The 143,440-nt window shown below is 43.6% G+C and overlaps 12 protein-coding genes and 3 pseudogenes across 12 annotated transcripts in view; 5 read left to right on the top strand and 10 right to left on the bottom strand.

Annotated features, from left to right (window-relative positions):
- The window catches only part of LOC132677665 (olfactory receptor-like protein OLF4), a 984-nt gene extending 8 nt beyond the window's left edge, over positions 1–976 (top strand). The window contains exon 1 of the mRNA XM_060629447.3: positions 1–976. This exon is cut by the window's left edge and continues 8 nt beyond it. Within this exon, the coding sequence (XP_060485430.3) occupies positions 8–976 (969 nt within the window). The 5' untranslated portion in view covers positions 1–7.
- Positions 977–9,396: 8,420 nt separating this feature from the next.
- LOC132675425 (putative olfactory receptor 7A2) lies at positions 9,397–10,401 on the bottom strand. The gene has a single exon (XM_060627786.3). The coding sequence runs from the start codon at positions 10,363–10,365 to the stop codon at positions 9,397–9,399; it is 969 nt and encodes a 322-aa protein (XP_060483769.3). The 5' UTR covers positions 10,366–10,401.
- An 8,620-nt stretch (positions 10,402–19,021) lies between these two features.
- On the bottom strand, positions 19,022–19,954 carry LOC132675424 (olfactory receptor 7A17-like). The gene has a single exon (XM_060627785.3). The coding sequence runs from the start codon at positions 19,952–19,954 to the stop codon at positions 19,022–19,024; it is 933 nt and encodes a 310-aa protein (XP_060483768.3).
- An 8,556-nt stretch (positions 19,955–28,510) lies between these two features.
- LOC132677078 (olfactory receptor 7A17-like) lies at positions 28,511–29,339 on the bottom strand (annotated as a pseudogene).
- Positions 29,340–41,756: 12,417 nt separating this feature from the next.
- LOC132676229 (olfactory receptor 7A17-like) lies at positions 41,757–42,746 on the top strand. The gene has a single exon (XM_060628364.3). It carries the CDS (start codon positions 41,778–41,780, stop codon positions 42,744–42,746), a length of 969 nt encoding a protein of 322 aa, XP_060484347.3. The 5' UTR covers positions 41,757–41,777.
- An 8,851-nt stretch (positions 42,747–51,597) lies between these two features.
- On the top strand, positions 51,598–52,629 carry LOC144614155 (olfactory receptor-like protein OLF4). Its single transcript, XM_078436680.2, has one exon. The coding sequence runs from the start codon at positions 51,598–51,600 to the stop codon at positions 52,627–52,629; it is 1,032 nt and encodes a 343-aa protein (XP_078292806.2).
- Positions 52,630–61,445: 8,816 nt separating this feature from the next.
- On the bottom strand, positions 61,446–62,467 carry LOC145712993 (olfactory receptor 7A5-like). Its single transcript, XM_081790820.1, has one exon. The coding sequence runs from the start codon at positions 62,376–62,378 to the stop codon at positions 61,446–61,448; it is 933 nt and encodes a 310-aa protein (XP_081646946.1). The 5' UTR covers positions 62,379–62,467.
- Positions 62,468–74,808: 12,341 nt separating this feature from the next.
- LOC132677600 (olfactory receptor 7A17-like) lies at positions 74,809–75,770 on the bottom strand (annotated as a pseudogene).
- An 8,172-nt stretch (positions 75,771–83,942) lies between these two features.
- LOC144614150 (olfactory receptor 7A17-like) lies at positions 83,943–84,878 on the bottom strand. The gene has a single exon (XM_078436664.2). The coding sequence runs from the start codon at positions 84,867–84,869 to the stop codon at positions 83,943–83,945; it is 927 nt and encodes a 308-aa protein (XP_078292790.2). The 5' UTR covers positions 84,870–84,878.
- Positions 84,879–93,327: 8,449 nt separating this feature from the next.
- Positions 93,328–94,290, bottom strand: LOC144613891 (olfactory receptor 7A17-like). The gene has a single exon (XM_078435626.2). It carries the CDS (start codon positions 94,279–94,281, stop codon positions 93,328–93,330), a length of 954 nt encoding a protein of 317 aa, XP_078291752.2. The 5' UTR covers positions 94,282–94,290.
- A 12,503-nt stretch (positions 94,291–106,793) lies between these two features.
- On the top strand, positions 106,794–107,783 carry LOC144614157 (olfactory receptor 7A17-like). Its single transcript, XM_081790814.1, has one exon. It carries the CDS (start codon positions 106,815–106,817, stop codon positions 107,781–107,783), a length of 969 nt encoding a protein of 322 aa, XP_081646940.1. The 5' UTR covers positions 106,794–106,814.
- Positions 107,784–116,245: 8,462 nt separating this feature from the next.
- LOC132675679 (olfactory receptor-like protein OLF4) lies at positions 116,246–117,277 on the top strand. The gene has a single exon (XM_060627956.3). It carries the CDS (start codon positions 116,246–116,248, stop codon positions 117,275–117,277), a length of 1,032 nt encoding a protein of 343 aa, XP_060483939.3.
- Positions 117,278–118,579: 1,302 nt separating this feature from the next.
- LOC145712962 (uncharacterized) lies at positions 118,580–127,448 on the bottom strand. Its single transcript, XM_081790592.1, has 4 exons — positions 125,611–127,448; positions 125,051–125,240; positions 118,792–118,902; positions 118,580–118,708 (listed from the first exon to the last, which is right to left on the bottom strand). Exons 1-4 carry the CDS (start codon positions 127,446–127,448, stop codon positions 118,580–118,582), a joined length of 2,268 nt encoding a protein of 755 aa, XP_081646718.1.
- A 5,467-nt stretch (positions 127,449–132,915) lies between these two features.
- On the bottom strand, positions 132,916–133,922 carry LOC144614162 (olfactory receptor-like protein OLF4). Its single transcript, XM_078436714.2, is given in 2 exon segments — positions 132,916–133,355; positions 133,358–133,922. Coding segments are annotated over 2 exon segments (1,005 nt in total).
- A 7,431-nt stretch (positions 133,923–141,353) lies between these two features.
- LOC132675370 (olfactory receptor 7A17-like) lies at positions 141,354–142,360 on the bottom strand (annotated as a pseudogene).
- Positions 142,361–143,440: the final 1,080 nt, after the last annotated feature.

Below are 143,440 nucleotides of genomic sequence, written 5' to 3'. Positions count from 1 at the left end.
CCAGCATATGGAAACAGGAAATGATACACAAATTTCAGAGTTTAATCTTCTGGGATTTTCAAAGGGACCAGAGCTGCAGCCCCTCACATTTGGGCTTTTCCTCTCCATGTACCTGATCACTGTGTTTGGCAACCTGCTCATCCTCCTGGCCGTCAGCTCTGACTCCCGCCTCCACACGCCCATGTACTTCTTCCTGGCCAACCTGTCCTTTGTAGACATTTGCTTCACCTCCACCACCGTCCCGAAGATGCTCTGGAACATCCAGACCCAGAGCAAAGTCATAACCTATGCAGGCTGCATCACTCAGATGAACTTTTTCCTTCTCTTTGCTGGATTGGACAACTTTCTACTGTCTGTGATGGCTTATGACCGGTTTGTGGCCATCTGTTACCCCCTGAACTATATGGTCATCATGAACCCCCGGCTCTGTGGGCTGCTGGTCCTGGTGTCCTGGATCACGAGTGTCCTGCATTCTTTGTTACAAACTTCAATGGTGCTGCAGCTGTCCTTCTGTACAGAGGTAGAAATACCCCACTTTTTCTGTGAACTCAATCAGATGATCCAACTTGCCTGTTCTGACACCTTTATTAATAACTTGGTGATGGATCTTGCAGCTGTACTGCTGGGTGGTGCTCCCCTGGCTGGGGTCCTTTACTCTTATTCTAAGATAGTTTCCTCCATACGTAGGATCTCATCAGTTCTGGGCAAGTATAAAGCATTTTCCACCTGTGCGTCTCACCTCTCGGTTGTCTCCTTATTTTATTGTACGAGCCTAGGAGTGTACCTCAGCTCTGCTGCTACCCAGAGCTCCCTCTCAAGTGCCACAGCCTCAGTGATGTACACGGTGGTCACACCCATGTTGAACCCCTTCATCTACAGCCTGAGGAACAAAGACATAAAGAGGGCTCTGAAAAGAATCGTTGGCGTTCCAGCAATGCATGGGACAATCGTCCTGAGGCCAAAGACATGCCCATGATTGCAGGGCTCAGAGCCTCAGAGCCAGGAACCTCTAATCTTTGATCAGTCTGGGGAAGTAGAACCTCCTCCTTCTATTTATTTCCTGGCATTTCCGTTTGTGTGAATTCAACTTCTCTATACATTGAGGTAACTCACTTTATCAAGCTTCTGCTCGGTCTGGTATACCATTTCATCTTTCTCCACTTTCATACGTTCCCAGTGTTTTCCCAATTGTTGGATCACAAATGCCTGGAAATTTCTTTACCTTACGATGGAAAAGTTGGTCTCCTTAAAAATAATTTCATTTCAAATGATTTCTACCATGCCACATAAATTTTCCCTAATTTTCCCCAAAGAATAATCCCAAGGTGGGTTATTCATGTGGAAAAACACTACATTTGGCCCCTAGGCCCTCTACATAATTTCCTTGTAGATGAAAATACAAAACCACTGCTTTCACCTGGAGTCTGTCAATCCCTTTTAAATCCCTTCCTTAAGAACTCTTTGATGATGTGGACTCTAGCAAGGGTCCATTTAAGTCTCAGGCTATTGACACCAAGGCTTAGGTAGGAAACCCCAGGCATTTGCTTATGCCCTTGTGCTTGTGGACATTCCCACAAGTGTTTCCCTGACCAGAGCCTATGCTGTGACTGCCCTGGCCTTTGGGTTCTTATTTTGGTCACAAGACACACCTCAGCAACACCCATCTGGGAACTCTAAAAACACAAGGTTCATTGCTCACAAATGTTGAGGGCACATGGGATTCCCAAAGGCCATTGAAGGAGGTCTCAGAGAGGGAGAGACTTTAACAGGGAAGGAAAGAGAGCACTATGAAGGATCTGGCTCTTGGGGGGTCCATGGGGGGAGTGACTATGTTTTTCTGGGCTCATTTTTTATGGATGAATTTAAAACATGAGTGGAGTTGGAGGATGGGCCGAATGGGCCAAGGAGAGGGGGAATGGAGTGATGGAAAGATCAATAATGAGAATGGAAGACACAGTGTATGGAACATAGTCATCGATGATGTACTAGCGGTAATGCGACAGGTGTCAGTACACCTGTGTGAGCCCCGCATAAGTACAGAGAAGTTGAATCACTGTATTGCAGACCTGAAACTAAGGTAACATCGTGTGTCAAATACACTCATGTAAACAGTTAAAGAAAAGGAATAATAAAATATTATCCCCCAGTACTCAAAAATAACAACAGCAAAAACCAGACAAAAAGCCCAGTAATGGAATGTGGGCACTGAACGGGAAAAGCAGGGTCACTCACAGTTGTTACCTAGATTACCAGGGCTTTCTAATGGGGGGATTTGTGGGAGGGGTGGCCTGCATGATTGTATAGTAACTGATTCATACACTTGGCAATGTGTTAATATGAATGGTGGTCTTTGAAATGGATGCCTCAGAAATCAAAAGCCTAATGTCAGGCAATTACTGTACAAACAGGCTTCTGTGTCTCATAACTGGACTCTGTTGTTGTTGTTGTTGTTGTTGTTGTTTTTCTGTTATTCAGCCCGAGGTCCAGAGGCCTATCACAGCCACTGGCAAAAACTGATGAGCAAATCTGTACCTCCCCGTGGAGTCAACATGGAAAGACAAATTGGAATAAACACATTGATCTAATATGTTCTTGGTGTCAGAGGAGACCATAAACCCGAGGAGGCAAAGCACCCATTGTGTTCCTATGCAAAATATTTCTTTTTCATGCGCTGCCTCTATTTATTGAAGCATGGAGGCTTTTGTCCGCAGCTGAGGTGGTTTGTTCACTGAGGTACGGGGTTGCTTAGTGTCTTCTGTTTTATCTCCGAATTCACTTCCCGTTTCTTCTGAAAGCTTTGCAACGCTACCTACTATCATGAGTCTTCCTACTGTGCATGAAATAGGTTCCTTTTCCCAGTATTTGTCACAAATGATGGCAAATGAACACTATCAGCCCCGCCCATTTCGTGCCTCCGTCCCTCTCTGAAATCGCTCCCACCTGCACGACCAGAGGATGCTTCACACGAGAGCTGGATGTCCTGCTGGCATGTGGCTCAGGGTCCCCAGTTCTTCTGCACAAACTTGCATGTCCTTCAAACTCTCCCAGTTACCCAGAAGGGAGCCCACTTGTTCGTAACGTCGTGGGAAATAAACTTGAATCACAGAACGATCATGAGTGCTCTCCTCAACGTCAGATCATTTGCCACAAATAAAAATCAGCACATCTTCTAAGTGTCTAAGGTCCGTTCGCTTGGGTTATTGTGTCAGTCAGCTACTGCTGTATAACAGGCGGTCCTTGTCAAATGAGGTATCATAATACCTTTACAATCAAATGGAATCATGTGCAGGGGAGCGTTTCTGATCTCTGCTGGGCTCCTCGTGGGTCTGGGGTCAGGTGTGAATCTCTACATTGTTTTTCTCTTGTTGAGCTTGGCTGTAGTGCTCTTCTGTCTTCAACCAATTTATGGTCAGATACGGTTCCCGTATGGAGGTTAATCTTTTCTTTATAGAAACAAACTGCTTTATCATGTGAATTACTTAAATGTAATTCCATCGTTCATACATCCATATTAACATTTGGCTTCCTTCCCCATTAGAAGTGCGATCTCCCAGCTCTCTTAAGTGAGAATCAGCTACCCGTTCTCTAGATCGTAACCTTAGCCATGCCCCATTCGATTTTTTTCCACTGAATTAAATCATCGGAGTGTAATTACACACTATAACCTGCATATGTAAAGTGTGCGCTTTGGTGAATTAAAGGAGCCACACGCAAATGAACGGTAGATGTTTCAAGTTTCTATTTGTGTATATTGTAATACTGTCACATAAGCTTTAACTGCTTTGCTGGAGAGTTTCTTTTCTAAGTTTATTTATTTATTTTGAGAGAGAGAGAGAGAAGGAGAGAGAGAGAGAGAGATGGGGGAGGGGCAGAGACAGGGAGAATCCCAAGCAGGCTCCACAGTGTCAGCCCTGATGCAGGGCTCAGTGCCGTGATGTTAGGTAACTTCTAAACATTCAAGCATCCTGAGACTTTGCTGAGTTCATGTATCAGCTCTAGCAGTTTTTTGGTGGAGTCTTTTGAGTTTTCCATGTAGAGTATCTTTGCCAATTTGGATGCCTTTATTTCATTTTGTTGTCTGATTGCTGAGGCTAGGACTCCCAACACTATGTTACACAGCAGCGGTGAGAGTGGACATCCCTGTCATGCTGCTGATCTTCGGGGGAAACCTCTCAGTCTTTTCCCATGGAGGGTGATAGTAGCTGTGGGCCTTTTTTTGTACGGCTTTTATGGTGTTAAGGTATGTTCCTTCTATCCCGACTTTCTTGAGGATTTTTATCAAGAAAGATTCTGTATTCTGGTGAATGCTTTTTCTGCATCCACTGACAGGATCATATGGTTCTTGTCCTTTCTTCTATTAATGTGATGTATCACATCGATTTGCAAACATTGAACCAGACTTGCAGCTCAGGAATGAATCCCATGTGATCATGGTGAATAATTCTTTGGATACACTGTTGAATTCAATTTGCTAGTATCTTAAGAATTTTTGCAGGATATAAAATCAATGTACAGAAATCGGTTGCATTTCTATATAGCAATAATGAAGCAACAGAAAGAGAAATCAAGGAATTGATCCCATATACATAGACCTGGAGGAAACTGTAACTCACAGTGGTGCTGTGAGTTGACTCATCAGGAAGGGGTCACATTCATGGAAAAGGAAGAACAAAAAACCTAACTGCAGTTACTACTTCCAAACTGGTCTCTTGGGATCAGAGTCATTAGAGGAATGTCCTTTGTGTGCCAAAGGGTTGTCCACTTGGGAGCCATGCTGGAGTAAGAAGAGAGACATGTACCTAACGAGCAGATACAGGCTGCCGAAAATACCTCCTAGTCTCCTGTCTGTCAGTGTGTGCAACCTTAGACAGGAGTGGGTGTGGTTTTCGTCTGTTTGTTCTGAGTACTAATAATGGCTGGGGGCTGATGCGTCTCTGACCTTCCTGCTTTCTCCATTGAGGAGAAAATGATCTATAATCTAGCATCCAGGGAGGAATTCAGCATCCAGGGAGGGATTCAGACTTCCACAAGGAGACCTTCCTGTCAGACAACTCAGCCTCGTAGTCCGTGGATGAGAGGGTCAGAGAGAGTGGAAGTCGAGAACACTAAATGTCATCTCCTGAGGGCCAATCCAATTTAGCCCAGAGCATATCACTGTGTCTGTGTGTTTGCTCGCTTAATTAAGTTATAATGTATTTATTCAGTGCTAATGTCAGTTTCGCCCGAATGACTGCCGTTCACACTTTTGAAGATCTTTCTTATTCTATATCATTCAATTGCTATTATGGCCATGCTAGAAAAAATATGTTGAGATTGTTAAATTCACTGCGTGTTTCTAATGGAGTATAATTTTGTCCCCCAGGGGACATTGATCAATGTCTGGAGACACTTTGTCTGTCACACTGGAGAGGGGTGCACAGAGGTCAGGGATGCTGTGAACATCTTACAGGGCACAGGACGCTCCCCACCACAGGGCAGGCTCTGGGCAGGGTGGGTGCAGAGACTGGGAAACTCCTGGTGAAAGAATGTCAGTATCTGTAATACAGTCACTTTCAGGTTCTGCCTTCAACCTTGTAACACTTACTCTTATGCCAACAAATTCAGAATAACCCTTTGGCTCCTATTTGAAAGTTTCAAGCACAAACAGTGTAACAGTCCTGTAAGTTTTTTTCCAGGCTGCTGGGTGAAAGAGACAGTTCTTGTTATTTTCCTAAACCATCCCTCAGTTTCAGCCAAGGTCATATGTTTGATGACCATTCTGATTGGTTTTATTATTGTTATATGCCCATAGGTTATTTTCTCTTTCTCTCTCTTTTATTTTTAAAACATTATCAACATTTCAAACGATTTCCTGAGATCATTGTTTCTCAATTGATTTTTGCAACATATTTTGATCATAAAATTTTTTAATTTTATTTAAATAAATCTATCTTCTTACTTCTGAGATTATGGCTTTATTTAGTGGGTTTGCTCACCTGTGAATGTTGTATGTAGTTTCCTTGATGTTCTGCTATATTGTATGGCTACACTTACACTAAGGTCACAATCCCTCTGATGTTGGTAACGTGTCTGTGGGAGAGGACCAGTTTCATATTCTTCCAGATAGATATCCATTGATGCCAGTATTAGTTTCGATATCCCTTTATTCTAGATGTTATTTAGCAATTCAACCTTTTCCAATGAAATGAAATGCAACCTTGCCATATGGTCAATGTCCTTATACTTTGAGACCTAATTTCTGAGTCATCCCACAAATACAAACTGAGCATTGTAGGAACATTATATATTACATTTTTTCGCGTGTAGGCCATTGACAATTTAGTTATGAATCCATGTTGATATCATTAACAGTTTCTTTTTTAGAGCCAATTTCAGTTAGTTTTTAGTTTTCTCATAATTCTGCTGTGGACAGTTGTTTGGAAACTAGTCATTTTCACCTGGTTTCATTTTCCCTTTATTTTTTAAAATCTATAATTTTTCATATCCTTGGGGTTTTCATACTAACCATTTATTCACACACATTTGTGACAAAAACAAAAGTGAACAAAGAAGGTGAAATCCCTTCACCAGCGTATGTTTCTGTGTAGCACCAAGGACAGAGAACAAAAATATAAATATACGGATGGCATCATGCGGTCAAGCATAATCATGTGAAACAAGTTATTTGGTACAAAAGTGGACTGTCGTGATGTCGGGAGCATTTACAGAGCATGGTCTGGGGAAGCCTCTGTCCACTGGCTGACATACAGAATGAGGATTCGAGGTGCCCCCTGGGTTTGTGAAAAAGAGACCAATACCCAGAGTCCAAGAGTATCAATGAGAGGACGTCACATAGGGAAGGGAGACGAGTGCCTGGGTGGCTCAGTGGGTTAAGAGACCTCTTCTTGGTTTTGGCTCAGCTCAGATCTCACTGTTTGTGAGATCCAGCCCCATGTTGGGCTCTGTGCCCACAGCATGGAGCCTGCTTAGGACTCTCTCTGTCCCTCCCCTCCTTTGTGCTCTCTCTCTCTCACCCTCCCTCCCCTGCTTGTGCTCTCTCTCTCTCTCTCTCTCTCTCTCTGAAAGAAATAAACATTAAAAAGCGAAAGGGATAACAGGGCTGCCCTCACCTGCTGTCAGCCCCCATGAAGACGAATTGCCCAAGTAATGATGCGAGAGGCACGTGAAAGCAAAGTGTTCCGTGGTTGACCTTGTAACTGCGCACCTGGCAGCCAATCGTGTGTGCTTCCTTTTGTGAAGTGTTGGCTTATCCCTTTGCTCATTTTTTCCCTTGGCCCCACCATATGTAAGGTGTTTGACATTAGGAATATATCGGCACTTTCGTCTTTGGGGGAGGTAAATGTGTTCTCACATAGTTTTTGCTGGGCATCGGGGGAGGTGGTCGGGTGCAAAGCTGCCAGAAACGAGGAGGTTACTGTTCGCCACAGTCCCTCGGGGACCCTCTGAGCTTCTTGGATCCTTGAATTTCAGTAAATAAAATTTAAAAAGTTGGGGTACTAACCTCTTTGGTTGTGTAATAGTTTAGCAGAAACAATTAGGAATTTCATTATTAGATCACAAGTTACAAACTGTCATTTTTCCCTCATAATGAAGTGTTTATTAATTATAAGAGATACATTTCGATTTTCTGCAGCATAGACTAGCTTAGCACCCTAAAGGGATTCTATGGTTTAATTTTTACAAAAGTATAATCTATTATGTAGTACTTTCATGAGCTGTATTTGCCATTGTAGAAATGGGCTCAGAGGAATTCAATGTTCTGCTCAAAGGCACAAGCCGATCAGCATGTAGTCTTAATTGGAATGATGTCGGGATGTTTCCGGTTCTGAAACTCTGGGAAGTGGTTCCCAACCAGAGTTGCTCTTGGGATTTTTGTCCATGTCTGAAGAGGTGCTTCTGAATACCATCAGCCACAGGACAGCACCCGACAAAAATAGTTATGCAGCTCCAAGGGTCAATGGCGAGAAGGTGAGGAAACCTGTTCCACACTAAGGTTTCTCCACTGTGCACACAATTCACCAGGGACTGTAGTTGAAATGCAAATTCCTCAGGTCTCCAGGGGCCCGAGGACCCTGCTTCTCTAACAAGCTCCCTGGTGGGTTTGATGCCACTGGTCCTGGATGTGGAGCCCAGACTGAGAGCAAAGCTGTGGTCCTTCATTAGGAGAAATTTAAGTTAGAATTAAAGTTGTTAAGATGGCAATTCTACCCAAAGATCTACAGATTCAATGATAATTTGAAAATAACAAAAATGGGGTATTCTTGGAAAACATTTTTAAAACCATCCTAAAATTAAATAAAAAATCTTCCAAGCATGAGCACAGGAGGCCATCCCATTTATTTATGTATTCTTTAATTTCTTTCAGGACCATTTTATTGTTTTTATTTATGTCTTTTGACGGCAGTAAGTAACCAATCATTCACCCCAGCGAATAAATCCCCTTAAACACTGCCACTGCTATTCCATACTTGATAGAGAGATGTACAGCTTGAGAAGAAATGTAGAGCATAGTAATACAAAGGAGAATTTAAAATTTGCTTTATCATAGTCGAGGTCATCTTTGACTCCAAGGCCGTTAAGTCATTCTACTTTTTTGAATTTCTGTTTCCGTGTAGACTCCACTGGTAGACAAGTTTTTGATAATCAGTTTTGCCAGTGACTAATGTAAGCACTGGGGACATAGAGCCTGAGAAGAGAACGGGATCCTAATTCGGAGAAAAAAGCTAATGGTCTCTTATAAAACACACTTATCTGTTCATCAGGAAGAACAGTTATTGTAGTGATATACAAAAGAATGACAGACACAAAGTGAAAAACTGTGGTGTCAGATTTAGAATAGAATAGAATAGAATAAAACAGAATAGAATAGAAATGAACTACTGATCAAACTGAATTTTTTCCATCAGATTGGTAACAAATGAATATTCTTTTCGGAAAACTAAAGACATATTAAATGGGGTAATTTTTGTCATTTGGGAATAAATTATTCTTAAGAAATCCAAGCAGTTCCATTAGATAAATGGGAATTCCTAAGTTTTCCATATCACAGGTTGGGAATCAATTTACAAATAAAGGTAAAAGATCTGTACACTGAATAGAAGGTTTACAAAAGAAATTGAAGAAGACAAAAAGAAATGGAAAAACATTCCATGCTCAGTGATTGGTAGAAATAAAGGAAGAAAATGAAGGAATAATGATTGCATATCAGAGAAAGGTAAAAAAAAAAAAAGTTTTTTAAATAAGTAAGTAAATTGTACTGAGTAGTTTAAAAAATTCCAGGAAATAAATGAAAGAAGCATTCTCTATACCCACAATTTGCTTTAAACACACACACACACACACACACACACACACACACACACACAACTTATCCGTTTAAGACCATGAGGCCTGCAATCATGGGAAATTCTTCAACCCCAGGACAATTGGAACTTTTATAGCTGCCATCCCAGAGAATCTCCTCAGAGCCTCCTTTATGTCTCTGTTCCTCAGGCTGTAGATGAAGGGGTTCAGCATGGGTGTGACCACCGTGTACATCACCGAGGCTGTGGCACTTGAGTGGGAGCTCTGGGTAGCAGCAGAGCTGAGGTACACTCCCAGACCAGTACAATAAAATAGAGAGACAACGGAGAGGTGAGATGCACAAGTGGAAAACGCTTTATACTTGCCCTGAGCTGATGAGATTCTCTGTATGCAGAAAGCTATCTTGGAGTAAGAGTAAAGGATCCCAATGAAGGGACCACCACCCAGCAGCATAGCTGCAAGATCCATCACCAAGTTATTAAAAAAGGTGTCAGAACAAGCCAGTTGGGTCATCTGATTGAGTTCACAAAAAAAGTGGGGAATTTCTACCTCTGTACAGAAGGACAGCTGCAACACCATTAAGGTTTGTAACAAGGAATGCAGGACACTCATGATCCAGGACACCAGAACCAACAGTCCACAGAGCTGGGGTTTCATCATGACTGTGTAGTGCAGGGGGTGACAGATGGCCACAAACCTGTCATAGGCCATCATGGTCAGGAGATACATGTCCAACACTGAAAAGATTAAGAAAAAGTCCAACTGTGTGATGCAGTCGTCATAGGTTATAACTTTACTCTGAGTCTGGATGTTCACCAGCATCTTCGGGATGATTGTGGAGGTGATGCAGATGTCTACAAAGGACAGGTTGGCCAGGAAGAAGTACATGGGCGTGTGGAGGCGGGAGTCAGAGCTGACGGCCAGGAGGATGAGCAGGTTGCCAAACACAGTGATCAGGTACATGGAGAGGAAAAGCCCAAATATGAGGGGCTGAAGTTCTGGTCCCTCTGAAAATCCCAGAAGCAGAAATTCTAATAGTCGTGTATCATTTCCTGGTTCCATGAGGTTGAACTGGCCCCAGAAAGAGGAAAGAGATATCATCAATTTTCACCTGAAGGCATTTCTCACACAGTTGAAAGGGTCCAATTTATATTGTGCAGTCAAGAAGTTAATTTCATTGTCTTGTGTATGGATTGTCCCCTTGAAAGGATTCCCTCTCATTGCATCTCTGATTAGGCATTTTGGTCTCATTCTCTGCATTCCCCAACAGAGGTCTTGCATTTTACTCTGTTACTAAGAATATCTTTCCTGCAGTGGAGGAATATATACTGAGTGTCAAATATGTTCCAGGCATTGTCTAGGCCATGAGCACGGGATACTGAAAACCAAAAGCCACTATAATCTAATGAAGGAGAGTGATTAGAAACAAATAAAAATATTAATAAGACATCAGAGGGTGTTAAGAACTTTGAGGAAACCAGGGTCAGTGTAAAGAAGAGTGTGGTGACGAGGGTTACTTTGTAATTGGTGTTTTTTCAAGAGCAGTGAACAGGTGACCTTAGAACAGAGACCTCAAGGAAAGGAAGGCAGGAGCCCAGAGCCTGTCTGGGGAAGTGTGTGCTGGCAGAAGGAATGGCCTCTGCTAAAGCCCCGAGGATGATCCTACTTCGAGCTATTTGGGTCCAAAACAGGAAGCATGTTTGGGAAGGGGAATGAGCAGGAAAATGATCAGAGATCGTGTCAGGCAATTTCAAAGAAATAGGTGGCCTCGTTGCTGGTTCCCCTTCAAGAGAAAGGAGTCACTCACCCACACTATATATTTCTTGTATTTTAGAATCTACTTGCAAAGGCATCCCTTAAATTGACATAGAGCTCCTACTGAATACCATGTGTTGATTTCTGGCCTCTGTGTTACAAGAGTCATCTTGGAATATATTAGACCATATACCTCTGCTCTGTGTACGTATCCCATTCCACAAGGTGCACACACACACACACACACACCCCAAATCATTGCTCTCTAGGCTGTGTTCTTTCCATGAGTTCTCAACCCTCACCCCAACAATTAGGCTCGGAGTGGCTCTAACTCAAGATACCCGGATCCATTATCATTCCCCTAAACAATGTAAAATGGTACCTGGATTTCAATGAATAAGCTTCCCAAAAATAAATAAAATCACCAGTCTCACCTGGATGGGAGCCTTGAGGGAGACGTGCCCATGCGGCAGTCTGAATTTCCCCTGGATGGTTGGTTATTGGTGGCGGCTAAACTCTGTCCCCACACAAGACAGGAGGAAGGAGGCTAGCATGAGTCTCCCAGCCAAGCTTCAGACTCCAGAAGCAACAACCAGGTCCCATCAGGTGGTACAAGCAGAGGGACTTCACACAGGAGATACTTACAGTTTCCTCTTCTGTTGAGAAGGCACGTTTCCCTCCCACTCCTCTGACCTACAGCACATGATTTCCTGGGGGACACTGGTGTGGACACAAGGGAAAGTTTTCCTGGAGATTGTGTTCCCAATAGACCAGGTTATAACCACGCATATCCGGGGTTGATTAATCCTTCCTTGTGCACACCGCTGCTCCCAGAGTACAGACCTCCCAGCACCTTACCCCAAGCCTGATTTCGGCATTTCCCCAAAGTCTAGGACTAGCAATATGTCTGGATTACACTCCTTGGACCTCCAAAATACCACGTGCTGATTGAGTTGTGACCTCTGTGTTACAAAAGTCACCTTGGAATATATATTAGACCATGTACCTCTTGTGGTGGAGACACAGCCCTGCCATCTATAGAACATTCCTGTTTTCCTTTTCAACAAGGAGGGCAACTAAGTTCCTTGATATAAACCCCAAGCACTACATACCTCAGCTTCATGACACATTTGCCAAACATTTAGGAATTTCATACTATGTCACAAGTTAAGAGCTGCTCTTTAGCCCCTCTTTGTGAAGCTTTTGTTAGTTGTATGGCATATGTTTAGATACTTTTTTTAAATATGAAATTTATTGCCAAATTGGTTTCCATACAACACCCAGGGCTCATCCCAACAGGTGCCCTCCTCAATGCCCATCACCTACCACACCCCTCCCACCCCCCATCAACCCTCAGTTTGTTCTCACTTTTTAAGAGTCTCTTATGGTTTGCTCCCTCCTTCTCTAACTTTTTTTTCCCTTCCCCTCCCTCATAGTCTTCTGTTAAGTTTCTCAGGATCCACATAAGAGTGAAAACATATGGTATCTGTCTTTCTCTGTAGGACTTATTTCACTTAGCATCACACTCTCCAGTTCCATCCACGTTGTTACAAAAGGCCAGATTTCATTCTTTCTCATTGCCAAGTAGGATTCCATTGTGTATATAAACCACAATTTCTTTATCCATCCGTCAGTTGATGGACATTTAGGCTCTTTCCATCATTTGGCTATTGTTGAAAGTGCCACTATAAACATTGGGGTACAAGTGCCCCTATGCATCAGCACTCCTGGATCCCTTGGCTAAATTCCTAGCAGTGCTATTGCTGGGTCATAGGGTAGATCTATTTTTATAGATACTTTTTGCAGTATAATATAAGCTTGGAATAGAAAAGTAAACAGATTTTTCCCTGTAGTTTCCGGAAGGAACCAAGCCTTGCAAACATCTTCATATTAGCCCAATGAGAACGACTTCAGCTTCTGATTCACAGGATTATAAGAACATAATGTGTTTATTTTTTATATCATATTATATTATATTAATTTAATTAATTTGTTTTTGAGGTAGGGAGAAAAAGCACAAGTGAGCAAGGGGCAAAGAGAGAATCCCATGAGGGGCAGAGAGAGAGAGAGAGAGAGAGAGGTGGGAGAGAGAAGTGGGGCTCACCTGACATGGGGCTCAAGATCATGAACCCTGAGATCACAGCTGAGCCAAAATCAGATGCTTAATTGACTGAACCATCCATGCATCCAGCATAAATGTTTTAGAACACTAATGTAGTCATTTTACATTAGCATTAGGACTTTAATACAATTTTCCCAATTAAGTTTTGTTAAGACCCTGAGATTAAGCTTCTTCATTCATCCATTTAACTTCCCCTGGGCAAAGGCATTTTGTGTTGTAATCCCATCTTCAAGTAAAAGAAGAAATTTAGAATCAATTTGGAGTTATTAATCCTCTTTAACTGGTAAAGAATTTCTCAATGCATAAATTCAAACGTACTTCAGATTTTGATGTCTTTGAGACATCACAACAGGAAAAGTAAGTCATCATTTAAATGTATGTCTCTCATTTGCTTTATATCTTTTTGTCTACATGTATGCATTCTTTTAAATGCATGTTAATTCAAACATTTATTCTTCAACTTTCCCTCAAGTTTCCTTTCAACATAAAATAAGAGATTAGAAATGAGTTTGTGTTTAAAATGAATAAATGTGCGTCTCCTGGGTGGCTCAGTCTGTTAAACACCCGACTTGATTTTGGCTCACATCATAGTCTCAACCATTTGAGCCACCCAGGTGACCCAGTATCTATTCTTCTTTTTAATAAGGCGGAAAACTGACTTCTTCTGATAATAAACCTTGGGCACTAAACACGTTGGCGTCAAGACACTTTTGCCATCACCTACTTTATCACAAGTTAAAAGCTGCCATTTGGTTCTTTGTTATAAAATGCTTGTTAAATAGAACAAGGTGTATTTAGATCCTTTTGTGTACTACAATGTGAGCTTAACATCTCATAGGGAGTTTTGATTTGATCTTTATAAACATCTTATCCCCAAGGAAGTACATTTATGAACTCCATTCTACATTGTAGAAATGGTGCTTGGTGATGTCTAGTCATCTGTCCAAATTTAATATCTGAGTATGTGGTGTCCCTTGAGATTGATTCTGTCAGGATGCTTCTGGTTCTCAAACTTGGAGTCGTGGTTCTCAGCCAGAAATCAATTTTCCCCTGGGACGTCTGTCAAAGTCTGAAGGGAAGCTGCCAAACACCTACAATCCCCAGGAAAGCACCCCCAAAATACTGTTATCCTGCCGCCAATGTCCACCATAAACGGTGAGAAACCCAGCTAGACCAGCATGTCTCCAACTTCACTGTGCCCGTGAATCCACACGGATCCCACTACAAATGCAAAATCTTATCTCACGTCCTCGGTGGCCCAGAGATTCTGCATTTCTCCAAGCTCCTGAGTGATGTTGAAGTGCAGGTCCGGGTCTGTGGACCACTGTTTGATTAGCAAGAAGATGATCCTGTGTTAGAGATAAGTGGAGGTAGCGTGAAGGCTTCACCAAATCTTGTCCTTGCATGCCTGTAATTGTGAAAGGATCGTGTATTCGCTCCTTCTTCAGGCTGTGTCAATTCTGTGTATATTGATTTTATAAGTGACCAAAATAATACACTTATGAAAAAGGCTTTGTAGTGGGCAAAATAAGGCCCCCCCAAATATGTTCACATCCTAATCCCTAGTATCTACAACGTGTTATTTTTTATAGCAAAGAAGGATTAAGGTAACAGATTGATCGGAGCGGCTGATCAGCTGCCATTGAGAGGAAAAGAGCTGTGATTGTCCAGGTGGGACAAAGGCAATCACGACAGTCCTTCAAATGTTGAGGAGGGAGACAAAAGAGTTGGTGCTAGAGAGACTTTGAAAACTTACCCGCTGGCTCTGAAGGTGGAGGAAGAGCCATGAACCAAGAACTGCAGGTGACCAGTGACAGAGATTGGAAATGGAAAGGAAACAGATTCTCCCCTGAGCCTCCAGTAGGAACTCAACCCTGAAGACATCTTGCTGCTAACCTGATGAGACTCCTTCCAAGCTTCTGACTCCAGAATTGTAAGAGTGTGTATTTGTTCAATTTAAGCAGCTAAAATGGGGACATTTTACAGCAGCAGTAAGAATCTCCTAGGGACAGAGTCAATAAAATGATTTGAGGGAACTGAGTTTAAGACTCTCAATTCATTTATCAGCTTCCCTTGGGTAAGGGCAATTGACATGTAAAGAAACCACATTAATAGAAATAAAATGAAATAGATTTTGAAACATTTTGCCCCTTTACCTGATACAGTGATTTCTGTGGGGCATCAATGTGAGTGTGGTCTGACCATGAATCCTTTGAGGCAGTGACACAAGAAAGGAACTCATCATCAGAATTATGGTAACATGTGATAAATTAAAATTTTGTGTCTATTACCACTTCCTTTTACATATGTTCTTTATTTAGTTTCCCTTTATTTTTTGTTGCTACAACCATTCATTCTTTTCAGTGCTCTCCTGTCCAACTGTCTCTCAAGTCTCCTTGCAACATAAAAGATGAAATCATAAATCATCTGTGTGTGTACATGTATGGGGAGTGTGATTATTTGAAAGAAAAATGTACACACACACACACACACACACACACACACAAGACACAACCACTACACTTGAATGTTTTCTTTGAGTAAAAATGCATTTAATTTTTTTCCTTACAAGATTCATAGGAATTAATGTTTAGCGTCCGCACTGCCTACAGAAATAAGGAAAGAGAGGCTCAGGGAGCTTGAATTTTTAACAATTACCTAAGAAAGCAATTAAAGCTTATGTAGACCCTTAAATTATACACAGATGGAAACTTGCACTATGTGCTTTTCTTTATATTTTTTGTAAAATTTTTAAACATTTATTTATTTTTGAAGAGAGAGAGAGAGAGACAGAGCATGAGCGGGGGAGGGTTGACAGAGAGGGAGACACATGATCCGAAGTAGGCTCCAGGCTCTAGCTGTCAGCAGAGAGCCAGGTGGGGGGCTCAAACCCACGCACCTGAGCTGCAGTCAGATGCTTAAGAGACTGAGCCACGCAGGCACCCCATGTGCTCTACATTCTTGTGTAGCTCCTTTAACGTACCAAATTGTACCCTTTCAATACACGGTGTATTGTGTATAATTATACTTCAGTGATTTAATTGGGGACATATCTATGGAGCAGGGCTCAGAGGAGGATTTGGAGCACAGTTAGCTGACTCTCCATTACAGGTGTGGAGATAGCTCTTGTAATGGAAGGAAAGCAAGTTTATGTACGGATGTAGGTGCAGTGAGATGCAACTCAAAGAATACACATAAGCGTACGTAATTTGTAAATAGAAGACTATCCAACAAATCGAAATGTAGAAATAAGACCAAGAATCTGGCTGAAACAGAAGAGCATGACAGCCACAGACACAACGTCATGGATGGGCCCTAGAAATACCAGGTAGAGATTCAGTCCTGACCACAGACCCGTGAGGAGCCCAGCAGAGGTCAGAAAAGTTTCCCGATACAATGCCGTTTGATTGTAAAGGTATTATTGATGAAGAGAACAAAAAGCATGAGAAATGTTGCTCGAAGTCAGATTCCCAACAACTGTAGCTCACTGATAAATCCCCAAGAAATGCAGGGAATGACATTCTCCAGGAACTCATGGATACTCTGATGCTGATGTTTTGTTGGAGACTAAAAGCACCATTATCCTCGACAGGAGCGAGACCTCCAAGGTCCCTTTCAGCATATGGAAATTCCTTAGACGTTTATGTTATCTCTACCCTTCCCTCCCTCCACAAACTTAAAAGTATATAATCACTCACTTTCCACAATCCCAGTGCAGCGCTCTCTGGCCATGAGTCCTGCCACCTTGCTATGAGAGCACATTTTTTTGCACGGTAAAACAACTCAAGGATTCTTTTGTGACCATTGTCCTCGGCGATCCCACATCATTTTAACATCCCACGTGACAAGGAAAGAATGTTATACAGCAAGAGCTGACTGACACAATCATCTGAGCAACCGACCTGAACTAATTTGAACACGTTCTACCTTTTACTAGTGTCATATGATTTGACAATTGAGGAGGGCACTCATGACCATTCAGTGATTCAAGTGTATTTCCCATGACTTGATGAACAAGTGACCACGTGAGGGCTCCCTTCTGGGTAACAGGGAGAGTTTGAAGGACATGCATTTTTGTGCAGAAGAACTGGGGACCCTGAGCCACACCCCAGCAGGACATCCAGCTCTCAGGTGAAGCATCCTCTGGTCATGCAGGTGGAAGAGATTTCAGGGCAGGAAAGAGGTATGAAATGGATGATACTGGTAGTGTTCATTCACCATCTCTTGGCATTTGTGACAAATATTAAGAAAAGAAAGTTATTTTGTGTAACAACGGAAAGAATCATATTAGCAGCTAGCATGAGAAGTTTTCTAGCAGAAATGGGAAGATAATTCACTGATAAAAGATAGAAGGCACTAAACAATCCTGCACCTCAATGAATAAACCCCCTCAGTTGTGAACACCATCTTCCGTGCTTTAGTAAAGAGGTGCGTAGCGTGAACTGGGACATTAAAAAAAAGAGAGAAATATTTTTTGTGTAGCAAAATGAGTGTTTTGAAATTTTGCCTCCTCATATTTATGGTCATGCCGATACTAAGAACATCAGGTTGATCTATTTATTCAAATTTGTCTTTCTAAGTACATTCCACTGGGAGATGAATATTTGCTAATCAGGTTTGCCAGTGGCTATGGGAGGCTTTCTGGACCCCGAGCTAAATAACAGAATAAAACCAGGAGACCGGTTATAAAGCACAATAGCATGTTTAGCATAAGTGCCTGAAATTAAGCTTTAGATTTCTGGGGCATCGAATTCAAAGACAACCATGTGAAATAAACATATTGTTTATTATTTAAATAAACATATGGCTCAGCTACCCTCAGCCATAAAGTATCTCTTCAGAACGTCCTGGATAACCTAGATAATGACACATAGGTGAATCAGCTTTTCCCCTTCAGTACATAAATTCTACTCAATAAAATTCTCCAGTGAAGTGTGAATCCTCAAACACCTAGCCACTCTGGCCATGGGCCTTAATAGACCCAGGTCCTTCAGCAGCACTCTCTCTGTCTCCCTCTCCATCTCTCTCTCCCCCTCTGAGACATCCAGAAGTGGCCCTTGGGCATCCCTGTGCCCTCCAGCTTATGTGAGTAATACATTTCCGTTTTTAGAGTTCTCTGATAGGTGTTGCTGATGTGTGTCTTGTGATCACAATAAGAACCCAGGGACCTGTGCAGTCACAGCATAGGCCTGGTCAGGGAAAGGTCTGTGGGAATGTCCAAAAATACACGGGTGCAGGTGAGTGCCCGGGCTTTCCTAAGCTTTGGTGTCAATAGCCTGAGGTTTAAATGGAAAAATGTTAGAATCCACATCATCAGGAGGAGTATTAAATGAAGTGAAGGAAAAAGACCGATAGACTCAAGGTGGAAACTGTGGTTTTGTATTCTCCTTGACAATAAAATGATGGAAATGGCTTCCTGATCAAGTGTAGCTTTATTCCATAAGAAGAGTATAATTCATGATAATGATCTCAGGAAATCTAGGGGAAATTTACCTGGCATGGTATAAGTCATTTGAAATGAAATTAATTTTAAGAAATCCAACTACTCCCATGTGAAATATAGAAATTTCCAGGCGTTCATGATCCAAGGTTGAGGAAAACATTGGTGACATATGAAAATAGAAAAAGGGGAAACTGTCTGTATATCAGAAATAGCAGAAGCTTAATAAAGTTACTTAAACGTGTAGAGAAGTTGACATGAATAAAGATGGAAATTCTAGCAAATAAATAGAAGGAGCGGATTTCACTTCCACAGTCTAATCAAAGAATAACTAATTCTTGACTTTGAAGCTTTGAGCCTTGCAATCATGGGCACGTCTTCAGCCCTAATATGATTGGCCCTCACATCAATGAAATCCCAATGATTCTTTTAAGAACCACCTTTAGGTCTTTGTTCCTCAGGCTGTAGATGAAGGGGTTCAGCATGGGCGTGACCACCGTGTACATCACCGAGGCTGTGGCACTTGAGTGGGAGCTCTGGGTGGCAGCAGAGCTGAGGTACACTCCTAGGCTCGTACAAAAAAATAAAGATACAACTAAAAGATGAGATACACAGGTGGAAAATGCTTTATACTTGCCCTGAGCTGATGAGATTCCAATTATGGTTGAAACTATCTTAGAATAAGAGTAAAGGATCCCAGCAAGGGGACCTCCAGCCAGCAGCATAGCTGCAAGGTACATCACCAAGTTATTAATAAAGGTGTCAGAACAGGCAAGTTGGATCATCTGATTGAGTTCACAGAAAAAGTGGGGGATTTCTACCTCTGTACAGAAGGACAGCTGCAACACCATTGAAGTTTGTAACAAGGAATGCAGGACACTCGTGATCCAGGACACCAGGACCAGCAGCCCACAGAGCCAGGGGTTCATGATGATCTTATAGTGGAGGGGGTGACAGATGGCCACAAACCTGTCATAGGACATCACAGCCAGGAGATAGATGTCCAACCCTGAAAAGATTATGAAGAAGTTCATCTGTGTGATGCAGTCCTCATAGGTAATGACGTTGCTCTGGGTCTGGATGTTCACCAGCATCTTCGGGACGGTGGCGGAGGTGAAGCAGATGTCTACAAAGGACAGGTTGGCCAGGAAGAAGTACATGGGGGTGTGGAGGCGGGAGTCAGAGCTGACGGCCAGGATGATGAGCAGGTTTCCAAACACAGCGATCAGGTACATGGAGAGGAAAAGCCCAAATATGAGGGGCTGCAGTTCTGGTCTCTCTGAAAATCCCAGGAGAAGAAATTTTGATATCCATGTAATATTTCCTGGTTCCATGAGGTTGCACTGACCCCCAGAAAGAGGCAAAGGACATCATTAATTTTCACATCAACAGTTTACTCACATAGTTGAAATGCTACCAATTATATTGTGCAGTCAAGAAGTTCATTTCGGTATCTTGTCCCTTTTGTCCCCAAAGGATTGTCCTTTTGAAGAGATTCCCTCCTGTTTCACCTCAGATTAGGTGTTTTGGTCTCATTCTCCACACTCCCCAGCAGAGGTCATGCATTTTACTGTTTTACTAAGAATCTCTTTCCTGCATGGGAGGAATATGTGCTGATTGTGAAACATATTCCAGGCATTGTGTAGGCAATGAGCATGGGATACTGAAAAACCAAACGCAAGTATCATCCAATGACGGAGAATGAATAGAAACAAATAAAAATACTAATAAGACATTAGAGGGTGTCAAAGTGCTATGAAGAGAACAAAAGTAGATATAAAGGAGAGCATGGATACGAGTGTCGTTCTGTAATTGGTATTTGGTCAAGACCCGTAACAGGTGACATTTGACAGAGACTTCAGTGAAAGGAGGGCAGGATCTGCAAGCAGTTCTGGGGAAGTGTGTGCTGGCTGAGGGAATGGCCTCTGCTAAGACCCTGAGGATCATACTACTTGGAGCTATTGGGGTCCAAAATAGGAAGCGTTGTGTGAAGAGGGGTAAACAGGAGAGAAATCAGAGATGGTGTCAGGTAATTTCAAAGCAATGGGTGGCCTCATTACCGGTTCCCTTTAGAGGGAAAGGAGTCCCTCACCCACACTATATACTGCTTATATTTTAGAATCTATCTGGAAAGCCTCCTGTACATTGACAAGGAGCCCTCCTGAATACCCTGTGCTGATTGAGTGCTGGCTTCTGTATTATTAGAGTCAACTTAGAATATATTAGCTAAGGCACCCCTGCTCTGGAAACGGATCCCCCGCCACAAGACAAGACACACACACACACACACACACACACACACACACAGCAAATCATCACTCCCTGAGCTGTGTTCTTCCATGAGTTCTCACCTCCAGCCCCAAAAATTAAGCTCAGAGTGGCTATAAACCAATGTGGCCAGATCCATTATCATTCCTCACAAACGATGTAAAAATGGTACCTGAATTCCAATGATTGAGTTTCTTATGGACAAATAAAATTGACAGGTCAGACTGGCATGCTTATTTTCTGCCCTGCATTTACAGAAAAACAACCATCTGCTCAAAATCAGAGAAACACACACACACACACACACACACACACACACACACACAGAGGCAAGAGAGTGAAATGAAATTGAAGTGGCACAAAAGATTTCATGGTTCATATGGTCACTGAAACCTGAGGGGCCGTGAAGAAGAAAGAACATCCTGAGGTCTGACAACATTCCAAATCTTGTTACCTCCTTGATGCCCAGCAAAAATAATAAGGAGCAAAATTAAATGTGGTCAGAAGACGAAATTAGTGGGTTGTTCAGCATGTGGATCGCCTTACAGACTGAATGTTCTAAGAGAAAAGTGTGCTAAGGGAATAAATCAACCCTTCAGCACAGGAAATATGCAAAGCACAGCAAAAGTTGGGCAGGTAATAATGAAGCAGTAGGAGACTTGGTTTTTTTTTCCGTACCTGATTCATATTTCTTTGACCCATTGGATGTCCTGTGATCTTAGGGAAAGTGGATAAGTCCCTTTCACTTTTCAGATGTGGCATCTTTTGTTTTTCCTGGCCTTTGCATTGTGACCTCTCTCTTGACCAGGGTAGTGGGCACACTCTGGTCCTGTTTCCGGTTTGCACAACACCCAAAGGTTTGTTCAGACCTTGCTTTACAGAATTCTGCACCCACCGTGACAGTCAGTCTAGGCTCTGAATCACTGTCTTCATAAGATTTCTGCCTGAGGCTCTTACACCACACACTTATTTCATTCTACTATGACTCTGCCATATAAGGCAAGTACCAAAGGAACAGAGGCTTCTCTGACCTTGTCCACTGTGGTTTTCAGGAAGGCATGGTCAGCCAAGCACATGACCATAGAGATCTCCAGGTTCTGGGCTAGGCTGGTGGCTGTGTGGTAACCTCAAGTGAATGCACCTGGCATTGATTCTCTCTGACCCTTTCCTGCTGGACCTGCTGGGCACCCGGAATCACGTGGCTGGGAGCTCTGAGGGAGAGGTGTCCATGTGGCTGTCTGAATTCCTCCTGGATGGCTATCGGTGGCAACTAAACCCTCTCCCTGCAGAAGATGGTGGGAAGGAGGCTAGCATGAGTCATCCAGCCAAGCTTCGGACTCTAGAAGCAACAATCAGGTCCCATCGCCCCCGGTGGCACAGGGGGAGGGACTGCACAGAGGAGACAATTATAGTTTCCTTTGTCTGTTCATGAGGCATGTTTCCCTCCTGCTTGTCCAACCTGCAGCACATGATTTCCCTGGGGGACACTGGTCTGGACACAAAGAAAGATTTCCTGGAGTTTCTGTGTTCCCAATAGACCAGGTCATAACTGCGTGACCCCTGTGTTGATTACTCCTACCTTGTGAGTTCTGTCCCTCTCAGAGTTCAAATATCCCAGCACCTAATCCCAACCCTGATTTTAACATTTTCCCACAGTCTAAGACTAAGCAATCAGTCTGGATTAGATCCCTCGGATCTCCAAAATGTTGGCTTATGGTGGAGACCTGAGCCGAAATCAAGAGTTGTTCGCTTCTACGAGTGAACCACCCAGGCGCCCCCAGATATTCATTTAAATATGTTGTGTATAGATATGGCCCCCATTAAGGGATTCCTTCTGCCACATTGATGTAGGGTTTTTTTTTTGTCAAAAAGCTTCTTCTGTAAGTAACGACATATTTTATAATTTCACTGAGAAATTCTTCAAGTATTCAAGAATATAAATTGAGTGTTGACCATGTTTCAGGCAATGAGTATAGGGTGTGGTGAAGAATGTAAATCCCTAGAATCATGGAGAAAAAATATATAAGCAAACAAGAGAATTCTATAACTTTTCAGATGGTGAGGGCTGCTGTGAAGAAAAGAAAAGCAGGAATAAAGAGGGAGCCAATAAGGCATTCTGTTTTAGTGATTATATAGGCAAATTCTGCAAACAGGTGACATTGTAACACAGAACACATATAAGACAGAAAGGATTATGTGGGAAGCCTTTACCTGGCAGAGGGAATGGCCAGTACAAAGGCCCCAAGGAAAGTATTGTTTCAGAAGTTCAAGGCAAAAAGCAAAGCCAGTGCTGCAAGGGCAATGAGCCTGATGGAGACTGATGACAGACACTGTCACACATGTGGGGAGAAAAGTGGCCTCTCTGCTACAACTGTGATCTCAAGGCACACGACCATCCTTGCCCACGCTATGTCTCCCTCTGTATACATCATGGTCTCAAGGCATCCAACGAGTTGCCACAGATCCCCTTCTTGGTGCCTTCTCTTGACTGAGTTCTGGCCCCTGTATTGCATCATCTTGGGATTTCTGAGTCCTGGCCCCCCTTTTTTTAAAATATGAAATTCATTGTCAAATTGGTTTCCATACAACACGCAGTGCTCATCCCCACAGGTGTTCTCCTCAATACCCATCACCCAACCTCCCCCTCCTCCGGGCCCCATCAACCCTCAGATTATTCTCAGTTTTTAAGAGTCTCTTCTGGTTTGGCTCCCTCCCTCTCTAACATTTTGAGGACTGCTCACCCTTCACCAGTCACAAGACACCATGGCCTCCTGGGTTGTGTATTTCCCTGTCTTCACAGACCTCACCATCCCGGTTATGCTGGGAATGGACACAACCCAAGGAGGCCAGATCAGACATCTTTTCCTTGCAAAGTATAGAAATGGTTCCCAGAAATGCCAGTACTTAAGCCTCCCACGGACAAATGAATTTGAGGCTCCATATTGGAATGGCAAGTTTCTGCTGTGATTTACACAAACATAAAACAGTCTGTTCAACAGACAGCGAGGCAGATAGTCGGGGGGGGCAGTGAATGAAACGGATGAGGCAGAGCAATTATCTAAGAAACTTGAGAAGATCCTGATACACCGGGTGGTAAAATAAACTGCCATTGCCTTAATAGTAGTTAAAGGAATAGAATATGGAAGATCAACAAAAGTGTGAGCATCCACTCTGTGAAACTGACACAGCCACTGAATAAATACATCACTTAATCAAACAAATGAACATGGCGATCACCCCTCCTGCACTAAGTTGAATGGGCTCTCAGGTGAAGACAGGTTAATGAACTTGGCTTCCATTCTTCTGACCCTCTCATCCATGGCGCACCGGGCCATTGGGCTCACCTGGCTGGGGTGTCTGACAAGGTCTCCTTGTGACAAGTCTGAATGCCTCCCTGGACTGCAGATGGTAGGGACTAATGCTCTGTTGTCAGCTGAGACAGCAGGACGGAGTAAAGCATGGGCCCCCAGCCATAACTAAGGCTTGGAAGAACAGAGGGAGACCTTGTCCCTTCCCATCCAAGGTCACACAGGCTGACAGGAGACCAGAGAGTATTTACAGCTCCCCATATCCACTCATTAGGCTCATTTCCCTCTTGGTACCCCAGCCTCTGATCTCATATTCCCAAGTGGAAAACTGCTCTGGACACAAGTACTTTTTCCTAGTGAATCTCTGTTCCCAAAAGACTAGGTCAGAGACCAAGTGAATGCAGTTCTTTTTTTCCTCCCCTTTTCCCTGAACTCGTCCCCTTCCTGATGTGTAAATCATCTGGCACCTTATCTCAGCCAAGACACACTTTCCTCCAAGTCTAAGACCAAGGAACCCTCCGGGATTAGTCCTCTTTGCCTTCCAAGCATTGCCTGTCCTAGGGACCCAGCTGTAGCATTTCTAGTGCTGTGTGTCTGTCTGTCTCTTTGTTTGTTTTTGAGAGAGAGGGAGAGAGAGAGCATGAGTGGGGGAGAGGAAGGGAGGGAGAGAGGGACAGAGAGAAGCTTTTTAATGTTTATTTATTTATTTTAAGAGAGAGCGAGTCAGAGAAAGAGGGAGAGAGAGAATCCCAAGCAGTCTCCATGCTCAGTGCAGAAGCAATCTGGGGGCTCAGTTCCAGACCATGGGGCCATGTCTTAAGCCGCAATCAAGACACGGAAGATGAACCCACTGAGCCCACGAGGCGACCCAGTGTCTACTGTTCTCAACAGCGCCGCTAGGAATCTACCCAAGGACACGGGAGTGCTGACGCACAGGGGCACGTGCACCCCAATGTTTCGAGCAGCGCTTTCAGCAACAGCCAAATTATGTAAAGAGCCTAAATGTCCATCAACTGACAAATGGATACAGAAGTTGTCATTTATATACACAATGGAATCCTACTTGGCAATGAGGAAGAATGAAATCCTTCCATTTGCAGCAACGTGGATGGAACTAGAGAGTGTTATGCTAAGTGAAAGAAGTCAAGCAGAGAAAGACAGATACCATATTTTTTCACTCATAGGTGGATCTTGAGAAACTTAAGAGAAGAGCATGGGGGAGGGGAAGGGGAAAAGAGAGTTAGAGGGAGGGAGGCAAACCATAAGAGACTCTTGAGGACTGAGAACAAACTGAGGGTAGGTAGGGGTTGGGGGAGAGGGGAAAGTGGGTGATGGGCAGGGAGGAGGGCACTTGTTGGGATGAGCACTGGGTGTTGTATGGAAACCATTTTGACAATAAATTTCATATATTAAAAAAAAGAAAAAATAATAAAGCAGAGAAATGACTTCTTCTGATAATAAAACTTGGGTGCCACAGAGATTGGCTTCAAGACACTTTTTCTGTCACTTGTTTTATAAGACGTTAAAAGCTGTCATTTGGTCCCTTGTTATAAAATCATCCTTAAATATAACAGATGTATTAAGATCTAGTTATGTACTATAAAGTGAGCTTAACATCTCACAGGGAGTTTGGATTTAATCTTTATAAAATCTTATCCCTGAGGAGGTATAGTTATGAACTACATTTTACGATGTATAAATGGTGCTTGGTGATGTCTAGTCATCTGTCCAAATTTAATATCTGAGTATGTGGTGTCCCTTGAGTTTGATTCTGCCAGGATGCTTCCAGTTCTCCAACTCTGGGGCCGTGGTTCTCAGCCAGAAATGAATTTTCCTCTGGGACGTCTGTCAAAGTCTGAAGGGAACCTGCCAAACACCTAGGGTCCACAGGAAAGCACCCCCAAAATACTGTTATCCTGCCACAAATGTCTCACCATAAACGGTGAGAAACCCAGCTGGACCATCATTTCTACAACTTCACTGTGCCCGTGAATCCACACGGATCCCAGTTCAAATGCAAAATGTTAGAGATTCTGCATTTCTCCAAGCTCCTGGGTGAGGCTGAACTGCAGGTCTGAGTCTGTGAACCACTGTTTGATTAGCAAGAAGATGATCCTGTGTTAGAGATAATGTGGGTAGCGTGAAGCCTTCTGCACCAAATACTGTCCTTGTGTGCCTGTAATTGTGAAAGGATCGTGTATTCGCTCATTCCTCAGGCTGTGTGAAATCTGTGTTTATTGCTTTTATAAGTGAACAAAATAATACCCTGATGAAAAACCCTTTAGAGTAAGAATAAGGCACTATCATATATGCCCACATCCTAATCTCCAGTCCCTTTCACATGTTATTTTTTTTTTTAGAGCAAAGAAGGATTTATGCAGCAGATTCAACAGGCTGCTCGTCAGCTTGGGTGACTCTGAAGGACATGCCCATTTTTGCGGAAGAACTGGGGACCCTGAACCACATGACTGGCAGGACATGCAGTTCTTGGGTGAAGCGTCCTCTGGTCAAGCAGGTGGAAGAGATTTCACAGCAGAAAGGACGTATTATATAGATGGTGCTGATACTGTGCATTCACCATCCCGTGGGATTTGTGACATATATCAGGAAAAGGAAGGTATTTCGTGTAAAAATGCAAAGAGTCATATGAGCGGGTCGCATTAGAAGTTTTCAAGCAGAAACAGGAAGATAATTCAGTGATAAAATGTAGAAGACATTAAGCAATCCTGCGCCTCGATGAACAAACTCCCTCAGTGGTGAACACCATCTTCCATGCTTTAATAAAAAGGTGCATAGCACGAACTGTGATTTTTTAAAAATGAGAGAAATATTTTGTGTGTCACAAAATGAGTGTTTCGAAAGTTTGCTTCCTCATATTTATGGTCAGGCCGATACGAAGAACATATCAGGTCGATCTATTTATTCGAACTTGCCTTTCTAAGTACACTCCACTGGGAGATCTGTATTAGCTAATCAGGTTTTCCCAGTGACTATGGTAGGAATTCTGGACCCAGAGCTGAGTAACAGAATAAAACCAAGACACCGCTTACAAGGCATAAGGGCATGTTTAGTGCAAGGGACTGAAATGACGTGTTTTCCCCGGGTCCATTTGGAACACAACCATGTTGAATAAACATACCGTCAGATGTGTTCCACAATCACCAGATAAACCCTCAGCTACTACCAGTCACGAAGTACCTCTTCAGAAAGCCCTTTATAAACTAGATGCTGCCAAATGAGTGAATCAGGTTTTCCCCTTCAGCCCACACATTCTACTCAATACAATTCTCCAAGAACGTGTGAACCCAACACCAGCTACCCACCCTGGCCATGGTCCTTGAGAAAGCCAGATTCCTCTGCGGCTCTCTCTCTCTCTGTCTTCCTCTTGACCCTTTCTCCTCTTCTGAGACCTCACAGAATGGCTTTTGAGCATCCCATGTGCCCTCCAGCATACATGAGTAATAAACCTGGGTTATTAGAGTTCTCTGATAGATGTTGCTGACATGTGTCCTGCAATCACAATAAGAACCCAAAGGCTGGTGCAGCCAAGGCATAGGCTGTGGTCCGGGAAAGGTCTGTGGGAGTGTGGACAAGCACATGGGTGCAGGTGAGTGCTTGGGCTTTCCTAGCCAGAGCAGGGTGTCAATAGTCTGAGGCTTGAACAGAATAATGTTAGAGTCCACATTATCAGGTGGAGTCCTAAAGGAAGTGAAGGAAAAGACTGAGACCCAAGGTGGAAACTGTGCTTTTGTATCCTCCTTGACAGTAAAATGATGGAAATGGCTTACTGATCAAGTGTAGCTTTATTCCGTATGAAGCGTATAATTCATGATATCGATCTCAGGAAATCTAGGTGAAATTTACCCGGCATAGTATAAGTCATTTGAGATGAAATTAATTTTAAGAAATCCAACTAGTCCCATGTGAGATACAGAAATTTCAGGCATTTGTGACCCAAGGTTGGGGTAAACTTTGGGGATGTCTGAAAATAGACAAAGGAGAAACTGTCTGTATTTCAGTCACAGCAGAAGCTTAATGAAGTGAGTTCCTTAAATGTAGAGAGAAGTTGATCAAACAAATGGAAATGCCAAGAAATAAATAGAAGGAGTAGATTCTACTTCCACAGTCTGATCAGAGATTGGCAGTTCCTGGCTCTGAGGATTTGAGCCCTTCAATCATGGGCATGTCTTCAGCCTTTGGATGATTGGTTCTTATAACACTGAATCCCAAGTATTCTTTTCAGAGCCCTCTTTATGTCTCTGTTCCTCAGGCTGTAGATGAAGGGGTTCAGCATGGGTGTGACCACCGTGTACATCACCGAGGCTGTGGCACTTGACCGTGAGCTCTGGGTAGCAGCAGAGCTAAGGTACACACCTAGGCTTGCACAATAAAATAAGGAGACAACCGACAGGTGAGATGCACAGGTAGAAAACGCTTTATACTTGCCCTGAGCTGATGAGATCCCACGTATGGAGAAAACTATCTTGGAGTAAGAGTAAAGGATCCCAACAAGGGGACCTCCAGCCAGCAGCATAGCTGCAAAATACATCACCAAGGTATCAAGAAAGGTGTCAGAACAGGCAAGTAGGATCATCTGATTGAGTTCACAGAAAAAGTGGGGGATCTCTACCTCTGTACAGAAGGACAGCCACAACACCATTGAAGTTTGTGACAAGGAATGCAGGACACTCGTGACCCAGGACACCAGAACCAGAAGTCCACAGAGCCGGGGGTTCATGATGACCATGTATTGCAGAGGGTGACAGATGGCCACAAACCTGTCATAGGCCATCACACTCAGGAGAAAGTCATCCATCCCTGCAAAGGTTATGAAAAAGTTCATTTGTGTGATACAGTCCTCATAGGTTATGACTTTGGTCTGGGTCTGGATGTTCACCAGCATCTTCGGGACGGTGGTGGAGGTGAAGCAGATGTCTACAAAGGACAGGTTGGCCAGGAAGAAGTACATGGGGGTGTAGAGGTGGGAGTCAGAGCTGACGGCCAGGAGGATGAGCAGGTTCCCAAACACAGTGATTAGGTACATGGAGAGGAAAAGCCCAAATATGAGGGGCTGCAGTTCTGGTCTCTCTGAAAATCCCAGGAGAAGAAATTTTGATATCTGTGTATCATTTCCTGGTTCCATGAGGTTGCACTGACCCCCGGAAAGAGGCAAAGGACATCATTAATTTTCACATCAACAGTTTACTCACATAGTTGAAATGCTACCAATTATATTGTGCAGTCAAGAAGTTCATTTCAGTACCTTATCCTTTTTTGTCCCCAAAGGATTGTCCTTTTGAAGAGATTCCCTCCTGTTTCATATCAGATTAGGTGTTTTGGTCTCATTCTCCACACTCCCGAGCAGAGGTCATGCATTTTACTGTTTTACTAAGAATATCTTTCCTGCATTGGAGGAATATGTACTGAGGGTCAAACATGTCCCAGGCATTGTCTAGGCCATGAGCATGGGATACTGAAAACCAAAAGCCACTATAATCTAGTGATGGAGAATGAATAGAATCAAATACAAATATTAATAAGACATCACAGGGTGTCAAGTGCTATGAAGAGACAGAAGCAGATATAAAGGAGAGCGTGGATAGGAGTGCTATTTTGTAGTCAGTGTTTGGTCAAGACCAGTAAACAAGGTGACATTTGATCAGAGACCTGCAGGGAAAGAAGCCCAGTGCCTGTGTGGGGAAGTGTGTGATGGTAGAGGGAATGGCCTCAGCTAAAGCCCTGAGGATGATACTACTTTGGGCTATTTGAGTCCAAAACAGGAAGCATGTATGGGAAGGGGAATGAGCAGGAAAATGATCAGAGATCGTGTCAGGCAATTTCAAAGAAATAGGTGGCCTCGTTGCTGGTTCCCCTTCAAGAGAAAGGAGTCACTCACCCACACTATGTCCTGCTTGTATTTTAGAATCTACCTGCAAAGTCTGCTGTAAGTTGACATAGAGCTCTCTAGAATATGGTGTGTTGATTGAGTTCTGGCTTCTATATTATAAGAATCACCTTGGAATATATTGGACCATGTCCCCTGACCATCTGATGATGGATGTCATTTCACAAGGCACACACACACACACACACACACACACACACACACACACACCAAATTAGTGATCCCTGGGCTGTGTTTTTACCATGACTTCTCACTCCAACCCCAACAATTAATTTCGGAGTGGGTATAACTCAAGATGTGCAGATCCATTATCATTCCTGCAAATGATGTAAGTTTCCCATGAACAAATAAAATTGACAAGTCAGACTGGCATGCTCATTTTCTTTCCTGTATGTAAAGAAACACAAACAATCTTCTCAAAATCAGAGAGAGAGAGAGAGAAACAAGAGAGTGAAATAAAATGGAAGTGGCAGAAAAGATCTAATGGCTCAGGTGGTCGCTGAAATCTGAGGGGCCATGAAGAAGAAAGAGCATCCCTGGTTCTGACAACATTCCAACCCTTGTTACCACCCTGATGCCCAGCAAAAATAGTAAGGAGCAAAATTAAATTCAGTCACAAGACGACGTTAGTGGAATCTTCAGGGTGTGCATCGTCTTACAGAGTGAATGCTCCAAGAGAAAATGTGCTAAGGGAATAAATCAACCCTTCGGCACAGGAAATATGCAAAGCACAGCAAAAGTTGGGCAGGTCATAATGGAAGGTAAGAGACTTGCTTTTTCTTTGAAAAAGCACCTTGAGACTTTGCTATTTCTTTGACCAATTGGATGTCCTGTGATCTTAGAGAAGGTGGGACAAGTCCCTTTCACTTTTTAGACGTGGCATCTTTTCTCTGTTTTTCCTGGGCTTTGTGTTGTGATCTTTTTGGCCGAGTGTTGGGCACACTCTGGTCCTGTTTCTGGTTTGCACAACATGCAAAGTTCTGTTCAGACCTTGCGCTACAAAATTCTGCACATACCATGACAACCATTGTGGCTCTGAGTCACCATCTCCGTAAGATTTCTGCCTGAGGCTCTTACACCACACAAAATTTTTTCATAGTCCTGTGACTCTACCATTATAAGGCAAGTACCAAAGGAGCGGGGCCCTCTCTGACCTTGTTCACTGTAGGTTTTCAGAAGGGCATGATCAGGCAAGTACATGGCCATAGAGATCTCCACGTTCTGGGCGAGGCTGGTGGCTGTCAGGTGACCTCAGGTAAATGCACCTGCCTTTGATTCTCTCTGACCCTTTCCTCCAGGTCTTGCCAAGCTCTCAGACTCACCTGGCTGGGAGCTCTGAGGGAGAGGTGTCCATGTGGCCGTCTGGATCCCTCCTGGATGGTTACTGGTGGTGTCTAAACTCTGTCCCCACACAAGACGGCAGAACGGAGGCTAGCATGGGTCTCCCAGTTAAGCTTTCGACTCCACAGCAACAACCTGGTCCCGTCAGCCCACGGTGGCACAGGCAGTGGGTGTGCACAGGAGGTATTTATAGTTTCCTCTGTCTGTTCATGAGGCACGTTCCCCTCCTCCTCCTCTTTGGAGCAGCACATGATTTCCCTGGGGGACACTGGTCTGGACACAAAGGAAATTTTTCTGGAGGTTCTGTGTTCCCCATAGACCAGGTTATAACTGCGTGACCCCAGTGTTGAGTATTCCTTCCTCATGGACTCCGCTGCTCTCAGAGTTCAGACCTCCCGGCAGCGACTCCCAATGCTTATGTCAATGTTTTGCCCAAGTCTGGGACTGAGCAATCTGTGTGGATTAGTTCCCTTGGATCTCCGAGCTGTTGGCTTGTGTTGGAGACACAGTCCTGCCATCTACACAACATTCCGGTTTTCCTTTTCAACAAGGAGGAGAAAAAAGCTCCTTCATACGGACCCTGAGCACTACGTACCGCAGCTTCATGACACATTTGCACACTTTTAGGACTTTCATTCCACATCACAATTAAGAGCTGCTGTTCAGCCCCTCTTTGTAAAGACTTTTTTAATTATATGAAATATGGTGAGATTTTTTTTTCTTGCAGTATAACATTATCTTGGAATAGAAAAGTAAACAGGTTCTTCCCGGTAGCTTTGAGAAGAAATCAGGCCTTGCAATCATTTTCATTTTAGACCAAGGTGAGCCACTTCAGGCTTCTGATGCATTGAATGTAAGAACATAAATGAATTTTAAAACACCAATGTAGTTATTTTACATCAGCGTTAGGACTTAAAACGACAAATGTTGTTCCAATGAAATTTTGTTAAGAATCTGAGATTAGGGGGGCACCTGGGTGGCTCAGTTGGTTAAGCGTCCGACTTCGGCTCAGGTCATGATCTCACAGTTCGTGAGTTCGAGGCCCGCGTCGGGCTCTGTGCTGACAGCTCAGAGCCTGGAGCCTGCTTCACATTCTGTGTCTCCCTCTTTCTCTGGCCCTTCCCTGCTCATGCTCTGTCTCTCTCTGTCTCAAAAATAAAAAAAACATTAAAAAAATTTTAAAAATAAATAAATAAATAAATAAATAAATAAATAATAGAATCTGAGATTAGGGTTCTCCCTTCATTCATGGAGTTTCCCCTGGGTAAAGGCATTTTGCATTGTAATCTCATCTCTAAGTAGAAAAGGAGATTTACAATCAATTTACAGATATTCATCCTCTTTAGCTGGTAGAGAATTTCTCAGTACGTAACTGCAAGCATGCTTCAGATTTTGATGTCTGGGAGGCATTATGACAGGAAAAGTAATTCATCCTTTAAATGTATGTCTATCATTTATGTCTATCTTGAAATCTTTGTGCCTACACATCTTCATTCTTTTAAATGCATATTAATTCAAACATTTACTCTTTTAATACCTACACCTTCAACTTTCTCTTAAGTTTCCTTTCAACATAAAATAAGAGATTATGTATGAGTTTGCTATTAAAATGAATAAAGATGGGGCTCTTGGATGGCTCAGTTGGTTAAGCACCTGCCTCTTGATATTGGCTCAGGTCACAATCTCACATTTTGTGAGTTCAACCCCCATGTCAGGGTCTGCGTTGACATGAGGCTGCTTGGTATTCTCTGTCTTTCCCTCTCTCAGCCTCTCCCCACACCTCTGTCTCAAAATTAAATGCATAAACATTAAAAAAATTTTAAGTGAATAAACAAACACACAAAAAAGCAGAATGAGACCTACAAAGACAGAGAAAAAAACCTCATGGTTTGCCTGAGGGGATGTGGGCGGATGGGCAGAATGGGTGAAGGGCAGTGGGAGATACAGGCTTCCAGTTATGGAATTAATGAGTCTTGGAGTAAAAAAGGCACGGGGTATGGAATACAGTCAATGATACTGGATGGGTTTGTATGATAACAGACAGCAGCTACCTTTGTGGCGAGCACCGCGTAATGGGCAGAGAAGTTGAATCACTACGTTGTGCACCTGAAACTAATGCAACATTCTTGCCAACTGTACTCAGATAAGATTTCTTTTAAGTGAGTTTGTGTTTATGTGCATATGCATATATTTGTTTATTTGAAAAAACAATGTAATATATACGTACAACTTTGCATCTGAACATTTTCTTTGGACTCAACGAAGCTAACTATAATTTAAATTTAAAAAACTAATAAAATAAAATAAAATTTTGCTTCAGGATATTAAAGGACACCTAGAGTCTGAGATCATATTCTAAAGTCAATCTATTTATTAAAGTTTGTTGCTCCATGAAAACTTTTCTTGGAGATGCATATTTGGTGAACACTTGAGTAAGGAAGTGACTGTTGTACACATTGTGGAACAAGGTACTAAGAGACCAGGATCCTAATGAGGAGAATAAAACCGATCTAGAAGACACATTAATATATTAAGTGTCCACTATTAAGAAGAGCAGTTAAGAGACTGATATAGAAAGGAATTTCAGACATAAAAGTGAAAAAAACATAATCTCACAGAGCCTGAGTGGTGTTTGAAATTGTCAACCACAAGATCATGACCTGAGCCAAAGTTGGATGCTCAACCCACTGAGCCACCCAGGCATGCCAAAAATAGAGTTCTTTTAGAGACACATAATAAAATATTACAGATAAAAAACCAAATAATTTGTATTTTTAAATATTTTTATTTATTTTTAAGAGGGGGGGAGAGAGAGAGAGAGATGGCCTGAGCTGGGGAGGGGCAGAGACAGGCAGAGACATAGAATTTAAGCTGTCAGCACAGAGCCCGACATGGGGCTTGAATTCAAGAGCTGTGAGATCATGGCCTGAGCCAAAGTCGGATGCTTAACTGACTGAGCCACCCAAGCACACCTGACATTTATTTATTTCAATTCAAGTTAGTTAACATACAGTGGAGTGTTGGTTTCACGAGTAGAACCCAGTGATACATCACTTACATATAACTCCCAGTGCTCGTCCCAACAAGTGCCCTCCTTAATGCCCATCACCCATTTAGCCCCTCCCCCACCCACTTCCTCTCCAGCAACCCTGAATTTCTTCTCTGTATTTTTGAGTCTCATAAATTGCCTCCCTCACTGTTTTCATCTTAGTTTTCCTTCCCTTCCCCTATGTTCATTGGTTTTGTTTCTTAAGTTTCACATATGAGTGAAATCATATGATATTTATCTTTCTCTGATTGACATATTTTGCTTAGCATAATACACTCTAGTTCCAACCACGTTGTTGCAAATGGAAGATTTCATTCTTTTTGATCACTGAGTAATATTCCATTATATATATACACACACACACACACACACACACACATATATATATATATCTATGCCACATCCTCTTGATCCATTAGGGGGCATATGTACCCCAATGTCTATAGCAGTGTTATTAACAATAGCCAGTTATGGAAAGAGCCCAAATGTCCGTGGATTGATGAATGGATAAAGAAGATGTGAGTGACCTAAATTTTGATCATGAGTTGCTTGCCTATCTCGCTACCTCAAAAGCATCAGAGTCAGACCACACTCACATTTATGCCCCAGGAATTCACTCTACCAGGTGCTAGGCAGAATATCTCCAAGTTGATTTAATTTCTTCTCCATAATGTGGGTTCTTTAAATGTCAATTGACCTTAACCAAGGGAAGCTGATGAATGGACAAGCTTAAACTCGGTTCCCTCAAATAATTTTACTGACTATGTCCCTGTGAGATTCCTACTGCTGTTATAAAACATTCCCACACTAGCTGCTGAAGACAAACACATACAGGTTCTTACAGTTCTGGAGTCAGAAGCTTTGAAGGGGTCTCATCGGGCTAATAGCAAGGTGTCTGCAGGGTTGTGGTTCTTCTGGAGGCTCAGGGGAGAATGTGTTTCCTTTCCAGTTGCAGTCTCTGTTGCTGGCCACCTGCATTTCTTGGCTCACGGCTCTTCTGCCACCTTCATAGCCAGCAGGAGAGCATTCTCAAAATCTCTGACATCAACTCTTTTGTCTCCATCCTCAACATTTGGAGGGCCCTCCTGACTACCCTAGTCCCACCTAGAGAATCACAGCTGATCCTTTTATCTCCATGGCAGCTAATTTACAGCCCTGTTCAGTCTGCTACCTTAATCCTACGTTGCTATCAAAAATAACATGTTAAAGGTCCTGGGAATTAGGATGTGGACATATTTGGAAGCGCCTTATTCTGCCCACTACAAAGTCTTTTTCATAAATGTATTATTTTTGGCACTTATAAAAGCAATAAGCACAGAATTGACACAGACTGAAGAAAGAGTGAATACATTATTCCTTCAAAATTACATGCATGCAAGGACACCATTTGGTGCAGAAGACTTAAAAATACCTACACCTGTCTTTAACACAAGATCCCAACCTTGCTAATCAAAGAGTGGCCCACAGACCCAGACCCACAGTTTAGCATCACCCAGGAGCTGGTAGAAATGCAGAATCTCTGGGCCACCCAGGACGTGAGATCAGATTCTGCATTTGTAGTGGGATCTGTGTGAATTTACATGGTCATTGAAGTTGGAGAACTGCTGGTGTAGCTGGGTTTCTCACCTTTTATGATCGACATTTGTGGCAGGATAGTATTTTTGGGGGTGCTTTCCTTTGAATTGTAGGTGTTTGGCAGCTTTCCTTCAGACTTTGACAGACATCCTCAGGGGAAAATTCATTTCTGGCTGAGAAGCACTGCCCCAGAGTTTGAGAACTAGAAGCATCCTGACAGAATCAAAGTCAAGGGTCACCACATACTCAGGTATTAAATTTAGACAGATGACTAGACATGACCAAGCGCCATTTCTACAATGTAGAATGGAGCTCATAAATGTACTTCCTAGTGATAAGATGTTTATAAAAATTGAATCCAACTATCCCTATGAGATGTCAAGGTCACATTGTAGTACTTAAAATATTTAAATACATCTGTTATAATTAAACACTTAATAACAAAGGACCAACTGACAGGTTTTACCTTGTGATAATGTAAGAAATTCCTAATTGTGATGGCAAAAGTGTCTTGAAGCCAGTGTGTGTAGAACCCAAGGTTTATCATCAGAAGAACCCATTTCTCTCTGTTTCTCTGTGCTGATAGCTCAGAGCCCAGAGCCTGCTTCGGATTCTGTGTCTCCCTCTCTCTGCCCCTCCCCTGATCATGCTCTATCTCTGTCTCTCAAAAATAAATAAACATTAAAAAATGTTTTTTGAAAGAATAGACACTAGGGTTGCTGGGTGACTCAGTTGGCTGAGCATCTGGCTCTTGATTTCGGCTCAGGTCTCAATCTCAGGAACCTGGAGATTGAGCCCCCATCAGTTCTGCATTGAGAGTGAGGAGTCTGCTAATGATTATCTCTCTCCATGTCTCTCTCTGCCCCTCCTTGGTACTTTTTCTCCTATATAAGACAAAGAAGATGAAGAATAATAAGATGAAGAGAAGAAGAAGAAGAAGAAGAAGAAGAAGAAGAAGAACGAGGAGGAAGAGGAGGAGGGGGAGGGAGAAGGAGGAGAAGAAGAAGAAGAGGAGGAGAGAAGGAGGAGGAGGAGGAGGAGAAGGAGAAGAGGAAGAGGAGGAGGAGAAGGAGAAAGGAGAAGAAGGAGGAGGAGGAGGAGGAGAAGAAGGAGAAGGAGAAAAAAGGAGAAGAAGAACAAGGAGGAGGAGGAGGAGGAGGAGGAGAAGAAGAAGAAGAAGGAGGAGGAGAAGGAGAAGGAGAAGAAAAGGAGGAGAAGGAGGAGGAGGAAGAAGAAGAAGAAGAAGGAGAAGAGGAAGAAGAGGAGGAGGAGGAGGAAGAAGAAGAAGAAGAAGAAGAAGAAGAAGAAGAAGAAGAAGAAAGAGGAGGAGGAGGAGGGGAAGGAGAAGGAGAAGAAAAGGAGGAGGAGGAGGAGGAAGGAGAAGAAGAAGAACAAGAAGAAGAAGAAGAAGGAGGAGGAGGAGGAGGAGGAGGAGGAGGAAGAGGAGGAGGGGTAGGGAGAGGAGGAGAAGGAGAAGAAGAAGAAGAAGAGGAGAAGAAGAAGAAGAAGAAGAAGAAGAAGAAGAAGAAGAAGAAGAAGAAAGAAAGAAAGAGGAGGAGGGGTAGAAGAAGAAGGAGGAGGAGGAGGAGGAAGAGGAGGAGGGGGAGTGGGAGAAGGAGAATGATGAGAAGGAGGAGAAGGAGAAGAAGAAGTAGAAGAAGAAGAAGAAGAGGAAGAAGAAGAAGGAGGATGAGGAAGAGGAGGAGGGGAGGGGGAGAAGGAGGCGGAGAAGAAGAAGAAGGAGGAGGAGGAGGAGGAGGAGGAGGGAGGAGGAAGAGGAAGAGGGGGAGGGGAAGGAGAAGAGGAGACACTGGAGATGGCAGGGCTGGGTCCCGGAGACAAGTCAAGGTTTTGAAGTTAGAGAGACCTAATCCTGGTGTGTTCTTCCTTCTTAGAGCTGGAGAAAAGTGTAACTCCGAGCTGAGATAATGTGCTAGGAGATTTACATAACAGGAAGAGGGCAAGTTCAGGGAAAAGGAGAAAAAAGAAAAGAACTGCATTCACTTGACCTCTAACCTAGTCTTTTGGGAACTGAGATTCATCAGGAAGAAATCCTTTATGTCCAGAGCAGCTTTCCATTGGGAATCGTACGCTTAGAGGTTGGAGTAACCTCTAAGGAGGGAAATGCGCCTAATGAGCAGATACAGGGAGGTGTAATACCGTCTGGTCTCTTGTCACCCTGTGCGACCTTGGACAGGAAGGCGAGTGGTTTTGGTCTGTTCGTTCTGAGTCCTAATTCTGGCTGGGGACGGATGCTTCAGTCCCCCCTGCCATCTCCGCTGAGGACAGAGCCTTCGTCCCTGTTACCTGCTGTCCTGGGAGGAATTCAGTTTCACGCGGAGACCTTCCCGTCAGACACCCAGCCAGGTGAGTCCAACAGCCCCGTGCGCCGTGGATGACAGGGTTGTCCGAGAACTTAATCCATCATCACCTGGGGGCCAATTCAACTTAGTCCAGAGCAAGTGATCACTGTGTTTATTTGCTTGCGTAAGTAATGAATGTGTTTAGTCAGCGACTGTGCCAGTTTCGCAGAATGGCTGCTACTAACACTTTTGAGAGTCCTTCATATTCTTTACCCTGAAAGGGATGCTCTAAACATCCTAAGATACTCAGACCTCAGCACTGGGCAGGCTCTGGTCAGGATGTCCATCGGCAGAGACGTAGAAACCCTGCATTAAAAATATGAGTATTTGTAATACAGCTGCTTTCAGGTCCTGCCTTCAACCTGTAATACCCACTTTTCCACCAGCAAATTCAGTGTAACCCCAAGACTACCCACTTAAGAGTCCAACCACAGGGGCACCTGGGAGGCTCAGTCAGTTAAGCGTCTGACTTTGGCTCAGGTCATGATGTCACAGTCCATGAGTTCGAGCCCCGCGCCAGGCTCTATGCTGACAGCTCAGAGCCTGGAACCTGCTTCTGATTCTGTGTCTCCCTCTCTCTCTGCCCCTCCCCACTTGCACTCTGTCTCTCTCTCTCTCTCTCTCAAAAATAAATAAACATTAAAAAAAAGTTCCAACCACACACAATGTAACACTGCTCTAGGTTTTTCCCCAGGTTCCTGGGTGAAGAAGACATTTCCTGTTGTTTCTTAATCTATCCCTCAGTTTCAGCAAATGTCATATATTTGATGACCTTTCTGATTATTATATGGCCATATGCTATTCCCCCTCCCCTGCTTTTTTTTAGCATTTCAAAAGATTTCCTCAGATCATTGCTTCCCAGTTGACTTTGGAAACATTCTTTGACCATCAAAATGTTTAACTTGATTTAAATATTCCTATCTTCTTACTGCTGAGTTTCTTGCTTTATTTTAGTGGTTTTTCCCACCTGAAAATGTTATATGCAGTTTTCTTGATGTTCGATATATGTATGGTTACATTTACGCTGAAGTCATTATCCCTCTGGTGTCGGTAACGTGTCTGAGGGAGGGGACCAATTTAGTGTTTTTCCAGATAGATATCCATTTATTCTAGCTGTTACTTAGCAATTCATCTTTTCCCAACGAAACTGAAATACGACCTTGCCGTATAGTAAATGTCCTTATACACTGAGACCTAATTCCTGATTCATTCAACAAATAATAACTGAGCATCTGCCATGGGCCAGAACATTCTAGAGACATTATATGTCATATTCTTTCATGGTCTTTCACAATTTTGTTATTAATCCGTGTCGGTATTACTAATGATTGCTATTTTTTACCTGTTCCAGTTGGCTTTTATTTTTCATACAACTTTGCTTATGACAGTTGTTTTCAAGCTACTATTTTAACCTGGTTGCCAGATCCTTTCATTCTTTCCATTCTATAACTTCTCATAGTCTTATATCTTTTTATAGTAAACATATATTCAACTAAGTTGGTGAAAAACAGAAATGAACAAAGAGGATAAAGTCCCTGCTCTTCTGGATGTTACAGTGTAGCATTGAGACTGTCATGATGTGGGCAGGATTTACAGAGCATGGTCTGGGGAGTCCTTTGCATGTTGGATGAGATCCAGAATGAGGATTAGAGAGTGTCCATTGGGTTTGAGAGAGAGATCTTTACTCAAAGCCCAGGAATAGCAATGAAAAGGTGCCACATAAGAAGAGGGAGAAGGGGCTAACCTCATTCCCTATCAATCACATAGAAATAAATCAATCATATAATGATGCAGGAGGTACAGGAAAATGTCTTCTAGGCTCGATATAAAAATGCCCGACTTTGATTGTATTGGTTTATCCCTTTGCTCGTTTTTCTTGATGTATAATATAAACGGATATGTTAACATTTATATCTATTTATATTTTTATCTATATAGTTTTGTACAAGTACACCATGAATATATCACTATCTGTCTTTTAAACAAGTTTGTTTCATTCTCGTATTATTTTTGCTGGGCATCAGGGGATGTAACCAGGGGAGAAGCAAGAGAGACATTTCTTCCTCACAGTCTCTCAGGGACCACCCCAGCTTATGAGATCATTGCTCTCCCTCATTGATTTCATTCCCTCTGTATCTCACCCTCTGTCTCTTTCATTTATTGACCAGACTTTGTTACTCTGGTGTAAATCACAGCGTAAAATTAACATTCCAGTATGGAGCTCCATGGTGATTGGTCCAGGGGAGGCTTAAGAATTAGCATTTCTGGGAACCATTTCTACACTTTGCAGGGGAAAGATGGCAGATCGGGTCTCCTTGGGTTGTATCCATTCCCAGCATAACCAAGAATGTGGGGGCTGTGAGGACAGGGAAATTCACAACCCAGAAGACCACGGTGTCTTGTGCATGTGTGACTCGTAGAGGGTGAGCAGTCCTCACAACAGGGGCCAGGACTCCTCAATCCCAAGGTGACACATACACGGGCCAGAACTCAGTCAAGAGCAGGCACCAAGACGGGGATCTGTGTCAATTCATGGGATGGCTGTGCAGCACGATGAATACCGAGGGAGGGGCAGTGTGGACAAGGATGGCCCTGTGCCTTGAGGTCACAGCTGTCGCAGATAGGCCACATCCCTCCTCACATGTGTGTCAGAGTCTGTCATCAGTGCCCCTCAAGATCATTCCCCTTGCAGCGCTGGCTTTGCTTTTTCGCTTGAACATTTGAAACAAGTACCTTCCTCAGGGCCTTTGCTCTGGCCATTCCCTCTGCCAGCCACACCCTTCCCCCAGAATCCTGTGTCTATGTCTCTGTCTTACATGACATCTGTGTTCCAATGCCACCTGTGTACAGAATTTGCCTAAATGCCATTAAAATAAAATGCCCTATTTGCTCTCTGCTTTATCCGTTTTCCACTTCTTCACAGCACACCTCACCATCAAAAAGGTGAGATAATCAAAAGATAATTGTATCAAAAGATAGTTGTATAATTATCTTCTTTGCTTACATATTTTTTCTCCATCGCTGTAGGGATTTTTGTTCTTCAGCGCTCTATACTCATTGCCTAGATAGTGCCTGAAACCTGGCCAGCACTCAATTTATATTCTTGAACACTTGAAGCATTTCTCAGAAAAAGTATAAAATACATGATTTCTTAGGAAAGAAGCTGATGACAATAAAAATATATCAGATGTGGCAGCGATGATTCCCTAAAGGGGACCATATCCGTGCACAACATATTAAAAGGAATTTCTGGACTGCAAAATAAAAAAACAGTAGCATTTCAATTTTGTGAGTAATACAAATTTATGTTATTTTATTTCCCTCTTTCCCAGAAGTCACCTCCACCACATGGAACCAAGCAATGAAACACAAATTTCAAAGTTTCTTCTTCTGGGATTTTCAGAGGAACCAGGACTGCAGCTCCTCATATTTGGGCTTTTCCTCTCCATGTACCTGATCACTGTGATTGGGAACCTGCTCATCATCTTGGCCATCAGCACAAACCCCAACCTCCACACACCCATGTACTTCTTCCTGGCCAACCTGTCCTTTGTAGACATCTGCTTCACGTCCACCACCGTCCCGAAGATGCTGGTGAACATCAAGACGCAGAGCAAAGTCATAACCTATGCAGGCTGTATCACACAGATTTATTTTCTCATACTCTTTGCTGTGTTGGACATCTTTCTCCTGAGTATGATGGCTTATGACCGGTTTGTGGCCATCTGTCACCCCCTGCACTACACGATCATCATGAACCCCCGGCTCTGTGGGCTGCTGGTTCTGGTGTCCTGGATCACGAGTGTCCTGCATTCCCTGTTACAAAGTTTAATGATGTTGCGGCTGTCGTTCTGTACACACTTGCATATCCCCCACTTTTTCTGTGAACTTAATCAGATGCTCCAACTGGCCTGTTCTGATACCTTTCTTAATAACGTGGTGATGTATTTTGCAGCTGTCCTATTAGCTGGTGGTCCTTTTGCTGGGATCCTTTACTCTTATTCCAAGATAGTTTCCTCCATACATGGGATCTCATCAGCTGAGGGAAAGTGTAAAGCATTTTCCACCTGTGCATCTCACCTATCGGTTGTCTCCTTATTTTATTGTACGATGCTCGGCGTGTACCTGAGCTCTGCTGCTACCCACAGCTCACGGTCAAGTGCCACAGCCTCGGTGATGTACACGGTGGTCACGCCCATGCTGAACCCCTTCATCTACAGCCTGAGGAACAAAGACATGAAAAGGGCTCTGAAAGCATTCTTTGGGAAGGAGACCCTTCCATGGCCAATCGTCATAAGGTTGAAGAAGTGTCTCTGATTGCAGGGGTCAAAGCCTCTGGGTCAGAGACTGTGGTCTTTATTCAGACTGTAGATGTAGTATTCCTCTTCCCGTTTATTTCCTTGTCCTCAACTTCCATATGCCATGTATGTAAGTCACTCTATGAAGCTCTGCTCTCTCTGATATCCTACAGATTTTTCCCTTGTATTTCCCACTTTCTGAATTTTATTTCCAACCATGGATCTGAAATATTTGGAAATGTTCATTTACCTTGAGGCAACATAGACGTTTTTAAAAAATAATCTTTCTCAAACAACTGCGTCACACCAAATCATTTTTCTTTCATACGTGTTTTTTTAATGCCACGATTACCACCGGTTAGCTCTCTGTATGTCTTAGGATTGGCGGGCGGAATTGGGTGGGTGATGGGCTAAATGGGCAATGGGCATTAGGGAGGGCACGTGTTGGCGTGAGCACTGGGTGTTGTATGTAAGTGATGAATCACTAAATTCTACTCCTGACACCAACACATACACTACATGTTCACTAACTAGAATTTAAATAAAAACTTGAAACAGACAAACAAAAAGAACTGTCATGATTGATACACCACCTACGGAAACAACCACACTTTATGACAAATATATATGATTTTAAAGTAGAACAATATCTGAGGCTACATTTTTTCGCTTATATGTCTGAAGCTCCTTTGTATATCAGTATCTTAACTGCTCTTCTTAATAGTGGACACTTAATATATTAATGTGTCTTCTAGATCGGTTTTATTCTCCTCATTAGGATCCTGGTCTCTTAGTACCTTGTTGTCCACAATGTGCATGATAGTCACTACCTTACTCAAGTGTTCACCAAATACGCGTCTCCAAAAGAAGTCTTCATGGAACAACAAACTTAGATACATTGACTTTAGAATATGATCTGAGACTCTAGATGCCCTTTAATATGATGAAGCAAAATTTTATTTTATTTTTTTTTCAATTTAAATTTTAGTTAGTTAATAAACCCTGCAATATTGGTTTCAGGAGTGAATTCCGTGATTCATCACTTACATACAACATCGAGTGCCCATCCCAATGAAGCGGAGTTTTAAATCGCACATTGTGCTCTTTAAAATATTTATTCTTCATGCTGTATGTGTATTCATTGGAGTATGGAGGATTGGTGGCCATGTGTAAGGGGGCTTATCCAAACGGGGGAAGGACTGATTGACATTTTTCTATTTTTATTGAATTATTTCCTTGTTTCTTCCTGAAATCTTTACACTGCCTTTGGTATGACTGCTTTCATTGTTGTAAAAGAAATATATCACCCTTCCTTCTAAATTTTGTCATAACCATGAAAGGGGTGTCGAATGGTCATTATCCTCCATTATACTTGTTTCTCAGGCTCAGGATTCTATTCATCTTCTATGTTCAAGGGATGACATAAGAGAGAGCTTGCATTCCTGTCTGGTCATGTGAATCAGGGACACCAGTTTTCCAACACAATAATGCATACATTTTCAATCTTTCCTGGCAATGGGGAAATGAACCTCAATGAGAGGTAGTTGTTTTGTTGTTGTTTTTGTTGTTGTGTGTTTGTTTTTTAGAGAGAGAGGGAGAGGGAGAGGGGGAGTGAGCAGGAGAGAGGGGAAGAGGCAGAGAGGGAGACAGAGATAGAATCTTAAGCAGGCTCCAAGTTGAACGGGGCTTGATCTCATGACAGTGAGATCACAACCTGAGCCAAAATCAAGAGTTGGAGACTCGAGTGACTGAGCCACTAAGGTGCTTCTCAGTGAGAGGTTTTCTATGCAGTTGTCTGAACTAAACTGAAATAACAGAGATACCATGAATGCAGGCTTCAAATATAAGAATAAATACCAAGAACAGTCAGAAGCAGATTATGGTAATTGTCCTTACTTCTGTTCACCCTGATGATTGAATCAGTTAGCCATTGCTGCATAACAAGCCATTTAAAAGAAAATGATTTAATGTAATGCTTTTATTACCAAATGATATTGTATGTTGGCGATTGTTCTGAGCTGTGCTTGTCTCCTTGTGAGTCTATAGTGAGCTGTGAGACTCTACACTGTTTCTTTTCTTTTTTTTAAATTTTTTCTTAAAGTTTATTTATTTTTGAGAGAGGCAGAGACAGGATGCGAGTGGGTTATGGGCAGAAAGAGAGAGGGAGACACAGAATCCGAAGCAGGCTCCAGGCTCCGAGCTGGCAGCACCGAGCCTGACGCAGGGCTTGAACCCACAAGCTGTGAGGTCATGACCAGAGCAGAAGTTGGACATTCAACCGACTGAGCCACTCAGGCGCCCCGACTCTACATTGTTCCTAAGGCTCATCCATGATGTCATGTGTGACCACGGGGCACTTCTCTTCTGAACAAGTATATGATCAGTTAACTCGATTTCTGAGTGCATTTTTATCTTCTGTTTTACAGGGAAAAAAAGAATATCAAAAGTGAATGATTTTAATTTACATCTACTGTTCCTATATTCATATATGACACTTTGCTTTCTTCCTACTGAGAAGAAAAAGCTCCTGTCACGACTCAGGGTGTATCAGCTACCTCCGCTCTATATTTCACACTGATCCATACGCTGCTAGATTTTTTTCCCTTCTAATTAATTTATTGGGGGTATAATCATGTGCTATAAACTGCATCTATTCGGAACGTATGATTTGATGAATTAAGGGAGCCACACAAAAACTAAAGTACCTACTGCACGTTCCTATTTGATGTTCTTCAAGAAAATGCACAACCTTGATGACTTCTTAATCCAATTGTTAAAATGTAATCTCCCTTGGCCTCAGCTTCTTTATTTCCGAAAGTAACTTGGGACCGTAAGCGTAACTTCAAATGGATGTTGCAAGAAATAAATGAAGTGTGCGGACATATTTCCTTGAGTCCGAAGAAAATGCTCACCTGTAAAGTTGTATGTATGCATATATGTGTGTTTCTCTGTATACATTTCTATTTCAAATAAACACACCTACACATGGGTACCCCAACACAGAATCATTTTTAAAAATATTATTATCTCAGTGTACTTGGCACACAACGTTACACGAGTTTCATGTGTACGACGTAGAGATTCAACTTCTCCGTACATTATGCGGTGCTCAGCACAAATGTAGCTGCTGGCTGTCAGCCTACCAGGCCGTTGCCATATCATTGACTATATTCTGTCCGCTGTGCCTTTGATTTCCGTGACTCATTTATTCCACAACTGGAAGCCTGTACCTCCCACTGCCCTTCACCCATCCTCCCCACCCCCCTCTGACAACCACGAGTTTATTGTCTATATTTATGGATCGGATTCTGCTGTTCTGTGTGCTTGTTTATTCATTTTAAGCGGACTCAATGGGGCACCTGAGTGGCTCAGTTGGCTGAATGTCTGACTCTTGATTTCCCCCAGGGTCATGGAATTGGGTTCCCCGCCACACTGAGCATGGAACTTGCTTAGGATTCTCTCTCTCTCTCTCTCTCTCTCTCTCTCTCTCAATCTCTCCCTCTGCCCCTCCTCCACTCACACATGCTCTTACTCTCAAACAAAAATTTAAAAAATGAACACAGACTCATTTATGACCTCTTATTTTATGTTGAAGGAAATGAGTGAAATTTGAAGAGTGTTGATATAAAAAGAATAAATGTTTGAGTTAATATGCAATTGATAGAATGTAGACATGTAGACACAACAATTTAGTATAAACAATAGACATACATTCAAATGATGAATTACTTTTCTTATGCTAATGTGTCAAAGACAATAAAATCTGGAGCACGATTGTATTTATGCACTGAGAAATTCTCTACCAGCTAAAGAGGACGAATATCTCCAAATTAATTTTAAAATTCTTCTACTTAAAGATGGGATTACAACACAAAATGCCTTTACCCAGGGGGAGCTATAGTGAATGAAAGGAGAAGCTTAGTCTCAGGTTCTTAACAAAATTTTATTGGACAAATGTTTGTGTTCAAGTCCTAATGCTAATGTACAATGACTATATTAGTGTTTTAAAACACATGTATGCTCTTACAATTCTGGGGCTCAAAAGCCTGAAGTCGTTCTCATGGGTCTGAAAGGAAGATGTTTGCAAGGCTTGGTTCCTTCTGGAAGCTACAGGGAAGAATCTGTTTACTTTTCTATCCCAAGCTCATATCATAGTGCAAAATATGATCTAAATATATTTTATATAACGGACAAATGCTTCACACAGAGGGGCTACATGGCAGCTGTTAACTTGTGACATATTATGGAATTCCTAAATGTTTGGAAAATGTGTCATGAAGCTGAGGTACATGGTGCTTGGGGTTCATATCAAAGGAACTCGTTGAAAAGGAAATAGGAATGTTCCATAGATAGCGGAGCTGTGTCTCCACCACAAGCCAAGTGTTTGGACATCCAAGGCATCTAATCCACAAAGATTGATCAGTTCTAGACTTGGGGGAAAAGCTGAAATCAGGGTTGGGATGAGATGCGGGGATGTCTGCCCTCTGGGAGGAGCAGAGTTCAAGAGGAAGGAGTGATTAACACTGGGGTCACAGTCTATTGGGAATATGGAATCTCCAAACATCTTTCCTTTGTCTCCAGACCAGTGTCCTCCAGGGAAATCATGTGCTGTAGGTTGGAGAGGCAGGAGGGGAACATGCCTCATGAACAGAGGAAACTATAAATATCTCCTGTGTGCCGTCCCTCTGCCTGTGCAACCTTGGGCTGATGGGACCTGGTTGTTGCTTCTGGAGTCTGAAGCTTGGCTGGGAGACTCATGCTAGCCTCTGTCCTGTCATCTTGTGTGGGGACAGAGTTTAGTCGCCACCAATAACCATCTGGAGGGGATTCAGACAGCCACAAGGAGACCTCTCCCTCAGAGCTCCCATCCAGGTGAGGCTGAGACCCGGCAGGATCTTCAGGAAAAGATTAGGGAGAATCAAAGCCAGGTGCATTTACCTAAGGTCACCACACAGCCACCAGCCTAGCCCAGAACCTGGAGATCTCTATGGTCATTTGCTTGCCTGATTACTTAATGACCTCGTGGATGATGTTACAGAAGGGATTGCACATTGAACTCAGCCACACATGGGTGATTGTTGCCAGTGAAGTGATGGGAGGGGAGGCAGGAAATACTTCCAGTAAAAGTAGAACACGTCCAATGAGTTTTGCAGGTGAAGGGAGTAGGAAAATTAGGGATGGAGGGATGCGCAGTGAAGTTAGGACATTTCTTTTTTGTCTGTAAATGAGGCATCCTGGGGGGTGCCTGGGTGGCTCAGTGGGTTAAGCTGCAAACTCTTGATTTCGGGTCAGGTCATGATCTTATGGTTTGTGAGGTCAAGCCCTGCATCGGGCTCTGGCTGACAGCTCAGAGACTGGAACCTGCTTTGGATTCTGTGTCTCTCTCCCTCTCTGCCTCTCCCCCGTTCACACACCCTGTGTCAAAATAAATAAAAAAACATTAAACAAATGGGGCATACTGGGCTACGTTTCCATATTGATGAGACATATCTAGACCAATTACTGCTTGCATATACGACCTTGCAACATTAATTCATGAGACATATATTTTCACAGCGTGCTCTTGCTCTGGGTGTTCGTATGACCGCCATGATGTGATAAGTAAAAACTATGGTTACCTAGCTTTGCTTTGCATTGATTCATTATCTACGAAGTTGACTATATTTGTGGGTTAGTTATTCCTTGGTTGCCTCATTTACGCATTGTCTCTAACGGGTCTTTGCATGTGTACAGTGGAGTCGGGGAGGTGCTACTTCCATTTCTGATTGCATTCTTTCTAAAAAGGAACTGGATGGGGTGTTCAGTGTTATTTTCCCCACTTTGCCGTTTACCATTGAGTTCTACTGTGTACATCTAGACATATACGCACTGTGACATAGACAGATAGGACTGTGTTCATTAGTAATATGGGGTCAAATCTGTCACTCGGTTATACTGTGTTCTCTCTTGTTATTTATTTATTTATTTACTTATTTACTTATTTATTTATTTGCCTGACTTCATTATCCTATACTGAGCTGTCACTAATACTCTTCACTTGCAAATTCTTGCTATAAACAAAAAGGAATATACGTGGCATTTTGTACATTGCTCACAAATCACTGTCTATACACATTTCCACGTGCCTTCCCATCTCTGTTATTCCCTGCAGTTCCTTTTGGCCCTTTGTGAAAAGGTCTATTTCTGGAAGTTGCGTTATCTCTGACTACCACGGCTTCTTTACATTTGACTGAAGATCAACTTACCCTCCATAAGCATATTTGAATCCATATGTCATTATAAGAAAATATTTATCATTTAGATACGGCCCCTTCCCCAGTGATAAAGGTGATTCTATCGCATTCTTTCCTTTCCACGTGTTTGGAAGTGTGATCTGAAATCAGTGGCCCACCTCGATACCACTAAATCATTTTATGCCTTTTGTAAGTCGCTTTTAGATTCTCACATAATTTCGTTTCACACAGTTGTTTTGAAACTTGCCCTAATTTCACTCCTCCTGGAAGTCTTTATTCTTTCAGTTCTCATAAAGTTCTCTTCCTATCTTAGACGCACGTACCCATTCAAAACCAGACGGATGAATGAATGGCGGGCTGTGGGCGACATAAACGCTCTTTAGGTTTTAGGGTAGTCTTTTCTTCTACCTGCGTCCACTCTTCCTTCTCCTCAAAACTACCTCATCGACTTGTCTCCAACCGACTAGGGAAAGGCTGATTCTTTATTTCAATGTCTGCATAATATTTCATGATACGGCTGTGCTACTCACACTTCGAAAGCTTTTCCTAGCTTTTCTCGATGCATTGCTATTATGACAATTCTGCAAAAATATTTTGAGATTGTTATGTGAAAAATCTGGTTCTCCACTGGAGGGAACACTGTCCCTCAGGCGGACACGACTCATTTGGGTGTCACATGGTGGGGGGGGGGGGGCTCAGGAAGGGCCAGGGATGCTCTAAACACGTTCAAAGCCCAGGACACACAGCACAGAGACCAGTCTGGATCGGAACGTCAAGGGTGCCGAGACTGAGAATCTCTGAGTTAAAGAACATCTGTGTTTTCACATTTGTAGCGTCTTCAGGTTGTTTTCTCAACATCGCAGTGGTTCCCATTCCTCCCAGAAAAATTAGAGAATCTCTTGTTTCTACCTGTTTAAAAATTTCAACCCAGTCATCTCGAGAGATCTTGTTTTCTTCAACCGTTACTGAATTTGAGCCAATATGTACATATTTGATCACCAGGTTCATTGTTACATGTCTATTGTTATTATATGTCCATAAAGTCTATGCCTATTCCACAGATAGCAGCATTTCAAATAAAGTTCACAGATTTTCGTTTATAGCCTTGGGTTGGATATTATGTCCCCAAAATGATTTAAATTTTATATAGCTAAATATATCCATCTTCTTACTTCTGATTTTCCTGCCTTAATTACAATGATTTTGCTCACCTGTGGCTTGTATCTGCGTTTTTATTCATGTTCACTAAAAATGTACTGTTTCCATTTACTTCAAGATCTCTAATCCCTCTGAATTGTTAAAATGTGCATACTAGGGAAACTTTATTTTCTTATAGATGGATAGCCACCTGTGCCAGCCTTTAGGAAACAACCTTCACCAACTAAATTGGAATACAGTGGTGCCTGGGTGGCTCAGTCCGTTGAGCATCTGACTCTTGTTTCGACTCAGGTCATGATCTCATGGTCCATGAGATCAAACCATGCGTCAGTCTCCATGCCGAGCGTGGAGCCTGCATGGGATTTTGTGTATTATCAAAGGCTGATGGGTGTGCATCTGACTTCGGCTCAGGTCATGATCTCGCGGTCTGTGAGTTCGAACCCCGCGTCGGGCTCTGTGCTGACATCTCGGAGCCTGGAGCCTGCTGCGGATTCTGTGTCTCCCTCTCTCTCCTCCCCTCACCCATGCACGCTCTGTCTCTCTCTCTCTCAATAATAAATAAACATTAAAAACTTCAAATACAGGAACGAAAATGAACATGCCAGTCTGACTTGTCAATGTTATTCACGGGACGCTTGTTCATTGGAATTCAGGTAACATTTTACATTGTTTAGGGGAATGATTATGGATTTGGCCAGCTTGAGTTATACTCCCTCCAAACTTAATCACGGGGGCTGGGGGTGAGAAGTCATGGTAAGAACACAGCCAGAGAAACAATGATTTGTGTGTGTGCATGCTTTTGGAGTGGGATTAATCCTAGGAACAAGGGTACATGGTCTAATATGTTCTAAGGTGAATACAGAAGCCAGAACTCAATCAACACACAGTACTCAGGAGGGCTCGATGTCAATTTACAGGAGACTTCGCAAGTAGAGTCTAAAATACGACTCTGTTTTCTTGCGGGTTAACGAGCAGCGCCCATTTCCTTGAAATTGCCTCACACCGTCTCTGATTTCCTCCTGTTCACTCCCCTTCCTACACATGCTTCCTGTTTGGGACCCAAAGAGCTCAAAGTAGGATCATCCTCGGGCCTTAGCAGAGGCCATTCCCTCAGCCAACACACACTTCCCCAGACATGCTCGTGGCTCCCGCCTTCCTTTCCCTGAGGTCTCCGTTCAGATGTCGCCTTGTTCACTGTTCTTGACTGAACACCAATTACAAAATAACACTTGTATCCACACTCTCCTTCACACCTCCTCTTGTTCTCTTCACAGCACTTGACACCCTCTGATGTCCTACTGATATTTTTATTTCCTTCTGTTCATTCTCCATCACTGGAGTATACTGGCTTTTGATTTTCCCGGACTCATTGTCTAGACAAGGCCTGGAATATGTTTGACCCTCACTACAACTTCTTGACAGCAAAATATAAATCGTAGCATTGCAACAATGTGAGTGATGCTGTTCAGGTGAAAATTAATGATGTCTCCCATTGTCTTTCCTCATGGTCAGTGCAACCTCATGGAACCAGGAAATGATACACGGATATCAGAATTTCTGCTTCTGGGATTTTCAGAGGGTCCAGAACTGCAGCCCCTCATATTTGGGCTATTCCTCTCCATGTACCTGATCACTGTGTTTGGCAACCTACTTATCCTCCTGGCTGTCAGCTCTGACTCCCGCCTCCACACGCCCATGTACTTCTTCCTGGCCAACCTGTCCTTTGTAGACATCTGCTTCACCTCCACCGCCATCCCGAAGATGCTCTGGAACATCCAGACCCAGAGCAAAGTCATAACCTATGAGGACTGCATCACACAGGTGAACTTTTTCATAATCTTTTCAGGATTGGACATCTGCCTCCTGGCCATTATGGCCTATGACAGGTTTGTGGCCATCTGTCACCCCCTGCAATACACGGTCATCATGAGCCCCCGGCTCTGTGCACTGCTGGTCCTGGTGTCCTGGATCACGACTGTCCTGCATTCCTTGTTGCAAACTTCAATGGTGTTGCGGCTGTCCTTCTGGACAGGCTTGGAAATCCCACATTTTTCCTGTGAACTCAATCAGATGATCCAACTTGCCTGTTCTGACACCTTTCTTAATAACTTGGTGATGTATTTTGCAGCTATCCTAGTGGGTGGTGGTCCTTTCGTTGGAATAATTTACTCTTACTCCAAGATAGTTTCCTCCATACGTGGGATCTCCTCAGCTCAGGGCAAATACAAAGCATTTTCCACCTGTGCGTCTCACCTCTCGGTTGTCTCCTTATTTTATTGTACGAGCCTAGGAGTGTACCTCAGCTCTGCTGCTACCCAGGGCTCCCACACAAGTGCCACAGCCTCGGTGATGTACACGGTGGTCACGCCCATGCTGAACCCCTTCATCTACAGCCTGAGGAACAAAGACATAAAGGGGGCTCTGAGGAGATTCTCTGCAATGGCAGTTAGAAAAGGTCCAATTGTCCTGCGGTTGAAGAATTTCCCAGGATTGCAAGCCTCAAAGTCTTAGCGTCAGAAATTGTGTGTGTTTTTTTAAGTAGATTGTAGACATAGAGTTTGTTTCTCTCGTTTATTTCCTGGAATTTTTATTTTTTCAACCACTCAGTACAATTTAGTTCCTCATTGTATTAAGTTTTTCCCTCTCTGTGATCCAACCTTTTTCCCTTCATCTTCTTCTTTTATTTCTAAATTGATTCGCAAGCTGTGATATGAGAAAATTAGGAGTTCTCATTTGTCTCATGGAACTGCCTGGATTCCTTAAGAATAATTTCTTCACAGGGGCACCTGGGTGGCTCAGTTGGTTAAGCATCTGACTTCGGCTCAGGTTCCTGGTGCCTGAGTTCGAGCCCCGCATTGGGCTCTGTGCTGATAGCTCAGAGCCTGGAGCCTGTTTCAGATTTGTGTCTCTCCCTTTGTCTCTGCCCTCCCCCCCACTCATGTTTTGCCTCTGTCTCTCTCCCTTAAAAAATAAAAAAAATATATTTTAAAAAATTTTTAAAGAAAAAAGAGTAACTTCTTCACCAATGACAGAATCACTCCACAGAATAATGTTTTTAGTTTTACTAAAAGAATAGTGATTTGTTACCTCTCTGTTGGAATAAATTCAATTTGGCAAATAGCCCATTTCTATTCTATTCTATTCTATTCTATTCTATTCTATTCTAACTCTGAGACCACAGTTTTTCATTTTGAGTCTGTCATTCCTTAGTTTATCACTGCCTTAACTGTTTTTCCTGATGAACAAACCAGTGTGTTTCATAATGGGCCATTAGCTTTTTTCTCCGAATTAGGATTCTGTTCTTTTCTCAGGCTCTATGTCCCCAGTGCTTACATTAGTCACTGGCAAAACTGATTATCAAAAACTTGTCTACCAGTGGAGTCTACACGGAAACAGAAATTCAAAAAAGTAGAATGACTTAATACGGCCTTGGAGTCAAAGATGACCTCAACTATGATAAAGCAAATTTAAATTCTCCTTTTTATTACTGTGCTCTACATTTCTTCTCAAGCTGTACATCTCTCTATCAAGTATGGAATAGCAGTGGCAGTGTTTAAGGGGATTTATTCGCTGGGGTGAATGATTGATTACTTATTGCTGTCAAAAGACTTATAAATAAAAACAATAAAATGGTCCTGAAAGAAATTAAAGAATACATAAATAAATGGGATGGCCTCCTGTGCTCATGCTTGGAAGATTTTTTATTTAATTTTAGGATGGTTTTAAAAATGTTTTCCAAGCATACCCCATTTTTGTTATTTTCAAATTATCATTGAATCTGTAGATCTTTGGGGTAGTATTGCCATCTTAACAACTTTAATTCTAACTTAAATTTCTCCTAATGAGGGACCACAGCTTTGCTGTCAGTCTGTTCTCCACATCCAGGACCCGCAGCATCAACACCACCAGGGAGCTTGTTAGAGAAGCAGTGTCCTCGGGGCCCCTGGAGACCTGAGGAATTTGCACTTCAACTACAGTCCCTGGTGAATTGTGTGCACAGTGGAGAAACCTTAGTGTGGAACAGGTTTCCTCACCTTCTCGCCATTGACCCTTGGAGCTGCATAACTATTTTTGTCGGGTGCTGTCCTGCAGCTGAAGGTATTCAGAAGCACCTCTTCAGACATGGACAGAAATCCCAAGAGCAGCTCTGGTTGGGAACCACTTCCCAGAGTTTCAGAACCGGAAACATCCCGACATCATTGCAATGAAGATTATATGCTGATTGGTTTGGCCTTTGAGCAGAACATTGAATTCCTCTGAGCCCATTTCTACAATAGCAAATACAGCTCATGAAAGTACTACCTCATAGATTGTACTTTTGTCAAAATTAAATCATAGAATCCCTTTAGTGTGCTAAGCTAGTCTATGCTGCAGAAAATCGAAATGTATCTCTTATAGTAAATACTTCATCATGAGGGAGTAAATGATGACTCTTAAGTTGTGATCTAATAATGAAATTCCTAATTGTTTCTGCTAAACTGTTACACAGCCAAAGGTTAGTACCCCAACTTTTTAAATTTTATTTATTGAAATTCAAGGATCCAAGAAGCTCAGAGGGTCCCCGAGGGACTGTGACGAACAGTAGTAACCTCCTTGCTTCTGACAGCTTTGCACACGACCGCCTCCCCTGATGCCCAGCAAAAACCATGTGAGAACACATTACCTCCCCCCAAAGACGAAAGTGCCGATATCTTCCTAATGTCAAACACCTTACATATGGTGGGGCCAAGGGAAAAAATGAGCAAGGGGATAAGCCAACACTTCACAAAAGGAAGCGCACGTGATTGGCTGCCAGGTGCGCAGTTACAAGGTCAACCACGGAAGACTTCGCTTTCACGTGCCTCTTGCATCATTACTTGGGCAATTCGTCTTCATGGGGGCTGACAGCAGGTGAGGGCGGCCCTGTTATCCCTTTCGCTTTTTAATGTTTATTTCTTTGAGAGAGAGGGAGCACAAGCAGGAGAGGGAGGGTGAGAGAGAGAGAGCACAAAGCAGGGGAGGGACAGAGAGAGTCCCAAGCAGCCTCCATGCTGTGGGCACAGAGCCCAACATGGGGCTGGATCTCACGAACGGTGAGATCTGAGCTGAGCCGAAAGCAAGAAGAGGTCTCTTAACCCACTGAGCCACCCAGGCGCTCGTCTCCCTTCCCTATGTGACGTCCTCTCATTGATACTCTTGGACTCTGGGTATTGGTCTCTTTTTCACAAACCCAAGGGGTACCTCGAATCCTCATTCTGTATGTCAGCCAGTGGACAGAGGCTTCCCCAGACCATGCTCTGTAAATGCTCCCGACATCACGACAGTCCACTTTTGTACCAAATAACTTGTTTCACATGATTATGCTTGACCGCATGATGCCATCCGTATATTTATATTATTGTTCTCTGTCCTTGGTGCTACACAGAAACATACGCTGGTGAAGGGATTTCACCTTCTTTGTTCACTTTTGTTTTTGCCACAAATGTATGTGAATATATGGTTAGTATGAAAACCCCAAGGATATGAAAAATTATAGAATTTTAAAAATAAGGGATAATGAAACCAGGTTAAAATGACTAGTTTCCAAACAACTGTCCACAGCAAAATTATGTGAAAACTAAAAGCTAACTGAAATTGGCTATAAAAAAGAAATTGTTAATGATATCAACATGGATTCATAATTAAATTGTCAATGGCCTACACGCAAAAAAAATGTAATATATAATGTTCCTACAATGCTCGGTTTGTATTTGTGGGATGACTCAGAAATTAGGTCTCAAAGTATAAGGACATTGACCATATGGCAAGGTTGTATTTCATTTCATTGGAAAAGGTTGAATTGCTAAATAACATCTAGAATAAAGGGATGTCTAAACTAATACTGGCATCAGTGGATATCTGTCTGGAAGAATATGAAACTGGTCCTCTCCCGCAGACACGTTACCAATATCAGAGGGATTATGACCTCAGTGTAAATGTAACCATACAATATAGCAGAACATCAAGGAAACTACATATAACATTCACAGGTGAGCAAAACCACTAAATAAAGCCATAATCTCAGAAGTAGGAAGATAGATTTATTTAAATAAAATTAAAAATTTTTATGATCAAAATATGTTGCAAAAATCAATTGAGAAACAATGATCTCAGGAAATCGTTTGAAATGTTGATAATGTTTTATAATATAAATATAATATAATATAATATAATATAATAATAATAAAACCAATCAGAATGGTCAACAAACATATGACCTTGGCTGAACTGAGGGATGGTTTAGGAAAATAACAAGAACTGTCTCTTTCACCCAGCAGCCTGGAAAAAAACTTACAGGACTGTTACACTGTTTGTGCTTGAAACTTTCAAATAGGAGCCAAAGGGTTATTCTGAATTTGTTGGCATAAGAGTAAGTGTTACAAGGTTGAAGGCAGAACCTGAAAGTGACTGTATTACAGATACTGACATTCTTTCACCAGGAGTTTCCCAGTCTCTGCACCCATCCTGCCCAGAGCCTGCCCTGTGATGGGGAGCGTCCTGTGCCCTGTAAGATGTTCACAGCATCCCTGACCTCTGTGCGTGACCTCTCCAGCATGACAGACAAAGTGTCTCCAGACATTGATCAATGTCCCCTGGGGGACAAAATTATACTCCATTAGAAACACACATTGAATTTAAGAATCTCAACATATGTTTTCTAGCATGGCCATAATAGCAATTGAATGGTACAGAATAAGAAACATCTTCAAGGCAGTCATTCAGTGAAACTGACATTAGCACTGAAGAAATACATTATAACTTAATTAAGCGAGCAAACACACAGACACAGCGATATGCTCTGGGCGAAATTGGATTGGCCCTCAGGAGATGACAGATTAATGTTCTCGACTTCCACTCTCTCTGACCCTCTCAGCCATGGACCAGGCTGAGTTGTCTGACAGGAAGGTCTCCTTGTGGAAGTCTGAATCCCTCCCTGGATGCTGAATTCCTCCCTGGATGCTAGATTATAGATCATTTTCTCCTCAATGGAGAAAGCAGGAAGGTCAGAGACGCATCAGCCCCCAGCCATTATTAGTACTCAGAACAAACAGACGAAAACCACACCCACTCCTGTCTAAGGTTGCACACACTGACAGACAGGAGACTAGGAGGTATTTTCGGCAGCCTGTATCTGCTCGTTAGGTACATGTCTCTCTTCTTACTCCAGCATGGCTCCCAAGTGGACAACCCTTTGGCACACAAAGGACATTCCTCTAATGACTCTCTGATCCCAAGAGACCAGTTTGGAAGTAGTAACTCCAGTTAGGTTTTTTGTTCTTCCTTTTCCATGAATGTGACCCCTTCCTGATGAGTCAACTCACAGCACCACTGTGAGTTACAGTTTCCTCCAGGTCTATGTATATGGGATCAATTCCTTGATTTCTCTTTCTGTTGCTTCATTATTGCTGTATAGAAATGCAACCGATTTCTGTACATTGATTTTATATCCTGCAAAAATTCTTAACAAGATACGAGCAAATTGAATCCAACAGTGTATCCAAAGAATTATTCACCATGATCACATGGGATTCATTCCTGAGCTGCAAGTCTGGTTCAATGTTTGCAAATCGATGTGATACATCACATTAATAGAAGAAAGGACAAGAACCATATGATCCTGTCAGTGGATGCAGAAAAAGCATTCACCAGAATACAGAATCTTTCTTGATAAAAATCCTCAAGAAAGTCGGGATAGAAGGAACATACCTTAACACCATAAAAGCCGTACAAAAAAAGGCCCACAGCTACTATCACCCTCCATGGGAAAAGACTGAGAGCTTTCCCCCTAAGATCAGCAGCATGACAGGGATGTCCACTCTCACCGCTGCTGTGTAACATAGTGTTGGGAGTCCTAGCCTCAGCAATCAGACAACAAAATGAAATAAAGGCATCCAAATTGGCAAAGAAGTCAAACTTTCACATTTTGCAGATGACCTGATACTCTACATGGAAAACTCGAAAGACTCCACCAAAAAACTGCTAGAGCTGACACATGAACTCAGCAAAATCTCAGGATGCTTGAATGTTTAGAAGTTACCTAACATTACGGCACTGAGCCCTGCATCAGGGCTGACACTGTGGAGCCTGCTTGGGATTCTCCCCATCTCTGCCCCTCCCCCATCTCTCTCTCTCTCTCTCTCTCCTTCTCTCTCTCTCTCTCAAAATAAATAAACTTAGAAAAGAAACTCTCCAGCAAAGCAGTTAAAGCTTATGTGACAGTATTACAATATACACAAATAGAAACTCGAAATATCTCCTGTTCATTTGCGTGTGGCTCCTTTAATTCACCAAAGCGCACACTTTACATAATGCAGGTTATAGTGTGTAATTACACTCCGATGATTTAATTCAGTGGAAAAAAATCGAATGGGGCATGGCTAAGGTTAGGATCTAGAGAACAAGTAGCTGATTCTCACTTAAGAGAGCTGGGAGATCGCACTTCTAATGGGGAAGGACGCCAAATGTTAATATGGATTTATGAACGATGGAATTACATTTAAGTAATTCACATAATAAAGCAGTTTGTTTCCATAAAGAAAAGATTAACCTCCATACGGGAACTGTATCTGACCATAAATTGGTTGAAGACAGAGGAGCACTACAGCCAAGCTCAACACCACGCATGAGCCTGAGAAACACAATGTAGAGATTCACACCTGACCCCAGACCCACGAGGAGCCCAGCAGAGATCAGAAACGCTCCCACGCACATGATTCCATTTGATTGTAAAGGTATTATGATACCTCATTTGACAAGTACTGCCTGTTATACAGCAGTAGCTGACTGACACAATAACCCAAGCGAACGGACCTTAGACACTTAGAAGATGTGCTGATTTTTATTTGTGGCAAATGATCTGACGTTGAGGAGAGCACTCATGATCGTTCTGCGATTCAAGTTTATTTCCCACGACGTTACGAACAAGTGGGCTCCCTTCTGGGTAACTGGGAGAGTTTGAAGGACATGCAAGTTTGTGCAGAAGAACTGGGGACCCTGAGCCACATGCCAGCAGGACACCCAGCTCTCGTGTGAAGCATCCTCTGGTTGTGCAGGTGAGAGAGATTTCAGAGAGGGACAGAGGCACGAAATGGGTGGGGCTGATACTGTTCATTTGCCATCATTTGTGACAAATACTGGGAAAAGGAACCTATTTCATGCGACGGTAGGAAGACTCATGTAGTAGGTAGCATTGCAAAGCTTTCAGAAGAAACGGGAAGTGAATTCGGAGATAAAACAGAAGACACTAAGCAACCCCGTACCTCAGTGAACAAACCACCTCAGCTGCGGACAAAGCCTCCATGCTTCAATAAATAGAGGCAGCGCATGAAAAAGAAATATTTTGCATAGGAACACAATGGGTGTTTTGCCTCCTCGGGTTTATGGTCTCCTCTGACACCAAGAACATATTAGATCAATCTGTTTATTCCAATTTGTCTTTCCATGTTGACTCCACGGGGAGGTACAGATTTGCTCATCAGTTTTTGCCAGTGGCTATGATAGGCCCCTGGATGCTGGGTTGAATAACAGAAAAACAACAACAACAACAGAGTCCAGTTATGAGACACAGAAGCCTGTTTGTACAGTAATTGCCTGACATTAGGCTTTTGATTTCTGAGGCATCCATTTCAAAGAACACCATTCATATTAACACATTGGCAGGTGTATGATTCAGTTACTATACAAACATGCAGGCCCCCCCTCCCACAAATCCCCCCATCAGAAAGCCCTGGTAATCTAGGTAACAACTGTGAGTGACCCCGCTTTTCCCGTTCGGTGCCCACATTCCATTACTGGGCTTTTTGTCTGGTCTTTGCTGTTGTTATTTTTGAGTACTGGGGGATAATATTCTACTATTCCTTTTCTTTAACTGTTTACATGAGTGTAGTTGACACACGATGTTACCTTAGTTTCAGGTCTGCAATACAGTGATTCAACTTCTCTGTACTTTAAGCGGGGCTCACACAGGTGTACTGACACCTGTCCCATTATACCCCTAGTACATCATCGATGACTATATTCCACACACTGTGTCTTCCATTCTCATTATTTATCATTCCATACCTCCATTCCCCCTCTCCTGGGCCCATTCGGCCCATCCTCCAACTCCACTCGTGTTTTAAATTCATCCATAAAAAATGAGCCCAGAAAAACATAGTCACTCCCCCCATGGACCCCCCAAGAGCCAGATCCTTCATCGTGCTCTCTTTCCTTCCCTGTTAAAGTCTCTCCCTCTCTGAGACCTCCTTGAATGGCCTTTGGGAATCCCATGTGCCCTCAGCATTTGTGAGTAATGAACCTTGTGTTTTTAGAGTTCCCAGATGGGTGTTGTGGAGGTGTGCCTTGCAATCACAGTAGGTACCCCAAGGGCCAGTGCAGTCACAGCATAGGCTCTCGTCAGGGAAATGTCTGTGGGAATGTTCATAGGCATAGGTGAGTGCCTGGGCTTTTCTACCTTAGACATCGATGTCAATAGCCTGACATTTAGCCTGTTCATTTTAAGGAACACTGTTAGAGTTCACATTCTCAGGAAGAGTAGTTAAGGTAATGATATAAAAAGATTGACAGACTCAAGGTGAACACTGTGGTTTTGTATTCTCCTGAACAATAGAATTATGTAAAGAGCTTAGTGGCCAACTGTAGTTTTCTTCCATATGAGGAATGATTATTCTTTTGGGAAATCTTGGGGAAATCTACTTGGCATGATAGAAGTCATTTGAAATGAAAATATTTTTAAGAAATCCAACTTCTGAAAAATACAATAGAAACGAGAGGGAGGCAAACCATAAGAGACTCTTAATGATAGGGAAGAAAGTGAAGGTTGCTGGAGGGAGGTGAGTGGGGGGATGGGTTAAATGTGTGATGGGCATGAACGAGGTTACTTGTAATGAGTGGTAGGTGTTGCAAGTAAATGATGAATCACTAAGTTCTACTCCTGGAACCAATACTACACTATATGTTAACTAACATGAATTTAAATAAAATCTTGAAAAGAAGAAGAAAAAGAAATCCAACTTTCCCATTGTAAGATACAGAAATGTCTAGGCCTTTGTGACCCAAGGATGGGGAAAACATTGGGAACGTATGAAAATGGACAAAGGATAAACTGTACATCAGACAGAGCAGAAGCTTAATAAAATGATTTACTTAAATGTATAGAGAAGTTGAAATCAAACAAATGGAAATTCCAGGAAAGAAATAGAAAGATCAGATTCTACTTCCACAGTCTGATAAAGGGATAGCAGCTCCTGTCTCTGAGGCTCTGAGCCCTGCAATCATGGGCACATCTTCAGCCCCAGGACAATTGGCCCTTACATCCCTGGAACCCCAACGATTCTTTTCAGAGCCCTCTTTATGTCTTTGTTCCTCAGGCTGTAGATGAAGGGGTTCAGCATGGGCGTGACCACCGTGTACATCACCGAGGCTGTGGCACTTGAGTGGGAGCTCTGGGTAGCAGCAGAGCTGAGGTACACTCCTAGGGCTGTACAGTAAAATAAGGAGACAACTGACAGGTGAGATGCACAGGTGGAAAATGCCTTATACTTGCCCTGAGCTGATGAGATCCCACGTATGGAGGAAACTATCTTAGAGTAAGAGTAAAGGATCCCGGCCAGGGAAGCACCACCCAGCAGCACAGCTGCAAGATACATCACCAAGTTATTAATAGAGGTGTCAGAACAGGCAAGTTGGATCATCTGATTGAGTTCACAGAAAAAGTGGGAGATTTCCAAGGTTGTACAGAAGGACAGCCCCAACACCATTAAGGTTTGTAACAAGGAATTCAGGACACACATGATCCAGGACACCAGAACCAGCAGCCCACAGAGCCGGGGATTCATGATGACCATGTAGTGTAGGGGGTGACAGATGGCCACAAAGCGGTCATAGGCCATCACTGTCAGAAGAAAGATGTCTAATCCTGCAAAGAGCAGGAAAAAATACATCTGTGTGATGCAGTTCTCATAGGTTATGACTTTGCTCTGGGTCTGGATGTTCCAGAGCATCTTTGGGACGGTGGTGGAGGTGACACAGATGTCACCAAAGGACAGGTTGGCCAGGAAGAAGTACATGGGCGTGTGGAGGTGGGAGTCAGAGCTGACGGCCCGGAGGATGAGCAGGTTGCCAAACACAGTGATCAGGTACATGGAGAGGAAAAGCCCAAATATGAGGGGCTGCAGTTCTGGTTCCTCTGAAAATCCCAGAAGAAAAAATTCTGAAATTTGTGTATCATTTCCTGGATTCATGTGCTGGAGGTGACTACCAGGGAACAAAAAAAAAAAAAAAAAAAAATAACATGACTGATTTTCTCAATAATGAACATTGCAAATATCATTGAAATTCTACGATTCTTATTTTGCATTCAAAAGTGAATATTCATCATTTTTGTATGGAACTTGTCCCCGCTCAGCATCTCCATGCCAGCTCTGAATAGGTATTCACTTCCCACACTTAACATTTTCCCCAAGTGCTCATATTTTCTATACTTTTAATGAGGAATTCTGTCACCCGTTTGAGGAATAACCTTGAGCACTGACTAACCTTCACGCAAAGTGTATAAGTGTCTAGAAACAAAAGCCTGGAGGGTTCAGTGATGGAGAAAGGGGATAAGCAAATGAGACCAGATAAAATATCAGGGGTGACAGGTGCTGTGAAGAAAAACAAAGCCTCTGTAAAGGGAAGCGTGGATGGAGGCATGGTTCTTCTTGGTTGTTCGGGCACACAGGCACACATGTAAACAGAGCCCTCGAGGAGACAGGAGACACAAGGTCCTCTGGGGAAGAGCGTGCCCGTCGGAGGGAACTATGAGTGCGACGGCTCTGAGGAAAGACGTGGGTTTTTTAAATTAATTTTTTAAAGCATGAGGGTGGTCGACACACCAGGTCACGTTAGTTTGGGGGGCGCCACACAGTGATTCGACAAGTGTCAACATCACGCCCTGCTCACCAGGCTTGGAGCTGCCATCTGTCACCACACAGCCTGTGACAGCATCACTGACAGTATTCCCTCCGCTGGGCCTTTTACTCCTGTGAGTCTCCCCTTCTTGAACATGAAAGGAATTCCTCAACCGGAAGCCAGTGTCTCCCACTCCCCTTCACCATCCTGCCTTTTGTTGTTTGCATATTGTGTTAAAGACCCAGGCTCAAAAGAAAGCCAGTGTGTCCAGGGGAAGGAGCGAGAGGAAGACTGATGAGAGGTGGTGGCAGGGAATGTGGAGGAATGAGGTGGCCTCCCGGACACTGATGAAACTTCCCGGCACAAGGAACCCCTCCTTCACATGGTGTTCCTTGCACTTTATTAATTTCGTTTCCAAGGAATCTTTGAATAGAAATAGGCACCCTTCTTATATTCGTTGTCAGTAGTAATCTGGCACCTGTATATTAAGGGTCATGTATTGGAGGTATGGGTTCCAGGACCTCTGTCTTGAGAACTGCTCATCACACACACACACACACACACACACACACACACACGCATGCTCTATAGCCTCCTTGGACCATGTCACAACCAGACTATTCTCACCTCCAGTCGCAATAATTAGGCAAACAATGATACAAGGCAAGCTGTGCAATATCAGATTGTCTTTCCTATAAGTTGCAAAAACATCCAAATTCTAGTAGATAAGTCTCCAGTGAGCATGTAGATATGGGTCTCGATTTTAAGGTGATCATTTTGTGTCCAGTATTTACAGAAACAAAAATCAAATTCGAAAACTGAGAGCAAGAAAAGTGGGGAGAAGGATCTAATGAGCTCAGGTGGCCTCTGGTGATGATGACGAGAAAGTGTCCCTGGTTCTGGTGACACCCCAACCCCAGGTACATCTCCTTGATGCCCAGAATAATAAAGCGGCAAAAAGCAATCTTTCCAAAAGAAAAAGTAGGAATGCCTTCATGTTAGCAAGACATCCCACCAGAATAACAAGGGAAGACACCCACAATTCACAAAAGGAAATACACAGGGTACAAGAAAAGTGGGGGGTTTTAGAAAATTATTTGCTAAAGAACAACTTTTCTAAATGATATAAAATGCTAAACTTTTACAATCAGAAACCGGTTTTGAATTGGGGATCTCCACACGTTTGCTATTTGGACTTGGAGAACCAACCAAACTATTCTTTTTCTCCCCCCTGTAAATTCGAGTCAGGTAACATACAGCGTAATATTGGTCTCAGGAGCAGAATTCAGTGATTCATCACTTACCACACCCAGTGCTCATGGCGGCCATTGCCCTCCTTAATCCCACCACCCATCTAGCCCATCCCCACCCACCTCCTCCATCAACCTTGAGTTTGCTCTCTACCCCTATGAATCTCCTGTGGTTTGTTTCCCTCTCTTCTCTTCCCCCACCTTCCCAGCCAAACTGTTGTCAATGCTAATATCCTTCCCCCAAATGGTAGGGCTAGAGGTATCTATCCCGCTCAGGTAGTTGGCAGATTTAGTGAATACGCCATACAGAGCTTAGCACGGCTCCCTATGTTGACAATGAGTGCTTCTCACTGGCGAGGAGATTTGGCTGATTTTTTTTCTTCTCTCAAAGTCCCCATCGCTTCCCCACCTCTGGGGTCCCAAATCCACTGGCTTATTTCAGTTCCTTGTCCTGTCTCCACCTATCATGGGCTGGCGCCTCTCTAGCCGATAGTCACAAGTACCCAAGAGGTCTTTCTAATATTGCAATTACACGACTGTCCACCTTGACCCCTTCCCAGTGACTCCCCCCTGGAGAATGAACCCCCAATTCCATACCTTCCAACACTTGGCTTGCCTCCCCTGACCGACCCACTGCCTTCATTCACACTCACACCGCCTCACCCCTTCGATCTCACACACACCGAGCCTGAGTTGTAGCTTCCCCGGAAGGCCCAGCTCAGGTCTCAGAGCCTCTAGACCCCTGCTTCCCTCTGCTTGGAGTCACCCCCTGGTCCGTTTGGAGTTTTTCACCTCTTCTCTCTCCTGAAAATCCCATCTCCTCTTTCTGAAGCAAGGAGTCCTCTCCCTCATGAGTCTTCGTGGGTGTAGTTCCTTTTAATATTCTCACAGGCTATTAAATAGTCTATTAAATAGTCTATTAAATAGCTTTCAGCTACCAATCTCTCTGAACCTTTCCTGAAATACCTGCTGAGCTCTGAGCCTCACCTGGATGGGGTCTGTGAGAGGAACGTCTCCAGGTGGAAGTCGGAATTCCTTCCTGTTGGTTGATGATGGAGAGTGAAGCTGTATTCCCAGAACAGGAAGGAGTGAAGCATTCAAGCCAGGCTTAAGAATCCAAATGCAAAAACCACGTCTTCTCCAGCTTCGGGTTAAACATGCCTGGATCTGCAGCAGAGGAAATATTTATAGCTCCTTATGTTTGCTGTATCTGTTCTCTGCACCAACTCCTTAGACACGTTTCCCATTATTACTCCAACCCCTGAGCCCGTCTCCCCATGGGAACATATCTGGGCAGCATGGAATTTTTTTCTGTAGATTCTCTGTTCCCAAGATACAGGTTAGAATTCAGGCATATCCGATTTTTATTACTCCTCCTCGAACTTCCTGGCTCCAGAGCTCTAACATTGAAACTTTTCACAGACCTGAGTGAAAGTTTTTTTCCAAATCTATGGCTCAGGAACCTGTGTTGACTATGACCCTTGGTTCTTTAAAACATGGGTTGTGGTGGGAACACAACTCCTGATAGTCTAGAAAATACCTATTCCCTCTCCACCAAGCAAAGATGTGTTCATTTGCTGTAAAACCATGGGTACAATAATCCTTGGATTCATAATTCTTTTGACAAATCAACTAGGAGTTTTGTATTTTTAATGCAGGCTAAAAGTTGACATTTATAAAACATTTGGTAATTCTAGGTGTATTACAAAGCTGTAGTCATCAAGACAGTATGGTACTGGCACAAAAACGGACACACAGATCAATGAAACACAGTAGAGAACCCAGAAATGGACCCACAATGATACGGGCAATCTTCACCAAAGCAGGAAAAAATATCCAATGGAAAAAAGGCGGTCTCTTCAAAAATGATGCTGGAAAATTGGGTAGCAACATGCAAAGTCAGCTGGATCACTTGCTTACACCATACACAAAGATGAATTCAAAATGGACAAAGGACCTAAACGTGAGGCAGGAAACCATCAAAATCCCGGAGGAGAACACAGGTAGCCATTTCTTTGGCCTCGGATTTAGCAACTTCTTATTAGACGTGTTGCAGGAGGCAAGGGAAGCAAAAGCAAACATGAACTATTGGACCTTCACCAAAGTAAAAAGCTTCTGCACAGTGAAGAAAACAACAAGATAATTAAAAGGCTGCCCAAAGAATGGGAGAAGATGTTTGTGAATGACACATCAGATAAATATTCGTGTGTGTGTGTGTGTGTGTGTGTACGCCACATTTTCCTTATCCATTCCTCTATTGACAGACACTTAGGTTGCTTCCATATCTTGTCTGTTGTAAAGAATACTGCAATAAACATAGGGGTGCATATATGTTTTGAAATTGGCGTTTTTCTTTTCTTTGGAAACAGTAATGGACTTATTGGATCATGTTGTCGTTCTATTTCCAAGTTTTGAGGGCCCTCCATACTGCTTTCCACGGTGGCTGCATTCCCACCAGCAGTGTGTGAGGTGCCTTTTTCTCCACTTCATCACCAGCACTTGTTTGCTGTGTTTCTGATTTTAGCCCTTCTGACCTGTGTGAGGTGGTATCTCATCGTGGTTTTGATTTACATTTCCCTGATGATGAGTGATGATGAAATCTCTTCATTTGTCTGTTGGCCATCTGGATGTCTTCTTTAGAGACGTGTCAATTCAGAACCTCTGCCCAATTTTTAAGTGGATGGTTTGGGTTTTTTTTGTTGTTGCTTAGTTGTATGAATTTTTTGTGTATTTTAGATATTAACCTTTTATCAGATATATCATTTGCAAATACCTTCTCCCATTCAATAGATCAGGTTTGTTTTGTTTTGTTTTGTTTTCTTGTCTCCTTTACTGTGTAAAATCTTTTAATTTTGATGGAATCCCAATAGTTTATCTTTACTTTTGTTTCCCTAGCCTTAGGAGACTTGTCTAGAAAAATGTTGCTATAGCTGATGTCAGAGAAATTACTGCCTGTGTTCTTTTCGGGCAGTTTCATGTCTCACATTTAGGTTTTTCATCCATTTTTGTTTTTGTGTATGGTGTAAGAAAGTTGTCCTGTTTCATTGTTTTACATGTATCTGCCCAGTTTTCCCAGCACCATTTATTGAAAAGACTGTCTTTTCCCCATAGTCTCACCTTTTTAAATTTTTTTTTAAATTCACATCCAAGTAATAGATTAAACCCATTTAGTCATATTTTATTTCTGGGGTCTTTATTCTGTCCCACTGACCTATGTGTCTATTTCTGTGCCAAAAGCATACTGTCTTGATTACTACAGCTTTGGAGTATATCTTGAAACCTCGTAGGTCTGTTCTTTTTTCTCAGGATTGCTTTGGCTATGCAGGATCCTCTATAGTTCCATACGAATTTTGGTATTATTTGCTCTAGTTTTGTGAAAACTGCTGTTGGTATTTTGATAGAGATTGCAATGAATCTGTCGATTGCTTTGCTTTGGGTAATATGGACATTTTCACAAGAATAATTCTTCCAATCCATGAGCATGGAATATCTTTCTATTTATTTATGTTACCTTCAATTTCTTTCACCAGTGTATTATAGTTTTTGGAACATAGGTCTTTCACTTTTTGGCTAAGTTGATTCCTAAATATTTTATTCTTTTTGGTGCAATTGTAAATGGTGTTTTTAAATGTTTTTCTTTCAGCTGCTTCGTTGTTAAGGTACAGAAACGTTGCTGATTACTGGGTATTTATTTTGTATCTTGTACTTTACTGAATTAATGTAATACATCTAGTAATTTTATATGTATGTATGTACGTAAAATCAAGTTAATTAACATGCACTGTAGTATTGGTTTCATGAGTAGAACCCAGTGATTCATCACTTCTATAGAACACTCAGTGCTCATTCCAATAAGTGCCCTCCTTAGATAAATGCCCATTTAGCTAACCCTGAATCACCTCCCCTCCAGGAACCACCAGCCTATTCTATGTATTCAAGAGTCTCTTATGGTTTTACTCCTTCTGTTATTATTTTCCCTCACTTCCCTTATGTTCTTCTGTTTTGTTTCTTAAATTCCACAAATGAGTGAAATGATATATTTGTCTTTTTCTGACTGACTTATTTCGCTTAGCATAATACACTCTAGTTCCATCCACATTCTTTCGAATGGCAAGATTTCACTCTTTTTGATTGTATATTGTATGTATATATACCACATCTTCTTTATCCATACTTCTAGGAATGTTTTGGTAGATTCTTTTGGATTTGCCATGTATAGTATCATGTCATCTGCAAATAGTGACAGTTTAACTTCTTTACCAATATGGATATCCCTTATTTCTTTTTCTTGTCTGATTGCTGTGGCTAGGACCTCCAGTACTATGTTGAATAAGTGTGAGTGGACATATTTTCTTCTTCCTGACATTGCGGGAAAAGCTTTCGACTTTTCACCATTGAGTATGATGCTACCTATGGGATTTTCATAGGTGGCCTTTATTATGTGGAGATATGTTGCCTCTAACCCCACTTTACTGAGGTTTTATCATGAATGAATGTTGAATTTTGTCAAATGATTTTTCTTCATCTATTGAGATGATCATATGATTTTTATCCTTCATTTTGTTGATGTGTATAACATTGATTTTCAAAATATTGAAACACCCTTGTATCCCTGAAATAAATCCTACCTGATCATGGTGAATGATCTTTTTAATGTACTGTCGTGTGTGGTTTGCTAGGATTTTCCTGAGGATTTTTGCATCTATCTTCATCAAGGATACTGGTCTATAGTTTTCTTTTTTGGGGGTGTCGTTGTCTGGTTCCAGCATCAGGGTAATGTTGGCTTGATTGATGTATTTGGAAGCTTTCCTTCCTATTCAATATTTTGGAGTAGGTTGAAGAGAATAGATACTAACTCTTTGTTAAATGCCTTGTAGATGGGGCATTTGGGTGGCTCAGTTGGTTGGGTGTCCAACTTCAGCTCAGGTCATAATCTCATGGTTCATGAGTTTGAGCCCCACATTGGGATCGTGTATTGGGCTCTATGTTGACATCTTGGAGCCTGGAGCCTGCTTCCGATTCCGTGTCTCTATCTCCAAAGGCAAGGGGATTAAAAGCAAAAATTAACTATCGGAAGCTCATGAAGATAAAAAGCTTCTGTGCTGCAAAGGGAACAATCAACAAAGCTAAAAGGCAACTGACAGAATGGGAAAAGATACTTGCAAATGACATATCGGACAGAGGGCTAGTATCCAAAATCTATAAAGAACACTCCAAACTCCACACCTGAAAAACAAATAATCCAGTGAGGCCAGATCAGCGATCTTTTACCTGCAAAGTATAGAAATGGTTCCCAGAAATGCCAGTTCTTAAGCCTCCCATGGACACATGAATTTGAGGCTCCATATTGGAATGGCAAGTTTCTGCTGTGATTTACACAAACATAAAAAAGTCTGTTCAACAGACATCGAGGCAGAGAGTGGGGGTGGTGGTGAATGAAACGGATGAGGCAGAGCAATTATCTAAGAAACTTGTGTGGTTCCTGAGTCACCGGGTGGTAAAATAAACTGCCATTGCCTTAATAGTAAGTTAAAGTAATAGAATATGGAAGATCAACAAAAGTGTGAGCATCCACTCTGTGAAACTGACACAGCCACTGAATAAATACATCACTTAATCAAACAAATGAACACAGCGATCACCTGTCCTGCACTAAGTTGAATTGGCTCTCAGGCGAAGACAGGTTAATGAAGTTGGCTTCCATTCTTCTGACCCTGTCATCCATGGTGCACCGGGCCATTGGGCTCACCTGGCTGGGGTGTCTGACAAGGTCTCCTTGTGACAAGTCTGAATGCCTCCCTGGACTGCAGATGGTAGGGACTAAAGCTCTGTTCTCAGCTGAGACAGCAGGACGGAGTAAAGCATGGGCCCCAGCCATAATTAGGGCCTGGAAGAACAAGGGAGACCTTGTCCCTTCCCATCGAAGTTTGCCTAGGCTAACAGGAGACCAGAGAGTATTTACAGCTCCCCGTATCCGCTCATTAGCTCATTTCCCTCTTGGTACCCCAGCCTCTGATCTCATACTCCCAAGTGGAAAACTGCTCTGGACACAAGTATTTTTTCCTAATGAATCTCGGTTCCCAAAAGACTAGGTCAGAGACCAAGTGAATGCAGTTCTTTTTTTCCTCCCCTTTTCCCTGAACTTGTCCCCTTCCTGATGTGTAAATCTTGTGGCACCTTATCTTGGCCGAGACACACTTTCCTCCAAGTCTAAGACCTAGGAACCCTCCGGGATTAGTCCTCATTGCCTTCCAAGCATTGCCTGTCCTAGGGACCCAGATGTAGCACTTCCAGTGCTGTCTGTCTGTCTCTTTGTTTGTTTTTGAGAGAGAGGGAGAGAGAGAGCATGAGTTGGGGAGAGGAAGGGAGGGAGAGAGGGACAAAGAGAAGCTTTTTAAATGTTTATTTATTTATTTTAGAGAGAGAGTCAGAGAAAGAGGGAGAGAGAGAATCCCAAGCAGTCTCCATGCTCACTGCAGAAGCAATCTGGGGGATCAGTTCCAGACCATGGGGTCATGTCCTAAGCCGCAATCAAGACACGGAAGATGAACCCACTGAGCCCACGAGGTAACCCAGTGTCTACTGTTCTTATCAAGAGCGCCACTAGGAATCTACCCAAGGACACAAGAGTGCTGATGCACAGGGGCACGTGCACCCCAACGTTTAGAGCAGCGCTTTCAGCAACAGCCAAATTATGTAAAGAGCCCAAATGTCCATCAACTGATGAAAGGATCAAGAAGTTGTGGTTTATATACACAATGCAATCCTACTTGGCAATGAGGAAGAATGAAATCCTGCCATTTGCAGCAACGTGATGGAACTAGAGAGTGTTATGCTAAGTGAAAGAAGTCAGGCAGAGACAGATACCGTATGTTTTCACTCATAGGTGGATCTTGAGAAACTTAAGAGAAGAGCATGGGGGAGGGGAAGGGGAAACGAGAGTTAGAGGGAGGGAGGCAAACATAAGAGACTCTTGAGGACTGAGAGCAAACCGAGGGTAGGTGGGGGGTGGGGGAGAGGGGAAAGTGGGTGATGGGCAGGGAGGAGGGCACTTGTTGGGATGAGCACTGGGTGTTGTATGGAAACCACTTTGACAATAAATTTCATATATTAAAAAAAAGAAAAAATAATAAAGCAGAGAAATGACTTCTGATAATAAAACTTGGGTGCCACAGAGATTGGCTTCAAGACACTTTTTCTGTCACTTGTTTTATAAGACGTTAAAAGCTGTCATTTGGTCCCTTGTTATAAAATCGTCCTTAAATTTAACAGATGTATTGAGATCTAGTTATGTACTACAATGTGAGCTTAACATCTCACAGGGAGTTTGGATTTAATCTTTATAAAATCTTATCCCTGAGATTATGAACTACATTTTACGATGTATAAATGGTGCTTGGTCGTGTCTTGTCATCTGTCCAAATTTAATATCTGAGTATATGGTGTCCCTTGAGTTTGATTCTGTCAGGATGCTTCCAGTTCTCAAACTTGGGGTTGTGGTTCTCAGCCAGAAATGAATTTTCCCCTGGGACATCTGTCAAAGTCTGAAGGGAACCTGTCAAACACCTACAGTCCACAGGAAAGTGTGGGGGGCCAGGCCCCGGTGCCAGGCTGAGACCGGGTCGAGCAATGTTCCCTGTTGACTCAAGCCAACCCGGTGTTTCCCCCTCCCATTCATGTGGGAGACCGGGCCCCGGTGCCAGGCTGAGACCGGGTCGAGCAACGTTCCCTGTTGACTCAAGCCAACCCGGTGGTTCCCCCTCCCATTCCCCCACTCTCAAGGGCATATGAAAGCCTTGTCAAGGCTGAGAAAGTTAATTCCTGAAGCCTGTGGTCTGCAGGTGTTGGCAGTAATGCTACCTCCCTTTTTCTACCCGAGTCAGATAGAAACAAACATGGGAATTGTGTTTTGCTAGCAATCTAATCAACAAGGTCTTGTTGTGATCCGTCTAGAAAATGCAAAAGAAACACAGAACTAAATGTTTTGGTGGGCACCGATTATGTGAAACCTGTTTATTCTTAGAATGGCCTGACCCATAAGAGTCTGGATATAAAAGACTGTGTACAGCAACAATAAAGCCGTCACTTGGGCCATCAGCCCAGGGGACCCTCCTGTTCCCAAACTTTCTCTTCTCTCTTTTTTCTTGCATTCCCCTACCCTCAGGACTCTGACCTTGGTGTTTGTTGCACCGGTCGTGACAGGAAAGCACCCCCAAAATACTGTTACCCTGCCACCAATGTCTCACCATAAACGGTGAGAAACACACCTAGACCAGCATGTCTCCAACTTCACTGTGCCCGTGAATCCACACAGATCCCACTACCAGTGCAAAATCTTAGAGATTCTGCATTTCTCCAAGCTCCTGGGTGATGCTGAAGTGCAGGTCTGAGTCTGAGGACCACTGTTTGATTAGCAAGAAGACGATCCTGTGTTAGAGATAAGTGTGGGTAGCGTGAAGGCTTCTGCACCAAATACTGTCCTTGTGTGCCTGTAATTATGAAAGGATCATGTATTTGCTCATTCTTCAGGCTGTGTGAAATCTGTGTTTATTGTTTTTATAAGTGACCAAAATAATACCCTGATTATTAATCAGGGTATTAGGGTATTATTAATAATACCCTTTAGAGTAAGATTAAGGCACTATCAGATATGCCCACAACCTAATCTCCAGTCCCTTTCACATGTTATTATTTTTTTTTAGAGCAAAGAAGGATTTATGCAGCAGATTGAATAGGGTTACTCATCAGCCTGGAGACTCTGAAGGACATACCCATTTGTGCAGAGGAACTGGTAACCCTGACCCACATGACTGGCAGGACATGCAGTTCTTGGGTGAAGCGTCCTCTGGTCAAGCAGGTGGAAGAGATTTCACAGCAGAAAGGACGTATTATATACATGTTGCTGATACTGTGCATTCGCCATCCCGTGGGACTTGTGACATATATCAGGAAAAGGAAGCTATTTCGTGTAACAACGGAAAGAATTACATAAGCGGATCGCATTAGAAGTTTTCAAGCAGAAACAGGAAAATAATTCAGTGATAAAATGTAGAAGACACTAAGCAATCCTGCGCCTCGATGAACAAACTCCCTCAGTGGTGAACACCATCTTCCATGCTTTAATAAATAGGTGCATAGCACGAACTGTGATTTTTTAAAAAATGAGAGAAATATTTTGTGTGTCACAAAATGAGTGTTTCAAAGTTTGCCTCCTCATATTTATGGTCAGGCCGATACGAAGAACATATCAAGTCGATCTATGTATTCAAATTTGCCTTTCAAAGTACACTCCACTAGGAGATCTAGATTAGCTAATTGGGTTTTCCCAGTGACTATGGTAGTATTTCTGGACCCTGAGCTGAGTAACAGAATAAAACCAAGAGACCGCTGACAAAGCATAAGGGCATGTTTAACCCAAGGGACTGAAATGACATATTTTCCCTGGGTCCGTTTTGAACACAACCATGTTGAATAAACATATCGTCAGATGTGTTCCACAATCACCAGATAAGCCCTCAGCTACACCCAGTCATGAAGTACCTCTTCAGAAAGTGCTTTATAAACTAGAGACTGCCACATGAGTGAATCAGGTTTTCCCCTTCAGCACACACATTCTACTCAGTACAATTCTCCAAGAACGTGTGAACCCAACACCAGCTACCCACCCTGGCCATGGTCCTTCATAAATCCAGATCCTCAGTGGCTCTCTCTCTCTCTCTCTCTCTTCCTCTTGACCCTCTCTCCCCTTCTGACACCTCCCAGAATGGCTTTTGACCATCCCATGTGCCCTCCAGCATACATGAGTAATAAACCTGGGGTTATTAGAGTTCTCCGATAGATGTTGCTGACGTGTGTCCTGCAATCACAATAAGAACCCAAGGACTGGTGCAGCCACAGCATAGGCTGTGGTCCGGGAAAGGTCTGTGGGAGTCTGGAAAGCACATGGGCGCAGGTGAGTCCTTGGGCATTCCTAGCCAGAGCGGTGTGTCAATAGCTTGAGGCTTAAACGGAACAATGTTAGAGTCCACATCATCAGGTGGAGTCCTAAAGTAAGTGAAGGAAAAGACTGAGACCCAAGGTGGAAACTGTGCTTTTGTATTCTCCTTGACAGTAAAATGATGGAAATGGCTTACTGATCAATGTAGCTTTATTCCGTCTGAAGCGTATAATTCATGATAATGATCTCAGGAAATCTAGTGGAAATTTACCCGACATGGTATAAGTCATTTGAGATTTAAATAATTTTAAGAAATCCAACTAGTCCCATGTGAGATACAGAGATTTTAGGCATTTGTGACCCAAGATTGGGGTAATCTTTGGGGACGTCTGAAAATAGACAAAAGAAACTGTCTGTATTTCAGTCAGAGCAGAAGCTTAATGAAGTGAGTTCCTTAAATGTAGAGAGAAGTTGATCAAACAAATGGAAATGCCAAGAAATAAACAAAAGGAGTAGATTCTACTTCCACAGTCTGATCAAAGATTGGCAGTTCCTGGCTCTGAGGATTTGAGTCCTTCAATCATGGGCATGTCTTCAGCCTTTGGATGATTGGTTCTTATAATACTGGATCCCAATGATTCTTTTCAGAGCCCTCTTTATGTCTCTGTTCCTCAGGCTGTAGATGAAGGGGTTCAGCATGGGCGTGACCACCGTGTACATCACCGAGGCTGTGGCACTTGAGTGGGAGCTCTGGGTAACAGCAGAGCTGAGGTACACTCCTAGGCTTGCACAATAAAATAAGGAGACAACCGACAGGTGAGATGCACAGGTAGAAAACGCTTTATACTTGCCCTGAGCTGATGAGATCCCACATATGGAGGAAACTATCTTAGAATAAGAGTAAAGGATCCCAGCAAGGGGACCTCCAGCCAGCAGCATAGCTGCAAAGTACATCACCACGTTATTAAGAAAGGTGTCAGAACAGGCAAGTTGGATCATCTGATTGAGTTCACAGAAAAAGTGGGGGATCTCTACCTCTGTACAGAAGACAGCCCCAACACCATTAAGGTGTGTACCAAGGAATGCAGGACACATATGATCCAGGACACCAGAACCAGGAGTCCAGAGAGCCGGGGGTTCATGATGACCATGTAGTGCAGTGGGTGACAGATGGCCACAAACCTGTCATAGGCCATCACACTCAGGAGAAAGTCGTCCATCCCTGCAAAGGTTATGAAAAAGTTCATTTGTGTGATGCAGCCTGCATAGGTTATGACTTTGGTCTGGGTCTGGATGTTCCAGAGCATCTTCGGGACGGTGGTGGAGGTGAAGCAGAAGTCTATAAAGGACAGGTTGGCCAGGAAGAAGTACATGGGGGTGTGGAGGTGGGAGTCAGAGCTGACAGCCAAGATGATGAGCAGGTTGCCAAACACATTGATCAGGTACATGCAGAGGAAAAGCCCAAATATGAGGGGCTGCAGTTCTGGTCTCTCCGAAAATCCCAAGAGAAGAAATTTTGATAATTGTGTAATATTTCCTGGTTCCATGAGGTTGCACTGACCCTAGAAAGAGGCAAAGGACATCACTAATTTTCACATGAACAGTTTACTCACATAGTTGAAATGCTACCATTTATATTGTGCAGTCAAGAAGTTCATTTCGGTATCTTGTCCCTTTTGTCCCCAAAGGATTGTCCTTTTGAAGAGATTCTCTCCTGTTTCATCTCAGATTAGGTGTTTTGGTCTCATTCTCCACACTCCCGAGCAGAGGTCATGCATTTTACTGTTTTACTAAGAATATCTTTCCTGCATGGGAGGAATATGTGCTGATTGTGAAACATATTCCAGGCATTGTGTAGGCAATGAGCATGGGATACTGAAAAACCAAACGCAAGTATCATCCAATGACGGAGAATGAATAGAAACAAATAAAAATACTAATAAGACATTAGAGGGTGTCAAAGTGCTATGAAGAGAACAAAAGTAGATATAAAGGAGAGTGTGGATACGAGTGATGTTCTGTAATTGGTGTTTGGTCAAGACCCGTAACAGGTGACATTTGACAGAGACTTCAGTGAAAGGAGGGCAGGATCTGCAAGCAGTTCTGGGGAAGTGTGTGCTGGCTGAGGGAATGGCCTCTGCTAAGACCCTGAGGATCATACTACTTGGAGCTATTGGGGTCCAAAATAGGAAGCGTTGTGTGAAGAGGAGTAAACAGGAGAGAAATCAGAGATGGTGTCAGGTAATTTCAAAGGAATGGGTGGCCTCATTACCGGTTCCCTTTAGAGGGAAAGGAGTCCCTCACCCACACTATATACTGCTTATATTTTAGAATCTATCTGGAAAGCCTCCTGTACATTGACAAGAAGCCCTCCTGAATACCCTGTGCTGATTGAGTGCTGGCTTCTGTATTATTAGAGTCAACTTAGAATATATTAGCTAAGGCACCCCTGCTCTGGAAACGGATCCCCCGCCACAAGACAAGACACACACACACACATACACAGAGAGAGAGAGAGAGAGAGAGAGAGAGAGAGAGAGAGAGAGAGAGGCAAGAGAGTGAAATGAAATTGAAGTGGCACAAAAGATTTCATGGTTCATATGGTCACTGAAACCTGAGGGGCCGTGAAGAAGAAAGAGCATCCTGAGGTCTGACAACATTCCAACTCTTGTTACCTCCTTGATGCCCAGCAAAAATAATAAGGAGCAAAATTAAATGTGGTCAGAAGACGAAATTAGTGGGTTGTTCAGCATGTGGATCGCCTTACAGACTGAATGCTCCAAGAGAAAAGTGTGCTAAGGGAATAAATCAACCCTTCGGCACGGGAAATATGCAAAGCACAGCAAAAGTTGGGCAGGTTATAATGAAGCAGTAGGAGACTTGGGTTTTTTTTCTGTGCCTGGTTCATATTTCTTTGACCCATTGGATGTCCTGTGATCTTAGGGAAGGTGGATAAGTCCCTTTCACTTTTCAAATGTGGCATCTTTTCTTTGTTTTTCCTGGCCTTTGCGTTGTGACCTCTTTCTTGACAAGGGTAGTGGGCACACTTTGGTCCTGTTTCCGGTTTGCACAACACCCAAAGATTTGTTCAGACCTTGCTCTACAGAATTCTGCACCCACCGTGACAGTCAGTCTAGGCTCTGAATCACCGTCTTCATAAGATTTCTGCCTGAGGCTCTTACACCACACACTTAATTCATTCTACTATGACTCTGCCATATAAGGCAAGTATCAAAGGAACAGGACCTTCTCTGACCTTGTCCACTGTGGTTTTCAGGAAGGCATGGTCAGCCAAGCACATGACCATAGAGATCTCCAGGTTCTGGGCTAGGCTGGTGGCTGTGTGGTGACCTCAAGTGAATGCACCTGGCATTGATTCTCTCTGACCCTTTCCTGCTGGACCTGCTGGGCACCCGGAATCACGTGGCTGGGAGCTCTGAGGGAGAGGTGTCCATGTGGCTGTCTGAATTCCTCCTGGATGGCTATCGGTGGCAACTAAACCCTCTCCCTGCAGAAGATGGTGGGAAGGAGGCTAGCATGAGTCATCCAGCCAAGCTTCGGACTCTAGAAGCAACAATCAGGTCCCATCGCCCCCGGTGGCACAGGGGGAGGGACTGCACAGAGGAGACATTTATAGTTTCCTTTGTCTGTTCATGAGGCATGTTTCCCTCCTGCTTGTCCAACCTGCAGCACATGATTTCCCTGGGGGACACTGGTCTGGACACAAAGATTTCCTGGAGTTTCTGTGTTCCCAATAGACCAGGTCATAACTGCGTGACCCCTGTGTTGATTACTCCTACCTTGTGAGTTCTGTCGCTCCCAAGGTTCAAATATCCCAGCACCTAATCCCAACCCTGATTTTAACATTTCCCCAAAATCGAGGACTAAGCAATCAGTCTGGATTAGATCCCTTGGATCTCCAAAATGTTGGCTTATGGTGGAGACCTGAGCCGAAATCAAGAGTTGTTCGCTTCTACGACTGAACCACCCAGGCGCCCCCAGATATTCATTTAAATATGTTGTGTATAGATATGGCCCCCATTAAGGGATTCCTTCTGCCACATTGATGTAGGGTTTTTTTTTTTGTCAAAAAGCTTCTTCTGTAAGTAACGACATATTTTATAATTTCACTGAGAAATTCTAGAGTGTTCAAGAATATAAATTGAGTGTTGACCATGTTTCAGGCAATGAGTATAGGGTGTGGTGAAGAACGCAAATCCCTAGAATCATGGAGAAAAAATATATAAGCAAACAAGAGAATTCTATAACTTTTCAGATGGTGAGGGCTGCTGTGAAGAAAAGAAAAGCAGGAATAAAGGAGGGAGCCAATAGGGCATTCTATTTTGGTGGGTATTTAGGCAAATTCTGCAAACAGGTGACATTGGAAAACAGAACTCATATAAGACAGAAAGGATTATGTGGGAAGTTCTACCTGGCAGAGGGAATGGCCAGTACAAAGGCCCCAAGGAAAGTATTGTTTCAGAAGTTCAAGGCAAAAAGCAAAGCCAGTGCTGCAAGGGCAATGAGCCTGATGGAGACTGATGACAGACACTGTCACACATGTGGGGAGAAAAGTGGCCTCTCTGCTACAACTGTCATCTCAAGGCACAGGGCCGTCCTTGCCCACACTACGTCTCCCTCTGTATACATCATGGTCTCAAGGCATCCCATGAGTTGCCACAGATCCCCTTCTTGGTGCCTTCTCTTGACTGAGTTCTGGCCCCTGTATTGTGTCATCTTGGGATTTCTGAGTCCTGGCCCCCCTTTTTTTTAAATATGAAATTCATTGTCAAATTGGTTTCCATACAACACGCAGTGCTCATCCCCACAGGTGTTCTCCTCAATACCCATCACCCAACCTCTCCCTCCTCCCGCCCCCATCAACCCTCAGATTGTTCTCAGTTTTTAAGAGTCTCTTCTGGTTTGGCTCCCTCCCTCTCTAACTTTTTGAGGACTGCTCACCCTTCACCAGTCACAAGACACCATGGCCTCCTGGGTTGTGTATTTCCCTGTCTTTACAGACCTCACCATCCCAGTTATGCTGGGAATGGACACAACCCAAGGAGGCCAGATCAGACATCTTTTCCTTGCAAAGTATAGAAATGGTTCCCAGAAATACCAGTACTTAAGCCTCCCATGGACAAATGAATTTGAGGCTCCATATTGGAATGGCAAGTTTCTGCTGTGATTTACACAAACATAAAACAGTCTGTTCAACAGACAGCGAGGCAGAGAGTCGGGGGGGGGGGCAGTGAATGAAATGGATGAGTCAGAGCAATTATCTAATAAACGTGTGTGGTTCCTGAGACACTGGGAGGTAAAATAAACTGTCATTGCCTTAATAGTAAGTTAAAAGAATAGAATATGGAAGATCAATGAAAGTGTGAGCATCCCTCTGTGAAATTGACACAGCCACTGAATAAATACATCACTTAATCAAACAAACAAATGAACACAGCGATCACCCCTCCTGCACTAAGTTGAATGGGCTCTCAGGCCAAGACAGGTTAATGAACTTGGCTTCCATTCTTCTGACCCTCTCATCCACGGCACACCGGGCCGTTGGGCTCACCTGGCTGGGGCGTCTGACAAGGTCTCCTTGTGACAAGTCTGAATGCCTCCCTGGATTGCAGATAGTAGGGACTAATGCTCTGTTCTCAGCTGAGACAGCAGGACGGAATAAAGCATGGGCCCCCAGCCATAATTAGGGCCTGGAAGAACAGAGGGAGACCTTGTCCCTTCCCATCCAAGTTCACACAGGCTGACAGGAGACCAGAGAGTATTTACAGCTCCCTGTATCCGCTCATTAGCTCATTTCCCTCTTGGTACCCCAGCCTCTGATCTCATATTCCCAAGTGGAAAACTGCTCTGGACACAAGTATTTTTTCCTAATGAATCTCAGTTCCCAAAAGACTAGGTCAGAGACCAAGTGAATGCAGTTCTTTTTTTCCTCCCCTTTTCCCTGAACTTGTCCCCTTCCTGATGTGTAAATCATCTGGCACCTTATCTCAGCCGAGACACACTTTCCAAGTCTAAGACCAAGGAACCCTCCGGGATTAGTCCTCTTTGCCTTCCAAGCATTGCCTATCCTAGGGACCCAGCTGTAGCATTTCTAGTGCTGTGTGTCTGTCTCTTTGTTTGTTTTTGAGAGAGAGGGAGAGAGAGAGCATGAGTGGGGGAGAGGAAGGTGGGAGAGAAGGACAGAGAGAAGCTTTTTTAATGTTTATTTATTTATTTTAAGAGAGAGAGGCAGAGAAAGAGGGAGAGAGAGAATCCCAAGCAGTCTCCATGCTCACTGCAGAAGCAATCTGGGGGCTCAGTTCCAGACCATGGGGTCATGTCCTAAGCCACAATCAAGACATGGAAGATGAACCCACTGAGCCCATGAGGCGACCCAATGTCTACTGTTGTTCTGAACAACGCCACTAGGAATCTACCCAAGGACATGGGAGTGCTGATGCACAGGGGCACGTGCATCCCAATGTTTAGAGCAGCGCTTTCAGCAACAGCCAAATTATGTAAAGAGCCTAAATGTCCATCAACTGACAAATGGATACAGAAGTTGTGGTTTATATACACAATGGAATCCTACTTGGCAATGAGAAGGAATGAAATCCTGCCATTTGCAGCAACTTGATGGAACTAGAGAGTGTTATGCTAAGTGAAAGAAGTCAGGCAGAGACAGATACCGTATGTTTTCACTCATAGGTGGATCTTGAGAAACTTAAGAGAAGAGCATGGGGGAGGGGAAGGGGAAAAGAGAGTTAGAGGGAGGGAGGCAAACCATAAGAGACTCTTGAGGACTGAGAACAAACTGAGGGTAGGTGGGGGGGGGGGGAGAGGGGAGAGAGGGGGATGCACATTGAAGAAGGCACTTGCTGGTATGAGCACTGGGTGTTGTATGGAAACCATTTTGACAATAAATTTCATATATTAAAAAAAAGAAAAAATAATAAAGCAGAGAAATGACTTCTCATAATAAAACTTGGGTGCCACAGAGATTGGCTTCAAGACACTTTTTGTCACTTGTTTTATAAGACATTAAAAGCTGTCATTTGGTCCCTTGTTATAAAATCGTCCTTAAATATAACAGATGTATTAAGATCTAGTTATGTACTATAATGTGAGCTTAACATCTCACAGGGAGTTTGGATTTAATCTTTACAAAATCTTATCCCTGAGATTATGAACTACAATTTACGATGTATAAACGGTGCTTGATGATGTCTAGTATCTGTCCAAATTGAATATCTGAGTATGTGGTGTCCCTTGAGTTTGACTCTGTCAGGATGCTTCTGGTTCTCAAACTCTGTGGCCGTGGTTCTCAGCCAGAAGTGAATTTTCCCCTGGGACGTCTGTCAAAGTCTGAAGGGAAGCTGCCAAACACCTACAGTCCCCAGGAAAGCACCCCCAAATTCCTGTTATCCTGCCGCCAATGTCCACCATAAACGGTGAGAAACCCAGCTGGACCAGCATGTCTCCAACCTCACTGTGCCCATGAATCCACACGGATCCCACTACCAGTGCAAAATCTTAGAGATTCTGCATTTCTCCAAGCTCCTGGGTGAGCCGGAGTGCAGGTCTGAGTCTGCGGACCACTGTTTGATTAGCAAGAAGATGATCCTGTGTTAGAGATAAGTGTGGGTAGCATGAAGGCTTCTGCACCAAATCTTGTCCTTGCGTGCCTGTAATTGTGAAAGAATCGTGTATTCGCTCATTCTTCAGGCTGTGTGAAATCTGTGTTTATTGCTTTTATAAGTGACCAAAATAATACCCTGATGAACAAGCCTTTACGCTAAGGAGAATAAGGCACCATCAGATATGCCCACATCCTAATCTCCAGTTCCTTTAACATGTTATTATTTTTTTTAGAACAAAGAGGGATTTATGCAGCAGAATGAACAGGGCTGCTCGTCAGCTTGGGCGATTTGAAGGACGTGCCCATTTGTGTGGAAGAACTGGGGACCCTGAACCACACCCCAGCAGGACATGCAGTTCTTGGGTGAACCGTCTTCTGGTCAAGCAGGTGGAAGAGATTTCAGAGCAGAAAGGATGTATTATATAGATGGTGCTGATACTGTGCATTCGCCATCCCATGGGATTTGTGACATATATCAGGAAAAGGAAGCTATTTCGTGTAACAATGCAAAGAATCATATGAGCAGATCACATTAGAAGTTTTCATGCAGAAACAGGAAGATAATTCAGGGATAAAACTTAGAAGACACTAAGCAATCCTGCGCCTCGATGAACAAACTCCCTCAGTGGTGAACACCATCTTCCATGCTTTAATAAATAGGTGCATAGCACGAACTGTGATTTTTTTAAAAAATGAGAGAAATATTTTGTGTGTCACGAAATGAGTGTTTCGAATGTTTGCCTCCTCATATTTACAGTCAGGCCGATACGGAGAACTTATCAGGTCGAACTGTTTATTCAAATTTGCCTTTCCAAGTACACTCCACTGGGAGATCTAGATTAGCTAATCAGGTTTTCCCAGTGACTATGGTAGGAATTCTGGACCCAGAGCTGAGTAACAGAATACAACCAAGAGACCACTTACAAACATAAGGGCATGTTTAGCGCAAGTGACTGAAATCACTTATTTTCCCCGGGTCCATTTCGAACACAACCATGTTGAATAAACATATCATCAGATGTGTTCCACAATCACCAGATAAGCCCTCGGCTACCCCCAGTCATGAAGCACCGCTTCAGGAAGCCCTTTATGAACTAGAGACTGACACATGAGTGAATCAGCTTTTCCTCTTCAGCCCACACATTCTACTCAATACAATTCTCCAAGAACGTGTGAGCCCAACACCAGCTACCCACCCTGGCCGTGGTCTTTGAGAAAGCCAGATCCCTCAACAGCTTCCTCTCTCTCTCTCTTCCTCTTGACCCTCTCTCCCCTTCTGACACCTCCCAGAATGGCTTTTGACCATCCCATGTGCCCTCCAGCATACATGAGTAATAAACCTGGGGTTATTAGAGTTCTCCGATAGATGTGGCTGACGTGTGTCCTGCAATCACAATAAGAACCCAAGGGCTGGTGCAGCCAAGGCATAGGCTGTGGTCAGGGAAAGGTCTGTGGGAGTGTGGAAAGCACATGGGCGCAGGTGAGTCCTTGGGCATTCCTAGCCAGAGCGGGGTGTTAAAAGCCTGAGGTTTAAACGGAACAATGTTAGAGTCCACATCATCAGGTGGAGTCCTAAAGGAAGCGAAGGAAAAGACTGAGACTCAAGGTGGAAACTGTGCTTTTGTATTCTCCTTGACAGTAAAATGATGGAAATGGCTTACTGATCAAGTGTAGCTTTATTCCATCTGAAGCGTATAACTCATGATAATGATCTCAGGAAATCTAGGGGAAATTTACCTGGCATGGTATAAGTCATTTGAGATGTAATTAATTTTAAGAAATCCAACTAGTCCCATGTGAGATACAGAAATTTCAGGCATTTGTGACACAAGGTTGGGGTAAACTTTGGGGACACCTGCAAATAGACAACGGAGAAACCGTCTGTATTTCAGTCACAGCAAGGGCTTAATGAAGTGAATTCCTTAAATGTAGAGAGAAGTTGATCAAACAAATGGAAATGCCAAGAAAGAAATAGAAGGAGTAGATCCTACTTTCACAGTCTGATCAAAGATTGGCAGTTCCTGGCTCTGAGGATTTGAGCCCTTCAATCATGGTCATGTCTTCAGCCTTTGGATGATTGGTTCTTATATCACTGGATCCCAAGGATTCTTTTCAGAGAACTCTTTATGTCTCTGTTCCTCAGGCTGTAGATGAAGGGGTTCAGCATGGGCGTGACCACCGTGTACATCACCGAGGCTGTGGCACTTGACTGTGAGCTCTGGGTAGCAGCAGAGCTGAGGTACACACCTAGGCTTGCACAACAAAATAAGGAGACAACCGACAGGTGAGATGCACAGGTAGAAAACGCTTTATACTTGCCCTGAGCTGATGAGATCCCACATATGGAGGAAACTATCTTAGAATAAGAGTAAAGGATCCAAACAAGAAGACCACCACCCAGAAGCATAGCTGCAAGGTACATCACCACGTTATTAAGAAAGGTGTCAGAACAGGCAAGTTGGATCATCTGATTGAGTTCACAGAAAAAGTGGGGGATCTCTACCTCTGTACAGAAGGACAGCCCCAACACCATCAAGGTGTGTACCAAGGAATGCAGGACACATATGATCCAGGACACCAGAACCAGGAGTCCACAGAGCCGGGGGTTCATGATGACCGTGTATTGCAGTGGGTGACAGATGGCCACAAACCTGTCATAGGCCATGACACTCAGGAGAAAGTCATCCATCCCTGCAAAGGTTATGAAAAAGTTCATTTGTGTGATGCAGCCTGCATAGGTTATGACTTTGCTCTGAGTCTGGAGGTTCCAGAGCATCTTCGGGACGGTGGTGGAGGTGAAGCAGATGTCTATAAAGGACAGGTTGGCCAGGAAGAAGTACATGGGGGTGTGGAGGTGGGAGTCAGAGCTGAAGGCCAGGAGGATGAGCAGGTTTCCAAACACAGTGATCAGGTACATGGAGAGGAAAAGCCCAAATACGAGGGGCTGCAGTTCTGGTCTCTCTGAAAATCCCAGGAGAAGAAATTTTGATATCCGTGTAATATTTCCTGGTTCCATGAGGTTGCACTGACCCCCAGAAAGAGGCAAAGGACATCACTAATTTTCACATGAACAGTTTACTCACATAGTTGAAATGCTACCATTTATATTGTGCAGTCAAGAAGTTCATTTCGGTATCTTGTCCCTTTTGTCCCCAAAGGATTGTCCTTTTGAAGAGATTCCCTCCTGTTTCACCTCAGATTAGGTGTTTTGGTCTCATTCTCCACACTCCCCAGCAGAGGTCATGCATTTTACTGTTTTACTAAGAATATCTTTCCTGCATGGGAGGAATATGTGCTGATTGTGAAACATATTCCAGGCATTGTGTAGGCAATGAGCATGGGATACTGAAAAACCAAACGCAAGTATCATCCAATGACGGAGAATGAATAGAAACAAATAAAAATACTAATAAGACATTAGAGGGTGTCAAAGTGCTATGAAGAGAACAAAAGTAGATATAAAGGAGAGCGTGGATACGAGTGTCGTTCTGTAATTGGTATTTGGTCAAGACCCGTAACAGGTGACATTTGACAGAGACTTCAGTGAAAGGAGGGCAGGATCTGCAAGCAGTTCTGGGGAAGTGTGTGCTGGCTGAGGGAATGGCCTCTGCTAAGACCCTGAGGATCATACTACTTGGAGCTATTGGGGTCCAAAATAGGAAGCGTTGTGTGAAGAGGGGTAAACAGGAGAGAAATCAGAGATGGTGTCAGGTAATTTCAAAGAAATGGGTGGCCTCATTACCGGTTCCCTTTAGAGGGAAAGGAGTCACTCACCCACACTATATACTGCTTATATTTTACAATCTATCTGGAAAGCCTCCTGTACATTGACAAGGAGCCCTCCTGAATACCCTGTGCTGATTGAGTGTTGGCTTCTGTATTATTAGAGTCAACTTAGAATATATTAGCTAAGGCACCCCTGCTCTGGAAACGGATCCCCCGCCACAAGACAAGACACACACACACACACACACACACACACACACACACACAGCAAATCATCACTCCCTGAGCTGTGTTCTTCCATGAGTTCTCACCTCCAGCCCCAATAATTAAGCTCAGAGTAGCTATAAACCAATGTGGCCGGATCCATTATCATTCCTCACAAACGATGTAAAAATGGTACCTGAATTCCAATGATTGAGTTTCTTATGGACAAATACATTTGACAGGTCAGACTGGCATGCTAATTTTCTGTCCTGCATTTAAAGGAAAACAAACCATCTGCTCAAAATCAGAGAAACACACACACACACACACACACACACACAGAGAGAGAGAGAGAGAGAGAGAGAGAGAGAGAGGCAAGAGAGTGAAATGAAATTGAAGTGGCACAAAAGATTTCATGGTTCATATGGTCACTGAAACCTGAGGGGCCGTGAAGAAGAAAGAGCATCCTGAGGTCTGACAACATTCCAACTCTTGTTACCTCCTTGATGCCCAGCAAAAATAATAAGGAGCAAAATTAAATGTGGTCAGAAGACGAAATTAGTGGGTTGTTCAGCATGTGGATCGCCTTACAGACTGAATGCTCCAAGAGAAAAGTGTGCTAAGGGAATAAATCAACCCTTCGGCACGGGAAATATGCAAAGCACAGCAAAAGTTGGGCAGGTAATAATGAAGCAGTAGGAGACTTGGTTTTTTTTTCCGTACCTGATTCATATTTCTCTGACCCATTGGATGTCCTGTGATCTTAGGGAAAGTGGATAAGTCCCTTTCACTTTTCAGATGTGGCATCTTTTGTTTTTCCTGGCCTTTGCATTGTGACCTCTCTCTTGACCAGGGTAGTGGGCACACTCTGGTCCTGTTTCCGGTTTGCACAACACCCAAAGGTTTGTTCAGACCTTGCTCTACAGAATTCTGCACCCACCGTGACAGTCAGTCTAGGCTCTGAATCACCGTCTTCATAAGATTTCTGCCTGAGGCTCTTACACCACACACTTAATTCATTCTACTATGACTCTGCCATATAAGGCAAGTACCAAAGGAACAGGACCTTCTCTGACCTTGTCCACTGTGGTTTTTCAGGAAGGCATGGTCAGCCAAGCACATGACCATAGAGATCTCCAGGTTCTGGGCTAGGCTGGTGGCTGTGTGGTGACCTCAAGTGAATGCACCTGGCATTGATTCTCTCTGACCCTTTCCTGCTGGACCTGCTGGGCACCCGGAATCACGTAGCTGGGAGCTCTGAGGGAGAGGTGTCCATGTGGCTGTCTGAATTCCTCCTGGATGGCTATCGGTGGCAACTAAACCCTCTCCCTGCAGAAGATGGTGGGAAGGAGGCTAGCATGAGTCATCCAGCCAAGCTTCGGACTCTAGAAGCAACAATCAGGTCCCATCGCCCCCGGTGGCACAGGGGGAGGGACTGCGCAGAGAAGACATTTATAGTTTCCTTTGTCTGTTCATGAGGCATGTTTCCCTCCTGCTTGTCCAACCTACAGCACATGATTTCCCTGGGGGACACTGGTCTGGACACAAAGAAAGATTTCCTGGAGTTTCTGTGTTCCCAATAGACCAGGTTATAACTGCGTGACCTCTGTGTTGATTACTCCTACCTTGTGAGTTCTGTCCCTCCCAGAGTTCAAATATCCCAGCACCTAATCCCAACCCTGATTTTAACATTTCCCCAAAATCGAGGACTAAGCAATCAGTCTGGATTAGATCCCTTGGATCTCCAAAATGTTGGCTTATGGTGGAGACCTGAGCCGAAATCAAGAGTTGTTCGCTTCTACGACTGAACCACCCAGGCGCCCCCAGATATTCATTTAAATATGTTGTGTATAGATATGGCCCCCATTAAGGGATTCCTTCTGCCACATTGATGTAGGGGTTTTTTTTTTTGTCAAAAAGCTTCTTCTGTAAGTAACGACATATTTTATAATTTCACTGAGAAATTCTAGAGTGTTCAAGAATATAAATTGAGTGTTGACCATGTTTCAGGCAATGAGTATAGGGTGTGGTGAAGAACGCAAATCCCTAGAATCATGGAGAAAAAATATATAAGCAAACAAGAGAATTCTATAACTTTTCAGATGGTGAGGGCTGCTGTGAAGAAAAGAAAAGCAGGAATAAAGAGGGAGCCAATAAGGCATTCTGTTTTAGTGATTATATAGGCAAATTCTGCAAACAGGTGACATTGTAACACAGAACACATATAAGACAGAAAGGATTATGTGGGAAGCCTTTACCTGGCAGAGGGAATGGCCAGTACAAAGGCCCCAAGGAAAGTATTGTTTCAGAAGTTCAAGGCAAAAAGCAAAGCCAGTGCTGCAAGGGCAATGAGCCTGATGGAGACTGATGACAGACACTGTCACACATGTGGGGAGAAAAGTGGCCTCTCTGCTACAACTGTCATCTCAAGGCACAGGGCCGTCCTTGCCCACACTACGTCTCCCTCTGTATACATCATGGTCTCAAGGCATCCCATGAGTTGCCACAGATCCCCTTCTTGGTGCCTTCTCTTGACTGAGTTCTGGCCCCTGTATTGCATCATCTTGGGATTTCTGAGTCCTGGCCCCCCTTTTTTTAAAATATGAAATTCATTGTCAAATTGGTTTCCATACAACACGCAGTGCTCATCCCCACAGGTGTTCTCCTCAATACCCATCACCCAGCCTCCCCCTCCTCCCGCCCGCATCAACCCTCAGATTGTTCTCAGTTTTTAAGAGTCTCTTCTGGTTTGGCTCCCTCCCTCTCTAACTTTTTGAGGACTGCTCACCCTTCACCAGTCACAAGACACCATGGCCTCCTGGGTTGTGTATTTCCCTGTCTTCACAGACCTCACCATCCCGGTTATGCTGGGAATGGACACAACCCAAGGAGGCCACATCAGACATCTTTTCCTTGCAAAGTATAGAAATGGTTCCCAGAAATGCCAGTACTTAAGCCTCCCATGGACAAATGAATTTGAGGCTCCATATTGGAATGGCAAGTTTCTGCTGTGATTTACACAAACATAAAACAGTCTGTTCAACAGACAGCGAGGCAGAGGGTGGGGGTGGTGATGAATGAAATGGATGAGTCAGAGCAATTATCTAATAAACTTGTGTGGTTCCTGAGACACCGGGTGGTAAAATAAACTGCCATTGCCTTAATAGTAAGTTAAAGGAATAGAATATGGAAGACCAACGAAAGTGTGAGCATCCCCTCTGTGAAACTGACACAGCCACTGAATAAATACATCACTGAATCAAACAAACAAATGAACACAGTGATCACCTGTCCTGCACTAAGTTGAATTGGATCTCAGGCGAAGACAGGTTAATGAACTTGGCTTCCATTCTTCTGACCCTCTCATCCACGGCGCACCGGGCCATTGGGCTCACCTGGCTGGGGTGTCTGACAAGGTCTCCTTGTGACAAGTCTGAATGCCTCCCTGGACTGCAGATAGTAGGGACTAATGCTCTGTTCTCAGCTGAGACAGCAGGATGGAGTAAAGCATGGGCCCCCAGCCATAATTAGGGCTTGGAAGAACAGAGGGAGACCTTGTCCCTTCCCATCCAAGTTCGCACAGGCTCACAGGAGACCACAGAGTATTTACAGCTCCCCGTATCCACTCATTAGGCTCATTTCCCTCTTGGTACCCCAGCCTCTGATCTCATATTCCCAAGTGGAAAACTGCTCTGGACACAAGTATTTTTTCCTAATGAATCTAGGTTCCCAAAAGACTAGTTCAGAGACCAAGTGAATGCAGTTCTTTTTTTCCTCCCCTTTTCCTGAACTTGTCCCCTTCCTGATGTGTAAATCGTCTGGCACCTTATCTCAGCCGAGACACACTTTCCTCCAAGTCTAAGACCAAGGAATCCTCCGGGATTAGTCCTCTTTGCCTTCCAAGCATTGCCTATCCTAGGGACCCAGCTGTAGCATTTCTAGTGTTGTCTGTCTGTCTGTCTCTTTGTTTGTTTTTGAGAGAGAGGGAAAGAGAGAGCATGAGTGGGGGAGAGGAAGGGAGGGAGAGAGGGACATAGAGAAGCTTTTTAAATATTTATTTATTTATTTTAAGAGAGAGAAAGTCAGAGAAAGAGGGAGAGAGAGAATCCCAAGCAGTCTCTATGCTCACTGCAGAAGCAATCTGGGGGCTCAGTTCCAGATCATGGGGTCATGTCTTGAGCTGCAATCAAGACATGGAAGATGAACCCACTGAGCCCACGAGGCGACCCAGTGTCTACTGTTCTTATCTACAGCACCACTAGGAATCTACCCAAGGACACAGGAGTGCTGATGCACAGGGGCACGTGCACCCCAATGTTTAGAGCAGTGCTTTCAGCAACAGCCAAATTATGTAAAGAGCCTAAATGTCCAACTGACAAATGGATACAGAAGTTGTGGTTTATATACACAATGGAATCGTACTTGGCAATGAGAAGGAATGAAATCCTGCCATTTGCAGCAACGTGGATGGAACTAGAGAGTGTTATGCTAAGTGAAAGAAGTCAAGCACAGAAAGACAGATACCGTATTTTTTCACTCATAGGTGGATCTTGAGAAACTTAAGAGAAGAGCATGGGGGAGGGGAAGGGGAAAAGAGAGTTAGAGGGAGGGAGGCAAACCATAAGAGACTCTTGAGGACTGAGAACAAACTGAGGGTAGGTGGGGGGTGGGGAGAGGGGAGAGAGGGGGATGCGCATTGAAGAAGGCACTTGTTGGGATGAGCACTGGGTGTTGTATGGAAACCATTTTGACAATAAATTTCATATATTAAAAAAAAGAAAAATAATAAAGCAGAGAAATGACTTCTTCTGATAATAAAACTTGGGTGCCACAGAGATTGGCTTCAAGACACTTTTTCTGTCACTTGTTTTATAAGACGTTAAAAGCTGTCATTTGGTCCCTTGTTATAAAATGGTCCTTAAATATAACAGATGTATTAAGATCTAGTTATGTACTATAAAGTGAGCTTAACATCTAACAGGGAGTTTGGATTTAATCTTTATAAAATCTTATCCCTGAGGAGGTATAGTTATGAACTACATTTTACGATGTATAAATGGTGCTTGGTGATGTCTAGTCATCTGTCCAAATTTAATATCTGAGTATGTGATGTCCCTTGAGTTTGTCTCGGTCAGGATGCTTCTGGTTCTCAAACTCTGTGGCTGTGGTTCTCAGCCAGAAGTGAATTTTCCCCTGGGACGTCTGTCAAAGTCTGAAGGGAAGCTGCCAAACACCTACAGTCCCCAGGAAAGCACCCCCAAATTCCTGTTATCCTGCCGCCAATGTCCACCATAAACGGTGGGAAACCCAGCTGGACCAGCATGTCTCCAACTTCACTGTGCCCGTGAATCCACACGGATCCCACTACCAGTGCAAAATCTTAGTAATTCTGCATTTCTCCAAGCTCCTGGGTGAGCTGAAGTGCAGGTCTGAGTCTGCGGACCACTGTTTGATTAGCAAGAAGATGATCCTGTGTTAGAGATAAGAGTAGGTAGCGTGGAGGCTTCTGCACCAAATCTTGTCCTTGCGTGCCTGTAATTGTGAAAGGATCATGTATTCGCTCATTCTTCAGGCTGTGTGAAATCTGTGTTTCTTGCTTTTATAAGTGAACCAAAATAATACCCTGATGAACAAGCCTTTACGCTAAGGAGAATAAGGCACCATCAGATATGCCCACATCCTAATCTCCAGTTCCTTTAACATGTTATTATTTTTTTTAGAACAAAGAGGGATTTATGCAGCAGAATGAACAGGGCTGCTCGTCAGCTTGGGCGATTTGAAGGACGTGCCCATTTGTGCGGAAGAACTGGGGACCCTGAACCACACCCCAGCAGGACATGCAGTTCTTGGGTGAAGCGTCCTCTGGTCAAGCAGGTGGAAGAGATTTCACAGCAGAAAGGACGTATTATATAGATGGTGCTGATACTGTGCATTCACCATCCCATGGGACTTGTGACATATATCAGAAAAAGGAAGCTATTTCATGTAACAATGCAAAAATCACATGAGTGGATTGCATTTGAAGTTTTCAAGCAGAAACAGGAAGATAATTCAGTGATAAAACGTAGAAGACACTAAGCAATCCTGTGCCTCGATGAATAAACTCCCTCAGTGGTGAACACCATCTTCCATGCTTTAATAAATAGGTGCATAGCACGAACTGTGATTTTTTTAAAAAATGAGAGAAATATTTTGTGTGTCACAAAATGAGTGTTTCAAATGTTTGCCTCCTCATATTTATGTTCAGGCCGATATGAAGAACATATCAAGTCGAACTGTTTATTCAAATTTGCCTTTCCAAGTACACTCCACTGGGAGATCTACATTAGCTAATCAGGTTTTCCCAGTGACTATGGTAGGAAATCTGGACCCCGAGGTGAATACCAGAATAAAACCAAGAGACCGTTACAAAGCATAAGGGCATGTTTAGTGCAAGGGACTGAAATGACGTATTTTCCCTGGGTCCGTTTCGAACACAACCATGTTGAATAAACATACCGTCAGATGTGTTCCACAATCACCAGATAAGCCCTCGGCTACCCCCAGTCACAAAGCACCTCTTCAGAAAGCCCTTTATAAACTAGAGACTGATACATGAGTGAATCAGCTTTTCCCCTTCAGCACACACATTCTACTCAATACAATTCTCCAAGAACGTGTGAACCCAACACCAGCTTCCCACCCTGGCTGTGGTCCTTGAGAAAGCCAGATCCCTCAGTGGCTCTCTATCTCTCTCTTCCTCTTGACCCTCTCTCCCCTTCTGACACCTCCCAGAATGGCTTTTGACCGTCCCCTGTGCCCTCCAGCATACATGAGTAATAAACCTGGGGTTATTAGAGTTCTCCGATAGATGTTGCTGACGTGTGTCCTGCAATCACAATAAGAACCCAAGGGCTGGTGCGGCCAAGGCATAGGCTGTGGTCAGGGAAAGGTCTGTGGGAGTGTGGACAAGCACATGGGCACGGGTGAGTGCTTGGGCATTCCTAGCCAGAGTGGGGTGTGAATTCCCTGAGGCTTGAATGGAACAATGTTAGAGTCCACATCATCAGGTGGAGTCCTAAAGGAAGTGAAGGAAAAGACTGAGACCCAAGGTGGAAACTGTGCTTTTGTATTCTCCTTGACAGTAAAATGATGGAAATGGCTTACTGATCAAGTAGCTTTTTTCCGTATGAAGGGTATAACTCATGATAATGATCTCAGGAAATCTAGGGGAAATTTACCCGGCATGGTATAAGTCATTTGAGATGAAATTAATTTTAAAAATCCAACTAGTCCCATGTGAGATACAGAAATTTCAAGCATTTGTGACCCAAGGTTGGGGTAAACTTTGGGGACGTCTGAAAATAGACAACGGAGAAACCGTCTGTATTTCAGTCACAGTAGAAACTTAATAATGTGAGTTCCTTAAATGTATAGAAAAGTTGATCAAACAAATGGAAATGCAAAGAAAGAAATAGAAGGAGTAGATCCTACTTCCACAGTCTGATCAGAGATTGGCAGTTCCTGGCTCTGAGGATTTGAGCCCTTCAATCATGGGCATATCTTCAGCCTTTGGATGATTGGTTCTTATAACACTGAATCCCAAGGATTCTTTTCAGAGCCCTCTTTATGTCTCTGTTCCTCAGGCTGTAGATGAAGGGGTTCAGCATGGGCGTGACCACCGTGTACATCACCGAGGCTGTGGCACTTGACCGTGAACTCTGGGTAGCAGCAGAGCTGAGGTACACACCTAGGCTTGCACAATAAAATAAGGAGACAACCGACAGGTGAGATGCACAGGTAGAAAACGCTTTAAACTTGCCCTGAGCAGATGAGATCCCACATATGGAGGAAACTATCTTAGAATAAGAGTAAAGGATCCCAGCAAGGGGACCTCCACCCAGCAGCATAGCTGCAAGGTGCATCACCACGTTATTAAGAAAGGTGTCAGAACAGGCAAGTTGGATCATCTGATTGAGTTCACAGAAAAAGTGGGGGATCTCTACCTCTGTACAGAAGGACAGCCCCAACACCATTAAGGTGTGTTCCAAGGAATACAGGACACTCGTGATCCAGGACACCAGAACCAGGAGTCCACAGAGCCGGGGGTTCATGATGACCGTGTATTGCAGTGGGTGACAGATGGCCACAAACCTGTCATAGGCCATCACACTCAGGAGAAAGTCATCCATCCCTGCAAAGGTTATGAAAAAGTTCATTTGTGTGATGCAGCCTGCATAGGTTATGACTTTGGTCTGGGTCTGGATGTTCCAGAGCATCTTCGGAACGGTGGTGGAGGTGAAGCAGATGTCTACAAAGGACAGGTTGGCCAGGAAGAAGTACATGGGCGTGTGGAGGTGGGAGTCAGAGCTGACGGCCAGGAGGATGAGCAGGTTTCCTAACACAGTGATCAGGTACATGGAGAGGAAAAGCCCAAATATGAGGGGCTGCAGTTCTGGTCTCTCTGAAAATCCCAGGAGAAGAAATTTTGATATCCGTGTAATATTTCCTGGTTCCATGAGGTTGCACTGACCCCCGGAAAGAGGCAAAGGACATCATTAATTTTCACATCAACAGTTTACTCACATAGTTGAAATGCTACCATTTATATTGTGCAGTCAAGAAGTTCATTTCAGTATCTTGTCCCTTTTGTCCACAAAGGATTGTCCTTTTGAAGAGATTCCCGCCTGTTTCATCTCAGTTAGGTGTTTTGGTCTCATTCTCCACACTCCCGAGCAGAGGTCATGCATTTCACTGTTTTACTAAAAATATCTTTCCTGCATTGGAGGAATATGTACTGAGGGTCAAACATGTCCCAGGCATTGTCTAGGCCATGAGCATAGGATACTGAAAACCAAAAGCCACTATAATCTAGTGATGGAGAATGAGTAGAATCAAATACAAATATTAATAAGACATCACAGGGTGTCAAGTGCTATGAAGAGACAGAAGCAGATGTAAAGGAGAGCGTGGATAGGAGTGCTATTTTGTAATCAGTGTTTGGTCAAGACCAGTAAACTAGGTGACATTTGATCAGAGACCTGCAGGGAAGGAAGGCAGGAGCCCAGAGCCTGTGTGGGGAAGTGTGTGATGGTAGAGGGAATGGCCTCAGCTAAGGCCCTGAGGATGAAACTACTTTGAGCTATTTGAGTCCAACACAGGAAGCATGTATGGGAAGGGGAATGAGCAGGAAAATGATCAGAGATCGTGTCAGGCAATTTCAAAGAAATAGGTGGCCTCGTTGCTGGTTCCCCTTCAAGAGAAAGGAGTCACTCACCCACAATATGTCCTGCTTGTATTTTAGAATCTACCTGCAAAGTCTGCTGTAAGTTGACATAGAGCTCTCTAGAATATGGTGTGTTGATTGAGTTCTGGCTTCTATATTATAAGAATCACCTTGGAATATATTGGACCATGTCCCCTGACCATCTGATGATGGATGTCATTTCACAAGGCACACACACACACACACACACACACACACACACACCAAATTAGTGATCCCTGGGCTGTGTTTTTACCATGACTTCTCACTCCAACCCCAACAATTAAGTTCGGAGTGGGTATAACTCAAGATGTGCAGATCCATTATCATTCCTGCAAATGATGTAAGTTTCCCATGAACAAATAAAATTGACAAGTCAGACTGGCATGCTCATTTTCTTTCCTGTATGTAAAGAAACACAAACAATCTTCTCAAAATCAGAGAGAGAGAGAGAGAAACAAGAGAGTGAAATAAAATGGAAGTGGCAGAAAAGATCTAATGGCTCAGGTGGTCGCTGAAATCTGAGGGGCCATGAAGAAGAAAGAGCATCCCTGGTTCTGACAACATTCCAATCCTTGTTACCACCCTAATGCCCAGCAAAAATAGTAAGGAGCAAAATTAAATTCAGTCACAAGACGACATTAGTGGGATCTTCAGGGTGTGCATCGTCTTACAGAGTGAATGCTCCAAGAGAAAATGTGCTAAGGGAATAAATCTACCCTTCGGCACAGGAAATATGCAAAGCACAGCAAAAGTTGGGCAGGTCATAATGGAAGGTAAGAGACTTGCTTTTTCTTTGAAAAAGCACCTTGAGACTTTGCTATTTCTTTGACCAATTGGATGTCCTGTGATCTTAGAGAAGGTGGGACAAATCCCTTTCACTTTTTAGACGTGGCGTCTTTTCTCTGTTTTTCCTGGGCTTTGTGTTGTGATCTTTTTGGCCGAGTGTTGGGCACACTCTGGTCCTGTTTCTGGTTTGCACAACATGCAAAGTTCTGTTCAGACCTTGCGCTACAAAATTCTGCACATACCATGACAACCATTGTGGCTCTGAGTCACCATCTCCGTAAGATTTCTGCCTGAGGCTCTTACACCACACACTTAATTCATTCTACTATGACTCTGCCATATAAGGCAAGTACCAAAGGAACAGGGCCTTCTCTGACCTTGTCCACTGTGGTTTTTCAGGAAGGCATGGTCAGCCAAGCACATGACCATAGAGATCTCCAGGTTCTGGGCTAGGCTGGTGGCTGTGTGGTGACCTCAAGTGAATGCACCTGGCTTTGATTCTCTCTGACCCTTTCCTCCGGGTCTTGCCAAGCTCTCAGACCCACCTGGCTGGGACCTCTGAGGGAGAGGTGTCCATGTGGCCGTCTGGAAACCTCCTGGATGGTTACTGGTGGTGACTAAACTCTGTCCCCACACAAGACGGCAGAACGGAGGCTAGCATGAGTCTCCCAGTCAAGCTTTCGACTCCACAAGCAACAACCTGGTCCCGTCAGCCCACGGTGGCACAGGCAGTGGGTGTGCACAGGAGGTATTTATAGTTTCCTCTGTCTGTTCATGAGGCACGTTCCCCTCCTCCTCCTCTTTGGAGCAGCACATGATTTCCCTGGGGGACACTGGTCTGGACACAAAGGAAATTTTTCTGGAGGTTCTGTGTTCCCCATAGACCAGGTTATAACTGCGTGACCCCAGTGTTGAGTATTCCTTCCTCATGAACTCCGCTGCTCTCAGAGTTCAGACCTCCCGGCAGCGACTCCCAACGCTTATGTCAATGTTTCGCCCAAGTCTAGGACTGAGCCTTCTGTGTGGATTAGTTCCCTTGGATCTCCGAGCTGTTGGCTTGTGTTGGAGACACAGTCCTGCCATCTACACAACATTCCGGTTTTCCTTTTCAACAAGGAGGAGAAAAAAGCTCCTTGACACGAACCCTGAGCACTACGTACCGCAGCTTCATGACACATTCGCACACTTTTAGGACTTTCATACCACATCACAATTAAGAGCTGCTGTTCAGCCCCTGTTTGTAAAGACTTTTTTAATTATATGAAATATGGTGAGGTTTTTTTTCTTGCAGTATAATATGAGCTTGGAATAGAAAAGTAAACAGGTTCTTCCTGGTAGCTTTGAGAAGAAATCAGGCCTTGCAACCATTTTCATTTTAGACCAAGGTGAACCACTTCAGGCTTCTGATGCATCGAATGTAAGAACATAAATGAATTTTAAAACACCAATGTAGTTATTTTACATCAGCGTTAGCACTTCAAATGACAAATGTTGTTCCAATGAAATTTTGTTAAGAGTCTGAGATTAGGGGGGCACCTGGGTGGCTCAGTTGGTTAAGCATCCGAATTCGGCTCAGGTCATGATCTCACAGTTCGTGAGTTCGAGGCCCGCGTCGGGCTCTGTCATGACAGCTCAGAGCCTGGAGCCTGCTTCACATTCTGTGTCTCCCTCTTTCTCTGCCCCTTCCCTGCTCATGCTCTGTCTCTCTCTGTCTCAAAAATAAATAAACATTAAAAAAAAAATTAAAAATAAATAAATAAATAAATAAATAAATAAATAAATAAGTAAAATAATCTGAGATTAGGGTTCTCCCTTCAATCACGGAGTTTCCCCTGGGTAAAGGCATTTTGCATTGTAATCTCATCTCTAAGTAGAAAAGGAGATTTACAATCAATTTACAGATATTCATCCTCTTTAGCTGGTAGAGAATTTCTTAGTACATAACTGCAAGCATGCTTCGGATTTTGACGTCTGGGAAGCATCATGATGGGAAAAGTAATTCATCCTTTAAATGTATGTCTATCATTTATGTCTATCTTGAAATCTTTGTGTCTACACATCTTCATTCTTTTAAATGCATATTAATTCAAACATTTACTCTTTTCATAACTACACCTTCAACTTTCTCTTAAGTTTCCTTTCAACATAAAATAAGAGATTATGTATGAGTTTGCTATTAAAATGAATAAAGATGGGGCTCTTGGATGGCTCAGTTGGTTAAGCACCTGCCTGTTGACATTGGCTCAGGTCACAATCTCACATTTTGTGAGTTCAACCCCCATGTCAGGGGTGCGTTGACATGAGGCTGCTTGGTATTCTCTGTCTTTCCCTCTCTCAGCCTCTCCCCACACCTCTCTCTCAAAATTAAATGCATAAACATTAAAAAAAATTTAAGTGAATAAACAAACACACAAAAGAGCAGAATGAGACCTACAAAGACACAGAAAAAAACCTCATGGTTTGCCTGAGGGGACTTGGGCGGATGGGCAGAATGGGTGAAGGACAGTGGGAGATACAGGCTTCCAGTTATGGAATTAATGAGTCTTGGGGTAAAAAAGGCACGGGGTATGGAATACAGTCAATGATACTGGATGGGTTTGTATGATAACAGACAGCAGCTACCTTTGTGGCGAGCACCGCGTAATGGGCAGAGAAGTTGAATCACTACGTTGTGCACCTGAAACTAATGCAACATTCTTGCCAACTGTACTCAGATAAGATTTCTTTTAAGTGAGTTTGTGTTTATGTGCATATGCGTATATGTGTTTATTTGAAAAAACAATGTAATATATACGTACAACTTTGCATCTGAACATTTTCTTTGGACTCAACGAAGCTAACTATAATTTAAATTTTAAAAAGTAATAAAATAAAATAAAATTTTGCTTCAGGATATTAAAGGACATCTAGAGTCTGAGATCATATTGTAAAGTCTATTTATTCAAGTTTGTTGCTCCATGAAAACTTTTCTTGGAGATGCATATTTGGTGAACACTTGAGTAAGGAAGTGACTGTTGTACACATTGTGGAACAAGGTACTAAGAGACCAGGATCCTAATGAGGAGAATAAAACCGATCTAGAAGACACATTAATATATTAAGTGTCCACTACTAAGAAGAGCAGTTAAGATACTGATATAGAAAGGAATTTCAGACATATAAGTGAAAAAAACATAATCTCACAGAGCCTGAGTGGTGTTTGAAATTGTCAACCACAAGATCATGACCTGAGCCAAAGTTGGATGCTCAACCCACTGAGCCACCCAGGCATGACAAAAATAGAGTTCTTTTAGAGACACATAATAAAATATTACAGATAAAAAACCAAATAATTTGTATTTTTAAATATTTTTATTTATTTTTAAGAGGGGGGGAGAGAGAGAGAGAGATAGCCTGAGCTGGGGAGGGGCAGAGAGAGGCAGAGACATAGAAGTTAAGCTGTCAGCACAGAGCCCGACATGGGGCTTGAACTCAAGAGCTGTGAGATCATGACCTGAGCCGAAGTCGGATGCTTAACTGACTGAGCCACCCAAGCACACCTGACATTTATTTATTTCAATTCAAGTTAGTTAACATACAGTGGAGTGTTGGTTTCACGAGTAGAACCCAGTGATACATCACTTACATATAACTCCCAGTGCTCGTCCCAACAAGTGCCCTCCTTAATGCCCATCACCCATTTAGCCCCTCCCCCACCCACTTCCTCTCCAGCAACCCTGAATTTCTTCTCTGTATTTTTGAGTCTCTTATAAATTGCCTCCCTCTCTGTTTTCATCTTAGTTTTCCTTCCCTTCCCCTATGTTCATCGGTTTTGTTTCTTAAGTTTCACATATGAGTGAAATCATATGATACTTATCTTTGTCTGATTGACATATTTTGCTTAGCATAATACACTCTAGTTCCAACCACGTTGTTGCAAATGGAAGATTTCATTCTTTTTGATCACTGAGTAATATTCCATTATACACACACACACACACACACACACACACACACACACACACACATATATATCTATGCCACATCCTCTTGATCCATTAGGGGGCATATGTACCCCAATGTCTATAGCAGTGTTATTAACAATAGCCAGTTATGGAAAGAGCCCAAATGTCCGTGGATTGATGAATGGATAAAGAAGATGTGAGTGACCTAAATTTTGATCATGAGTTGCTTGCCTATCTCGCTACCTCAAAAGCATCAGAGTCAGACCACACTCACATTTATGCCCCAGGAATTCACTCTACCAGGTGCTAGGCAGAATATCTCCAAGTTGATTTAATTTCTTCTCCATAATGTGGGTTCTTTAAATGTCAATTGACCTTAACCAAGGGAAGCTGATGAATGGACATGCTTAAACTCGGTTCCCTCAAATAATTTTACTGACTATGTCCCTGTGAGATTCCTACTGCTGTTATAAAACATTCCCACACTAGCTGCTGAAGACAAACACATACAGGTTCTTACAGTTCTGGAGTCAGAAGCTTTGAAGGGGTCTCATCGGGCTAATAGCAAGGTGTCTGCAGGGTTGTGGTTCTTCTGGAGGCTCAGGGGAGAATGTGTTTCCTTTCCAGTTGCAGTCTCTGTTGCTGGCCACCTGCATTTCTTGGCTCACGGCTCTTCTGCCACCTTCATAGCCAGCAGGAGAGCATTCTCAAAATCTCTGACATCAACTCTTTTGTCTCCATCCTCAACATTTGGAGGACCCTCCTGACTACCCTAGCCCCACCTAGAGAATCACAGCTGATCCTTTTATCTCCATGGCAGCTAATTTACAGTCCTGTTCAGTCTGCTAACTTAATCCTACGTTGCTATCAAAAATAACATGTTAAAGGTCCTGGGAATTAGGATGTGGACATATTTGGAAGGGCCTTATTCTACCCACTACAAAGTCTTTTTCATAAATGTATTATTTTTGTCACTTATAAAAGCAATAAGCACAGAATTGACACAGACTGAAGAAAGAGTGAATACATTATTCTTTCAAAATTACATGCATGCAAGGACACCATTTGGTGCAGAAGACTTAAAAATACCTACACCTGTCTTTAACACAAGATCCCAGCCTTGCTAATCAAAGAGTGGCCCACAGACACAGACCCACAGTTTAGTATCACCCAGGAGCTGGTAGAAATGCAGAATCTCTGGGCCACCCAGGACGGGAGATCAGATTCTGCATTTGTAGTGGGATCTGTGTGAATTTACATGCACATTGAAGTTGGAGAACTGCCGGTGTAGCCGGGTTTCTCACCTTTTATGATCGACATTTGTGGCAGGATAATATTTTAGGGGGTGCTCCCTTTGAATTGTAGGTGTTTGGCAGCTTCCCTTCAGACTTGACAGACATCCCAGGGGAAAATTCATTTCTGGCTGCGAACCACTGCCCCAGAGTTTGAGAACTAGAAGCATCCTGACAGAATCAAACTCAAGGGTCACCACATACTCAGGTATAAATTTAGACAGATGACTAGACATGACCAAGCGCCATTTCTACAATGTAGAATGGAGCTCATAAATGTACTTCCTTGGTTATGCTTATAAAAATTGACATCCCTATGAGATGTCAAGCTCACATTGTAGTATGTAAAATATTTAAATACATCTGTTATAATTAAACATTTAATAACAAGGGACCAACTGACAGCTTTTACCTTGTGATAATGTAAGAAATTCCTAATTGTGATGGCAAAAGTGTCTTGAAGCCAGTGTGTGTAGAACCCAAGGTTTATTATCAGAAGAACCCAGTTCTCTGTGCTTCTCTCTGCTGATAGCTCAGAGCCCAGAGCCTGCTTCAGATTCTGTATCCCTCTCTCTCTGTCCCTCCCCTGATCATGCTCTGTCTCTCTCTGTCTCTCAAAAATAAATAAACATTAAAATATATTTTTTTAAAGAATAGACACTAGGGATGCTCGGTGACTCAGTTGGCTGAGCAACTGGCTCTTGATTTTGGCTCAGGTCCCAATCTCAGGAACCTAGAGATTGAGCCCCCATGAGGTTCTGCATTGAGAGTGAGGAGCCTGCTTATGATTATCTCTCTGCCTGTCTCTCTCTGCCCCTCCCTGGTACTTTTTCTCCCATAGAAGAAGACAAAGAAGATAGAGGAAGAAGAAGAAGAAGAAGAGGAGGAGGAGGAGGAAGAGGAGGTGTAGAAGGAGAAGGAAAAGGAGAAGAAAGAAGAAGAAGAAGAAGAAGAAGAAGAAGAAGAAGAAGAAGAAAGAGGAGGAGGGGTAGGGGGAGAAGGAGAAGGAGGAGGAGAAGAAGAAGAAGGAGAAAGAGAAGAAGAAGGAGAAGAAGAAGGAGGAGGAGGAGGAGGAGAAGAAGAAGAACAAGAAGGAGGAGGAGGAGGAGGAGGAAGAGGAGGAGGGGGATTGGGAGAAGGAGAATGATGAGAAGGAGGAGAAGGAGAAGAAGAAGAGGAGGAGGAGAAGGAGAAGAAGAAGTAGAAGAAGAAGAAGAGGAAGAAGAAGAAGGAGGATGAGGAAGAGGAGGAAGGAGGGGGAGAAGGAGGCAGAGAAGAAGAAGAAGGAGAAGAAGAAGAAGGAGGAGGAGGAGAAGGAGGAGGGGGAGGGAGAGGGGAGGAGAGGAAGAAGAAGAAGGAGGAGGAGGAGGAGGAGGAGGAGGAAGAGGAAGAGGGGGAGGGGAAGGAGAAGAGGAGACACTGGAGATGGAAGGGCTGGGTCCCCAAGACCAGTGAAGGTTTTGAAGTTAGAGAGACATAATCCACGTGTGTTCTTCCTTCTTAGAGCTGGAGAAAAGTGTAACTCCGAGCTGAGATAACGTGCTAGGAGATTTACCTAACAGGAAGAGGGCAAGTTCAGGGAAAAGGAGAAAAAAGAAAAGAACTGCATTCACTTGATCTTTAACCTAGTCTTTTGGGAACTGAGATTCATCAGGAAGAAATCCTTTATGTCCAGAGCAGCTTTCCATTGGGAATCATATGCTTAGAGGTTGGAGTACCCTCTAAGGAGGGAAATGCACCTAATGAGCAGATACAGGGAGGTATAAATACCCTCTGGTCTCCTGTCAGCCTGTGCGACCTTGGACAGGAAGGCGAGTGGTTTTGGTCTGTTCGTTCTGAGTCCTAATTCTGGCTGGGGACGGATGCTTCATTCCCCCCTGCCGTCTCCGCTGAGGACAGAGCCTTCGTCCCTGTTACCTGCTGTCCTGGGAGGAATTCAGTTTCACGCGGAGACCTTCCCGTCAGACACCCAGCCAGGTGAGTCCAACAGCCCCGTGCGCCGTGGATGACAGGGTTGTCCGAGAACTTAATCCATCATCACCTGGGGGCCAATTCAACTTAGTCCAGAGCAAGTGATCACTGTGTTTATTTGCTTGCGTAAGTAATGAATGTATTTATTCAGCGACTGTGCCAGTTTCGCAGAATGGCTGCTACTAACACTTTTGAGAGTCCTTCATATTCTTTACCCTGAAAGATGCTCTAAACATCCTAAAATACTCAGACCTCAGCACTGGGCAGGCTCTGGTCAGGATGTCCATCGGCAGAGGCGTAGAAACCCTGCATTAAAAATATGAATATTTGTAATATAGCTGCTTTCAGGTCCCGCCTTCAACCTGTAATACCCACTTTTCCACCAGCAAATTCAGTGTAACCCCAAGACTACCCGCATAAAAGTCCAACCACAGGGGCGCCTGAGTGGCTCAGTCGGTTGAGCGTCCGACTTCAGCTCAGGTCATGATCTCACAGCTCATGGGGTTGAGCCCCACGTTGGGCTCTGTGCTGACAGCTCAGAGCCTGGAACCTGCTTCTGATTCTGTGTCTCCCTCTCTCTCTGCCCCTCCCTAGTTGCTCTCTCTCTCTCTCTCTCTCTCTCATAAATAAATAAAGATTAAAAGAAAAGTTCCAACCACACAAAAAGTAACACTGCTCTAAGTTTTTTCCCCAGGTTCCTGGGTGAAGAAGACATTTCCTGTTGTTTCTTAATCTGGCCCTCAATTTCAGCAAATGTCATATATTTGATGACCTTTCTGATTATTATATGGCCATATGCTATTCCCCCTCCCCTGCTTTTTTTTAGCATTTCAAAAGATTTCCTCAGATCATTGCTTCCCAGTTGACTTTGGAAACATTCTTTGACCATCAAAATGTTTAACTTGATTTAAATATTCCTATTTTCTTACTGCTGAGTTTCTTGCTTTATTTTAGTGGTTTTTCCCACCTGTGAATGTTATATGCAGTTTTCTTGATGTTCGATATATTGTATGGTTACATTTACACTGAAGTCATTATCCCTCTGGTGTCGGTAACGTGTCTGAGGGAGGGGACCTATTTAATGTTTTTCCAGATAGATATCCATTTATTCTAGCTGTTACTTAGCAATTCATCTTTTCCCAACGAAACTGAAATACGACCTTGCCGTATAGTAAATGTCCTTATATACTGAGACCTAATTCCTGATTCATTCGACAAATAATAACTGAGCATCTGCCATGGGCCAGAACATTCTAGGGACATTATATGTCATATTCTTTCATAGTCTTTCACAATTTAGTTATTAATCCATGTCGGTATTACTAATGATTGCTATTATTATCTGTTCCAGTTTGCTTTTATTTTTCATCCGACTTTGCTTATGACAGTTGTTTTCAAGCTACTATTTTAACCTGGTTTCTGGATCGTTTCATTCTTTCCATTCTATAACTTTTCATTGTCTGATATCTTTTTTTTATTTTTATTTTTATTTTTAATTTTTTTAACGTTTTTTATTTATTTTTGAGACAGAGAGAGACAGAGTATGAACGGGGGAGGGACAGAGAGAGAGGGAGACACAGAATCGGAAGCAGGCTCCAGGCTCTGAGCCATCAGCCCATAGCCTGATGCAGGGCTCAAACTCACAGACCGTGAGATCGTGGCCTGAGCCGAAGTCGGGCGCTTAACTGACTGAGCCACCCAGGTGCCCCTGATATCTTTTTATAGTAAACATATATTCAACTAAGTTGGTGAAAAACAGAAATGAACAAAGAGGATAAAGTCCCTGCTCTTCTGGATGTTACAGCGTAGCATTGAGACTGTCATTGTGTCGGCAGGATTTACAGAGCATGGTCTGGGGAGTCCTTTGCATGTTGGATGAGATCCAGAATGAGGATTAGAGGGTGTCCATTGGGTTTGAGAGAGAGAGATCTTTACTCAAAGCCCAGGAATAGCAATGAAAAGGTGCCACATAAGAAGAGGGAGAAGGGGCTAACCTCATTCCCTATCAATCACATAGAAATAAATCAGTCATATAATGATGCAGGAGGTACAGGAAAATGTCTTCTAGGCTTGATATAAAAATGCCTGACTTTTTTTTTCAATATATGAAATTTATTGTCAAATTGTTTTCCATACAACACCCAGTGCTCATCCCAAAAGGTGCCCTCCTCAATACCCTTCACCCACCCTCCCCTCCCTCCCACCCCCCATCAACCCTCAGCTTGTTCTCAGTTTTTAAGAGTCTCTTATGCTTTGACTCTCTCCCACTCTAGCCTCTTTTTTTTATTGTATTGGTTTATCCCTTTGCTTGTTTTTCTTGATGTATAATATAAACGGACATGTTAATATTTATATCTATTTATATTTTTATCTATATAGTTTTGTACAAGTACACCATGAATATATCACTATCTGTCTTTTAAACAAGTTTGTTTCATTCTCTTATTTTTGCTGGGCATCAGGGGATGTAGCCAGGGGAGAAGCAAGGGAGACATTTCTTCCTCACAGTCTCTCAGGGACCACCCCAGCTTATGAGATCATTGCTCTCCCTCATCGATTTCATTCCCTCTGTATCTCACTCTCTGTCTCTTTCATTTATTGACCAGACTTTGTTACTCTGGTGTAAATCACAGCGGAAAATTAACATTCCAGTATGGAGCTCCATGGTGATTGGTCCAGGGGAGGCTTAAGAATTAGCATTCTGGGAACCATTTCTACACTTTGCAGGGGAAAGATGGCTGATCGGGTCTCCTTGGGTTGTATCCATTCCCAGCATAACCAGGAATGTGGGGGCTGTGAGGACAGGGAAATTCACAACCCAGAAGACCATGGTGTCCTGTAGATGTGTGACTTGTAGAGGGTGAGCAGTCCTCACAACAGGGGCCAGGACTCCTCAATCCCAAAGTGACACAATACACGGGCCAGAACTCAGTCAAGAGCAGGCACCAAGACGGGGTTCTGTGTCAATTCATGGGATGGCTTTGCAGCACGATGAATACCGAGGGAGGGGCAGTGTGGACAAGGACGGCCCTGTGCCTTGAGGTCACAGCTGTCGCAGAGAGGCCACATCCCTCCTCACATGTGTGTTAGAGTCTGTCATCAGTGTCCCTCAAGATCATTCCCCTTGCAGCGCTGGCTTTGCTTTCTCGCTTGAACATTTGAAACGAGTACCTTCCTCAGGGCCTTTGCTCTGGCCATTCCCTCTGCCAGGCACACACTTCCCCCATAACCCTGTGTCTATGTCTCCGTCTTACATGAGGTCTGTGTTCCAATGCCACCTGTGTACAGAATTTGCCTAAATGCCATTAAAATAAAATGCCCTATTTGCTCTCTGCTTTATCCCTGTTTTCCATTTCTTCACAGAACACCTCACCATCAAGAAGGTGAGATAATCAAAAGATAATTGTATCAGAAAGATAGTTGTATAATTATCTTCTTTGCTTACATATTTTTTCTCCATCGCTCTAGTGATTTTTGTTCTTCAGCACTCTATACTCATTGCCTAGATAGTGCCTGAAACCTGGTCAGCACTCAATTTATATCCCTGAATAATTGAAGCATTTCTCAGGAAAAGTATAAAATACATGATTTCTTAGGAAAGAAGCTGATTGACAATAAAAAGTATATCAGATGTGGCAGCGATGATTCCCTAAAGGGGACCATATCCGTACACAACATATTAAAAGGAATTTCTGGACTGCAAAATAAAAAAACAGTAGCATTTCAATTTTGTGAGTAATACAAATTTGTGTTATTTTATTTCCCTCTTTCCCAGAAGTCACCTCCACCACATGGAACCAAGCAATGAAACACAAATTTCAAAGTTTCTTCTTCTGGGATTTTCAGAGGAACCAGGACTGCAGCTCCTCATATTTGGGCTTTTCCTCTCCATGTACCTGATCACTGTGTTTGGGAACCTGCTCATCATCTTGGCCATCAGCACAGACCCCAACCTCCACACGCCCATGTACTTCTTCCTGGCCAACCTGTCCTTTGTAGACATCTGCTTCACCTCCACCACCATCCCGAAGATGCTGGTGAACATCCGGACGCAGAGCAAAGTCATAACCTATGCAGGCTGTATCACACAGATTTATTTTTTCATACTCTTTGCTGTGATGGACGTCTTTCTCCTGAGTGTGATGGCCTATGACCGGTTTGTGGCCATCTGTCACCCCCTGCACTACACGATCATCATGAACCCCCGGCTCTGTGGGCTGCTGGTTCTGGTGTCCTGGATCATGTGTGTCCTGAATTCCCTGTTACAAACTTTAATGATGTTGCGGCTGTCCTTCTGTACACACTTGCATATCCCCCACTTTTTCTGTGAACTTAATCAGATGCTCCAACTGGCCTGTTCTGATACCTTTCTTAATAACGTGGTGATGTATTTTGCAGCTGTCCTCTTAGCTGGTGGTCCTTTTGCTGGGATCCTTTACTCTTATTCCAAGATAGTTTCCTCTATACGTGGGATTGCATCAGCTAAGGGCAAGTATAAAATGTTTTCCACCTGTGCGTCTCATCTGTTGGTTGTGTGTTTATTTTACTGTACGATGCTCGGTGTGTACCTGAGCTCTGCTGCTACCCACAGCTCACGGTCAAGTGCCACAGCCTCGGTGATGTACACGGTGGTCACGCCCATGCTGAACCCCTTCATCTACAGCCTGAGGAACAAAGACATGAAAAGGGCTCTGAAAGCATTCTTTGGGAAGGAGACCCTTCCATGGCCAATCGTCATAAGATTGAAGAAGTGCCTCTGATTGCAGGGGTCAAAGCCTCTGGGTCAGAGACTGTGGTCTTTATTCAGACTGTAGATGTAGTATTGCTCTTTCCGTTTATTTCCTCGTCCTCAACTTCCATATGCCATGTATGTAAGTCACTCTATGAAACTCTTCTCTCTCTGATATCCTACAGAATTTTCCCTTGTATTTCCCACTTTCTGAATTTTATTTCCAACCATGGATCTGAAATATTTGGAAATGTTCATTTACCTTGAGGCAACATAGACGTTTTTAAAAAATAATCTTTCTCAAACGACTGCGTCACACCAAATCATTTTTCTTTCATACGTGTTTTTTTAATGCCACGATTACCACCGGTTAGCTCTCTGTATGTCTTAGGATTGGCGGGCGGAATTGGGTGGGTGATGGGCTAAATGGGCAATGGGCATTAGGGAGGGCACGTGTTGGAGTGAGCACTGGGTATTGTATGTAAGTGATGAATCACTAAATTCTACTCCTGACACCAACACTACACTACATGTTCACGAACTAGAATTTGAATAAAAACTTGAAACAGACAAACAAAAAGAACTGTCATGATTGATACGCCACCTACGGAAACCACCACACTTTATGACAAATATATATGATTTTAAAGTAGAACAATATCTGAGGCTACGTTTTTTCGCTTATATGTCTGAAGCTCCTTTGTATATCAGTATCTTAACTGCTCTTCTTAATAGTGGACACTTAATATATTAATGTGTCTTCTAGATCGGTTTTATTCTCCTCATTAGGATCCTGGTCTCTTAGTACCTTGTTGTCCACAATGTGTATGATTGTCACAACCTTACTCAAGCGTTCACCAAATACGCGTCTCCAAAAGAAGTCTTCATGGAACAACAAACTTAGATAGATTGACTTTAGAATATGATCTGAGACTCTAGATGCCCTTTAATATGGTGAAGCAAAATTTTATTTTTTTTTTTTCAATTTAAATTTTAGTTAGTTAATAAACCCTGCAATATTGGTTTCAGGAGTGAATTCCGTGATTCATCACTTACATACAACATCGAGTGCCCATCCCAATGAAGCGGAGTTTTAAATCGCACATTGTGCTCTTTAAAATATTTATTCTTCATGCTGTACGTGTATTCATTGGAGTATGGAGGATTGGTGGCCATGTGTAAGGGGGCTTATCCAAACGGGGGAAGGACTGATTGACATTTTTCTATTTTTATTGAATTATCTCCTTGTTTCTTCCTGAAATCTTTACGCTGCCTTTGGTATGACTGCTTTCATTGTTGTAAAAGAAATATATCACCCTTCCTTCTAAATTTTGTCATAACCATGAAAGGGGTGTCGAATGGTCATTTTCCTCCATTATACATGTTTCTCAGGCTCAGGACTCTATTCATCTTCTATGCTCAAGGGATGACATAAGAGGGAGCTTGCATTCCTGTCTGGTCATGTGAATCAGGGACACCAGTTTTCCAACACAATAATGCATACATTTTCAATCTTTCCTGGCTATGGGGAAATGAACCTCAATGAGAGGTAGTTGTTTTGTTGTTTTTGTTCTTGTTGTTTGTTTGTTTCTTTTTCAGAGAGAGAGAGAGAGAGAGAGAGAGAGAGAGAGAGAGGGAGAGGGAGAGGGGGAGTGAGCAGGAGAGAGGGGAAGAGGCAGAGAGGGAAACAGAGATAGAATCTTAAGCAGGCTCCAAGTTGAACGGGGCTTGATCTCATGACTGTGAGATCACAACCTGAGCCAAAATCAAGAGTTGGAGACTCGACCGACTGAGCCACTAAGGTGCTTCTCAGTGAGAGGTTTTATATGCAGTTGTCTGAACTAAACTGAAATAACAGAGATACCATGAATGCAGGCTTCAAATATAAGAATAAATACCAAGAACAGTCAGAAGCAGATTATGATAATTGTCCTTACTTCTGTTCACCCTGATGATTGAATCAGTTAGCCATTGCTGCATAACAAGCCATTTAAAAGAAAATGATTTAATGTAATGCTTTTATTACCAAATGATATTGTATGTTGGCGATTGTTCTGAGCTGTGCTTGTCTCCTTGTGAGTCTATAGTGAGCTGTGAGACTCTACACTGTTTCTTTTCTTTTTTTTAAATTTTTTCTTAAAGTTTATTTATTTTTGAGAGAGGCAGAGACAGGATGCGAGTGGGTTATGGGCAGAAAGAGAGAGGGAGACACAGAATCCGAAGCAGGCTCCAGGCTCCGAGCTGGCAGCACTGAGCCTGACGCAGGGCTTGAACCCACAAGCTGTGAGGTCATGACCAGAGCAGAAGTTGGACATTCAACCGAGTGAGCCACTCAGGCGCCCCGACTCTACATTGTTCCTAAGGCTCATCCATGATGTCATGTGTGACCACGGGGCACTTCTCTTCTGAACAAGTATATGATCAGTTAACTCGATTTCTGAGTGCATTTTTATCTTCTGTTTTACAGGGAAAAAAAGAATATCAAAAGTGAATGATTTTAATTTACATCTACTGTTCCTATATTCATATATGACACTTTGCTTTCTTCCTACTGAGAAGAAAAAGCTCCTGTCACGACTCAGGGTGTATCAGCTACCTCTGCTCTATATTTCACACTGATCCATACGCTGCTAGATTTTTTTCCCTTCTAATTAATTTATTGGGGGTATAATCATGTGCTATAAACTGCATCTATTCAGAACGTATGATTTGATGAATTAAGGGAGCCACACAAAAACTAAAGTACCTACTGCACGTTCCTATTTGATGTTCTTCAAGAAAATGCACAACCTTGATGACTTCTTAATCCAATTGTTAAAATGTAATCTCCCTTGGCCTCAGCTTCTTTATTTCCGAAAGTAACTTGGGACCGTAAGCGTAACTTCAAATGGATGTTGCAAGAAATAAATGAAGTGTGCGGACATATTTCCTTGAGTCCGAAGAAAATGCTCACCTGTAAAGTTGTATGTATGCATATATGTGTGTTTCTCTGTATACATTTCTATTTCAAATAAACACACCTACACATGGGTACCCCAACACAGAATCATTTTTAAAAATATTATTATCTCAGTGTACTTGGCACACAACGTTACACGAGTTTCATGTGTACGACGTAGAGATTCAACTTCTCCGTACATTATGCGGTGCTCAGCACAAATGTAGCTGCTGGCTGTCAGCCTACCAGGCCGTTGCCATATCATTGACTATATTCTGTCTGCTGTGCCTTTGATTTCCGTGACTCATTTATTCCACAACTGGAAGCCTGTACCTCCCACTGCCCTTCACCCATCCTCCCCACCCCCCTCTGACAACCACGAGTTTATTGTCTATATTTATGGATCGGATTCTGCTGTTCTGTGTGCTTGTTTATTCATTTTAAGCGGACTCAATGGGGCACCTGAGTGGCTCAGTTGGCTGAATGTCTGACTCTTGATTTCCCCCAGGGTCGTGGAATTGGGTTCCCCGCCACACTGAGCATGGAACTTGCTTAGGATTCTCTCTCTCTCTCTCTTTCTCTCTCTCTCTCTCTCTCTCTCTCTCTCTCAATCTCTCCCTCTGCCCCTCCTCCACTCACACATGCTCTTACTCTCAAACAAAAATTTAAAAAATGAACACAGACTCATTTATGACCTCTTATTTTATGTTGAAGGAAATGAGTGAAATTTGAAGAGTGTTGATATAAAAAGAATAAATGTTTGAGTTAATATGCAATTGATAGAATGTAGACATGTAGACACAACAATTTAGTATAAACAATAGACATACATTCAAATGATGAATTACTTTTCTTATGCTAATGTGTCAAAGACAATAAAATCTGGAGCACGTTTGTATTTATGCACTGAGAAATTCCCTACCAGCTAAAGAGGACGAATATCTCCAAATTGATTTTAAAATTCTTCTACTTAAAGATGGGATTACAACACAAAATGCCTTTACCCAGGGGGAGCTATAGTGAATGAACAGAGAAACTTAGTCTCAGGTTCTTAACAAAATTTTATTGGACAAATGTTTGTGTTCAAGTCCTAATGTTAATGTAAAATGACTACATTAGTGTTTGAAAACACATGTATGCTCTTACAATTCTGGGGCTCAAAAGCCTGAAGTCGTTCTCATGGGTCTGAAAGGAAGATGTTTGCAAGGCTTGGTTCCTTCTGGAAGCTACAGGGAAGAATCTGTTTACTTTTCTATCCCAAGCTCATATCATAGTGCAAAATATGATCTAAATATATTTTATATATTTTATATAACTGACAAATGCTTCACACAGAGGGGCTACATGGCAGCTGTTAACTTGTGACATATTATGGAATTCCTAAATGTTTGGAAAATGTGTCATGAAGCTGAGGTACATAGTGCTTGGGGTTCATATCAAAGGAACTCGTTGAAAAGGAAATAGGAATGTTCCATAGATAGCGGAGCTGTGTCTCCACCACAAGCCAAGTGTTTGGACACCCAAGGCATCTAATCCACAAAGATTGTTCAGTTCTAGACTTGGGGGAAAAGCTGAAATCAGGGTTGGGATGAGATGCTGGGATGTCTGCCCTCTGGGAGGAGCAGAGTTCAAGAGGAAGGAGTGATTAACACTGGGGTCACAGTCTATTGGGAATATGGAATCTCCAAACATCTTTCCTTTGTCTCCAGACCAGTGTCCTCCAGGGAAATCATGTGCTGTAGGTTGGAGAGGCAGGAGGGGAACATGCCTCATGAACAGAGGAAACTATAAATATCTCCTGTGTGCCGTCCCTCTGCCTGTGCAACCTTGGGCTGATGGGACCTGGTTGTTGCTTCTGGAGTCTGAAGCTTGGCTGGGAGACTCATGCTAGCCTCTGTCCTGTCATCTTGTGTGGGGACAGAGTTTAGTTGCCACCAATAACCATCTGGAGGGGATTCAGACAGCCACAAGGAGACCTCTCCCTCAGAGCTCCCATCCAGGTGAGGCTGAGACCCGGCAGGATCTTCAGGAAAAGATTAGGGAGAATCAAAGCCGGGTGCATTTACCTAAGGTCACCACACAGCCACCAGCCTAGCCCAGAACCTGGAGATCTCTATGGTCATTTGCTTGCCTGATTACTTAATGACCTCGTGGATGATGTTACAGAAAGGATTGCACATTGAACTCAGCCACACATGGGTGATTGTTGCCAGTGAAGTGATGGGAGGGGAGGCAGGAAATACTTCCAGTAAAAGTAGAACGCGTCCAATGAGTTTTGCAGTTGAAGGGAATAGGAAAATTAGGGATGGAGGGATGCGCAGTGAAGTCAGGACATTTCTTTTTTGTCTGTAAATGAGGCATCCTGGGGGGTGCCTGGGTGGCTCAGTCTCTAACGCGTCTTTGCATGTGTACAGTGGAGTCGGGGAGGTGCTACTTCCATTTCTGATTACATTCTTTCTAAAAAGGAAGTAGATGGGGGGTTCGGTGTTATTTTTCCCACATTGCCGTTTACCATTGAGTACTACTGTGTACATCTAGACATATACGCACTGTGACATAGACATATAGGACTGTGTTCATTAGTAATATGGGGTCAAATCTGTCACTCGGTTGTACTGTGTTCTCTCTTGTTATTTATTTATTTACTTATTTACTTACTTATTTATTTATTTGCCTGACTTCATTATCCTATACTGAGCTGTCACTAATATTCTTCACTTGCAAATTCTTGCTATAAACAAAAAGGAGTATACGTGGCATTTTGTACATTGCTCACAAATCACTGTCTATACACATTTCCACGTGCCTTCCCATCTCTGTTATTCCCTGCAGTTCCTTTTGGCCCTTTGTGAAAAGGTCTATTTCTGGAAGTTGTGTTACCTCTGACTACCACGGCTTCTTTACATTTGACTGAAGATCAACTTACCCTCCATAAGCATATTTGAATCCATATGTCGTTATAAGAAAATATTTATCATTTAGATACGGCCCCTTCCCCAGTGATAAAGGTGATTCTATCGCATTCTTTTCTTTCCACGTGTTTGGAAGTGTGATCTGAAATCAGTGGCCCACCTCGATACCACTAAATCATTTTATGCCTTTTGTAAGTCGCTTTTAGATTCTCACATAATTTCGTTTCACACAGTTGTTTTGAAACTTGCCCTAATTTCACTCCTCCTGGAAGTCTTTATTCTTTCAGTTCTCATAAAGTTCTCTTCCTATCTTAGACGCACGTACACATTCAAAACCAGACGGATGAATGAATGGCGGGCTGTGGGCAACATAAACGCTCTTTAGGTTTTAGGGTAGTCTTTTCTTCTACCTGCGTCCACTCTTCCTTCTCCTCAAAACTACCTCATCGACTTGTCTCCAACCGACTAGGGAAAGGCTGATTCTTTATTTCAATGTCTGCATAATATTTCATGATACGGCTGTGCTACTCACACTTCGAAAGCTTTTCCTAGCTTTTCTCGATGCATTGCTATTATAATAATTCTGCAAAAATATTTTGAGATTGTTATGTGAAAAATCTGGTTCTCCACTGGAGGGAACACTGTCCCTCAGGCGGACACGACTCATTTGGGTGTCACATGGTGGGGGGGGGGGGGCTCAGGAAGGGCCAGGGATGCTCTAAACACGTTCAAAGCCCAGGACACACAGCACAGAGACCAGTCTGGATCGGAACGTCAAGGGTGCCGAGACTGAGAATCTCTGAGTTAAAGAACATCTGTGTTTTCACATTTGTAGCTGTCTTCAGGTTGTTTTCTCAACATCGCAGTGGTTCCCATTCCTCCCAGAAAAATTAGAGAATCTCTTGTTTCTACCTGTTTAAAAATTTCAACCCAGTCAGCTCGAGAGATCTTGTTTTCTTCAACCGTTACTGAATTTGAGCCAATATGTACGTATTTGATCACCAGGTTCATTGTTACATGTCTATTGTTATTATATGTCCATAAAGTCTATGCCTATTCCACAGATAGCAGCATTTCAAATGAAGTTCACAGATTACCGTTTATTGCCTTGGGTTGGATATTATGTCCCCAAAATGATTTAAATTTTATATAGCTAAATATATCCATCTTCTTACTTCTGATTTTCCTGCCTTAATTACAATGATTTTGCTCACCTGTGGCTTGTATCTGCGTTTTTATTCATGTTCACTAAAAATGTACTGTTTCCATTTACTTCAAGATCTCTAATCCCTCTGAATTGTTAAAATGTGCATACTAGGGAAACTTTATTTTCTTATAGATGGATAGCCACCTGTGCCAGCCTTTAGGAAACAACCTTCACCAACTAAATTGGAATACAGTGGTGCCTGGGTGGCTCAGTCCGTTGAGCATCTGACTCTTGTTTCGACTCAGGTCATGATCTCATGGTCCATGAGATCAAACCATGCGTCAGTCTCCATGCCGAGCGTGGAGCCTGCATGGGATTTTGTGTATTATCAAAGGCTGATGGGTGTGCATCTGACTTCGGCTCAGGTCATGATCTCGCGGTCTGTGAGTTCGAACCCCGCGTCGGGCTCTGTGCTGACATCTCGGAGCCTGGAGCCTGCTGCGGATTCTGTGTCTCCCTCTCTCTCCTCCCCTCACCCATGCACGCTCTGTCTCTCTCTCTCTCTCAATAATAAATAAACATTAAAAACTTCAAATACAGGAACGAAAATGAACATGCCAGTCTGACTTGTCAATGTTATTCACGGGACGCTTGTTCATTGGAATTCAGGTAACATTTTACATTGTTTAGGGGAATGATTATGGATTTGGCCAGCTTGAGTTATACTCCCTCCAAACTTAATCACGGGGGCTGGGGGTGAGAAGTCATGGTAAGAACACAGCCAGAGAAACAATGATTTGTGTGTGTGCATGCTTTTGGAGTGGGATTAATCCTAGGAACAAGGGTACATGGTCTAATATGTTCTAAGGTGAATACAGAAGCCAGAACTCAATCAACACACAGTACTCAGGAGGGCTCGATGTCAATTTACAGGAGACTTCGCAAGTAGAGTCTAAAATACGACTCTGTTTTCTTGCGGGTTAACGAGCAGCGCCCATTTCCTTGAAATTGCCTCACACCGTCTCTGATTTCCCTCCTGTTCACTCCCCTTCCTACACATGCTTCCTGTTTGGGACCCAAATAGCTCAAAGTAGGATCATCCTCGGGCCTTAGCAGAGGCCATTCCCTCAGCCAACACACACTTCCCCAGACATGCTCGTGGCTCCCGCCTTCCTTTCCCTGAGGTCTCCATTCAGATGTCGCCTTGTTCACTGTTCTTGACTGAACACCAATTACAAAATAACACTTGTATCCACACTCTCCTTCACACCTCCTCTTGTTCTCTTCACAGCACTTGACACCCTCTGATGTCCTACTGATATTTTTATTTCCTTCTGTTCATTCTCCATCACTGGAGTATACTGGCTTTTGATTTTCCCGGACTCATTGTCTAGACAAGGCCTGGAAAATGTTTGACCCTCACTACAACTTCTTGACAGCAAAATATAAATCGTAGCATTGCAACAATGTGAGTGATGCTGTTCAGGTGAAAATTAATGATGTCTCCCATCGTCTTTCCTCGTGGTCAGTGCAACCTCATGGAACCAGGAAATGATACACGGATATCAGAATTTCTGCTTCTGGGATTTTCAGACGGTCCAGAACTGCAGCCCCTCGTATTTGGGCTTTTCCTCTCCATGTACCTGATCACTGTGTTTGGCAACCTGCTCATCCTCCTGGCCGTCAGCTCTGACTCCCGCCTCCACACGCCCATGTACTTCTTCCTGGCCAACCTGTCCTTTGTAGACATCTGCATCACCTCCACCACCATCCCGAAGATGCTCTGGAACATCCAGACCCAGAGCAAAGTCATAACCTATGAGGACTGCATCACACAGGTGAACTTTTTCATAATCTTTTCAGGATTGGACATCTGCCTCCTGGCCATTATGGCCTATGACAGGTTTGTGGCCATCTGTCACCCCCTGCAATACACGGTCATCATGAGCCCCCGGCTCTGTGCACTGCTGGTCCTGGTGTCCTGGATCACGACTGTCCTGCATTCCTTGTTGCAAACTTCAATGGTGTTGCGGCTGTCCTTCTGGACAGGCTTGGAAATCCCACATTTTTCCTGTGAACTCAATCAGATGATCCAACTTGCCTGTTCTGACACCTTTCTTAATAACTTGGTGATGTATTTTGCAGCTATCCTAGTGGGTGGTGGTCCTTTCGTTGGAATAATTTACTCTTACTCCAAGATAGTTTCCTCCATACGTGGGATCTCCTCAGCTCAGGGAAAATACAAAGCATTTTCCACCTGTGCGTCTCACCTCTCGGTTGTCTCCTTATTTTATTGTACGAGCCTAGGAGTGTACCTCAGCTCTGCTGCTACCCAGGGCTCCCACACAAGTGCCACAGCCTCGGTGATGTACACGGTGGTCACGCCCATGCTGAACCCCTTCATCTACAGCCTGAGGAACAAAGACATAAAGGGGGCTCTGAGGAGATTCTCTGCAATGGCAGTTAGAAAAGGTCCAATTGTCCTGCGGATGAAGAATTTCCCAGGATTGCAAGCCTCAAAGTCTTAGCGTCAGAAATTGTGTGTGTTTTTTTAAGTAGATTGTAGACATAGAGTTTGTTTCTCTCGTTTATTTCCTGGAATTTTTATTTTTTCAACCACTCAGTACAATTTAGTTCCTCATTGTATTAAGTTTTTCCCTCTCTGTGATCCAACCTTTTTCCCTTCATCTTCTTCTTTTATTTCTAAATTGATTCGCAAGCTGTGATATGAGAAAATTAGGAGTTCTCATTTGTCTCATGGAACTGCCTGGATTCCTTAAGAATAATTTCTTCACAGAGGCACCTGGGTGGCTCAGTTGGTTAAGCATCTGACTTCGGCTCAGGTTCCTGGTGCCCGAGTTCGAGCCCCGCATTGGGCTCTGTGCTGATAGCTCAGAGCCTGGAGCCTGTTTCAGATTTGTGTCTCTCCCTTTGTCTCTGCCCTCCCCCCCACTCATGTTTTGCCTCTGTCTCTCTCCCTTCCTTAAAAAATAAAAAAAATATATTTAAAAAAATTTTTAAAGAAAAAAGAGTAACTTCTTCACCAATGACAGAATCACTCCACAGAATAATGTTTTTAGTTTTACTAAAAGAATAGTGATTTGTTACCTCTCTGTTGGAATAAATTCAATTTGGCAAATAGGCCATTTCTATTCTATTCTATTCTATTCTATTCTAACTCTGGGACCACAGTTTTTCATTTTGAGTCCGTCATTCCTTTATCACTGCCTTAACTGTTTTTCCTGATGAACAAACCAGTGTGTTTCATAATGGGCCATTAGCTTTTTTTCTCCAAATTAGGATCCCGTTCTCTTCTCAGGCTCTATGTCCCCAGTGCTTACATTAGTCACTGGCAAAACTGATTATCAAAAACTTGTCTACCAGTGGAGTCTACACGGAAACAGAAATTCAAAAAAGTAGAATGACTTAGTACGGCCTTGGAGTCAAAGATGACCTCGACTATGATAAAGCAAATTTAAATTCTCCTTTTTATTACTATGCTCTACATTTCTTCTCAAGCTGTACATCTCTCTATCAAGTATGGAATAGCAGTGGCAGTGTTTAAGGGGATTTATTCGCTGGGGTGAATGATTGATTACTTATTGCCGTCAAAAGACTTATAAATAAAAACAATAAAATGGTCCTGAAAGAAATTAAAGACTACATAAATAAATGGGATGGCCTCCTGTGCTCATGCTTGGAAGATTTTTTATTTAATTTTAGGATGGTTTTAAAAATGTTTTCCAAGCATACCCCATTTTTGTTATTTTCAAATTATCATTGAATCTGTAGATCTTTGGGGTAGTATTGCCATCTTAACAACTTTAATTCTAACTTAAATTTCTCCTAACGAGGGACCACAGCTTTGCTGTCAGTCTGTTCTCCACATCCAGGACCCGCAGCATCAACACCACCAGGGAGCTTGTTAGAGAAGCAGTGTCCTCGGGGCCCCTGGAGACCTGAGGAATTTGCATTTCAACTACAGTCCCTGGTGAATTGTGTGCACAGTGGAGAAACCTTAGTGTGGAACAGGTTTCCTCACCTTCTCGCCATTGACCCTTGGAGCTGCATAACTATTTTTGTCGGGTGCTGTCCTGCAGCTGAAGGTATTCAGAAGCACCTCTTCAGACATGGACAGAAATCCCAAGAGCAGCTCTGGTTGGGAACCACTTCCCAGAGTTTCAGAACCGGAAACATCCCGACATCATTGCAATGAAGATTACATGCTGATTGGTTTGGCCTTTGAGCAGAACATTGAATTCCTCTGAGCCCATTTCTACAATAGCAAATACAGCTCATGAAAGTACTACCTCATAGATTGTACTTTTGTCAAAATTAAATCATAGAATCCCTTTAGTGTGCTAAGCTAGTCTATGCTGCAGAAAATCGAAATGTATCTCTTATAGTAAATACTTCATCATGAGGGAGTAAATGATGACTCTTAAGTTGTGATCTAATAATGAAATTCCTAATTGTTTCTGCTAAACTGTTACACAGCCAAAGGTTAGTACCCCAACTTTTTAAATTTTATTTATTGAAATTCAAGGATCCAAGAAGCTCAGAGGGTCCCCAAGGGACTGTGACGAACAGTAGTAACCTCCTTGCTTCTGACAGCTTTGCACACGACCGCCTCCCCTGATGCCCAGCAAAAACCATGTGAGAACACATTACCTCCCCCCAAAGACGAAAGTGCCGATATCTTCCTAATGTCAAACACCTTATATATGGTGGGGCCAAGGGAAAAAATGAGCAAAGGGATAAGCCAGCACTTCACAAAAGGAAGCGCACACGATTGGCTGCCAGGTGCGCAGTTACAAGGTCAACCACGGAAGACTTCGCTTTCACGTGCCTCTTGCATCATTACTTGGGCAATTCGTCTTCATGGGGGCTGACAGCAGGTGAGGGCAGCCCTGTTATCCCTTTTGCTTTTTAATGTTTATTTCTTTGAGAGAGAGGGAGCACAAGCAGGGGAGGGAGGGTGTGAGAGAGAGAGAGCACAAAGCAGGGGAGGGACAGAGAGAGTCCCAAGCAGCCTCCATGCTGTGGGCACAGAGCCCAACAAGGGGCTGAATCTCACGAACGGTGAGATCTGAGCTGAGCCGAAAGCAAGAAGAGGTCTCTTAACACACTGAGCCACCCAGGCGCTCGTCTCCCTTCCCTAGGTGAGGTCCTCTCATTGATACTCTTGGACTCTGGGTATTGGTCTCTTTTTCACAAACCCAAGGGACACCTCGAATCCTCATTCTGTATGTCAGCCAGTGGACAGAGGCTTCCCCAGACCATGCTCTGTAAATGCTCCCGACATCACGACAGTCCACTTTTGTACCAAATAACTTGTTTCATATGATTATGCTTGACAGCATGATGCCATCCGTATATTTATATTATTGTTCTCTGTCCTTGGTGCTACACAGAAACATACGCTGGTGAAGGGATTTCACCTTCTTTGTTCACTTTTGTTTTTGCCACAAATGTATGTGAATATATGGTTAGTATGAAAACCCCAAGGATATGAAAAATTATAGAATTTAAAAAATAAGGGATAATGAAACCAGCTGAAAATGACTAGTTTCCAAAGAACTGTGCACAGCAAAATTATGTAAAACTAAAAACTAACTGAAATTGGCTATAAAAAAGAAACTGTTAATGATATCAACATGGATTCATAATTAAACTGTCAATGGCCTACACACAAAAAAATGTAATATATAATGTTCCTACAATGCTCGGTTTGTATTTGTGGGATGACTCAGAAATTAGGTCTCAAAGTATAAGGACATTGACCATATGGCAAGGTTGCATTTCATTTCATTGGAAAAGGTTGAATTGTAAATAACATCTAGAATAAAGGGATGTCTAAACTAATACTGGCATCAGTGGATATCTGTCTGGAAGAATATGAAACTGGTCCTCTCCCGCAGACACGTTACCAACATCAGAGGGATTATGACCTCAGTGTAAGTGTAACCATACAATATAGCAGAACATCAAGGAAACTACATACAACATTCACAGGTGAGCAAAACCACTAAATAAAGCCATAATGTCAGAAGTAAGAAGATAGATTTATTTAAATAAAATTAAAAATTTTTATGATCAAAATATGTTGCAAAAATCAATTGAGAAACAATGATCTCAGGGAATCATTTGAAATGCTCATAATGTTTTAGAGAGAGAAAGAGAGAGAGAGAGAGAATAACCTATGGGCATATAATAATAATAAAACCAATCAGACAGTCATCAAACATATGACCTTGGCTGAAACTGAGGGATAGTTTAAGGAAAATAACAAGAACTGTCTCCTTTACCCAGCAGCCTGGAAAAAAACTTATAGGGCTGTTACATTGTTTGTGGTTGAAACTTTCCAATAGGAGCCAAAGGGTTATTCCGAATTTGTTGGGGTAAGAGTAAGTGTTACAAGGTTGAAGGCAGGACCTGAAAGCAGCTGTATTACAGATACTGATATTCTTTCACCAGGAGTTTCCCAGTCTCTGCACCCATCCTTCCCAGAGCCTGCCCTGTGGTGGGGAGTGTCCTGTGCCCTATAAGATGTTCAGAGCATCCCTGACCTCTGTGCACCCCTCTCCAGCGTGACAGACATAGTGTCTCCAGACATTGATCAATGTCCCCTGGGGGACAAAATTATACTCCATTAGAAACACACATTGAATTTAAGAATCTCAACATATGTTTTCTAGCATGGCCATAATAGCAATTGAATGGTACAGAATAAGAAACATCTTCAAGGCAGTCATTCAGTGAAACTGACATTAGCACTGAAGAAATACATTATAACTTAATTAAGCGAGCAAACACACAGACACAGCGATATGCTCTGGGCGAAATTGGATTGGCCCTCAGGAGATGACAGATTAATGTTCTCGACTTCCACTCTCTCTGACCCTCTCAGCCATGGACCAGGCTGAGTTGTCTGACAGGAAGGTCTCCTTGTGGAAGTCTGAATCCCTCCCTGGATGCTGAATTCCTCCCTGGATGCTAGATTATAGATCATTTTCTCCTCAATGGAGAAAGCAGGAAGGTCAGAGACGCATCAGCCCCCAGCCATTATTAGTACTCAGAACAAACAGACGAAAACCACACCCACTCCTGTCTAAGGTTGCACACACTGACAGACAGGAGACTAGGAGGTATTTTCGGCAGCCTGTATCTGCTCGTTAGGTACATGTCTCTCTTCTTACTCCAGCATGGCTCCCAAGTGGACAACCCTTTGGCACACAAAGGACATTCCTCTAATGACTCTCTGATCCCAAGAGACCAGTTTGGAAGTAGTAACTGCAGTTAGGTTTTTTGTTCTTCCTTTTCCATGAATGTGACCCCTTCCTGATGAGTCAACTCACAGCACCACTGTGAGTTACAGTTTCCTCCAGGTCTATGTATATGAGATCAATTCCTTGATTTCTCTTTCTGTTGCTTCATTATTGCTGTATAGAAATGCAACCGATTTCTGTACATTGATTTTATATCCTGCAAAAATTCTTAACAAGATACAAGCAAATTGAATTCAACAGTATATCCAAAGAATTATTCACCATGATCACATGGGATTCATTCCTGAGCTGCAAGTCTGGTTCAATGTTTGCAAATCGATGTGATACATCACATTAATAGAAGAAAGGACAAGAACCATATGATCCTGTCAGTGGATGCAGAAAAAGCATTCGACAGAATACAGAATCTTTCTTGATAAAAATCCTCAAGAAAGTCGGGATAGAAGGAACATACCTTAACACCATAAAAGCCGTACAAAAAAAGGCCCACAGCTACTATCACCCTCCATGGGAAAAGACTGAGAGCTTTCCCCCGAAGATCAGCAGCATGACAGGGATGTCCACTCTCACCGCTGCTGTGTAACATAGTGTTGGGAGTCCTAGCCTCAGCAATCAGACAACAAAATGAAATAAAGGCATCCAAATTGGCAAAGAAGTCAAACTTTCACGTTTTGCAGATGACATGATACTCTACGTGGAAAAGTCGAAAGACTCCACCAAAAAACTGCTAGAGCTGACACATGAACGCAGCAAAGTCTCAGGATGCTTGAATGTTTAGAAGTTACCTAACATCACGGCACTGAGCCCTGCATCAGGGCTGACACTGTGGAGCCTGCTTGGGATTCTCCCTGTCTCTGCCCCTCCCCATCTCTCTCTCTCTCCTCTCTCTCTCTCAAAATAAATAAATAAACTTAGAAAAGAAACTCTCCAACAAAGCAGCTAAAGCTTATGTGACAGCATTAAAATATACACAAATAGAAACTTGAAACATCTACCGTTCATTTGTGTGCGGCTCCTTTAATTCACCAAAGCGCACACTTTACATATGCAGGTTATAGTGTGTAATTACACTCCGAAGATTTAATTCAGTGGAAAAAAAATCGAATGGGGCATGGCTAAGGTTAGGATCTAGAGAACGGGTAGCTGATTCTCACTTAAGAGCTGGGAGATTGCACTTCTAATGGGGAAGGACGCCAAATGTTAATATGGATGTATGAACGATGGAATTACATTTAAGTAATTCACATGATAAAGCAGTTTATTTCCATAAAGAAAAAAGATTAACCTCCAAACGGGAACAGTATCTGACCATAAATTGGTTGAAGACAGAAGAGCACTACAGCCAAGCTCAACACCACGCATGAGCCTGAGAAACACAATGTAGAGATTCACACCTGACCCCAGACCCACGAGGAGCCCAGCAGAGATCAGAAACGCTCCCACGCACATGATTCCATTTGATTGTAAAGGTATTATGATACCTCATTTGACAAGTACTGCCTGTTATACAGCAGTAGCTGACTGACACAATAACCCAAGCGAACGGACCTTAGACACTTAGAAGATGTGCTGATTTTTATTTGTGGCAAATGATCTGACGTTGAGGAGAGCACTCATGATCGTTCTGTGATTCAAGTTTATTTCCCACGACGTTACGGACAAGTGGGCTCCCTTCTGGGTAACTGGGAGAGTTTGAAGGACATGCACGTTTGTGCAGAACAACTGGGGACACTGAGCCACATGCCAGCAGGACATCCAGCTCTCGTGTGAAGCATCCTCTGGTCGTGCAGGTGGGAGCGATTTCAGGGCGGGACGGAGGCACGAAATGGGTGGGGCTGATACTGTTCATTTGCCATCATTTGTGACAAATACTGGGAAAAGGAACCTATTTCATGCGACGGTAGGAAGACTCATGATAGTAGGTAGCATTGCAAAGCTTTCAGAAGAAATGGGAAGCGAATTCAGAGATAAACAGAACACTAAGCAACCCCTTACCTCAGTGAACAAACCACCTCAGCTGCGGACAAAAGCCTCCATGCTTCAATAAATAGAGGCAGCGCATGAAAAAGAAATATTTTGCATAGGAACACAATGGGTGTTTTGCCTCCTCGGGTTTATGGTCTCCTCTGACACCAAGAACATATTAGTGTTATGCCCAGAATTCGTGATCCCCAAAGACCACTAGGGAGCCGAGTCCGATGCAAAAGCAAAAGAACCTTTATTCGAGCTAGCTCGAGCTCAATCCCCTACCTGCACCGACGCAGCGGTGAGATACCAGGGAGAGAGAGCGAGTTTCAAAAGCACAAAGGTTTTATAGCGGTCTAGGGGCAGTTGGTGAGGTAATGGCTGTGGCCTCAGCTGATTGGCTGGGGAAGGGTCGTGGCCTCGGCCGATTGGCTGGGGAAGGGTCGGAGTCCTGTTACGCAGGTCGCTGGGCGTGTTTTGATCAGGAAGTTTGAACGGGTGAGCGGGAGGTTACTCAAGGGGAGGAGGCGCGGTCTGAGGTTTCTGTGATTTTCCCGGAAAAGGGGTCATGTCGGGGACATAGTCACTCAAGGTGGAGAACACAGAACAAGATGGAGTCGGCCGGCGTAGGCCCGCCCTTTCATTCCCCCCTTGTCATGTAACTTACGGACCCAATCATGGGACCGGCTGCATTTATGGTGACAAGGGGAACAGAGTTTGGAATTTTACACTAAGTTCTGGGAAGCATGTGTCCCTGGGGTGGCTCTGGGAGGTCTGATTAAGTATTGTCCCCGAGCTGGTATCTATGATCTGCCAGGTGATGTTTTGGGGGGGTGTGGGGACTCCCGGCAGCATGAGCAATGACAAGCAGAGTTAACAGAGTTACCAATATTAGGTGGGTCGAATGCGCTGTAACTTGAGCTTGAGCTTGAGCGGGTTGTGTTGGTCCCGACTGATGGCCCATCGCGTGACGAAGTCCTTCCGGATCGAGGAGGGGTCCGCTGGCCGAACGTGGGTGTGATGGACCCAGGTCGCGATGCTGTCTACTTTGAGAGCGGTGGGGGTTGTCAACACCACGTTGTAGGGTCCCTTCCAGCGCGGCTCGAGAGTCCCTCGGTGGTGCCTCTTGACGTAGACCCAGTCTCCCGGCTTGTACTGATGAGGTGTGGGGGTCGGGCCAGCCTCGTAGATGGCACGGAGGCGCGGCCAAATGTCCTCGTGCGCCCTCTGGAGCCCTCTCAAGGAAAGAAAAAGTTCTTGATCTTTAAACTCTGCAAGAAGTTCAGCTCGAAGGCTGGGAATAACAGGGGGTGGCCTGCCAAACATGATCTCGTAGGGAGGGAGTAAAACCCAGAGTGTAAGGAGTGTTTCTAACCCGATAAAGGGTGTACGGTAGGAGAGTCACCCAGTCCCCGCCAGTCTGCATGGTTAATTTGGTAAGGGTCTCTTTTAGGGTTCTATTCATTCTTTCTACCTGTCCTGAGCTCTGGGGCCTATAAGCACAATGTAATTTCCAGTTTGCCCCCACCGCCTTGGCTACTGCCTGTGTTACCTGAGAGATAAAAGCTGGTCCATTGTCTGATCCTACCATGGCAGGAAAACCATACCTGGGTAAGATGTCTTCTAGTAGCTTCTTAGCCACCGTCTGAGCCGTTTCATGCTTGGTTGGGTATGCCTCCACCCAGCCAGAGAAGGTGTCTGTAAATACTAAAAGATATTTATAACCATACTTTCCTGGTTTGACTTCAGTGAAGTCGACTTCCCATTGGGCTCCCGGTCTGGTGCCTCTGAGCCTGGTTCCTTTTTTATTTGATGTGGCTTTCGCGTTGGTGAGTTGGCAGGTCTTGCAGGCAGATACAACTTGCTCTATTTTGGTGTCCTGTTGGTGAATCTTGATTCCGGCATGTCGGATTAAGTCTTTTAATTTTCGGGCCCCCATGTGAGTAGACCGATGCATGTGCTCTAATATTGAGACTCCGAGCCGGTCTGGCAGCACGAGCTCCTTGTTAGGTGTATACCACCATCCCTTTATCTCCTGGGCCATGGGGAGTTTCTTGATCCGCTGTAACTCCTCCTGGGAGTATTTGGGCTGGTCTGGTAAAACTGGGTCTCCTGGGTCCGGTAGTTGTATGGTCATGGTGGGGACTGGAGTAAGGGCTACTGCCTTGGCTGCCTGGTCAGCCTTTCGATTACCTCTAGCTACTGGGTCATCAGCTTTTTGGTGCCCTTGGCAGTGGATAATGGCTAGCTTGGCAGGAAGCCATAAGGCCGTAAGCAGGTTAAGTATCTCCTGCTTATTTTTTATAGTCCGTCCTTCTGCCGTCAGTAACCCCCTCTCCTGATAAATTGCCCCATGAATATGAGCTGTGGCAAATGCATAACGGCTGTCTGTGTAGATGTTAAGCCGTTTTCCAGCTCCCAGCATCAGCGCCTTGGTGAGGGCTATGAGCTCCGCTCGCTGGGCTGACGTTCCGGAGGGTAGAGCCTCCGCCCATACGGTGTCCGTTTCGGTGACCACCGCTGCACCCGCATACCTGTGTCCGTCTCGCACAAAGCTGCTGCCATCAGTGAACCAAGTAGCCTCGGCATCGGGGAGGGGCCGGTCGGTCAGGTCCGTCTGGAATCCATGTACTTGTTCCAGGATTCCCGCACAGTCATGTAGTGGAGCACCTAGGTCAGGGTCGGGCAGCAGGGTTGCAGGATTGAGGGCTGCACTGGGGTGGAACCGCACTCGTGGAGGGTTGAGTAGGAGGCTCTGGTAATGAGTCATACGTGTATTGCTCATCCATCTATCCGGAGGCTGTTTCAGGACCCCTTCAATGGCGTGTGGGGTCGTGATCCAGATCTCCTGTCCTAGGGTCAGTTTGTCTGCATCCTTGACTAGGAGTGCTGTCGCGGCAATAATTCTTAGGCATGGCGGCCAGCCGGCAGCCACTGGGTCTAGTTTCTTAGACAGGTAAGCCACTGGGTGGTTCCAGGGGCCTAAGGCTTGAGTTAGAACCCCTTTTGCTATTCCCTTATGTTCGTCTACAAAGAGGTGGAAGGGTTTCGTAATGTCTGGTAGGCCCAGGGCTGGGGCACTTAGGAGGGCCTTTTTTAACCGATTAAAGGCAATTTCTTCTTTTTCAGTCCATTTAAATGTTTTCCCCTCTTTGGTAGCTTCATATAGGGGCCTGGCGATCTCAGCAAAACCTGGAACCCAGAGGCGGCAGTAGCCGGCTGATCCTAGGAATTCCCTCACTTCTCTTCGGGAGGTGGGAGTAGGGATCTTTAGGACAGTTTCTTTTCTGGCATCTGATAACCGCCGCTGTCCGCCCTCCAGGATATATCCCAGGTAACTTACCCTCTCCCTGCATATCTGAGCCTTCTTCGCGGATGTCCGGTACCCTAAAGCCCCCAGGGTAGCCAGCAGGTCCTGGGTCCCTCGCTCACAGTCTTTGGCCATGTCGGCAGCAATCAGGATGTCATCTACGTACTGCAGGAGGGTGAGGCCAGGGTGCTCCCTTCTGTACTCACCCAGGTCCTCGTGTAGTGCCTCGTCGAAGATGGTGGGTGAATTTTTGAATCCCTGAGGTAGCCGTGTCCAGGTGAGTTGCCCACTGTAGCCCTCCTCCGGATCATGCCACTCGAAGGCGAACAGGGGTTGGCTCTGGGGTGCCAGCGGCAGACTGAAGAAGGCGTCCTTTAAATCTAGTACAGTATACCAGACCCTGGAGGGCGCCAAGGAGCTCAAGAGAGTATATGGGTTGGGAACAGTTGGGTGTATGTCCGCGACCCTCTTATTTACTTCCCGGAGGTCTTGTACCGGTCGGTAGTCATTTGTGTGAGGCTTTTTGACCGGCAGTAAGGGGGTGTTCCAGGCAGACTGGCAAGGAACTAGTACCCCTAGGCTTCGTAGTCTCCGGATGTGTGGCTGGATCCCCTTCCGGGCCTCCTGAGACATGGGGTATTGTTTGATCCTTACCGGACTCTCTCCTGGCTTGAGCTCTACCAGGACTGGGGTCCTGTGAGCGGCTAGTCCCATCCCCCCGCCCAGTCTCTGCCCAAACCGAGGGGAATTCTTGTAGCCATCTGTCTATATTATCCTTTCTCGGGAGTGCCTCCTGGTGGAGGAGGTATTCATCCTCCAGTTTCATGGTCAGTACCTGGATGGGGTGGCCCTTGCCATCGGTGACCTGAGGCCCCCCTTGTCTGAAAGTTATCTGAGCTCCAATCTTGGTCAGTAAGTCCCGTCCTAACAGCGGGTAGGGGCATTCTGGTATTACCATAAAGGAGTGGGATACCCGGCCCGTTCCCAAATCTACTGTTCTTCGGGTAGTCCATGAATACTGGCTCATACCAGTTGCCCCTTGTACCCAGGACTTCTTGCTGGCTAGTTTTCCTTGTGGGGTGCGGAGGACCGAATGTTGTGCTCCGGTGTCGACAAGGAAGTCAACAGGGGTCCCCTCCACTTTAAGAGTTACCCTGGGTTCGGGGAGAGGGTCCAAACCCCGACTCCCCTAATCACTTAGTTCATCTAGCTCTAGGACTTTTACTCGATCAGTCTTGCTTCCTTTCCCGCCGGCCCTTTTCAGACAATCTCTGGCCCAATGCCCTATCTCCTTGCAGTATGCGCACTGATCCTTCTGCAGCCTCTGCTTCCCCCCCTTGGTGGTTCTTTTACCTTTTCTTGCGTTGTCTGCCAGCTGCCGGAGACGGCGGTCTCGTTCCTCAGGGGAGTCAGCAGTGGTAGCTAGTAGTATTCTGGCCAGGTCTCGAGTCTGCTTACTGCTGGCAGCCACCATGGTGCGAGCCTGCTTGTCCTCAGGAGGCTCCCGGTTATTATATACCTTTTCGGCTACCACCAGTAAGTCCTGCAGACTTTTTTCTCCTAGTCTATCTATTTTCTGTAATTTTCTCCTAATGTCTATGGCCGATTGGTTTACAAAGGCCATGATAACAGCTGCCTTGCTTTCCGGAGCCTCTGGATCCATGGGGGTATAGGTACGGAATGCCTCCATGATCCGTTCTAAAAAGGCAGCTGGGGATTCATCTTTTCCCTGTTGTACATTTCCTACCTTGGCCAAATTGGTTGGCTTTCTAGCAGCCATTCGGAGACCCCCCATTAGAGTCTGGCGGTAGACCCGGAGCCTCTCCTTACCTTCTGCCGTGTTGAAATCCCACTGGGGCCGAGTTAAGGGGAAGGAGGCATCTATCTGAGCCTGGTTGGTGGTGGGATTCCCGTCTGTGCCCGGAACTAGTTTTCAGGCCCCATTGAGGATTCTTTCTCTTTCTTCAGTCGTGAACAGGACCTGCAAAAGCTGCTGGCAATCGTCCCACGTGGGCTGATGGGTAAAAAGAACAGAGTCTAATAAATCAATGATCCCTGCCGGTTTCTCGGAAAATTTTGGATTCTGAGCTTTCCAATTGTAGAGGTCACTAGTGGCGAAAGGCCAATAGTGATGGGGCTGATTCCCCTCCGCGTCTGGGGGTCCGGTGGCTCGCAGGGGCAGAATAGTGGAGTCGGCGGCGGAGGCGGATTGCTCCCTCTGAGCCCTTTGTCTGGTGAAGGGCGGGCTTCCCACTGGAGCGTTTCCGCCTCCCGCTCTCGGAACAGAGTCTGCCTCCCCCGGAGGGGGAGGATGGTGTTCTTCCAGCATCCTAGAGGGGTTATACGGGGGAGGAAAAATTAATTCTTCTTCAGTACCCCCCTGTAAGACAGGGTAGAGGGGTGCTGAAGGCTGGATAAGACTTTTCTTCTTCTTTGTCCCCTGCAAAGCAAGAATGGGTTTTGGCTCCGGAGGGAGCGGGGCTAGGAAGGGCTTAAGCCAAGAGGGTGGGTCTTCTACAAGGTCCTGCCAAGTGATAATGTAAGGGAGCTGATCAAGATGGCCCGTCTTAGGCTGAGAGATGATACTCCTGACTCGGTGGATGGTAGGGAGGTCGAAGGTTCCCTCTGGTGGCCATCCGACATTGAAAGTTGGCCACTCGCTAGAACAAAAAAAATGCCACCGACCCTTTCGGACTTCCACACTGAGGTTGTTAGCTCTTCCCCTCACATCCTTAAAGTGATCAATCATTATACTTAGAGGAGTAGTCTGAGTCTGTCCCATAATGTCCGTCCAGTAAGTCCACAGAACCAAACAGAGAAACACAAAAACAGACAAACAGAGGGCCCCTAGAAAATCTTCCAACTCCATGGAAGCAAACCTGAAAGCTAGCTTAGACATTTGAGGGGATTCCACATCCCTCCAAAACCGATGAGGGGATTCCACGTCCCTCCAAAACCGATGAGGGGATTCCACGTCCCTCCAAAGACGACGGCCTCACGCCGACCAGCGGGAGCGACCCGCCTCGTCTCAGACCTTTGAGGGGATTCCATGTCCCTCCAGAAGGGAGAATCGGAACGTCTTCTGAAACTCCCGGCCCGTGGTCCTCCAGTGCGTCCACTTAGACCACGTCGGGCACTACCAGAATTCCAGAAGAGAGCTCACACAGAAAAGACAGAACAAACAGACAGACACTAACCGTGGCCAGTCAGGCTCTCCGGGTCGGGGGTCCCTCGGGGTTCTGGGGGATCCCGGACGAGCCCCCAAATGTTATGCCCAGAATTCGTGATCCCCAAAGACCACTAGGGAGCCAAGTCCGATGCAAAAGCAAAAGAACCTTTATTCGAGCTAGCTCAAGCTCAATCCCCTACCTGCACCAACACAGCGGTGAGATACCAGGGAGAGAGAGCGAGTTTCAAAAGCACAAAGGTTTTATAAGGGTCTAGGGGCAGTTGGTGAGGTAATGGCTGTGGCCTCAGCCGATTGGCTGGGGAAGGGTCGGAGTCCTGTTACGCAGGTCGCTGGGCGTGTTTTGATCAGGAAGTTTGAACAGGTGAGCGGGAGGTTACTCAAGGGGAGGAGGCGCGGTCTGAGGTTTCTGTGATTTTCCCGGAAAAGGGGTCATGTCAGGGACATAGTCACTCAAGGTGAAGAACACAGAACAAGATGGAGTCGGCCGGCGTAGGCCCGCCCTTTCAATTAGATCAATCTGTTTATTCCAATTTGTCTTTCCATGTTGACTCCACGGGGAGGTACATATTTGCTCATCAGTTTTTGCCAGTGGCTATGATAGGCCTCTAGACACCGGGCTGAATAACAGAAAAACAACAACAACAACAACAGAGTCCAGTTATGAGACACAGAAGCCTGTTTGTACAGTAATTGCCTGACATTAGGCTTTTGATTTCTGAGGCATCCATTTCAAAGACCACCATTCATATTAACACATTGGCAGGCGTATGATTCAGTTACTATACAAACATGCAGGCCCCCCCTCCCACAAATCCCCCCATTAGAAAGCCCTGGTAATCTAGGTAACAACTGTGAGTGACCCCGCTTTTCCCGTTCGGTGCCCACATTCCGTTACTGGGCTTTTTGTCTGGTCTTTGCTGTTGTTATTTTTGAGTACTGGGGGATAATATTCTATTATTCCTTTTCTTTAACTGTTTACATGAGTGTAGTTGACACACGATGTTACCTTAGTTTCAGGTCTGCAATACAGTGATTCAACTTCTCTGTACTTTATGCGGGGCTCACACAGGTGTACTGACACCTGTCCCATTATACCCCTAGTACATCATCGATGACTATATTCCACACACTGTGTCTTCCATTCTCATTATTTATCATTCCATACCTCCATTCCCCCTCTCCTTGGCCCATTCGGCCCATCCTCCAACTCCACTCGTGTTTTAAATTCATCCATAAAAAATGAGCCCAGAAAAACATAGTCACTCCCCCCATGGACCCCCCAAGAGCCAGATCCTTCATAGTGCTCTCTTTCTTTCCCTGTTAAAGTCTCTCCCTCTCTGAGACCTCCTTGAATGGCCTTTGGGAATCCCATGTGCCCTCAGCGTTTGTGAGTAATGAACCTTGTGTTTTTAGAGTTCCCAGATGGGTGTTGTGGAGGTGTGCCTTGCAATCACAGTAGGTACCCCAAGGGCCAGTGCAGTCACAGCATAGGCTCTGGTCAGGGAAATGTCTGTGGGAATGTTCATGGGCATAGGTGAGTGCCTGGGCTTTCCTACCTTAGACATCGATGTCAATAGCCTGACATTTAGCCTGTTCATTTTAAGGAACACTGTTAGAGTCCACATTCTCAGGAAGAGTAGTTAAGGTAATGATATAAAAAGATTGACAGACTCAAGGTGAACACTGTGGTTTTGTATTCTCCCGGACAACAGAATTATGTAAAGAGCTTAGTGGCCAAGTGTAGTTTCCTCCCATATGAGGAATGATTATTCTTTTGGGAAATCTTGGGGAAATCTACTTGGCATGATAGAAGTCATTTGAAATGAAAATATTTTTAAGAAATCCAACTTCTGAAAAATACAATAGAAACGAGAGGGAGGCAAACCATAAGAGACTCTTAATGATAGGGAAGAAAGTGAAGGTTGCTGGAGGGAGGTGAGTGGGGGGATGGGTTAAATGTGTGATGGGCATGAACGAGGGCACTTGTAATGAGTGGTAGGTGTTGCATGTAAATGATGAATCACTAAGTTCTACTCCTGAAACCAATACTACACTATATGTTAACTAACATGAATTTAAATAAAATCTTGAAAAGAAAAAGAAAAAGAAATCCAACTTTCCCATTGTAAGATACAGAAATTTCTAGGCCTTTGTGACCCGAGGATGGGGAAAACATTGGGAACGTATGAAAATGGACAAAGGATAAACTGTACATCAGGCAGAGCAGAAGCTTAATAAAATGATTTACTTAAATGTATATAGAAGTTGAAATCAAACAAATGGAAATTCCAGGAAAGAATTAGAAAGATCAGATTCTACTTCCACAGTCTGATAAAGGGATAGCAGCTCCTGTCTCTGAGGCTCTGAGCCCTGCAATCATGGGCACATCTTCAGCCCCAGGACAATTGGCCCTTACATCCCTGGAACCCCAACGATTCTTTTCAGAGCCCTCTTTATGCCTTTGTTCCTCAGGCTGTAGATGAAGGGATTCAGCATGGGCGTGACCACCGTGTACATCACCGAGGCTGTGGCACTTGAGTGGGAGCTCTGGGTAGCAGCAGAGCTGAGGTACACTCCTAGGACTGTACAGTAAAATAAGGAGACAACTGACAGGTGAGATGCACAGGTGGAAAATGCCTTATACTTGCCCTGAGCTGATGAGATCCCACGTATGGAGGAAACTATCTTAGAGTAAGAGTAAAGGATCCCGGCCAGGGAAGCACCACCCAGCAGCACAGCTGCAAGATACATCACCAAGTTATTAATAGAGGTGTCAGAACAGGCAAGTTGGATCATCTGATTGAGTTCACAGAAAAAGTGGGAGATTTCCAAGGTTGTACAGAAGGACAGCCCAACACCATTAAGGTTTGTAACAAGGAATTCAGGACACACATGATCCAGGACACCAGAACCAGCAGCCCACAGAGCCGGGGATTCATGATGACCATGTAGTGTAGGGGGTGACAGATGGCCACAAAGCGGTCATAGGCCATCACTGTCAGAAGAAAGATGTCTAATCCTGCAAAGAGCAGGAAAAAATACATCTGTGTGATGCAGTTCTCATAGGTTATGACTTTGCTCTGGGTCTGGATGTTCCAGAGCATCTTTGGGACGGTGGTGGAGGTGACACAGATGTCACCAAAGGACAGGTTGGCCAGGAAGAAGTACATGGGCGTGTGGAGGTGGGAGTCAGAGCTGACGGCCCGGAGGATGAGCAGGTTGCCAAACACAGTGATCAGGTACATGGAGAGGAAAAGCCCAAATATGAGGGGCTGCAGTTCTGGTCGCTCTGAAAATCCCAGAAGAAAAAATTCTGAAATTTGTGTATCATTTCCTGGATTCATGTGCTGGAGGTGACTACCAGGGAACAAAAAAATAACATGACTAATTTTCTCAATAATGAACATTGCAAATATCATTGAAATGCTACAATTCTTATTTTGCATCAAAAGTGAATATCCATCATTTTTGTATGGAACTTGTCCCCGCTCAGCATCTCCATGCCAGCTCTGAATAGGTATTCACTTCCCACACTTAACATTTTCCCCAAGTGCTCATATTTTCTATACTTTTAATGAGGAATTCTGTCACCCGTTTGAGGAATAACCTTGAGCACTGACTAACCTTCACGCAAAGTGTGTAAGTGTCTAGAAACAAAAGCCTGGAGGGTTCAGTGATGGAGAAAGGGGATAAGCAAAGGAGACCAGATAAAATGTCAGGGGTGACAGGTGCTGTGAAGAAAAACAAAGCCTGTGTAAAGGGAAGTGTGGATGGAGGGATGGCTCTTCCTGGTTGTTCGGGCACACTGGCACACATGTAAACAGAGCCCTCGAGGAGACAGGAGACACAAGGTCCTCTGGGGAAGAGCATGCCCGTCGGAGGGAACTATGAGTGCGACGGCTCTGAGGAAAGACGTGGGTTTTTTAAATTAATTTTTTAAAGCATGAGGGTGGTCGACACACCAGGTCACGTTAGTTTGGGGGGCGCCACACAGTGATTCGACAAGTGTCAACATCACGCCCTGCTCACCATGCTTGGAGCTGCCATCTGTCACCACACAGCCTGTGACAGCATCACTGACAGTATTCCCTCCGCTGGGCCTTTCACTCCTGTGAGTCTCCCCTTCCTGAACATGGAAGGAATTCCTCAACCGGAAGCCAGTGTCTCCCACTCCCCTTCACCATGCTGCCTTTTGTTGTTTGCATATTGTGTTAAAGACCCAGGCTCAAAAGAAAGCCAGTGTGTCCAGGGGAAGGAGCGAGAGGAAGACTGATGAGAGGTGGTGGCAGGGAATGTGGAGGAATGAGGTGGCCTCCCGGACACTGATGAAACTTCCCGGCACAAGGAACCCCTCCTTCACATGGTGTTCCTTGCACTTTATTAATTTCGTTTCCAAGGAATCTTTGAATAGAAATAGGCACCCTTCTTATATCCGTTGTCAGTAGTAATCTGGCACCTGTATATTAAGGGTCACGTATTGGAGGTATGGGTTCCAGGACCTCTGTCTTGAGAACTACTCATCACACACACACACACACACACACACACACACACACACACGCATGCTCTATAGCCTCCTTGGACCATGTCACAACCAGACTATTCTCACCTCCAGTCGCAATAATTAGGCAAACAATGATACAAGGCAAGCTGTGCAATATCAGACTGTCTTTCGTATAAGTTGCAAAAACATCCAAATTCTAGTAGATAAGTCTCCAGTGAGCATGTAGATATGGGTCTCGATTTTAAGGTGATCATTTTGTGTCCAGTATTTACAGAAACAAAAATCAAATTCAAAAACTGAGAGCAAGAAAAGTGGGGAGAAGGATCTAATGAGCTCAGGTGGCCTCTGGTGATGATGACGAGAAAGTGTCCCTGGTTCTGGTGACACCCCAAGCCCAAGCACATCTCCTTGATGCCCAGAATAATAAAGCGGCAAAAAGCAATCTTTCCAAAAGAAAAAGTAGGAATGTCTTCATGTTAGCAAGACATCCCACCAGAATAACAAGGGAAGACACCCACAATTCACAAAAGGAAATACACAGGGTACAAGAAAAGTGGGGGGTTTTAGAAAATTATTTGCTAAAGAACAACTTTTCTAAATGATATAAAATGCTAAACTTTTACAATCAGAAACCGGTTTTGAATTGGGGATCTCCACACGTTTGCTATTTGGACTTGGAGAACCAACCAAACTATTCTTTTTCTCCCCCCTGTAAATTCGAGTCAGGTAACATACAGCGTAATATTGGTCTCAGGAGCAGAATTCAGTGATTCATCACTTACCACACCCAGTGCTCATGGCGGCAATTGCCCTCCTTAATCCCACCACCCATCTAGCCCATCCCCACCCACCTGCCTCCATCAACCTTGAGTTTGCTCTCTACCCCTATGAATCTCCTGTGGTTTGTTTCCCTCTCTTCTCTTCCCCCACCCTCCCAGCCAAACTGTTGTCAATGCTAATATCCTTCCCCAAATGGTAGGGCTAGAGGTATCTATCCCGCTCAGGTAGTTGGCAGATTTAGTGAATACGCCATATAGAGCTTAGCATAGTTCCCTCAATTGATAATGAGTGCTTCCCCCTGGTGAGGAGATTTGGCTGATTTTTTTTTCTTCTCTCAAAGTCCCCATCGCTTCCCCACCTCTGGGGTCCCAAATCCACCGGCTTATTTCAGTTCCTTGTCCTGTCTCCACCTATCATGGGCTGGCGCCTCTCTAGCCGATAGTCACAATTACCCAAGAGGTCTTTCTAATATTGCAATTACACGACTGTCCACCTTGACCCCTTCCCAGTGACTCCCCCCTGGAGAATGAACCCCCAATTCCATACCTTCCAACACTTGGCTTGCCTCCCCTGACCGACCCACCTGCTTTACACTCACACCGCCTCACCCCTTCGATCTCACACACACCGAGCCTGAGTTGTAGCTTCCCTGGAAGGCCCAGCTCAGGTCTCAGAGCCTCTACACCCCTGCTTCCCTCTGCTTGGAGTCACCCCCTGGTCCGTTTGGAGTTTTTCACCTCTTCTCTCTCCTGAAAATCCCATCTCCTCTTTCTGAAGCAAGGAGTCCTCTCCCTCATGAGTCTTCGTGGGTGTAGTTCCTTTTAATATTCTCACAGACTATTAAATAGTCTATTAAATAGTCTATTAAATAGCTTTCAGCTACCAATCTCTCTGAACCTTTCCTGAAATACCTGCTGAGCTCTGAGCCTCACCTGGATGGGGTCTGTGAGAGGAACGTCTCCAGGTGGAAGCCTGAATTCCTTCCTGTTGGTTGATGATCGAGAGTGAAGCTGTATTCCCAGAACAGGAAGGAGTGAAGCATTCAAGCCAGGCTTAAGAATCCAAATGCAAAAACCACGTCTCCTCCAGCTTCGGGTTAAACATGTCTGGATCTGCAGCAGAGGAAATATTTATAGCTCCTTATGTTTGCTGTATCTGTTCTCTGCACCAACTCCTTAGACACGTTTCCCATTATTACTCCAACCCCTGAGCCCGTCTCCCCATGGGAACATATCTGGGCAGCATGGAATTTTTTTCTGTAGATTCTCTGTTCCCAAGATACAGGTTAGAATTCAGGCATATCCGATTTTTATTACTCCTCCTTGAACTTCCTGGCTCCAGAGCTCTAACATTGAAACTTTTCACAGACCTGAGTGAAAGTTTTTTTCCAAATCTATGGCTCAGGAACCTGTGTTGACTATGACCCTTGGTTCTTTAAAACATGGGTTGTGGTGGGAACACAACTCCTGATAGTCTAGAAAATACCTATTCCCTCTCCACCAAGCAAAGATGTGTTCATTTGCTGTAAAACCATGGGTACAATAATCCTTGGATTCATAATTCTTTTGACAAATCAACTAGGAGTTTTGTATTTTTAATACAGGTTAAAAGTTGACATTTATAAAACATTTGGTAATTCTAGGTGTGTTACAAAGCTGTAGTCATCAAGACAGTATGGTACTGGCACAAAAACGGACACACAGATCAATGAAACACAATAGAGAACCCAGAAATGGACCCACAATGATACGGACAATCTTCACCAAAGCAGGAAAGAATATCCGATGGAAAAAAGGCAGTCTCTTCAAAAATGATGCTGGAAAATTAGGTAGCAACATGCAAAGTCTACTGGATCACTTGCTTACACCATACACAAAGATGAATTCAAAATGGACAAAAGACCTAAACGTGAGGCAGGAAACCATCAAAATCCCGGAGGAGAACACAGGTAGCCATTTCTTTGGCCTCGGATTTAGCAACTTCTTATTAGACATGTTGCAGGAGGCAAGGGAAGCAAAAGGACCTTCACCAAAGTAAAAAGCTTCTGCACAGTGAAGAAAACAAGCAAGAGAATTAAAAGGCTGCCCAAAGAATGGGAGAAGATGTTTGTGAATGACACATCAGATAAATATTCGTGTGTGTGTGTGTGTGTGTGTGTGTGTGTGTTTGTGTGCCACATTTTCCTTATCCGTTCATTTATTGATAGACACTTAGGTCGCTTCTATATCCTGTCAATTGTAAAGAATGCTGCAATGAACATAGGGGTGCATATATCTTTTCAATTTAGCATTTTTGTTTTCTTTGGAAACAGTAGTGGAATTCTTGGATCGTAAGGTAGTCCTATTTTTAAATTTTGAGGCCCCTCCACACCGTTTTCCACAGCAGCTGCACCAGTTTGCATTCCGACCCAAAGTGTGCAAGGTACCTTTTTCTCCACATTGTCGCCGGCATTTGTTGTTTGTTGTGTTTTTGATTTTAGCCTTTCCGACATGTGTGAGTTGGTATCTCAATTGTGGTTTTGATTTACATTTCCTTGATGATGAGAAGTGCTGAGCATATTTTCATTTGTCTGTTGGCCATCTGGATGTCTCCTTTAGAGAAATGTCTATTCAGATTCTCTGCCCATTGTTTTTTGTGGCTGTTTAGTTGTATGAGTTATTTACATATTTTTTTTAACTTTTATTTATTTTTTTTTATTCAACCAAGTTAGTTAACATATAGGGTGATAATGATTTCAGGAATAGAATTTAATGATTCATCACTTACATATAACACCCAGTGCTTATCACCAGTGGCCTCCTTAATACCCATCACCCATCTAGCCCATTCCTGCATCCACCTCCCCTCCAGTAACCATCAGTTGTTTTCTGTCTTTAAGAGTCTTCTATGGTTTGTCTCCATCTCTGTATCTTAATTTGCTTACATTCTCCTATGATCATCTGTTTTGTTTCTTAAATTCCATGTAGGAGTGAAATTATATGATATTTGCCTTTTTCTGACTGACCAGATTTGCTTAGCATAATACACTCTAGTTCCATCCATGTTGCAAATGGCAAGATTTGATTCTTATGGATCACTAAGTAATATTCCAGTGTGTGTGTGTGTATATATATATATATATATATATATATATATATATATTTACATGTATGTATATATATTTACATATATATATTTACATATATATATATATATATATATATATGTATATATATATACCACTTCTTCCTTATCAGTTCATCAGTCAATGGACATTTGGGCTCTTTCCATTCTTTGTGGATTGATGATAGTGCTGCTATAAATATTGGAGTACACGTGACCCTTCGATCACCACTCCTGTGTCCCTTGGATAAATAGCTAGTAGTGCAATTGCTGCCCCGTAGGGTAGCTCCATTTTTATTTTTTGGTGGAACCTCCATACTGTTTTCAGAGTGGCTACACCGGTTTGCATTCCCGAATGGGGTGCAAAAGGATTCCACTTTTCTGCATCCTTGCCAACATCTGTTGTTTCCTGAGTTGTTAAATTTTAGCCCTTCTGACAGGTGTGAGGTGGTAACTCATTGTGGTTTTCATTTATATTTTCCTTATGAGAGATGTAGAGCATCTTTTCATGTGTCTATTAGCCATCTGAATGTTTTTCTTGGAAAAATGTCTACTCATTTCTTTTGCCAATGCTTCGCTGGATTGTTTGGCTTTTTTTTGAGTGTTGAATTTGATAAGTTATTTGTAGATTTTTGATATTAACCTTTTATCTGATATGTTATTTACAAATATCTTCTCCCATTCCTTCAGTTGCCTTGTAGTTTTACTGATTATTTCCTTCACTGTGCAGAAGCTTTTTATCTTGATGAGATCCCAAAAGTTCATTTTCGCTTTTATTTCCCTTGCCTCTGGAGACATGTCAAGTAAGAAGTTGCTGTGGCTGAGGTCAAAGAGGTTGTTGCTTGTTTTCTCCTCCAGGATTTAGATGGAGTTTAGGTCTTTCATCCATTTGAGTTTATTCTTGTGTATGAATAAATTTATTCATGAGTTTATTCTTGTGTATTCTTGTGTAAGAAAGTGGTCCAGGTTCATTCTTCTGTATGTTGAGGTCCAGTTTTCCCAACACCATTTGCTGAAGAGACTGTCTTTTTTCCATTGGGTATTATTTCTTGTTTTGTCAAAGATTAGTTGGCCATACGTTTGTGGGTCCATTTCGTGTATTTTATTCTGTTCCATTGGTCGATTTGTCTGTTCTTGTGCCAATACCATACCGTCTTGATGATTACAGCTTTGAAATACATCTTGAAGTCCAGAATTGTGATGCATCCAGCTTTGGTTTTCTTTTCAGAATTGTTTTGGCTTTTCTGGGTCCATACAGATTTTAGGATTGTCTGTTCTAGATCTGTGAAGAATCCTGGGGTATTTTGATGGAGATTGCATTAAATATGTAGATTGCTTTGGGTAGGATCAATATTTTAACAATATTTGCTCTTCCCATCCATGAACGTGGAATGTTTTTCCATTTCTTTTGTTCTTCTTCAATTTCTTTCATAAGCTTTCCATAGTTGTCAGTGTATAAATTTTTTACCTCTTTGGTTAGGTTTATCCTAGGTATCTTGGGGTGTTTTGGTGCAACTGTAAATGGGATGAATTCTTTGATATCTCTTTATGCTGCTTCATTATTGGTGTATAGAAATGCAACCTATTTCTGTACATGGATTTTATAACCTGTGACTTGATCGAATTCATGTATCAGCTCTAGCCATTTTTTTGGTGGAGTCACGTTTTCCATGTAGAGTATCATGTGATCTGCAAAGAGTGAAAGTTTGACTTCTTCCTTGCGAAATTGGATGCCTTTTATTTCTTTTTGTTGTCTGAATCCTGAGGCTAGGACTTCAAGTACTATTGAACTATAGTGGTGAGAGTGGCATGCCTGTCATGTTCATGATCTTAGGAGAGCACTCCATTTTTCCTCATTGAGGATGATATTATCTCTGGGACTTTCATATATGGCTTTTATGATGTTAAGGCATGTTCCTTCTATCCCTACATCCTTGAGTGTTTTTATCATAAAGAGACTCTTAACAATAGAGAACAAACTGAGGGTTGCTGGAAGGGAGGTGGGTGAGGGGATGGACTAAATGGGTGAGAGGCATTAAGAAGGGTGCTTGTGATGGGGACTGGGTAAGTGAAGAATCGCTAAACTATACTACTGAAACCAATACTACACTCTATGCTAACTATGTAAATTTAAATAAAATCTTGGAAAGAAATAAAATAAAATACAACTTGCTCATTGTAAGATACAGAAATTTACAGGCATTTGTGATCCAACATTTGGGAAAACATTGGGAACGTATGAGAGTGGGCAAAGGAGAAACCGTATATCAGACAGATCAGAAGCTTAATAAAGTGAGTTATTGAAATGTATGGAGAAGTTGAAATCAAACAAATGGGAATTCCAAGAAATAAATAGAAGGGGCAGATTCTACTCCCACAGTCTGATCAAAGAATAGCAGTTCCTGGCTCTGATGCTTTGAGCCCTGCAATCATGGCATGTCTGCAGCCCCAGGACAATTGGCCTTTACATCACTGGAACCCCAACGATTCTTTTCAGAGCCCTCTTTATGTCTCTGTTCCTCAGGCTGTAGATGAAGGGGTTCAGCATGGGCGTGACCACCGTGTACATCACCGAGGCTGTGGCACTCGAGTGGGAGCTCTGGGTAGCAGCAGAGCTAAGGTACACTCCCAGGCCAGTACAATAAAATAGGGAGACAACCGAGAGGTGAGACGTACAGGTGGAAAATGCCTTATACTTGCCCTGAGCTGATGAGATTCCACATACAAAAGAAACTATCTTAGAATAAGAGTAAAGGATCCCAGCCAGGGGAGCACCACCCAACAATCCAGCTGCAAAATACATCAGCATGTCATTAAGAAAGGTATCAGAACAGGCAAGTTGGACCACTTGATTGATTTCACAAAAAAAGTGGGAGATTTCCACCTCTGTACAGAAGGACAGCCACAACATCATTAAGGTTTGTAATAAGGAGTTCAGGGTGCTCATCATCCAGGACACCAGAACAAGCAGCCCACAGTAGGTGGGTTTCATGATCAGCATGTAGTGCAAGGGTTGACAGATGGCCACGAACCGGTCATAGGCCATCACAGACAGTAGAAAATTGTCTAATCCAGCAAAGAGTAGGAAAAAATACATCTGTGTGATGCAGCCTGCATAAGTTATGACTTTGCTCTGGGTCTGGATGTTCCAGAGCATCTTCGGGACGGTGGTGGAGGTGGAGCAGATGTCTACAAAGGACAGGTTGGCCAGGAAGAAGTACATGGGCGTGTGGAGGTGGGAGTCAGAGCTGACGGCCAGGAGGATGAGCAGGTTCCCAAACACAGTGATCAGGTACATGGAGAGGAAAAGCCCAAAAATCAGGAGCTGCAGCTCTGGTTCCTTTGATAGTCCCAGAAGAAAAAATTCTGAAATTTGTGAATCATTTCCTGGTTCCATGGGCTAGAGGGGACTATCAGGGAACAAAAAATAGCATGACCAAGTTTCTCAACAATGAACATTGCAAATATCATTGAAATTCTATAATTTTTATTTTTCTTTCAAAAATTCAGTATCCATAGTTTTTTGGATAGAACTTGCCCCCTCTGGGGACTCCCTCATGCCAGCTCTGAATAGGAATTCACCTCCCACACTTAGCTTTTTCCCCTAATGCTCATGGATTCTATAGTTTTAATGAGAAATTCTGTCACCCGTTTGAGGAATAACCTTGAGCACTGACTAATCTCCAGGCAAAGAGTACAGGTGTCAAAAAAAATAAAAGTCTATATGGTTCAGTGATGGAGACAGAGGATAAGCAAATGAAAGAGTGGATAAAATATGAGAAGGTGACAGGTGCTCTGAAGAAAAACAAAGCCTGTGTAAAGGGAAGAGCGGGTGGAGACGTTACTTTTTACTGGTTATTCGGGCATACCAAAACACATCTAAACAGAGGCCTCAAGGAGACAGAGGGAGACACAAAGTCCTCTGGGGAAAAGGACACCAATCAGAGGGAACGACCAGTGCAGAGGCTCTGAGAAAAGTCATTTTTTTTAAATCAATTTTTAAAACCTGAGGGTGGTTGATGTACCATGTTACAGCAGTTTGGGGTGTACAATCCAACAGTTTTACACATCACACCACGCTCACCACACGTGGAGCCGCCGTTTGTCACCACACAATGCTGTGATAGTATCACTGACTATATTCCCTTTGCCGTGCCTTTTAGTCCTGGGTGTCATTCGTTCCTTAACTGGAAGCCAGTATCTCCCACTCCCTGTCACCATCTTTCTTTTTGTTGGTTTGCTTGTTGTTTTAAAAACCAATATTCATTGGTCATTCAATGGTCAACCAAAGCCATTGCGTTGAGGGGAATGAGCAAGAGGAAGCGTGGTGACAGATGGTGGCAGGGAGTGTTGAGGAACAAGGTGGCCTCCCCGGTACTGATGAAACTTCACGGCAAAGGAATCCCTCCTTCACATAGCGTCCCTTGCACTTTACTAATTTTGTTTCCAAAGAATCTTTGCATAGAAATTGGCCCCTTCCTTATCTTCATGTGTTGGGTAATAATCTGGCATCTGTATATTAAGGGTCACACTATGGAGCTATGGGTTCCA

Source organism: Panthera onca, chromosome A2 (genome assembly GCF_046562875.1).
Source record: "Panthera onca isolate mPanOnc1 chromosome A2, mPanOnc1 haplotype 2, whole genome shotgun sequence".
NCBI lineage: Eukaryota > Metazoa > Chordata > Mammalia > Carnivora > Felidae > Panthera > Panthera onca.
The sequence above is the reverse complement of the archived record's forward strand: the minus strand, read 5'-3'. Positions and strand labels throughout refer to the sequence as shown.

Excerpts from the sequence above, each read along its gene's own strand:
- LOC132675424 (XM_060627785.3), bottom strand. The coding sequence starts at position 19,954 with ATGGAACCAGGAAATATTACATGGATATCAAAATTTCTTCTCCTGGGA.
- LOC145712962 (XM_081790592.1), bottom strand. The coding sequence starts at position 127,448 with ATGGCCAAAGACTGTGAGCGAGGGACCCAGGACCTGCTGGCTACCCTG. Across the intron at positions 125,241-125,610 it reads CTAGAAGACATCTTACCCAG|AGGGCTCCAGAGGGCGCACG; the intron begins GTATGGTTTTCC and ends TCTTTCCTTGAG. Across the intron at positions 118,903-125,050 it reads CAACCCCCACCGCTCTCAAA|CTGCTCTTGGGATTTCTGTC; the intron begins GTAGACAGCATC and ends TCCCAACCAGAG.
- LOC132675679 (XM_060627956.3), top strand. The coding sequence starts at position 116,246 with ATGATGTCTCCCATCGTCTTTCCTCGTGGTCAGTGCAACCTCATGGAA.
- LOC144614150 (XM_078436664.2), bottom strand. The coding sequence starts at position 84,869 with ATGGAACCAGGAAATATTACACGGATATCAAAATTTCTTCTCCTGGGA.
- LOC144614157 (XM_081790814.1), top strand. The coding sequence starts at position 106,815 with ATGGAACCAAGCAATGAAACACAAATTTCAAAGTTTCTTCTTCTGGGA.
- LOC145712993 (XM_081790820.1), bottom strand. The coding sequence starts at position 62,378 with ATGAATCCAGGAAATGATACACAAATTTCAGAATTTTTTCTTCTGGGA.
- LOC144614155 (XM_078436680.2), top strand. The coding sequence starts at position 51,598 with ATGATGTCTCCCATTGTCTTTCCTCATGGTCAGTGCAACCTCATGGAA.
- LOC132676229 (XM_060628364.3), top strand. The coding sequence starts at position 41,778 with ATGGAACCAAGCAATGAAACACAAATTTCAAAGTTTCTTCTTCTGGGA.
- LOC132675425 (XM_060627786.3), bottom strand. The coding sequence starts at position 10,365 with ATGGAACCAGGAAATGATACACGACTATTAGAATTTCTGCTTCTGGGA.
- LOC144613891 (XM_078435626.2), bottom strand. The coding sequence starts at position 94,281 with ATGGAACCAGGAAATATTACACGGATATCAAAATTTCTTCTCCTGGGA.